We start from the raw sequence: 144179 nt of genomic DNA, 5'->3' as shown, positions 1-144179 counted from the left end.
CAGGTAATAATCAGCAGAATGTGCTAGATAGCATAATTTTTAAATATAGCCTTGAATGGAGTCACCTTAAAGTGGTTGCCTGTTTATACATTTCTAAAGATCCAGGAAACACCATGTACAGGCATACCCCACTTTTAAGTACACAATGGGGTTTATTTACTAAAGCTGGAAAGTGCAAAATCAGGCTCACTTCTGCATAGAAACCAATGAGCTTCCAGGTTTTATTACCAAAGCTTAATTGAACAAGTTGGGGTTAGAAGCTCATTGTTTTCTATACAGAATGGAGCTGATTTTGCACTTTCCAGCTTTAGTAAATAAACCCCATTGCGTAGTGGGGTATGCCTGTACATTTGACACCTGTATTTGCTTAGAGACTCACCACAAATTCACCATTAACACGTTCTACAAATGTGTATATAAATATGCTCCATAGTTTAAAATATACTCCTGTTCCAACCAGCCATCTTTTTTTTTTTCCTTTTTTTTTAGCACAGAAAATAAAAAGCTCTGTATATACAGTATGTATGCTGTATGCTTTGTATGTCAGATACAAGTTGTGCATGTAATCAGGGGGACCTTGCTTAACAGAAAACTGCCAGGTAAACAGTATACTAAATGTAAGCACCACAGAAACAAATGCAATGAGACGCATAGCAGCAGATGAACATTAATATGAGCAAGCTCAACAAAAGAGATTATCTGTGGCAGAAGGGACAAAAACTGACTATGCAACAGCCAATGAAAGAAGGAAATATTTATCAGTGTCACATAGTATTAAGGCAAACTAATCTGTGATGTGCCATGCTCTGTACAAAATGTCTATGCAAGCTATTTTTAAATATGGGGGAGCAACCTGAACAGCCTTTTTCAGCATTTGTGCTGGTTCTGGACTAGCGCTCTTATACGCTGAATTAATTTGTTAAAAACTTTTCTTTAATTTTAACTACACAAGTCCAAGTTTTCTCCATCACATCTGGATCAGCACTGCAGCGCCAGCACTTGGAGCCTCAAGAGGTTCCGGGTAGAACAAATTGCTCCATAAAATATTGTATTGCTTTTCCTCGAATTTTGTTAATAAAAAAGGACAAAGTATGCTTTGTTGATCACTCGGTGGACAAAAAGAGAGCCAAACAATGTAAATCTATGCATTATTGACATCTGCCTAGTCCTTGCTTGAGAAAAAATGAAGTGTTCAGAATGTATAATTAGAGCCTTTTTATTCACATAGTGCTACAGGCATTTTATTCTGTGGCTAGTCACTCCCTTAGCCAATCTAGATGGATGCTCAATCGTTTGCTACATGCATGAGCAGTTAGAACAGCAATGTATGCACATGTGCTTGTAGAAGGTAATGCTTTATTATCGGGAATTCCATTATCTATAAAAGCCTCTTTGCTTCAGACCAATGGACATATTACGCTATTCTAGTGTATTAATAGTTATTGTGTTTCACAAGAAAAGACAGAAAAAATAGCTCAATTTAGATCAAATATCCCGAGAGGGAGGGATGGGGCATATTTGTGAATGTTCTGAAGCAGAAGTTAACCTTTATGTTCTACAGAAGGAAATGCATTTCTCATCTTGGGAATTGGAATATTGCTCTCTAATTGGTTTGAGTACTAAAGAGCGCATTATAAAAATGGGCCTGCTTTTGAGTATTATAGAAGTGTGGCTTTTGAATCCAATCTATCGTGGTAAATGTTTTGATTGCCCCAAGCCATTCATTTGATTGAATAGTGTGTAAGAATATGTTGTGTGGAAATCAATTATATTTGAGTCTTTTTTATTATTATTATTATTATTTACTTTTTTTTTGTTTCTGTTTAGACAGATTTAAGCATAGTTCTGCAATGCTTCTCCCCATCCCAACCAAGATTTTAGATTTTACCATTACAAGAGTGATGGGAGTATGCAAGCCTCCTGCAATGCTAAAACCAGCCAAAACACACTTTAGGAAATGGCAAATGCTGTAATAAGGAGACCCAAAACAGGTGGATGCAAATTTAAACCTGAAAATCTATATTGAGTAATGTCTCAGAAAGACTAGCCTCTGTTGCTGCTGGTTCTGAATAGCAGGATATCAGTTTACATAAGCAGTTGAATTCGTTGGACGAGGCGAAAAAAAAAAAAACTCTCTTTCTTCTGCTAGTAGAGATGGGTACCATGTTTGGATTTACTGTATGCAGGAGCAATCAACAAGTACAGATCTCATCAGAGTAACATAAGGTGTTCCTAGTACAACACACATTAACCGATTCAGCCCTAGGTGATTTTACCCCCTTCCTGACCAGTGCACTTTTTGTGATTTGCCACTGTGCCGCTTTAACTGACAATTGCGCAGCCGTGCGACGTTACACCAAAACAAAACTGACATCCTTTTTTTCCACAAACAGAGCTTTCTTTTGGTGGTATTTGATCACCTCTGCAGTTTTAATTTTTTTGCGCTATAAACCAAAAAAAACGTAAATTTTGAAGAAAAAGCAATATTTTTTACTTTTTGCTATAATAAATATCCCCAAAAAATATTTAAAAAACATTTTTTTCCTAATTTTAGCCTGATATGTATTCTTCTACATATTTTTTGGTAAAAAAATCGCAATGAGCGTATATATAGATTGGTTTGGGCAAAATTTATAGCATCTAGAAAATAGGGAATAGAGTTAGGGCACTTTTATTATTAATTATTTTATTAGTAATGGCGGCGATCTGTGATTTTTATCGTGGCTGCGACATTATGGTGGACACATCGGACCCTTTTAACACTATTTTGGGATTACTGTGTAAATTACACTGGCAGGAAAGGGGTTAAACACTAGGGGGTGATCAAGGGGTTACGTGTCTAGGGAGTGATTCTAACTGTGGGGGGATGGACTACCACTGACATAACAGTGATCACTACTCCCAATAACAGGAAGCAGTAGATCCCTGTCCTGTCACTAGGCAGATCAGGGAAATGCCTTGTTTACATAGGCATCTCCCCATTCTGTGGCTCTGTGAAATGATCGCGGGACACCGGTGGACTTCGAGTCCTCCGGACCCGTGGGCACGGTCACGCTGTACATGCCCCCACTATCCCCGCCAATTAAAGGGGACATAAAGGTAGACCCATTTGCTCACCGTTGTCAATATGCCGATGTATATTGGCATGCAGCGGTCGGCTATTGGTTAAGAAGAAAAAATAAATCCAATAGCTGGTTAACCTTAAAAAATGATTAAGCAAAACATGATACTTTCCCATTAACTATTAAATCGTTTGTTAACCCCCTCAAAAATAAAAATAGAAAAAGCACAGTGCATGTGCTGTATAATTTGGACCCCTGTAACACATAAAAAACCTGGCTGAGCCTGCCAGTTTCTCCCCTCTGACCATGATAATCATGGCTGCTGAGCCCTGACATTGTGGGCTGTTTGCGTGCCTCAGTCATCCCAAGCCTGCTCTTCTGTGTCTGTCTCCTCTGCCCCCCCCGTCACCTAGTGACAGTGCTGCCCCATTCCCCTCCTGCTGCAGGAATATTCAACATATTTAGTACTATCCTATTTGTTTCCTAATAAAGTGCCCCCCTGTGCTTTATTAAAAAAAAATCCTCCTTCACCGTCTCTCACAGCGGCTCCTGGCGATCATGTGACCCACTGTGTCTCCTCTCTCCTCTCCTCCTCGCGTCCCTTTGACATCAGCAGGGAAACCTTGGCCTCGTCTGCTGCTTCTGCAAGAAGGGCAGAGAGGAGACACAGCTGGTTACATGAGCACCAGGAGCCGCTGTGAAATATGGTAAAGGAGGTTTTTTTCTTTAACCACTTAACAACTGCCCTATAGCCGAATGACGGCTATAGGGCGGTTTCTTAACTCTGGGAGGCTGTCATATGACTTCCTCCCAGAATTCCGTTCTCACGCACTCGAGAGCATCCAAGATCACGGTAAACGGCCGCTCATCGCGGCCGTTTACCATGTGATCGCTCCATCAAATGATGGAGCGATCACTTGTAAACAAACCGGCGTCATGTTATGACGCCAGTTCCTCCCTCCCCTCTCTGTACCGATCGATACAGCAGAGGGGGAAGAGATCGGTGTCAGCAGCGCTGTGGGCTGCATCTGCAGTGCCCACATCGCTGCTCACCGAAATGTAACCCCTCAATACCCTGGCAATACTCTGCAATACCAGCCAATACTCTGCAATACCCTCCAATACTCTGCAATACCTGCCAATACTCTGCAATACCTGCCAATACTCTGCAATACCCCCCAATACTCTGCAATACCAGCCAATACTCTGCAATACCCCCCAATACCAGCCAGTACTCTGCAATACCCCCCAATACTCTGCAATACCCGCCAATACTCTGCAATGCCCTCCAATACTCTGCAATGCCTGCCAATACTCTGCAATACCTGCCAATACTCTGCAATACCCGCCAATACTCTGCAATACCCGCCAATACTCTGCAATACCCTGCCAATACTCTGCCATAAATTGCCATACCCAGCCATACACAGAGATACCCAGCCATACTCGGTGATACCCTGCAATACCCAGACGTCCCCCCGCCCTCCGGTGCTTCTACCGACTCGCCAATACGATCAAAGCCAAAATCTTTTTTTTTTTTATTTCAGGCTTCCCAGCCTAGAGGTGAGATGTGGGGTCTTATTGACCCCATATCTCACTGTAAAGAGGACCTGTCATGCCATATTCCTATTACAAGGGATGTTTACATTCCTTGTAATAGGAATAAAAGTGATCAAAAAAATATTTTTGGGGAAAAAAATGCCAAACTAAAATAAATAAAGTAAAATGAACAATAAAAAAAATAATTTTTTTTAAAGCGCCCCTGTCCCCATGTGCTCACATGCAGAAGCGAACCCATACGTAAGTCCTGCCCACATATGAAAACGGTGTTCAAACCACACATGTGAGGTATCACTGCGAACGTTAGAGCGAGAGCAATAATTCTAGCCCTAGACCTCCTCTGAAACTCAAAACATGTAACCAGTAAAAAAAATTTAATTAAAGCGTCGCCTATGGGGATTTTTAAGTAGCGATGTTTGGCGCCATTCCACGGGCATATGCAATTTTGAAGAGTGACATGTTAGGTAACTATTTATTCAGCATAACTTCATCTTTCACATTATGCAAAAATTGGGCTAACTTTACTGTTTTTTGTTTTTTTTAAGCACAAAACATGTTTTTTTTCCCCAAAAAAAGCGTTCAAAAAATTGCTGCGCAAATACCGTGAGTGATAAAAAGTTGCAACAACCCCCATTGTATTCTCTAGGGTCTTTGCTAAAAAAACGTATATAATATTTTGGGGTTCTATGTAATTTTCTAGAAAATAAATGATGATTTTTACATGTAGGAGAGAAATGTCAGAATTGTCCTGGGTGCTCCAGAACGCCTGATGGCGCTCCCTGCATGTTGGGCCTCTGTATGTGGCCACGCTGTGTAAAAGTCTCACACATGTCGTATTGCCATACTCAGGAGTAATAGCAGAATGTGTTTTGGGGTGTAATTTGTGGTATTCATATGCTGTGTGTGAGAAATAAACTGATAATATGACAATTTTGTGAAAAAGAAAAAGGAAAAAAAATCTTGATTTTGCAAAGAATTGTGGGAAAAAATTACAACTTTAAAAACCTCATCATGCCTCTTACTAAATACCTTGGAATGTTTTCTTTCCAAAAAGGGGTCATTTGGGGGGTATTTGTACTTTTCTGGCATGTTAGGGTCTCAAGAATTGAAATAGGCCGTCAGTACTTCAGGTGTGATCAATTTTCAGATATTGGCACCATAGCTTGTGGACTCTATAACTTTCATAAACACCAAATAATATCCACCAATTTGTACTTATTTTTACCAAAGATATGTAGTGGTATAAATTTTGGCCAAAATTTATGAAGAAAAATTACTAATCTGCTAAATTTTATAACAGAAACAAAGAAAAATTCATTTTTTTACAGAATTTTCGGTCTTTTTTCTTTTATAGCACAAAAATAAAAAACCCAGCGGTGATTAAATACCACCAAAAGAAACTCTATTTGTGTGAAAAAAAGGACAAAAATTTCATATGGGTACAGTGCTGCATGACTGAGTAATTGTCATTCAAAATGTGAGAGCACCGAAAGCTGAACATTGCTCTGGTTATTAAGGGTGTTTAAGTGCCCAGTGGTCAAGTGGTTAACTGACAATTGAGTGGTCATGTGACAATGTACCCAAACAAAATTGATGTCCTTTTTTTCCAATGAGTGGTCAAGTGGTTAAATATAACACAGAGACAGTGGGGCAACTCTATTAGGTAACAAAACAGATATTATTAACATGTGAAAGTATGTTAATGACCACTTTAAGCTAGTTCCTAATAAACACTCTAATAGGTCAACATGGGTGGATAAGGTATAAGTGGTATTAAACTCAGCAACGATGTAATATATTGCTTCTTACCAACCCTTAGATGCAGTGGCTGTGTTGGTTTACTTTTTTTATGCTTTTTTTACTTTATTTTATAAATAATGGAGTAATAGTTCTATAAATATTGGGGTGAATGGTATGATTGTGGAATTCTGGTGTTACTGGTCATGAGAAGAAAAATGCTGCCATTAGTTGAGAGAAAAAAATGGGGGAAATGGACATTGATAATAGATGCAAGAATGTTTTTGCTCCTAGCAGTGATGATGAAGATATAGACATGGGTCCTCATTTATAAACTCAATAGGATGCTTGAGGTACAAGCATTTCTCCTGGGAATCGTGATAAAATGAATACAGTCACCTCTAACAAAGTATATAGCTCCACTGCAATAAAGAACTATGCAATGTTTTCTTTAGTTGATAAATAACAGTGGCAGAGATTCTAACAAAGCAATCCATGTGTGTTTTCTTGCAAATTCTCCATCTCTAACACAAGTGCCTTCCAGTTTCATGTATGTGCAATCCCACACCTTGTGCAAATGTCTTTATCTCCACAGGGTGGCATACAAGAATCCTTAAGCTGCCCCTCAATGTGTTTTGTCATAGAAAGACTTTTTCAAGGGAGTTAGAGCAGGGATAAAAAAAAACTTTACCTAACTGTAATGTGGTTGCAAAACATTACATTAACCCCTTAACCCTTTTAAACCTAAGATGTTGCTTGCTGTATAATACATACAACATATTAACAGACATAAAAAATGAATGCATACATATTATAGAACTATGTTATACAGGGTAACATATATAATGAAAATAACAAAAATAAATGAATGAAAAATGATTTTAAAAATAAAAATCGATATATACAGGCATACCCCACTTTTAAGTACACAATGGGGTTTATTTACTAAAGCTGTAAAGTGCAAAATCAGGCTCAATTCTGCATATAAACCAATGAACTTCCATGTTTTATAACCAAAGCTTAATTGAACAAGCTGGGGTTAGAAGCACATTGGTTTTTATGCAGACGTGAGCCTGATTTTGCACTTTCCAGATTTAGTTAATAAACCCCATTGTGTACTTAAAAGTGGGGTATGCCTGTATACAGTAAAACAATATTTAAAAAAAAAGTGCAAACAAATAATCACAGTCCGCGGTGATTTGGGGACCCATGTCATCTGCTGGTGTTGGTCCACTTTGTTTTTTCAAGTTCAAAGTAAGAGCAGCCTTCTACCAGGAAATTATATAGCACTTCATGCTTCCCTCTGCTGACCAGCATGATGGAGATGCTGATTTTATTTTTCAGCAGGACTTGGCACCTGCCCACACTGCCAAAGTATCAATACATGGTTTAATGATGGTAGTATCATTGTGCTTGATTGGACAGCATACTCGCCTGACCTAAACACCATAGAGAATCTGTGGGGGTTTGTCAAGAAGAAGATGAGAGACACCAGACCCAGTGATGCAGATGAGCTGAAAGCCACTATCAAAGAAACCTGGGCATCCAAAACACCTCAGCAGTGCCATGAGCTGATAACTTCCATACCACGCTGCATTGATGCAGTAATTCATGCAAAAGGAGCCCCAACAAAGTATTGAGTGCATACTATATTGCACTGTACTGTACATGGACATACTTTTCAGTAAGCCACTATTTCTGTATTAAAAATCTTTTTCTTTTTTTTTTATTGGTCTTATGTACTATTCCAATTTTCTGAGATACTGAACTTTGGGTTTTTACTAACCATAAGCCATAATCATCAAAATCAAAATTAAAAGAAAGAAATGCTTGAAATATATCACTCTGTGTGTAACACATCCATATAAAATATATGAGTTTCACTTTTTAAATTGAATTACTAAAATAAATTAACATTTTCATGATATTCAAATTTTATGAGATGCACCTGTACATATAAAAACATTTAGGATGTATGTGTACTACCAACCTAGCTCTTGCTTATAAAACAGTTTAGATATACTGTGTATCATCATTTGACCCTATGGAGGTCAAGGTGTCCAGCGTATAAATCCACCTAGTGTCTGCTTGTGATATGAAATGTTTTACATTCTCTGCCTTCCACCCTACATGTAATATTTTTTTGTCTGGAGTAGTGCACACTACATTAACTAAGCAGAGATACCTGTTTTACATCTATTTCTGCCACCCACACCAGTTTCTGTTTCAGAAAGAAAAGGAAACTTGTATAGGTTCTGGGACTAATTAAGAGATTGTGTCAGTTTTCAGTACTGCGGATTCCTGCCAGGTCCAGCTTGGTATACAGGATATGATCTGTCAACAGAGAATTTAAATTGAGGCGCTACACCACTGCTATAAGGTCCAGATAAAACTTTATTCCATTAACATTCAGGGGTACAATCCAAAAAAGTAGTCAACACATTTTGGAAGTCCAAACGCCCCCTTTGTCAGAGCTAAAAGGAACATAAAAATATTTCCATATCAATCCCCCCGAAACACGCTGGCTACTTTTTTGGATTGCACCCCTGGCTTCTAGAGGAATAAAGTTGTATCTGGACCTTTTAGCAGTGGCGTAGTGCTTCAATTTACATTTTCATTAAATTACACTACAAGTCACGGATAATGTGGAGATTCACTGGGGTGTAGAAGCAGACTGGCCCAGGAACCAGATCATTTACACCAACATCAATACCTTAAGATGAAAATACCAATAACATAACCCTATGGGTCCAGCGATTTTTTTTTTCCACTTTCCTCATGTGACGTCAGCAGACAGCTCATATCCCTCACTCTGCTTGTACAAGCAAAGCCTACACAGCCCTCCTCCCTTTTCCCGCACTCACCTGATTGGGGTGGGGATGGACAATGGAATCTGGATTGGGCAGCTCCAGCTGTATTTTTATGTGCAATGCCTGTCACAGAGACAGCATAGAACAGGGAGCAGATCAATCCTAATTAACAAATGGGCTTATACTGCTTTTGTTAATTAGGAGCAGCATGTGCTCCATTCTTAGGCCTCATGCATACTGTAAGTTTTTACAGCTGCTTCGAGGGATGTCTGACATTTTTCTTTCCTGCATCTAAATGCCCTTCCATGTTAGCCTATGTGTCCATGCCCATATAGGCTTTTATCAACGTTTAGTTGCAGGAGCCTTTAGAGGCAGGGAAAAAACCCACTGCCAGTGCTTCCAGGAGCAGTAGAGTTAGGGCAGAAAAAATATTTGATGCTACTAAAAGCTGCTAGAAGCTGCTAAACGTGCCTAAACACTAGTGCTTGGGCATTACAGTAATTCATTTCAATGAACAGAATAAATGATTTATTCTTGCCAATTAAATGAATTAACACCCAAGAGCTTGACACCGGCAAAAACTTGTAAAAGCTTTAGACACTTTTAAAGCATCAGGCATTTTTTCTGTAAAAACGCTGCTAGCTTCTAGGAGAACTAAAAAAAGATCCTGTGTGCATGACTCCTTAGAAGCTTAGAAGAGTAGTACCCCATTATGATTGTTATACCCCCCTTTTATATTGTACTGGTTTTCTTGGCTAAAATTCTTGTGGTACGACCCACATATTGGGAGGTGCATGGACATTCAAACTTGTACACCACTCTTTTCATATCACAAAAAATGTGTTTTATTTGATATTATTTTTTTGTTATATTTGATGTAAATGGCCCTCTGCTTCTTAATAACTTTACTAATGAGGCATCCTGAGCATCTATTGCATGAATTAAAACCTTGTTTACCTATTTTTGAAGAGTCCTCTGTAAGTACAGGGTGTAGGATTGCACATGGATTGAATTAAATTGTACATGTGGCAGAGAACACAGCTGTTTTGTTGTAATTTTATTTGCACAGTTTACATAGCTCTTGTACATTTTTATTTTGTACAAAAAAGTATACTTCCTTGGTTAACAGTTTTTTTTGTTTTTGCACTGGTGATATGGAACTAAGATTAAAGAGGTGTGCTGTATTATTTTTATTGTGTGTGTTTTTTTTTTACTTTTAGTATAGCTGCACCTATATGACAGAATATACACAGATCCAAAAATGTCACTTGATTTCAAATATCCCCAGAATAAAAGATAGGATCAATGTCCAAAATAGTCCAGAAATGGTCCAAAAACCAACAGCATCCAAAGCTACCACTATTATAGCCCAGTACAATATAATGATATGCAGTGCTATAAATGTAGCATTACAAATAAAAAGTCCATAGTGTTTGAAATAAAGTCCTTGTTCAGGAGAAAATAATGGAATCACCCACAGTGTAGACAGAAATACAAACTAAGTGAATACGGACTTATTCTCCACTTTGTAATTTGTATTTCTGTCTACTCTGTGGGTAATTCCAGCGTTTTCTCCTGAACAGGGACTTCAACATTGTGGACTTTTTATTTGTAATACTACATTTATAGCGCTGCATATCATTATATTTTTCATGCTTCTTATTGTCACTATACAATTTATGCAGCTGCTTTATTACCGTTACTAGTGCAGTGATTAATCTTGAATTTATTATTATAGCCCAGTATTGATGAAATTCTACAGGTTTTGGGATATGGCACATTATAAGTACATTCTCAAGAATGTCCCTATAATGTAATTTTTAATGGATGGATGGATGAATAGGGGATTGATTCTAGGGCATGGGCCCTTTCTTTTACTTGGATCTCAGTGCAGGCTCTTCTAGTGGTCCCAAAATGGGCCACCTTGTATGTGCTGCTAGCCACATAAAAACAAAATTCTGCAAAATAACCAAAATCAAAACACTGGAGAAAGGTTTGATTCCATCAAGCGAGCAAAAGGCGAGAGAAACAAAAAAGGGAAAATGGCATGAGAATTTCAATTGCTATCTTAAAACTTTTTTTGTTATTCCTCCCCACTGAAAATGGAGTCTTCTACATTTGCCACAAACAAATTAGAATAATTTCCTAGTGCACCTGAATGTCAATGATCGACTCTGATTCTTCACACAATAAAGTTCTCATTCACATAAACTGCTACAGTGACAGCCATGGGCTAGCACAAAGGGATATCAGAAAAAATAAGACACAGACAACAGATAATTTCAAACAAATAATTTATTTATTTTTGCAAATTTATTTAATGGCTACAGTGTTATCCAAGGGGTAACCTGATAAGTCAAAATTGAAATGAATTATGAAGCCATCCTGGCTGAAATACATTAAACAAAATTACACAGTGTCCATCCAGACAATGCTGGATGACTACTCCCTCGCCGAACAACACCATGACTTTTCAGAAAATTAGGGAGGGCAGGTGGGAGTTGCAGTCCGGTCCAAATGGTCGGTGAGTGACGGTCCTCAGCTCCCTTTTATCTGCTCCTTCCACGCGGGCTTTACACCCGCCAATTTTGTCCAATTGTCTGCTTGTTATCGCCGACCAATCCCATGTCTGTTGCTGCCCAGGGATAAGGCTGCAACCGATGGCAACCTGCAAATAGGTAACAGGCAGAAGAGATCTGCAGACCCTCTTTGAGCTATCCCATGAGGGCCCAGCATATTGCCATGACCTTTCATTCAATGAGGATAAAAGCTAAAATGGAAAATAGCTTGCTTGCATTTCCATTTTGTCTATTATCAAACACCCATCATTCTATGTAGAAATAAATAGAGCCCAGAAGTTGTAAGTAATTTAAAGGGCCAAAGTAGTTATTGTGGGTCAATTTCTTTTTAATAGCTCAGCTTAGGAGCTCAGTATCCAATCTTTTTTTCAAAGTGTAGACTTTTGTTTCAGAATGATGCATATGAAAAAGGAGTATGATGGCAGTAAACTCCTGACTACATGGATCATAATAATACTCACGCAGTCTTGTAGATATAAAAGCTCTTTGGCCTGGAACAATCTCAAATTACAATATGTATGAACAACTTTGAAGCTGGTCCATAAAAGTTATCACTAACCTGAAAAAAATCCTTTAACTACAAAGGACTATGAAATCAAAGTCCCCTGATGTCCAAGTGAAGTGACACATACATTCAACTCAGCTATTGCTGAAAGAAAAAAACAACTTTTGTCCTTGTACTTTCTATGAGAATAGGAGTTTGACATTTACAAAATGCATATATTACTATATCATCACCTCCACTAGCCTCTAGTGTTATTTAAGGCAAATAAAAACAGAGTTAATATTTCAGACTTAGCAACATGAGTCCTTGAAATGTATAGTAGCTGGAGATTAGCCTCTGAAATCAATAAGCTTCAAATTAAAAGCTCATTCACATCAGCCACTGGTGTGCTATGTGATCACAGCAGTGCCGATGCACTGAACATTATCTGCAGGTGGGTGCTTCTGGTAAAAATCCTCCCTGCAGTTCCTTCTTCACAGCCCTTGGATATTGAGAAGCAACCTTCCTGCACTTTGAGAGTTACCAAGAGCCACTGCTCACAGAACTTGTATAGCTTTTGTCCCACAATGCATAAGGTTCTTTGAATGGGCAGTGGAATCCTGTCCTTCAACTGTATCCTCCATTCACAGAACGTGATGCATTTTGGGGGACTAGTAATGCATGTTCTGATAATGGAGGAGAGTGCAGAAGGGGGCAACCAAGTGGAGCAACTAATCTCTAGCAAAAGCTGTATCTAACAATAACAGAGTTAGAAGACATCCACATTTTTACCAGAAGCAGTTGCCTGGAGATACACCAATAAACATAACTAATGTGTTTGGTGTTGTATCACCCCAAAAAATACTAAACTTCAGCTTTAATGACTATAACAGATTTCTTGTGGACTTTGAGTATGAATTGTATTTGCAGCTACTGAAGTTAGTGAGGGCTTGTTTTAAAGCTTATTTATTGCCTTGTTAAAAATATTAAAAAGCTGAAAGTCCATAGCCTGTCCACAGTTCTACTAATTACGTTAGTTAATTACTAATTAAGTTCATGCTAATTACGACCTTAAGGGAACTTCCATAGCTTGAGTTTTAAGGGATATTTTATTTAGCATAGCTCGTCAATCACTCTTTATGTAGTAAATTTGTGTCACATGAGCATTTTTTGGACCATGCCTGGCAATTTATCAGATGCTACACAATGCTTTCACTGATCTCTGGTTTGCTACTACAGTGCTACTACTGTGTAATATGTGTATTTCATGAGCCCTATCATAGGACAGCCTTGATTCTGACTGGCCAGAACTGCACAGGAATGTTTCACAGCTATCCTAAGTCACAGCTGACAGGCTGTCAAACAGCCAGTTAGGGTATTATAAAGAACTAAAAAAAGTAAAAAACAAAAGAAAAACAAAAATGCATATTTATATATTTATTTATTACAAGTACGTATATAGTGCTGTCAATTTAAACAGCACTTTACATATTTAAAATACATTCACATTAGTCTCTGCCCTCAAGGAGCTTACAATCTAAGGTCCCTTACTCACATTCATGCATATACTTGGTCTAATTTAGACAGGAGCCAATTAACCTACCAGCTTGTCTTTGGAATGTGGGAGCAAAGTGGAGTACCCAGAGGAAACCCATACAGACACAGGGAGAACATGCAAACTCCATGTAGGTAGTGCTGTATGTTCCTTCTTCTAGAAGGACATAAAGGAAGAAGGATTTAAGAATCTTTTTGTACACATGATACAGTATCTCATCTGAGTTGATGGAATTTTCAAGTGGCCATATACAGCTTAGTATTGCATATTATGTGAGTAATTTGTTGAGTGGAAGAAAAAGTAATAAAGCACATATTAAGGACAATCACTTTTACTTCAATAATTAACTTTATTATACATCTAATAATCTTTAACAGAAAAACAGCACAGTATATACTGTACATTTTAAGTAGTTTTAAACAAGAAACAGCTAAAATTTCAGATGGACCAATTATTAGATGGAGTAAGATACAGTAAGGTTATTTACCAATGGAGTTGAGAGTTTGAATATAATAATAAAGAGCATGCTGAAAGTTCCTCCAAATACAATGCCATATGAAAATAAATTTTATTTATCAAAATGTCGTACAATACCCCAAGAATATTTCTGCTTAGCAGCCTGATAAATTAATTAAAATTAAAAATGCCTGCGAGTGTAATTTAACATTTAGAAATTAAAATGGCTAACTGAGTGGGACAGCACCAGAGATAGGGTAAGTATTGGAGTGAGACATTTATTTTTTAAATGGCTGAAACACTGGAAAGCCCTGTGATAGACAATGCCAAATGTTGGCTTCTTGTTTATATGCAGATCTATGCTAAATAATCATCTGGACCAAATGTATCAAAAATATGGTTAAGTTACCAAATACTCAAATACATACAAACATCTGTCTATATCCAAAAGCACCATCTTATCTGATAGTAGCTACAATAAACACTATTATAAGCCTAAACCAGTGTAAAAAATGTAATTCTTTTTGAAAAATCACAAAAGGACAAATAATTATTCTACCATACTCAAAAATGAGTGCACGGTTATTACAAAGTGCATAGTCAAGTAAATATTCATAATGCATCTCAATTTAAATCTAGTGGCACAGTGTATAATAAGTGCATCAAACAGAGAGCACAAAATACTTTAGAATGCATTTTGCTTAATACACAGATGGAATACATACTGTATATGGGAGCTTGGTTCCTTGTTTCCCCAACAGTCTGCATGGAACCCTAATTCAAATCATAGGCGTTCCCTTTAAAAGCAATTTCATTTTTGATTAGATACTTTCTAAGGCTCATACATACCTAAAGGGATGCAGATGCTGCTTCTTTCTAATTCTGATAAGGTGGTAATAATGAGGACAGAACCTTCAAGGTAGAAGTTAGTATTAAAAAAGAGCAAGGTAAGGCCTACATCAATTCTTCTGAACAGAAAAGGGTATATATTCTTGTGTTCTTTTACCAATGTGATATTTTCTCTTATATCATAATATAAAAATTATACCCTAGGCTACAGGTCCATCATATTTTTAATTTAACCTCTGAATTAAAAGCACATCATTTTGAACGTGGGCAGCTTGGTTTGAGTATCAAACCTCTAATACCGCGTACACACGACCGGACTTTGAGGGACTAGGTCCGACGGTCTTTCCGACTGACTTGCGGCGGAGTTCCGACGGACTTTCTGAATGAACGGACTTGGCCACACACAATCACACCAAAGTCCGACGGATTCGAACATGATGATGTACGACCGGACTAGAATAAGGAAGTTCATAGCCAGTAGACAATAGCTGCCCTAGCATCGGTTTTTGTCCGTCGGACTAGCATACACACGAACTGATTTCTCGGTCCGGCGGAGTTCCGGTGGGAAAATTTAAAACATGTTCTATTTCTAAAGTCCGCCGGATTTTAGGGAAGCATAGGTCCGATGGAGCCCACACACGATCGAATTGAACGACGGACTCGTTCCGTCGGACCTTTGCTGTCAAAAAGTCCAGTTGCGTGTACGCGGTATAAGCGGTATCAAGAACTAATACGATGACAATTGACTTGTGTCTTACAGTTCTTTACACCTCGAGGGTACAACCTGAGGCCATAGGGGACTGTGGGTGTCATGTGTCGCATCCGGGAGTGGATGAAGAGGGTAGCTGGTGGTTATCCCACCTCCTCTCCCTACATTCCCCCTAAGTTTTATTGCTGCTAAATTTTATTGAAAAAAAAGTCACATTAAATGTTGGCACTATAGAGCTGCCAGGGATTAAAAGGTTAAACCTTTCCTGCAGACACTTTGATTCTGTTTTTGCACCCAGGAATCAAGACATTCCACAATGGCCCTGATTTAGGAGCTGTATCAGCAATATCGGCTTTCATATTAGTTTTCCCTTAATGTGATTCGGTGGACAATGGAGCTCTGATTTGCTCATCCCAGCTGTGAAAGAAATCCTGTTTCAGAAATCAGAACATCTATGAATAAATTTGATATGCTTATTTGGACTGCAGACCCGATCAAAATAATTGTATTGTTAGAAAACAGGTGGAGTGGAAAGGTTTGCTCCTGCTTCATGCATGCCTGATAACCTCAGTGATTTGAAATTTTAGGGAAAATTGTTAAGTAACTAGAATACGCAGGAACAGCATGCCGTGGAAAGCCTCATAATATCTAAGCCGCACAGTTTATGTAAGCACGGTTCAAAGCAACAAGCAAAAACAATGAATGTTGTCATATATGTCATATTAAGCTGCCACATTCAGTTTCAAGCAGATCTGGGTCGCATGGTCTCATAGTGACAAGTACAGACCATTCCCCATGGGAGAAATGTAAGGTGCTGCCTTTGTACCTTAGGACCATCAGTAACAAAAATCACCCTTATGATTTTTTAGGCATGTTTGTTGGTGGCCTTGTTGTATCAATATAGTTGGCCATACACTAGCAGATTTTTGAACAAACAAAGGAACATTAATATGAAAAGTCTCTGAACATTCAATGACTTGAAAAATGTTGTTCGAAAGTACTTCAAAATTGTATTTCCCTTTAACATTTGATTTTTGAATAAATGGTCTTTCTCAGACAAAATCCACATACACTGTTAGAAATTTCCATCCTGCAAATTTTCTTGTCACTGCAGTCGAAAATGAACAGTGATTTTACCCCACAAAGAATTAGAAAATCAAACAACTGTTTTTTTTAAAACTATAAATTTCAAACAAAATTCTACTAGTGGCCATCCTAATGCCACCTACACACAATCGGACTTTCCAATGGGAAATGTTCAATGTGAGCTTGTTGTTGGAAAGCCCAACCATCAAACATTTGCTATTGGCATTTCTGCACACAAATGTTTGAGAGCAGGCTCTCAAATTTTCTGACAACAAAACTTGTTATTGGAAAGTCTGATCGTGTGTACACAAATCCATTGCACAAAAGTTCACGCATGCTCTGAATCAAGCAGAAGGAGCCGCACTGGCTATTGAACTTCCTTTTTCTCAGCTCATCGTACATGTTGTACGTCACTGAGATCTCATGTTCGTAATTTTTGGCCAACATTTGTGCGACTGTGTGTATGCAAGACAAGTTTGAGCCAACATCCTTCGGAAACAAATCCACGGTTTTGTTGTCGGAAAATCTGATTGCGTGTACTGTTAGACTGGGGCAACCAGCAGTATGGTCAAACCATGCAGATCTTGTTGCTGAAAGTATAGGTAAGAATTATATTGAAAATGTGTTTCTTTAGGTGATCACAAATTAATTTGATGGAGTCGCTCCATGTTCTTGCCAAACTTATAGGTCAAAAGGGGAGAAAAATAAATGTAGACAATGATTGCACATGTAGTTATTTTGTGCTTACTACCCTATATAGAGGTAAGCTTATTTGCAAATTAGGATTGCCTTAAAGTACTTTCATGAACTATGAATCCCACCATTCATAAACTGTTCTTTTGAGGTTGTTTGTGGCATTGCTGTCATGCTGATCATTTGACTTCAATGCTTTCAAAGTTATTGACCAGGGGAAAAGGTATAATAATAAGGAATTCCAGCACATTTCTGACATTCATTTACAGCATGACTATTGCAGGTCTGTGACTTACATGTTACATGTACATGTACCCAGCAGGATGTCAGCATTGGGAACCCTCATAATGTTTTCTTTGCAGGTGTACTGCCAATAATTGGCTGACATATGAGCATTTTAAAGGCTGGTATACAAACAGAGGCCATCTTAGCCAGTCAAGCAAAGACAGTGAGAGCAGCCCTTTCCTCTCCACCCCCTGCTTTTAGTATTATCTGAACCTGACGTAGTGCTCCAAGGGAGTACACTTGCACTAGTTTGTTTTGATGAACCCAGTGCAAAGCAAGTGTTGTTAAGATGACTTGCACTGTGTTGAGCCAAAAAGCTCAGTTCAGAAGAACACCCCAGGACAGGTACAGGTAGGATTCAATGCATCCTAAATGCAATGAGGACTTCTTTGGACTGCTCTGGGGTGTGCAGCCTGATTCATGTGCCTCAGTCAGCTGCATATTGACCATGTATGAATACCCTAAACCTGGGCATTCAAGTGTTAAATTGACATCATAATCAATCTTTTAAATCAGTTTTCATCAAAATTAAAAATTAATTGAAGACATTAAATGATGGTTTCAAATGCCCCATGGAGATTGGATCAAAGTTTCCCCAATCAAGTCTGGAGGAAAAATCTGATAATTTTTGAAAAAAATAATATAGTTTTCTTAAATTTTACACTGTATTGAATCTGTCAGTTTATCGCTAGCAGTTGATTGAACCTGTGGGTAGTAAATGACTGATAGATAAAAAGTGGGTGAAGTTCACTGAAAAGTGCCATGTGTATAACTACTTATGACGTCTATTCTACAAAAAATATTGCCTTTGCAAAAATTGACCATGCACTTTAATTGACAATGATAGCCCAAGGGTAGGGCATCATTTAACACCCTGTCAAGGCAGAAGAAAGCCTTGACTTATCTCCGTTACGAAAATAAACAAATCATGTCCCAAAATCCCCAAGCAGCCTGTAAACTGTTCTACTGCAAAACACCTGTATCACCCATTAATGGCAGTTCACAGAAATAAATCTTATAGCGAGGCATCTGGCATTAAAATGTCTGAACAGTTATCTAGTTTCAGGCAAAGCTCTGGTGGTCCCTAGAGGAGCAGAAAGGATATGTTCCGTGACATCCCTTGGGCACTTTAATTCATCAAAGTCCACTGAGCACCTTTATTGATAACAAACATTCCCTGTGTTTCCTAGATATCTTTTTAACGATCACGCCTTATTGAAGGAAGAGATAATGAAGTGTCTTGTTTTGCCTTTCTTGCAAGATACAAACATTTCTTTCCAAAAGCAGGGAACATAATTTAAGGTGCAGAGATTCAAAGCACAGATGTCTTATATCAATGACATTTACAACCCTGGGACAAAGTGGGACAGATTGAATCTCCTTTATTCACCAACCTTTTAAGACACAGGCTCCCTGAAGGCTCGGTGGACATGAGACAAGCTGCCCTTGTCAGATAGCAATGCAGGTAAACAATTCTTACTCTTGGGAGCCAAGAGGTTTATATGTACATGCTATAGACCTTTCTAAAACCTTAATCTTTTTGGTTTCCTACTGAGCCAGCTAGAGCATATTTCTTTTACAAAAATTGCATATATTTGATATATGAAAACACCCGGGGGGGGGGGGGGTAACTACATAAAAGCGCGGCCTCAAATCAAAATAAACACAAGGCCCTCGAATCTCAAAGAAAATCATACTATGGAGACCTGTCTTAGTCTAAAATAATATCTTACACTTCTTTATTAAAATGATTCAAACTGAACAATAAATACAAAGGGGTGCAACCTTGAAACATTCTAGTTTGTTTAGGGGATATGGGGTGGGCACTTGGAAACAGCAAAATTTTCGCAGTTCCTGCTTTACACTCTCTCACTGCTAGTCACAGTTATCTATCCTCTCTTGTGACACATATGCACAAATATATGTCATGTGTGTATATATATATATATATATATATATATATATATATATATATATATATATATATATATATATATATATTACAAACTGATCTTGCGGGTTAATTCCAAGAATTATGTGCAGACATTCGTTCCTGCCTGTGTTTTTGGTTTTCGGTCTGAGCCTGCCTGCAGGTCTCCAGTTTCAGTTTGGTAACCGGTCCTGCCCTGTCAGAAACTGTATCAGTACCCCTGAGACACAGAGAGGGAGGAACTGTAAAACTAACAGAAGGACAGTACAGATTAAGCCATGATTTTCTGCCTTAGCAAGGCTGGGTGGCCCGCTTGAATTTAACTACATTTAACTACATGAATTTGCATTCCAATGAGAAAGTTCTAAATATAACACTCTCCTATATAGATGCTAGGATCAGTTAGATGTGGTGCTGACTCACTGTATTCAGTGGAGCTGGGTTTGTTTTGATTAGGTACATTTAGCTTGCCTTACTGTATCCAGTGTGGCTGCAATTTATTAGTTATGTCTGTTCAGTGTTCTCAGTTGCTGCCAATCTGATAGTTCCCTCTGCTTTCCAGAAACAGTAGGACTTTCTGGATTATAGGTGTGGAGCTATGCAAATGGCAGTGTGAATTTTTTTACAGCCCTGGTCAATCCCAGGGAGCTGGCACTGAAGGCCGCTGGGAGATTGTATATATTTTCTGAGCACACTGAGCTTGGGGTCTTTTTCTGGAGAGGATCGTTGCAGCCTGAAGGTCTACCATGTGCTTGCTGTTTGTGAGGCCTCCGGTGGGGTGGTGGTTTTATTGTTCTAAAGAAAGCAGCCTGCTTCTATATAACAAAGCCAAGTCTTCAGTTTGCTAAATGCAAGGAATTCTGCTTCAGTTCACTGTCCTCAACCTGTACATAGTTTCTGTTTTTGGAGTATTCTACTCAATTCCCTCAAGCCTATCCAAGCTCTCCAAAAATAAAACTAACAAAAACAACACCCCTAGACTGTGTGTGTGTGTGTGTGTGGCTGAAATTGTGTGCCTGGCTGTGGGGCAATCCACTGGGGAAGAACCTGGGCAAAATTCCAAAACATTATATTAATCCCCGAGTTACTGCAGGGCTAGATGAGCAAGTCAAGAAATGGTATACAGTCTAACAGTTTTGCGATGAGAACCCTGCTTTTGTGAACCAGTGTTTTTCTTAACAACTCTATGGATAAAATAGGATTTTTTTCTGACATTGGCTTTATGTTCAGGCAGAGTTATTTACTTGCATTTTGGCTACAACCCTGCTGGCCTATTGCCACTGCAACTCTGGGAGCAGAGCCAAAACTAAGCCTCACATCATGCAAGGCAAATGTAACATTGCAAAGTGAAAGATAAGTAAATTTGAAAAGTTTCCATTCCAAAGACATTCATTAGCAGATGAAGATAAAGCCTGAAAATGTTTGTACAATGGTCTACAATAACCTCAAGAAATCTATCATACTGTTAAGTAATCAACAAACATAACACAAATAAATTAATTTCAAAGGAACAAGGTTCATTATGGATCAACAAAATAAGAAATGACTGCACCTCACGTGGGCTCCAAGTAAAATTTATTGGGATATCAAAAGATCCACACTGACACCAGGGGACACCAGCAGTGGTCAAGGTAGACGCGTGTCATAAAATAGAAATGTACTTAATCATTCTGGATCAAGACTTGACATGTCTTATTATTTCCAAAGGTTATATCTAAATAGTTTTACTTTAAAAACAAGCATTAGTCGCATACAACCCATGTGCAAAATTTCATGAACATGTGACAGTAATGGGCCGACAACATAACAACAATTAAGTGACATTAAGTGTTACTTTGTAATACCAGGGCAAAACATGGGATCACTTTCAGAGATAAAATGTAAAGTCCACTTTGCATCCTGTGCACCAAAAGTTCATTGGTCCTTCAAGATTTGGAGACTGAGAATGCTATACAAAGCATTTACAATGGTCAGCCATATCATTATGACCAACCACCTATTATCGAGTAGGTTCCCCTTTTGTCAACAAAAAATCCCTGATTCAACGAGGCATGGATACAACAAGACCCCTGAAGGTAGTTTGTGGTATCATGCCCTCAGTAGCAGATTCTTTAAGTCCTGTAAGTTGCGAGGTAGGGCCTCCATGGATCCAACTTGTATTTCCAGCACATACCACAGATGCTTGATTGTATTAGAAAAATGTGGAGGCCCAGCCAACACCTCAGACTTGATATTGTGTTCGTCAAACTATTCTTAAACCATTTTTTGCAGTGTGGCAGAGCACATTATCCTGTTGAAAGGGACTACTGCCATCAGGGAATGCCATTTCCATGAAGTGGTTTACTTGGTCAGCAACAATATTAAGTTAGGTGGTACGTGTTCCAGCAGTACATTGTTAAAAGCATCACACTGCATCCACCAGCTTGCCCTCTTCCCATACTACATCCTGGTGCCACCTCTTGCCTAAGTAAGAGATGCATGCATATCCAGCCATCCACATTTAGTAAAAAAAAATGTGAATCATCGGACCAGGCCACCTTCTTCCATTGCTCTGTGGTCTATTACTGATGCTCATGTGCCCATTGTAGGTGCTTTTGGCTGTGGACACGAGTAAGCATGGGCACTGTGGTGGATCCAATCCGCCACACTCCGATTGAGTGCTTTTGTCATATACCACTTCCTACCAGTCTGAATATAGATATCAGATATTCCAACCGCTCACAATCACAAAACAAGACGACACTTGCTTAGCTGCTCAACATTGGCTGATTTATTAGAACCAAAATGACAAGTATTTATATAATACAGTAGAAAACTAAAACCTAACCTAATTAGAATGAGCTAATTATCTAATCATTGACCCAGACTAGTTGTCTGAGAGATAAGACTTTTCAGGGTAAGACTTTGTCTCCTAGCTCACTGATTGACTATTCAATATACATTACCATAAACATAAACACAGGGTTAATTAGCACAAATAACAATGTGTGGAATACTCTTACAAGCCAGACTAGACTTATTTACACAACAGACAGGTGGCTGGAGTTGATGACATTAGCATCTAACAGTTTATGTGCCAACAGTGCGATTCAGTCTATTGCTAATAAGGCAAATACATATCCAGAGTCTGTGTGTCTTGGGGGGGGGGACATGGATCTGAATCCAAGTAACACCACCTCAGTAGTCCCCAAGCATACAGCTCACAAAGAGCACCGTTCCCTTAAATGCCAGGGCCCATAATCGCAAGGCAAGAGGCTCCCATTCTGTCCCCTCCAACAGCCTCTGTCCCAGCTAGGTCTGTCACATTATGCCAAGGCCCATAATCGCAAGGCAAGAGGCTCGCATTCTGTCCCCTCCAACAGCCTCTGTCCTGGCTAGGTCTGTCACAGGCACGCTGACCGGTCCCATACACAACAAACTGTGATACACTGTGTGTTATGATGCACAGACCAGACTGCACAGACCAGTCTTCGCTGCCCACGTGTATCAGCCTTGGTCACCCATGACCATGTTGCCGTTTCACCAGTTTTCCTTTCTTTGACCACTTTTGGTAGGTCCTGACCACTGCAGACTGGAAACATCCCACAAGAGCTGTAGTTTTGGATTTGCTCTGACCCAGTTGTCTAGCCATTACAATTTGGTCCTTGTCAAAATAGCAAATTTGTTTCTGCTTTTAACATAACAACTTCAGGGACAACATGCTCACTTGCTGCCTAATATATGCCACTGATTTTAAAGCCATTGTTACAAGATAATTAATGTTAATCACTCATTGGTTTATATTAATACTGGTAATCATAAAACACTTTTTTTCTTATGAAGTAATGCACATGGTAGCCTTGTCCCCTGGCAGTATGGTGAATGCAAAGTTTTTGCACCATAGCATACACCTTTGCATGTAAAATTATCTCAATTCCTCAAAAGTTATTAGAAGAGCTAAGCAAATCGACTCTGAACTGGGGTTTTCCAGGAAGCTGCAAAACCGGTAAAATGGTCCAAAAAACACTTACCAGTCTACTCTCAACATAGTAGATGGCATTGGCACCTCCCAGCTGAAAACCTGTGCATCCTTTGCCACCCAGGGAGGGCCTTTACAGGGCCCTTTGGAGTCTATGGGGCAAGGAGCAGATATACAGTCAAGTATGTCAGAAGAAGGACAGCTCATTTCTCTGCTCATATGGTTCTTTATGAAGCATTAGGCTGGGTTCACACTGCTGCGGGTGGGAGATCCGGATGTGATTCGCACCGCACTGCAGTGCAAATCACATCCGATCTCTGTAGCGATGCGAGTTCAGCCATACAGATAGTATGGCTGAATTTGCATCGCACCCGCCGCAAACTTGCACGAGACCCTTTTTTTGGTCCGCAGCAGAATCGGATCGCATGGGTGTTCACACCATGCGATCCGATTCCTGTCCGAGTGTGCAGATCGCACTGCGATATGCGGACGGATCTGGGGGTGTCATTAAGATTTCATTGACACTCCCAGCAGTCCGCACAGGGCAGTGTGAACTGCCGGCGGGAGGCATGCGATGCGGGAAAACGCCGCGGATTCGCGGCGTTCCCGCATCGCTACGGTGTGAACCTAGCCTTAGACAGAAGCTGATATTCAGCTAAAACTGCTGGGCTTTATTTATTAGAAGGTACAATATGCTCTACTGATATTGCACCATAGAAACATTCTCTATTCAATATGCATTTGTAAAATAAATATTTAATACAAGTAAAGGGAAAAAAATTATATAAAAAATGGTTTATAAACTAAAAACATTTTTATCTACATGAAATAGTTGCCAACACATTCATATATCCGTTACAATATTTTTCAATGTAAACCATTTTGTCACAGGAAAATGTGGCAGTGTAGATGCAGACCAATAAATGTCCATCTGACATTGTCATTATGGAGCAGAAGAAGCAGCTGGTGGATTCTCAGGTGGAGAACAGAAATAAAGCATATAACTTTATCATTCTATGCACCTGACCTTTACATTTATATTACTTTTATATTACTAATTTGGTTGTTTACGATTGATGTGCTTCTTTGATTTGCTCTTACTTGTGTCATTTGGCATTCTTTTACCACAAATAAATTAAATGATATAACTAAAATGTAAATAACTTAAGAAACAGATAATTATTGTGTTGTATGCCAGTAGAGATAGCAACAGATGACAATTTGAGGAAACAAAGAGGAACTGCTTTCATGATAACTGTGAAGATACCAGGGCACCCTAAAGCCCCGTACACACGAGCGGACTTTTCAACATCCAAAGTCCGACGGACTGAGTCCGTCAGACTATTCGATCGTGTGTGGGCTGCAACGGACTTTTGACTCGCCAAAGTCCGAAGGACTTTAGAATGTGGAACATGCTTCAAATTTTTCCGAAGGAACTCCGCCGGACCCGGTCCCTTCGAAAAATTTGCTCGTGTGTATGCTATTCCGACGGACTAAAACCGACGCTAGGGCAGCTATTGGCTACTGGCTATGAACTTCCTTATTCAAATCCAGTCGTACGTCATCACGTTCTAATCCGTCGGAGTTTAGTGTGATTGTGTGTGGCCAAGTCCGCTCCGCCGAAAAGTCCGTCAGAACTCCGTCAGAACTCCGGCAGAACTCCGACGGAACTCCGACGGAACTCCTTCGGAAGTCTGTCGGACATAAGTCCTCTCGTGTGTACGGGGCTTAAGAGAACTGCTGTTGAGCTCTGGGCGCATTTGCGCACGCATATGCGCATAAGAGATTGTGTCAATCGCGGGCGTGCAAACGCGCTCCCCAATGCAAGTGCCAAGGTGCGCGCTAATGCTCACGCCAATGTGCGCTGATGTGCGCATTCGTAGGTGTGCATCCGCGGTCCTTTTGGCGCCAGTGGACTTATTTAAGGGGCACAGTGACTTGTAGCAGATGCTGACCGATCTTCAGCTGTTCCAGTCCTGTTCCTTGTTATTCCTGCTATTGCCTGATTGATACCCGTTACTGAACCCTTGGCTTGTCCTGACCTGGCTCTGGATCCTATCTCTAACTACTGGCTCATGACTTCGGATTCCTGTTTGACCCTGCTCCTGCCTGATGATTTGGTACTTTGCTGCGCGCCAGCTTCCGAACCCGACTATTCCTGGGACTACGCTCTTGTCTCCTGTTTGGCTCCAAGCTGTCATCTGGGTATCTGCAGTTCCGTTCCTGCGACCTGCTGCGACTTCCTGCATCTCCAAAGTCACATCACCTGCCGCAAGTTTCCTGAGCTACATCTGCAGGTTCTCGTGTTCCTCCTTTCCCTTGGGTCCTTCTGTCCCCATCATCAGCGGGACCCGGGTTCGAGATACAAGGGAGGCCAACATGGTCACTTCAGACTCCGACCAGGTATGTGACAGGCACCCAGCAAGAAAGAGAAAAAAATCTAAAAAATGTTGATAATTACAAGACTGTGCAAGGGGACACTTTCTAACAATATATAAAAAAAGGGTTTTGTATTCACAAAAAAAAACTTTACGTATATTGGAGGACATAGGAAATGTTTTCAGCTTTGGGTTATACTGCTACCTGCAGGAACATTGGGCACTGGCTAACAAAAAAATTGTAAGCCAGTCCAGGATAACCACTGCTGCTTCCATCATGCCTCAGTTAACAGACATTAATTAGAGGCAACAAAGAGCCACTGCTTTAATAGCTGTCAAGTTAACAGGAGATCATTCTAGAAAGGAAAAATGTGAAAATGTTGATATGTGCAAGACTGTGGTAGGGAAGAGTTTGTAACAATATACAAAAATAGGGTCTTGGTATTCACTGTAAAATCCTTTTCTTGAAGTCTATTGAGGGACACAGCAAGTGTTTCACTTTGGGTTATATTGCTAATTGCAGGAGTATTGAACAGTGGCTAACAAAAAAAAAATGTAGGTCATTCCAGGATAACCTCTGCTACTACCATCAGGTCTCAGTTTTGTAGCAATGCAGTACCCAAGGCATGTTCTTAAACATAGAGAGAAGGACCTGGAGAGTGCAAAAAAAACTATTTTATTTTCCTCCATCGATGAACACAGAAAGTCTTTCACCTTTGGGTTGTCCAAAAGCAGGACCTCATACTTCAGGTCACAACATCCACCTGGTAGAATTTAAAGAATATGTGTCAAGATGTATCAAGATGGTTCAGATTAGGCACAAGCAGGCTAGAAATAATTGAAACAAAATATGGAAATGAATAGATGATTTCAAATTTTGACCATAGGTATGCTTTAAAAAAAAAAACTTAAATGCAATTGTAAATAGAAATGTAGGTAATGCAAACAATTTAGCCTTTTCACTCTTCAGAATCTCTTTATTTTATACCTACCTAAAGTAAACTTGTCACATTCTAAACAAATTACTAGACATGTGCAATTTGTTTTGTAACGAATCGAAATTCGGCCAAACTTTGCATCTTTCAGGCATTCGAATGCATCCGAATGTCCGCATAAAAAAAATAACGAATTTCAACTAATACGAAAAATATTATAGCGAATATAACGAATGAATTTAACATGATTCGGTAGTTCGTTAAAGATCTAATGAAACAAAAGGTCAACTCAAAGTAAATCTTACAGTGCAATCAGTTGATTCATTTTGTGCTGGAGGTTGGATTACTGGCAAAGTGCATTCCTGAAAACTGAGTGAGAAGAGTGTTGTATTGTATTTGAGCCGAGGAGAAGAGATATTGGGGTTGATTTACTAAAGGCAATTCCACTTTGTACTGAAAGTGCACTTGGAAGTGCAGTTGCTGTAGATCTGAGGGGGACATGGAAAGAAAATAAAAAAACAGCATTTTAGCTTGCACATGATTGGATGATAAAATCAGCAGAGCTTCCCCTCATTTTTACAGCGACTGCACTTCCAAGTGCACTTACAGTGCAGAGGGGATTTGTGTGTGTTAATAGATTCAATAAACAAGCGACTTTCCAAACTACGAATCATTATGACGAATATATATATATATATATATATACACACACACATACATAAATATCAAATTTCAACGAATATGAAAAAATTTGTTGAAAGGGGGTGTTTGACGCCCCCCCCCCCCCCCCCCCCCAAATATTCAGCACCAGCCGCCACTGGTTACAAGGACATCTGAAGATTTTACTATTTGCACAGTGCTTGTTTTACTTGTTATTCACCAGCTCAACACCCCTGTTGTGTATTTACCTATTATTGTGCCAATGAAGGATTTGCTGCATATTATTTCATTAACGATTTGTTAAGCACTCTTAATTTGCACCTACATTTTTCAGAGTACTAGGCTGCATACTGTAAATTACAGAATGATCTGTTCTGGTATAGTGTTTAGAGACTAAAATGTTTTGGATGAGAAATGGTCTTGCGATTTCCTGTATAAAACGTTGAGACTATACAAGTGGTATGAGATAGCTTTTAAGGTTTCTGACATTCTTTCAAAAAAAAAAAAGCCATTAAAGTAGATCAAAGTGCAGGTAAACCTAAGGATATCTCAGCTGCATAATCACTGCATTTTTCCAAATCATTCATCTGAAAACATAAATGGCTACAGTGTAGCACCAGCTAAAAACCACAACATTAAAATGCATTACAAAAGGCCTGCATTTTAAAGTGCAGGTTTACTTATAACCCCATTTCAGGCTTTTAACAGTACAAAGGTTACAGCTTATGAAAAAAAAAAAAAACGTATAAATATCAGGCATGGCATGAAAGCTTTTTTTTTTTTTAATGTAAGCTGCAGCCTAAGCCTGTAGCTACGTGAGATGGAGCCCCATCGCAAGCCTGTAGCTACCTGGGATGGATACTATTGCATCTCTCGAATCTGTATCTCAAAGGCAATACCTTTAGTTCTACATAATATTAAAGAAGTATTAAACCCAAAGCCAAAAATGTAATATATTGTAGCTTAGCAAACATTAGATGTGATGGCTGCATTCGTTTTCTTTTTTTTGGGCTTTTCTGTTTTCAACTGGTAGTAGCGTGCCCCCACTCTGCATGAAGGACCACAGGGGGACACCTTTGGACAATAACATTGGCAGTCTGGGGGGAGGAGAGTGGTAGATGTACTAGCAAATTTAGAATCAACCAAAAATTTAAGCTGGACTCCAGCTCACACTGTTTTTTTTTTTTTTTCATTTTGAGATAAAGTTTTTTTTTAATGAATAAATTAAAGCTGATCATCGTAAGCACCCCTGTCAGTGGTAAATGATTTGTTTCATCCTCGTATCTACTACATCTGCCATATAACTTGTTTTTTGAAAAATAACAGACTATAGCTCCGTACACACAATGACAATATGGGACGAATGATCGTTCTCTCTTTTTTTTTTTTGCATGCCAGTCTTATATTGAAAATGAAGAGGAATCTATTTTGTTTTTGAGCATGCATGGTCTTGTTAATCTTATTTTCTACAGATGAATACTGTACTAAATAAACGAACATTGTTCGCTGTGCATTCATCCTAGAAAAGTTCTTGTGCTTGTCCCTTCGGATGTTGTTACATGAACTGTCGTAATTGGCTCCTGAAAGCTGTGTACTAATGATCATATTGTTGTACAATTCTCTCTCTCTCTCCTGAAGGAGAGTCCTTGAATCACGCTTTTCATAATACTTTGGATTACTAATGTGCGCACCTTGTGGAGTCATGGACCCTATGCTGTAAGCCACTTCACCTTTGCACAAAAGTTGTTGCTAGAAGAGAATATTCCTGAGGGTTGTTTCTCCAATTGATGAGGGGAATCTTCTCAGTCCCCGACTGTCATGTGGACAGATTGAGGATATTGTTGCAAGGGGATCTATGTCCCAAAGTCTGGTTCCTTGCACCATGGCCTGACTGCTTGTTATCCGAATACAGCTGTGCCTCCTTGCCCCCGGAGTTATCCCTAAAGAAGAAAGGAAACTGCTGGAAAGTGTTGTACAAAGGGGCAAAGTGTTTGCAAAGGGGCAAATTCTTACCGTCTGTGTGAATAATGGACTAATTCATGCATCAGGACTGTTTACTTGATATAAAACACTAAGGGAAGTTTTGATTAGGAAAAAAAAAGGGGGGTGGCATTCTCGGCTGAGAATGGGGCTCATTTTTATTATGTATAGGATGTAATTGTATTATAGAGTCTATTTATCCTTGGCTAAGGACCAATAATAATTACTTAAACACTTACGTACATATTACACTGTGGGGGTTATTTACGAAAGGTAAATCCACTTTGCACTGTAAGTGCACTTGAAATTGCACTGAAAGTGCACTTGGAAGTGCAGTCACTCTAAATCTAAGGGGTAGCTCTGAAATCAGTGGAAGCTCTGCTGATTTTATCATCCAATCATGTGCAAGCTAAAATGCTGTTTTTTCATTTTCCTTGCATGTCTCCCTTGGATCTACAGCGACTTTACTTCCAGGTGTACTTTCAACTGCACTTGCAGTGCAAAGTGGATTCTCCTTTAGTAAATAACCCCCTATTCTTATAGGGATATAATGAATTTGCATTGCTGTTTGTCTTTCAGGTATTGCTGCACCAGAGCGTCTCCCTCCCTCCCCTCCTTCATATGAGGATCACGTTAACCATTTATACCCTGTTTGGATTACCATTCCTTCATGTATCTGATATCCATGTTTATTTTATGTGATACGCAACATGTACTGTTGTCATTGTTATTCTTTCCTTGTTTCGCCACTCATCCCAATTTTGCCAGGACATTCGCTCTTAGGCTGGAAAGCTCAAATTATTTTTTTTCTGCAAACTCAGAGACGTAGTTTTGTAGGCAGGGGGAGGATGTAGTACCCTGATGTCTAGGGAGGGTTGCTACTAAATTTACCTCCCAGGTGTATTTGCCTTGGCCAATTGTTAGGGATCAATTAACTTCGCCCTAAGTCTGCACTTCTCTTTTCTGCCGCTGGCTGGCCGGGTACCTAGTCATATTAGATAAGACAAGGGAAAAGCAAGTACAGATTAGGAGTATATGGGGTATCTTAGCCAATAGGCTGGGGTTTTCTTAAATCCCTTGGCCTGCTGGGAGAATCTATATATTTGGGTGGGGTCAGGTGATCAGGGTTCTGTGCCACCTGGATGGCTGTCTGGGTGGACGTGTGTTGTGCTACCCAGGCTGCTAGGCCAGAGTTTGGGCCTATCCCGGGCACATCTGGCTGCTAGGCTGTCTGAAGGTCTATCCATAAGTAAGAAAGCAGTGTAAGGTTGGGATTGCGGCTTGCAGTCCAACCAGAAGTGATAGTTCTGCCGGCCGGAGAACCTGTCGTGGTCGGAGTTAGAGGGAAAGCTGTTGCCACTAAGGGACCAATCAACTTGTTACCAGGGACCACAGTAAGTAGATGAAGCAAGTATCAGAGCAGTATTTTCACCAACCGGAGACAGTAAAGAATTGGGAAACTTCAGCAGGTGCCAAGCCAGGGACCCAGCCAGTGGAGTGATGCTTGAGGAGAATCTGGTGTGCCAAGCCAGGTAACCAAGCAGGGAAGCGGGGGTGACACTTGAGGAGGAAACTAAAGTAAGAAGATTAGAAGAGCTCAAGGGATTCAGTGGCAGTGAATCAGCAAGTCTAGTGAGAGAGACTGGGGGCTCAGTGGGCTGAGAATCTACAAGAGGAGATTGTATAAAAAGTAAAGGAGTTTGTTACAATTTGTGTTAGGAACTGTTCTAAGACTGTTGCCATAGGAGACATAGCTCCTACACATGCAGATGTGGTGTCTTGCTGGATGCCTTTCCCTGCATGGCTGTCTACCTGTAGAAGTCTCGGAATCTGCCAATTAGCATTGCAACTACCCAAGGGTGTCCTGGCCCTAAACCCTCTCTCACATTATTCTGTTCAAGAGAAAATACATTTGTTTGCATTCAAGAAGTGTCTGGCACTCATGAATACACCCACTATGCCTTGCAACCCACTCTATACAGAAGGATGTCAGCTGTCCCTGGATCTGGAGGTTCTCATTAGACTAAAGGAGGCCTGGGACCTTGCTACATTAGGATTTGACTGGAATGCGACTTTAAGCTCCTCTCACTGTTATGATCAATCTGACCATGAGCAATGTTTGCCACGATGCATTAGGTGCTTCACAGAACTTGTTTTTCTCCTCCATCTCAAGATTCTTTAGGTCTTTCATAATCCTATTTATGCTTGCATTTTGTCATGCTGCTCTGACGTGCTTCCTCATAGAGAACAATGAAACACGTCCCAGGACACACTTAACTCTTACCCTGCCCCCTAGTGGTTAACCCCATTCACTGCCAGTGTCATTTACACAGGAATCAGTGCATTTGTATAGCACTGATTGCTATATAAATGACAATGGTCCCAAAAATGTGCCAAAAATGTCCGACGACTCCCCTATTTTGTAAACGCTATAACTTTTGCGCAAACCAATCAATAAACGCTTATTGCAATTTTTCTTAACCAAAAATATATAGAAGAATACCTAATGGCCTAAACTGAGGAAAACAATTTCTTTTATATATTTTTGGGGGATATTTATTAAAGAAAAATGTAAAAAGATAATGCGTTTTTTTTTTCAAAATTGTCACTCTTTTTTGGTTTATAGCGCAAAAAATAAAAACCGCAGGAGTGATCAAATACCATCAAAAGAAAGCTCTATTTGTGGGAAAAAAAGGATATCAAATTTTGTTTGAGAGCCAAGTCGCACACAATTGTTCGTTAAAGCGACGCAGTGCCAATTCGCAAAAAGTGCTCTGGTCAGGAAGGGGGTAAAATCTTCCAGGGCTGAAGTGGTTAAAGCCAAATTATAGCCATTAACATATATAGATGTAGTCTTATTAACACCTTTACAGCTGTGCCGGTTGTCCAATATATATGATCAATAATTTCTCTCAGTAATGCTGGGCAAAGACAGTTTGAATCTCAGTTGGTTCAGCAGGAACAGGACGAGATTCAAACTATGTATGGGTAAACTGAATGCACCCAATCGATCAACTTGGGTACATCAGTCTGTAGGATTTTATCTGCAATTATTGCTAGCAGCTGTTATAACCTCTAGCAATAATTACTGTGTTCACCTGGCGTGGCTTCCCCTGCCCCAGCCGGAAATACACAATGGCTCAGCGGAAGAGAAATCAAGTGGCTTTATTTTCTTGCAACCCTTGGTTACAGGAAAGAAAATTACTCTGTTTATGGCCAGCTTTAGAGATCTGATCTGACACCATCCCCTTCTCTGCAATAAAAGTATGTTCCAGGACATGTGATTAAGGGTGTGACTGCTAGGGCCTTTGTCAATGGGATAGATGGGTAAATGCAGTGCATTTTGAAATCAATCTGAGAATAGTCTAAGATCATTCAGAAATTATTAGAGGTGTAGCTGACCTTCTTGAGCTGTTTTGCATTCCCATAGACTTGTATGAGGACAGTACAGAGCACCGGAGAGTAGAGCAAGAACTAGCATTTTGAGCATGAGAAAAAGTTTTTTTTAAATGAGACGTATGGGTTAAATAAAAACAAAAAAAACATACTCACATACTGTATGTTGCATCTATTCCCTCACCTGAGCATAGCATTTTCAGGCAGAAAGTTGAGCGATATTACCACGATTTTGCCACAATTTTTGCATCGTTTTTACCCTGTATTTTCTGCGATTTTGCCGCTTTTTGCCACGATTTCGTACAGGTCAAAAGGCCACCAAAGTAAAAAGCAGAAAAGCCCAAATCTGCCTAAAAAAAAGAGTTCCAGAACCTGTTTGAATTTCAGGCGTTTTGGAGGGTCTGGCTTCAGGCGTTTTGGAATATGAAAAGAAAGGAAAAAATTGTGCTACAAAGTTGAAAATCTGAAAAATCCATTTCCGTCTGTGCTGAAGTTCTATTATATACCAAAGATATAAATACAGGTCAAATGAAAGCAAAAAGAACCGCGCTCTTTTCAAAGGTACTTAATAATAAACATGCACCTCCCTCCTGAGACCAGTGTCCCAGCCGGGAAGCTGTGTATACAGAAAAATAAAGTACAACCAAATCAAACGGTCATAACAAATGTGACTACCAATAGCTCATATTGAGAATATTCAATCGTGAATTGAAATTCATGAAGAAAAATATCTAAAAATGTGTATACAAAAAATTTTTTTTTGCAGAAAACATGTGAAAAAAACAACATAAAAAATACATATAAATAAACATTTAGATGTGTCCATATATAGCAGTCCTTAAAAGGAGTCCATCTATGGAATCGATTCCTCAAAAATATAAAACACCACGTGTCAATTACAGTGTTCAGAACAATTCATTCTTTGCTTCATGTTCCAAATCGTGAGGCATGCCAAGAGTGCACCACCACCAAAGGCCAAGACTGGCTCCTTACCAGATGTCACAGGTTAATTCACTTATCAAGGAATCAAAGCCAGACTGTATACACTCCTCAATCCTCCAAGCGCCACCCTCCTTCAGAGTCACGGTTCAATATCCCAAACTCCAGTTTATATGTAATGCATGATCCACCATAAAAGAGGAAAAAGGCATTCCAATAGTGTAAAATCGCTTATTTAATAAAGAAAAATAAAGCTAAAAAACACACTTACAAATATGCGGTAAGGTATGGCATATCACGCGGGAAGCGTCGGCCGTACGCAAATCTCCATAAGTTTATCCTTCTCCCGATGGTACAGTTGGTACAGTTCAAGGCAATAAAAGCATGTCACACCGCCCTACGCGTTTTGTAATACTTCACGTCATCTCGGGGCACGGGTGACACGCCATAATGCCTCTCTTATATATACATAATGGGCCCGAGCCTCCTCCTCCATGGAGAGCCCAAGCCTCGCTCTCAGTCCCGCGGCGGAAGTGACGCTCCAGCATGTCATCCCCCTCGCAACCAATCGCCAAATCATTAGAACCTAGTGGCCAATCCGGTGGAGATTTGCATACGGCCGACGCTTCACACGTGATATGCCATACCTTACCGCATGTTTGCAAGTGTGTTTTTTAGCTTTATTTTTCTTTATTAAATAAGCGATCTAAGGCCGCGTACACACGCGGGGACTGTTAGGCCAACTTTGTCCGCTGAACAGTGTTTCGGCGGACAGTCCGCCCGTGTGTGGGCTTTCAGCGGACAGTTTCAGCGAACAGTCCGCTGAACAAGGTTTTTCGGAAATTCCGAAAAACTGTCCGCTGAAACTTTGTTTCAGCGAACAGTCCCCTCGTGTGTAGGCTTGTTCGTCAAACTAAGTTCCGCGCATGCTCAGAAAGGATTTACACGCCGAAAGTTATAATGCAGTGTATAGGACGTCGTATTTTTCGTCCCGTCGTACGTGCCGTTCACGTCATCGCGCACGGTTTCAGCAAACTGTTCGTTCGTCGTGTGTGGCCATGTCCGTTCATGCTAATTTTGAGCGGACTGTTTGCTGAAACTGTTTGACGGACAAAGTTGGGCGAACAGTCCCTGCGTGTGTACGCGGCCTTACACTATTGGAGTGCCTTTTTCCTCTTTTATGGTGGATCATGCATTACATTACATGGAGTTTGTGATATTGAACCGTGACTCTGAAGGAGGGTGGCGCTTGGAGGATTGAGGAGTGTATACAGTCTGGCTTTGATTCCTTGATAAGTGAATTAACCTGTGACATCTGGTAAGGAGCCAGTCTTGGCCTTTGGTGGTGGTGCACTCTTGGCATGCCTCACGATTTGGAACATGAAGCAAAGAATGAATTGTTCTGAACACTGTAATTGACACGTGGTGTTTTATATTTTTGAGGAATCGATTCCATAGATGGACTCCTTTTAAGGACTGCTATATATGGACACATCTAAATGTTTATTTATACGTATTTTTTATGTTGTTTTTTTGACATGTTTTCTGCAAAAAAAAAAACTTTTGTATACACATTTTTATATATTTTTCTTCATGAATTTCAATTCACGATTGAATATTCTCAATATGGGCTATTGGTAGTCACATTTGTTATGCCCGTTTGATTTGGTTGTACTTTATTTTTCTGTATACACAGCTTCCCGGCTGGGACACTGGTCTCAGGAGGGAGGTGCATGCTTATGTATTAAGTACCTTTGAAAAGAGCGTGGTTCTTTTTGCTTTCGTTTTGGAATGTAAACCATCTCCACAGAGAATAATTGATTTTTTTCCCCTCCAATGTTTTGTAGCTTTAGGCTTCAAGCTACAAAACGTTCAGGTGTGAACGGGGCCTAAGATTGATTACTGAGTTCTCAGGGACTGTCAGCCACCGACTCTCTGCTCTGCCCCTCCAGCGCTCACAGGAGCGGGAGGGGCTGGCTTAGGCTCTCGGTGGATCGCTGAAAGGCTGAGCCAGGTGCTGGTCCACGTTTCTGGGTAGATCCTGACTATATAGTCGGGTTCTTTTTAGAGCCTGGAACAGCTCTGTGACATCAACTGAAACAGATCAGTGGAGTGCAGAACAAACTGCACTCCTGTGATCCCCAGGGGAAGTACAGCCAAAAAAGCTTTAACTATACTTCTCATTTTAAAGAATTTTCAAGCATAAATCAGTCTTAAATCATAACATGTAGGGATACAGAATTATAAAGAGATAAAAAAAGGCATAAGTCGTCATTAAGACAAAAAATATCTGTACTGTTTAAACTTCAGCTCAGTGGTGAAATGAGGGCAGGTCTTTGACATACTTCACTCACAATATAGTCTCTGCCTCCTGAATTAAATGATGCTGGACTAAAGATACCTTATGATGTAGGAGCGGTACTACTAGGACAACACTAATAAGGAGGCAAGATTTCCAGCAAAAGATGTTTTTCATTGACCTTCAGGGTAAAAATGTAGTCCAGAGGTGAACTTCAAACCTTGAAAACTGGATTATAACTAAACAGTTTTTTTAAGTAAAGGGCCACTTAAAAATGTGTTGTTATTTTAATAGTACAAATGAATTAACACCCCTGCAATCCCATTTGCCTCTATCCTCAGATTCACAAAAAAATAAAGTACATTGTGCATATTCTACTAGAGCAATTTGCCTGGTCTTCTCAGGATTGGTGCAAGATCTATTGACAATGTGGTCATGTGCAGAACCCAGCCACAGAAGAAAGATGCCATTCCAAGCAAGGCATTTGAGCTAAAGATTTACGTACATGGCCATTATTCTCTAAAGCTGAGCCCAACAAATGCACATTTCAGAGAGAGTTGACAGTATTCCGATGGGGCACTGCAGGAAAATGGTCAGTGCTTGCAACCACTTCATGTGTCTGTCAGAGACTGGTAAATAAATCTGTTGGTGCCCGGCAACTGAGGTTGGAGTGTCCATACTGGACACTTCACCCTTAATGCACTCTTTTTTTCCCCAGCCAGTGTGCCGGTCAAACTGACAGGCACATATCTGAGGAGTTTTGTACTAGTGGTGTGCAGAGCCTGATGGGAAACTAAGAGATTAGTTCCCCATCAGGTCTGCTTTATTTTGTATTGACAGCATACAGCAATGGACAGATTGAAAGCTGCTATTCAGTCCACTAGTGGGTTTCAAATCCGAAATCAGGTTCCGCCCACTCAATGATAAGTCATTACCCAAATTTGAGCATTGCCATATTTTAGGAATGATATCACCACCATCCTTGGCCCCTTTGTTTACATTTATTTTTTTGTCGGGTAATCCCCTGGTTGACAGCTGAATGGGGCTGGGGGTACAGTACTGTGCAGGAAGCTGGCACATACATGTGCTTAATCACTTGACCTCCGGAAGATTTACCCCCCTTCATGAGCAGGTAATTTTTTTGTGATAAGGCACTGCCTTATTTTTTCTAAATTTATGTAATTTTTTTCACACAAATAGAGCTTTCTTTTGGTATTCGATCACTGCTGCCTTTTTTATTTTTTGTGCTATAAACAAAAAAAGACGGACAATTTTGAAAAAGAAACAATATTTTTTACTTTCTGCTATAAAAAAAAATATCCAATAAAAATGTTAAACATCTATCACGTCTCCAACTAATCTTTTACCACTTCCATTAGCTCATTCCCCACAGTTACAACCTTTGTACCACCTGCCCCACCCTATTAGGTTGTAAGCTTTTCTAAGTAGGGCCCTCTTAATCCTCTTGTATTTTATTGTATTATACGGTAACTGTGTGTCCTTTTTATATTTTAAAGTGCTAAGTAAACTGTTGGCGCTATATAAATCCTGTATAATAATAATAATAATAATAATTTCTTCATAAATGTATTTCCAATATGTATTCTGCTACATGTTTTTAGCAAAAAAAAAAATCCCAATAAGCGTATGTTGACGGGTTAATGTTATAGCATCTATAAACTGTGGGATGTGTGAATTTTTTTTTTGTTTATACTAGTAATGGCCATGATCAGCGACTTATAGCGGGGCTGCGATATTGCAGCAGACAACTGGACATTAACTGACACTTTTGACACTTTGTGGGAACCCATGGCACTAATAAATTAAAGCGGGAGTCCACCGGGACTCCGCGTTTTTTTTTTTTTTTTTAAAAGCCAGCAGCTACAAATACTGCAGCTGCTGACTTTTAAATAGTGACACTTACCTGTCCAGCGCGCCCGCGATGTCGGCACCCGAAGCCGATCGCTCGCTCGTGCCGCCGCCATCTTGGGTATGGGAATCAGGAAATGGAGCCTTTCGGGCTTCATTTCCCGGTTCCCTGCTGCGCATGCGCGAGCCGCGCGGCGCAATCCGGACGGTCCCCGCTGCCTCTGGGAGCTGTGTGTTTCCCAGCAGGCAGCGGGGCACTTGCTGAAGGGGGTGGGCGCTTGCGGAAATGGGCGTAACGTACGCCCCTTTCCGCAGAGAGCTAGCCCGGAAGTGGTTGCAGTTACCTGGATTATCCAGGTAACTGCACCCCCCTCCCCCCTGAAAGGTGCCGATTGTGGCGCCGGAGGGGGGGGGGGGATTCCGATGAGCGGAGGTCCATTTTAGGGTGGACCTCCGCTTTAAAATTGAACGAGGAGGTGGGTGGTAAATGCATTGTGCTAGTAAATGCCCTTACCTTTTTAAAATGCATTATCTGTTTAAAACAGGGACATGCGCATGGGCCCAAAGTGTACTATAAAAACATATCACTTTGGTTAAAACAAGTTTACCAATTCAGGATTTAAACAACTCTGCAGTACTGAATAGGATTTGACAAGGTCACATGAATGATCGTAGATGCTCTAACAGTCTATGATAAACTAATTACTAATAAAACATGTTCTAATAATTTGACAACTAGGAAATATTCCAGACATCAAATTGAATTATTATCATGGGAAAACAATAATGCATTTTTTCAGAGTAAAACATTCTTAATCCTGGAATTATGTTTACAGTGTAATTCTCTTTCTAAAAAATATTGTAGCGCATGCAAGAAAATGTCGACTGCATGTTTATTACATAGATTAAAATCTTTTATCCACATTTTGTAAAACAATCCCATCAGCTATGTTACTTTTCTAGAACAAAATATCTTGTCTACGCTAGCCATACATGGCTCAGGTGAATTCATTCAACCAACGGGCTGAAGGAAAAACCGAACTGAATCCCCCATCCACACATTCAAAGTGAATGTGGGAATCATCCCTGTTGTGTCATTATATTGTGATAGCGGAGGAGTCAGTTGGACTCCACTATCAGAACACACTGATCAGCGCTGCAATGCTGATCACACAAAAGTTTTCCAGCAAGCTGGTTTGTGAGCAGTTGATTAGTAGATCAATTGCTCTCACACAGAACCAGCCATAGATGGATCAAAATTCAGCTGGTCCATGCTGAACTAGCCAAAAAAAATGATGTTCTCGTTTCCTGTTTTTGTAATGTACCCGCTTCCACTTCTGCTGGGATCGCTTAGGAGCTTACCCCCACCCCTCTTTAACTGCAGCATTCTGCGACACATCACAGATGCTTTTCGCACATGTGCAGTGGTAAGCCAGCTGTGGAGCCGCAAGGAGTCACAGCTAGCTTCCCTTAGTAAACATGCGGGCACTGGGGACACAAAGATAGGTGAAGAACTGGCCTAGATAAAGATGGCGCTGGATTATTGGACAGGTAATTGTCCTTTAAAAGTAAGCAGCTTCAGTATTTGTAGCTGCTGACTTATTTTTTTTATCATACAGCCTAAAGATCCTTTTTAAGGAAGGGAATTTATGAACCTGAAAACCCTCCTTTGTGAGTCCCCTGAAACTTCTTTCACTTTGTTGACTTCTCTGAATTCAAAGCTAAGCTTCACCTACCTGTCATCCTATGTCTAGTGGAAACAGTCTTACTGGACTCTAAGGCCAGCTATACAGGGAGTGAATTTCTTTTCTGCAACCATGGGATGCAGGGAAGAAATTTGATGATTCCCCCATCAACACTGACAGAGGAATCAGGGACAAGGAGAAGACATTGATTATCGCTATCAGCTATAGCAGTCTCTTACGATAATCGCAAGCAAATCTGACAGACTGGTTCTACCCAAGTTGATTGATCAACTTGGTACATTCAGCCTGCCCATTAACAGTTCGAATATTGGCCAGTTCCTGCTGAACCAGCTGAGATTCCAACTCATGTATGGCTGACCTAAGGCTTGTTACCATAGGCTTCATATTGTGTAATAACATGTAAAGCAAGCTTTTGCCAAGCATTTGGGAAGTTTCTACAAGCTTTGAGTAACTTTGTAGGCATGCAAATGTAAATGGTTTATGGTTGTACAGCATAAAATATGCCTATATTCACAGTGCCTGGGAGACGCGGTTGCAGTGTACTTCTGGCAATATATACTGTATAAAAAACAGTCAGTGCACCTGTAATATTGTGTAAATGCTGGTGTCCATGACTGTATGCACAGTCATGACTTCATGACTACATATGTATGTCCATGCAGTTGCATGTGTAATCATGAGATTACAGGTGCATATCTTATTTTGTAATACAGTATGTAGCACCATCCTAGGTACGTGCTAGAGTGAGTGTACATTGTTTTTGGTTTCTCTGCTTAACAGGGAGACAGCTAGGCAAATGTGTGTGCTGTCTGCTTAACAGAGGCTGGGGTTGATTAATAGAGTCTGTTCAGTGTTCTGGTGCTGTTCATGCTGCCTTGAAAGTTTCACACTGATCCAATAGCTATAGAGTATACTGGGTAGTGGGGGGAAAGCTGGCAGATGATAGCATGGATGTCTATACAGCCCTGGCCAATTAGAAGGGGAAGTGCCCCAAATGCATGCTGGGTGACTGTATATCTGCAGGGCACATGGGCTCTGGGTCTTCCTCTAGAGAGTGTGGTCCAGGTGGGGAGGGGGCTGCTGCCCCTCCTCTGTGCAGGATGTCACAAGGCCTTAGGTGTTCGACCTGAATCATTGAAGCTGCAACCCATGGTGCTTGTGAGAGCTGACTGAGGGAGGATGTCCGTGGATCCTGTCTAGTAATGCAGAAGAAGGCTGCCATAAATACTTCAGGATGAGCACACATGCAAACAAGGTAATCTGACCTTCATCCTATGGATTTGCAGTGTGCACACCAGGCCTCACTATCAGATGCCCCACATCCTCCAGATACTATAGCGGCAATTCTTATTGGTCCACCCACACTCAGTCACGATCTGGGTTCTGATCTTAATTTTAAATCTGTATGTATTATGTGGTATGTATTTTCACATAGTGTGAAATTTCTATTTATATGTATATACAGTTTGAAGTCAATAATTGCAATGTATTATTACCCCAGTTTCGACATCAACCTTGCGGGGCACTAAATATTTAAATACATTTTTTTTTTCAATACATCTTCACAAATAGTTTTTCTAATTCTTTTAAATCTATCTGGTGTAGTTTTGGTATGTTAACGCCATCGTAATGTCAATTTTTTTTCTAATGTCATGTGGTGTCCTCACTACACGAAATATAGCGGTGTTCAGCCAATGATGTATTGGATGCGGGTGACTCTCACTGTCTTATAGTGAGGTGTGACCCGCAGACATCCTTTTCTTCCAGATTGCTGGCGCGACGGTGGGTGGTCCTATGCTCGTGACTGAGTGTCGGTGGACCAACAAGCATTGCCACTGTAGTACCCGGAGGACATTGGGCATCTGATAGTGAGGCTTGGTGCTCACACTGCAAGTCCATAGGATAAAGGTCAGATGACCTTGTTTGCATGTGTGCTGATTCGCACGCACCGCTGCCATTTTAAGAACCAGGAAGTGATTGCATTATTGCACGACCAATTACCCACAGGTTTGTAGCTTGTTATTGGGGGTACTAGGCCTATTTAAACACAATGGCCATGGCATGTCTACACCCCCGATGATATCTCCTTAGACAAAATGTGTTGGGGTGAGCCTGCTGATGCCATTGCGTTAACCTTCAGTGCAAGCGCTTTTTATCTGCTCAAATGTGCGTGTTCCTCAAATTTTAATAAATACTCCTTGTTATGCGGATTTACACTATGTGGAACTTTTTTTTCATTTATGGTTGCATCCTGTGAGCATATGAAAAGGATTCAATCCACTTATCTCTGAGTTTCCCTTTCTTGCTGTGAGTTCTCTGAGGGACAGTGTGAACATCATCCTCCTGTGCCAACACCCGCAGATGTGGATGTCCCTGTCTATTGGTGTGTTGTCACCACAAGTCTTGACGACTCAGTGGGATTAAGCCTTGTTGAGTATATTTGCTCTGATAAGCCTCTCTTATGTTGGTGTTGGCTTCCCCCATTATCTTCTCCTCACATCCGTCCCCCAATTGATGTCTGAAAGTTGATATTCACTCACCTGGATTACCATCATATCCTAGTTTTTCATCCGTGGATCATATTCATTTATTTACCATCACAGTGTGGACTTTATTTAACATATTCAATTCTGTTTTTGCATGTATATTATTTAGAGTGTTTAACACTTAAAAAAAAAATCTGTAACACATATGTTCCTATTTATTAAGGCCATCCTTATTTAGTCCTGCATATATACTAGTTTCTTAAATACTTCAGGAGCTTTGTGAGTACAGACCACCACAGGGGATCCCTGGGACTTGTGCTGTTAGATCCCCCTCTGGGTGCTAGAAAGTCAGCTACCGGGTGCAAGCTAAAGAAGAAACTGGCTAGTGTCTTGAAGAGACAAAGTTCACTGAGTTCCTTCTGCTACAAAGGGACTTTTAAGTTTAAGTTCTGCAACACATATGATCCTATTCATTATAACCGTCCTTATTTAGCGCTGCACATATACTAGTTTTTTTTTCACTTGCTATTGCCATTTGCTGAAAGGAAAAGTTGTGCTTCTAGTGTACAACAGCCTCCAGCATTAGCAATAAGACTAATTGCAAAGAATGAAAAGAACAAGGGAAATGCAGCGCTAAAAAAACGTGAATCCCGGATAGATATCCAGGGGTGTGAAGTAGATGATACAAAAATGTATATGACTACTATATAAAGTGCTAAGTATCTGTGGATACACAGAATAAACCAAAATGTATATAATGATAATAATCAAGGTGATGTGCCAAAGTGCTGAGTGCAACATAAAGCTAGGCATGGGATAAAATGTTCACAATGATACCCCAGTGCCAAAAAAAGTAACACTACCTAGAAATGACTAAAAATAAACCACATCAAAAATATATCACGTGGAAATGATCTCTATAAAAGAAGCCATTTAAGTGCAGAGGAAGGAAGTGACAACATAAAAGTCATTGGAATGTGAACAAATTCAAAAGTATCAAGTTCAATCATTCAGCTGTGGTCACTGAATATTGACATTCATAGGATGTAATAGTGGAACCAATTTGAGCAAAGTGAAGATCACACACGACACACGGGGACATGCTTCCAACACCAGGGAAAGGGGATGGGTACTCTTACCCTAAAATGTGCACCCACATGCCAGCGACGGTGAGTCAAACAGGCTTGAATGGCAGTCAGGAACACGATCACCGACACAAATTCACCTGAATAAGCTGGTATGTGAAGACATCAGCATCCATCAGGTTGAAGGTGACAAGCCAGCCAAGATTGTAATGGAAATATCCCTGATAGAAATGGTGCTCATCACATCCAAAAAGCAGCATGGATCATAGTGGAAAAAGAGAAAAAGGCCTTCACATAATGCAGATGAATCCAACGTTTAAAAATGTATTTAAAAAAAATAAATAAAGTAAAAAGTACAGACATCACATAAGATGCGTATAAAAAGTGATCACAAAGCTAATAATGATAAGCGTGGCGTATAAAGCTTAGCAGGGTATGTATCTGACATGTTTCGTACCAATGTACTTCTCCATTCTGACAGGAGAGGAGAGACAGTTCTTCTGTTCCTAGTAATTAGGAACAGCGATCTGTCTCCTCCTCTAGTCAGTCACATCCCCATACAGTTAGAAACACACAAGTGGGAACACATTTAATCTCTTGATTGCCCCCTAGTGTTAACCCCTTCCCTGCCAGTGATATTTACACAGTAATTAGTCCGTTTTTATAGCACTGATCGCTGTATAAATGTCAATGGTCCCAAAAAAGTGTCAAAAGTGTCTGATCTGTCCGCCGCAATGTCTCAGTCCTGCTAAAAATCACTGATCACAGTCATTACTAGTAAAAAAAAAAAAAATTTGAATAAAAATGCCATAAATCTATCCCTTATCTTGTAGATGCTATAACTTTTATGTAAACCAATTGATATTTGCTTATTGTGATTTCTTTACCAAAAAATATGTAGAAGAATATATATTGGCCTAAACTGATGAAGAGATTTGTTTTTTATTATTTTTTAGGGATATTTATTACATCAAAAAGTTAAAAAAATATAGTTTTTTTTCAAAATTGTCGCTATTTTTTGTTTACAGCGCAAAAAATAAAAACCTCAGACGTGATCAAATACCACCAAAAGAAAGCTCTATTTGCGAGAAAAAAAAAGGACATCAATTTTCTTTTGGTACAGCATCGCATGACCGCGTAATTGTCACTTAAAGCTACAGTGCCGCATTGCAAACAATGGCCTGGTCATTAATGGGAAAAAATCTTCCGTTCCTTAAGTCGTTAACCACTTCAGCCCCGGACCATTTTGCTGGTCAAAGACCAAACCATTTTTTGCGATTCGGCACTGCGTCGCTTTAACTGACAATTGCGCGGTCGTGCGACGTGGCTCCCAAACAAAATTGATGTCCTTTTTTCCCACAAATAGAGCTTTCTTTTGGTGATATTTGATCACCCCTGCGGTTTTTATTTTTTGCGCTATAAACAAAAATAGAGCGACAATTTTGAAAAAAAACACATTATTTTTTACTTTTTGTTATAATAAATATCCCCCAAAAATATATAAAAAAACATTTTTTTCCCTCAGTTTAGGCCGATACGTAGTCTTCTACATATTTTTGGTAAAAAAAAAATCGCAATAAGTGATTATTGATTGGTTTGCGTAAAAGTTATAGCGTTTACAAAATAGGGGATAGTTTTATGGCATTTTTATTAATATTTTTTTTTATTAGTAATGGCGGCGATCAGCGATTTTCATTGTGACTGCGACATTTTGGCGGACACATTTTTGGGACCATTGTCACTTATACAGCAATCACTGCTATATAAATGCAGTGATTCCTGTGTAAATGACACTGGCAGTGAAGGGGTTAACCAGTGAGTGGCAGTGTAGGGGTTAAGTGTTCCTAGGGGTGTGTTACTAACTGTGGGGGCTGGGCTTTAATTTAGTGAACACTGATCTCTGCTCCAATCACATGGAGCAGAGATCAGCATCACTAGTTGCTAGGCAGAACAGGGAAATGCTGTTTACAATGGCATTTCCTCGTTCAGCCACCCCGTGAGACAATCGCGGGTACTCACAGGGGTCCCGACCAGCACGTGAGCGCGCCGCCGGCGGTGCACTCGCGATGGCAGGGCGGCATTAAAGAGTGGACGTACAATTGGACCTGTACGCCAATATGCCTGCCCATGACATTCTGCCGATGTACATCGGCGTGCGCTGGTCGGGAACCGGTTAAACAAGCTGTTAGTAGGCTTTTAGCAAGCTTCAAGTAGCGCTGAAGATTACTGAAGGCTGCTAGCATCATGTTTCAAATGACAGTCAGCACTCACATGAAGGTCTGTAGTGTTTACTTTTGACAGTTTTTCATGGTGGATAGGTTCACTTTGAGGGGTATGCAGTGGAGAAAATAATTAATTACTCGATCCCACGTAGATTTTGTAAGTTTGCCCACTTTTTATCATAGGTGTATTTTAAATCATAGAGACAATATCAACCAAAAATTCAGAAAAAACAGGATACAAATGTTATAAATTGAGTTGCACTTCAGTGAGTAAAATAAGTATTTGATCCCCAAGCAAAACATGACTTTGTGCTTGCCAGCAAGGGTTTCTCCACCAAGTACAGAGATAAGATGTTTCTTGTTAGTGACCAGGTTTGCACACATCTCAGGAGGAATTTTGGTCCACTCTTTTTCTTCTCTAAATCCTTAAGGTTTCTTGTCTGTCACTTGTCAACTTAAAGTTTTATCTCCCTCCATAAATTTTCTATAGGATTAAGGTCTGGTGACTGGCTAGGCCAATCCATGACCTTAATCTGCTTCTTCTTGAGCCACTTCTTAATTGCCTTGGGAGTATGTTTTGGGTCATTGTAATGCTGACAGACCCATTCTTGACCGATCAGTGTTCTGGCTGAGGAAAGAAGGTTCTCATCCAAGATTTTATAATACATGACCCTGTCCATTGGGCCCTCAAAGCGGCAAAGTCAGTCTGTATCTTTAAGAAACAGCCTAAAAAGCATATTTCCATCTCCATGCATAGGGATGGTGTTCTTAGGGTCATAGTCAGCATTTTTCTTCCTCCAAACACGGCTGATTCACCTACAGTATATAGATCTTCATTTCACCAGAGGGGTCATCTGCAGGAGGAAGGAAGTCTTGATTCCCCTATATAGATCTTTAGTGAGACCTCATTTAGAGTGTTGTGTCCAGTTCTGGAGGCCTCACTTAGAAAAAGATATTGATAAGACAGAACGAGCCCAGAGACGGGTAACAAAAATGGTGAAAGGTTTGGGGGATAAAACACATTGAGGGCGACTTCAGGAAAATAATTTGTACAGTCTGGAGAAAATGGAGGAAAGAAGGGAAAGGGGAGACATGATTGTCTCCCCTTTCCCTTATTTTAAATACATCAAGGAGGTGAATAAGGTTCAGGGGGGCAGTTTTTTCAATATGAAACCAAAATCAAGAACACGGGTACATGACATCAAAACTAACTGGAGGAAAGTTCAAAACTAATCCTAGAAAGCATTATTTTACTGAAATGGTAGTTGATGCTTGGAATAAACTTCCAGCAGAGGTAGTGAGCTAGTCAACAGTAAATGGCTTCAAACATGCTTGGGACAAACATAGACCTAACAAAAAGTTAACAAAAAACAACTGTGTAAAAAGAAAAAAACAAGAAAAAAACAAAACAAAAAATGGGCAGACTCGGACTACTCTACACTTTTATATGTTTCTATGACTTCGCCGGATGGGGGATGGGGATCACTACTATTTTATATATGACCAATTATTCTAAATAAGTGGTAAATTATGTGGTTTGTATGCTCACTGCAGACATAGAGTTCAAAATGCATGTTAACAGAGGAGTGTCACACTTTAACTGACAATTGCACGGTCGTGCGATGTTCTACCCAAACAAAATTTATGTCCTTTTTTCCCCACAAATAGAGCTTTCTTTTGGTGGTATTTGATCACCTGAATGGTTTTTATTTTTCGTGCTATAAACAAAAAAAGGCCACAATTTTGAAAAAAACAATATTTTGTACTTTTTGCTATAATAAATATCCCAATAAAAAAATAATAATAATTTTTTCATCCGTTTTGGCTGATATGTATTCTTCTACATATTTTTTGTAAAAACAAAAAACAAGCATATATTGATTAGTTTCGCAAAAGTTATAGCATCTACAAAATAGGGGATAGATTTTGTATTGGGACTGCAACATTGCGACAGACACATCGGACATTTTTTTGGGACCAGTGACCTATATACAGCGATCGGAGCTAAAAATAGCCACTGGATTACTGTATAAATATCACTGGCAGGGAAGGGGTTAACTCTAGGGGGCGATCAAGGGGTTAACTGTGTTTCCTGATGTGTGTTCTAACTGTGGGTTGCATGTGGCTGACTAGAGCAGAAGAGAGATGTTGTTCCAACTTAGTAGGAAAACACAATCTGTCTCCTCTCCCCTGACAGAATTGGGATTTGTGTGGACACACAGATCCCGGTTCTTGCTCCGTCACGAGCGATCGCGGGTGCCCGGGACACACTGTGAGCTACAGCGTCTTAAAGAGCCGGAGTACAGCTATGATGGTTCACGCAAGGGAGCTAACCTGCCGCAGTATAACTGCGGCGGCCGGTCTGCAAGGGGCTAACATTAATACACCATAAGTACCTGGATAAATATATTGCACCTAGCCCAGATTCCAGCCAATTTCAACTGGAAAAGTACCCCACCCCATTGTCCTAGATGGACAAGCTCACTTTTTATGTCCTAAATCAGTATCTTTGATCTTTCACTTAACAGGAATAGTCATTTCAAATTTTGGAAGTACCAGTGTGGAAATGAAGCTGTGTTCCAGCAGGCAAACATACGGTATCTCTAAGTATTTGTTATATACAGTACTTATTTTAATGCTAGTTATTTGTTATAAGAACCAAGAACATCTTAACCAGCAGTGCAATCAATGCGTGTTCTTTTCCTAAATAAATGTGGGCTACAGTATACCAAACAACTATTGAGGCTTTTTACTTATGAAGGTCCATTTCATTACAATGAGTATACTTCTGCCAGGATAACTGCTGTGACTGCTCTATCCACAAATGGCACCTTTGGTTATTACTACATGCTAGGTCAACAATAACTATTTTCTTGTAAATGTGGATGCAAACATAGAACTCGAGAAACAGGATCCCGTCCATTTGGCAACAGCTCCACCTTCTGGTCAAACTACGGATCTGTCCTATAAACAGCTAAAGTCTTTGCAAGCAAAGAATTTCAGTATTAAAAGACTGTTTATAACCATCAAAATGTAGACAACGCTGGTAAGAAAAAAAAAACTTCAGCTTCATACAGCAGAAGCCTGGTTTAAAGTGACAAACATTTTTAGCCATTAGGCAGACAATATTGGTATGTTCTGAAATCAACAATTTATTTTTACTTTTTTGCTATAATTTGTTAAATATGCGTGGTCATATATGGATTTGTCATTTGCAATGTTTCTTTTATAGACTGTTATCTCAGAGAATATAAATAGTCAGGTTTATTTAACAGGAAACCTAAGCAGTTGCAATTTAGACCAGGGGTCTCCAAATTTTTCAGTACAAGGGCCACATTGTATATGTTATAAATGGTCACAGGCCAAAAAAGTCCTTATCAGAATCCACCTTTACATAAGAGTCTCCATCAGAGTCTCTCTTATCACTTTAAGCATATCTGTAGCACCAGGCAGGTTTGCCAACCATCCATAAATTTCGCACCAGTGTGAACCAGGACTTAATGTCCATTATGGACAACAGATGCCTGTAAAAAAAAATGGCCTTTGGGCATCTATCTGCATGCACAGTTCCAAAGCCGCCTCGGACAAGCTCGGCTGGGCTTGGGGCGCATGGGGAAGTTATGGCACCACTTGGCACCTTTTATAAATCATCACAGCAGCAGCCAGGACTGGATGGGGAGACAGGTTTATATAATTAATTGCACCCAAATTTAGGAGGTTTTTATTGGGTCTAGTTTGTCTGCTCCGGTTCAGTAATTTAGTGGTGAATCAAAGACAATACCAGGGATTTACAGTATAATTTAAACCCATTTTTTTCACAGCAGTGATTATAACCCTGGCTGTTTATCAAGTATAGTATATATACTTTCTGAATGAGACTAATCAATGGCAGAAATTGGCCAAATGGCTAATTGATTATTCGGCAACAAGAAAATAAGCTGCTTTTTCCAGTGCCTTTTTTTCACCCTCCTTGTGTTGGGGACAGTGCTCAAACAAATTAGCAATGCAATTAGGGTTCATTTGCTTGAGCCACGTTTCTTCCTCCGTCCCAATCTAAACAGAGATATGAAGCTGTGCGGACTATACCCAAAGTAAAGCATTGCAGATGTAGCAAAGATGAAACAGCAGAGTGTTCTCCAAATTTCCGCCAAATGTGAGCCATTCAAGTAAACTGTTTGCAATGCACAAGGTTGTGCCTGTGTAAGTTGGGACAACAGCATGGTCCCTGGAGGCGGCAAAAGACTGATTGGGGGACATTCACAAAAGCAGGGCACAGATCTGAAACTGGGATAAAAGTTACAGCTCAGAAAGTCACTGTATCCAACAGGACAAAATTTATCTGTGGAAGTAGATGTAGTGTAGGGATTAGGACTCTGCAGGTTTCCCCCTTACAGTACAAGGGGGGACTCTGATGTAAAGGGCAACACTGTGGATTCTGATGTAAAGAGGGGCTTCGATGACATAGTTCCCATTTACGCCAAAGTTTGCTGCATTCCCCCGCAGAGTTTCCCCTGGCACTGTAAGGGGGGATCCTGCAGACTCTGATGTAAGGGGGAATTCTGTGCTGCCTTATATTAACCCGACCTTCATGTAAACAGAGAAATATGTTTTTTGCCTTTTGTTATACCTTAAACACATTGCTAATCACACTACCTACAGTGCCTTGAAAAAGTATTCATACCCCTTGAAATTTTTCACATTTTGTCATGTTACAACCAAAAACGTAAATGTATTTTATTGGGATTGTATAGACCAACACAAAATGGCACATGATTGTGAAGTGGAAGGAAAATGATAAATGGTTTTCAAAATGTTTTACAAATAAATATGCATTTGTATTCAGCCTTCCTGAGTCAATACTTTGTAGAACCACCTTTCACTGCAATTACAGCTGCAAGTCTTTTTGGGAATGTCTCTACCAGCTTTGCACATCTAGATAGTGACATTTTTGTCCATTCTTTGCAAAATAGCTCAAGCTGTCAGATTAGATGGAGCACGTCCTATACGGTTTAGGAGATATTTGCCCGAAGACAGGCACCGCTGTGTACGGCGCATGCACTGTAGACAGCGGCGCGCAGGCGCACTGAGCGCGGCATCTTCAACGACAGAGATGCCGCGCGTGTCGGCTCCCATGCGCATGTGCGGGAGTGACGGCTTCGCCGAATGACAGCGGCGGAGCTGCGAGACCCCACCAAGAAGATGGATGCTCCGGACTACAGGGGACAGCGGTGACTTCGCTGGCTCCTGTGTCAGGTAAGTGACACATAATGGATTACTATGCGATGCATAGTAGTCCATTATGCTTTGCCTTTGCAGGGAATGAAAGAAGAAGTAAACCCATCAGGGTTTACTTCCTCTTTAAGTCTCATCAGACCAGCACCTTCCTCCATACATTTTGGCAGTCTCCCACATGTCTTTTTGCAAACTTAAAACGCGCCATTTTTTTTTTTTTTTGCTGAAAGTAATGGCTTTCTTCTGGCCACTCTGGCATAAAGCCCAACTCTATGGATCATGCAGCATATTGTCGTCCTATGCACAGATACTCCAGTTTCTGCTGTGGAACTCTGCAGCTCCTCCAGGGTTACCTTAGGTCTCTGTGCTGCCTCTCTGATTAATGCCCTCCTTGCACGGTCCGTGAGTTTTGGTGTGCGGCCCTCTCTTGGCAGGTTTGCTGTTGTGCCATTTTCTTTCCATTTGATTATGCTAGATTTGATGGTGCTCCTAGAGCTCATCAAAGATTTGGATATTTTTTTTTTTATAACCTAACCTTGACGTGTACTTCTCAACAACATTGTCCCTTACTTGTTTGGAGAGTTCCTTGGTCTTCATGGCAGTGTTTGGCTAGTGGTGCCTCTTGTTTAGGTGTTGCAGCCTCTGGGGCCTTTCAAAAAGGTGTGTGTATATGTAATGAAAGATTATTTGACACTTAGATTGCACACAGGTGGACATCATTTCACTAATTATGTGACTTCTGAAGGTAATTGGTTGCACCAGAGCTTTTTATAGGCTTCATAGCAAAGGGGGAGAATACATACGCACATGCCAATTATCAGTTTTTTATTTCTGAAAAATAGTTTTATGTATATATTTTTCTAATTTTACTTCACTAACTTAGACTATTGTGTTCTGATCCATCATATATAATTCAGATTAAATAAACATTGAACTAAAGGCTGTAATGTAACAAAATAGGTAAAAAGCCAAGGGGGTGAATACTTTTGCAAGGCACTGTAGGACTGCTTACTAGTGCTGCATCAGGGAACCTGCCTGCTAATAGTTATTTTCTGCTCACTGCATTAGTCTCTGTGCATTACTTCTTGCAAGTGTCATATTATCATCTGTGTGTTGCTGTCAGTTCCAAGTTGTTGCATAGACTCTTGCTGTATGTTGGAGTGTTCTTAATACATTTTCATGACACAAAGCATGACAGCATACACTAATGGGATAGGCTCCACCTCTCGCCCAATCAGGACTGGTTATACTATATTTAAATAAGTCGCCTCCCCCTAGGCGGTATTCTCTTTTTTTTCCTCAAATGGTTATAACTGTGAATCAATTAAGATTTATATTTTTGCTCTTACCTGCCAGATTCATCTGGTAAGCCGCACAGGTTCAGCCTCTTTCCTGTGACGAGGCCCCTCTGTTCGGTTGTAAAGCTTCCATACGAGGGAGACCCCCCCCCCCCCCCAGGTCCAGATACTGGGGGGCTGGGATACTGGTCTCTGGATGTAGGTAAAACAGTTCTGTCTTGTGGTTAGCTGAGACGGATCCAGTCTCTCCTCCCTGGTGAATTGTGGCCACACACACACACATTTTGTTGTTAGTTTGGCTGTGGATATGTTGGTTTTCCTTACAAAGATGCTGGAAGTTTTTTTTTTTGTGGTCAGGGCTGCCCATTCCAAGATGGCTCCTTGTCTGTTTCCTGTGGCTGGATGCGGCTTTCAGTCAGCAGTGAGATGATATTGGGGTAACTTCTGGCCCACTGTAGCAGTGACCGGGAGCTCCAGGCTGCCTGGGAATGGATTGGTGTCCACCTGTCAGGTATGGAGCCTCTCCCATCCCCCCTTATAGCCAGTCAAGGAAGGTTGTTGCACAGAACAGGCAATCTTTCCATAGGCTGTCATGGTGTGTTTGAATCATTATGCTGCCAAAGTAGGTTAAACTGCTGTGTATAGTTCTGTCTGTTTCATTTGCTTCACGGGTTTTGTTTGTCTGTCTATAGGACTATTAATGTGCTGCAAAGTTGAGTCTTTCTATTAACTCAGCAATGCCTGGCTTTGCAGGTTTTTGGATCACTGTAGCAATGCTCTAATGCTTGGATTTGCTGTTAACCTTTACAGGGCAGTTACCTAGTGTAGGTGATCCTGCCAGGTATATTAACCCTTCATTGCGCTGCTTATGACGACAAAATAATGCTTCAGTCTGGATGTCACTACTATGCATTGTGTTGCTGCTATGCATTGTAGGGTCTGCATTTAGGTGAAATGTGTTTAATGATTGCTATGCATTAACCTATTTGTTATGTCTAAATGCAAGCGTAAAAAAAAAAAATCAATGTTTTGCTTAGGTAATAGTGCTTTAGGTAGTTGTTTTAGTGCACTACTGTTTGTAATTGTTTCTGTCAAAGGGTTTAATCCTTGCTCACAGCATATAGATCCATTTGCTGCTTCAATGTCTGCAATGGGGTGTGTGGATGGCCACTGATATTATATTAAGGCTATGTCCTAGCCAGTACTGCCAGGTATTTTATTATGACCACAAACCTGCAGCTCATATCTTGAGCCATAACATTTACCCAGAGACCAGCCACAATCAATAAAGTGAGGGTCAGGTAGGTATGCTTTCATATACAAAAAGAGTGCGTGGGCAGTATGGATTGTAAAACTCTCCAGCCCTTAAGTACCAGCACCACTCCCCAAAGAAAAAGTGGCAACTTGTTCTTCCAACAGTGACAGGTCCTGTTTGGCTCTAAAACTGCTATACATTCAAAGTTCTGCCACAGAAGGGGCAGGCTAAAAGAAATCATAAGGACCATCCTTGGCAGAATGGGGAGTGTGGTGAGCTGACGTGCCCGCCAAGATGCTATGCCAAGTTGCATATCTGGCGGCAGTAAAACACAACGGCAGATGTGTTCACTGAAGTGAAAACTGGCTGGGTGGATGTCTAGTCACTAAGGCTCAGGTACTAAGCTAATCAAACAGCTGAGTCTGTTTAAAGGTTACCTCCTGCCTCAAAAGACAGCAGGCCAAAGAGCATTCAACAGATTGGCTAGATGTGTCTTCACGATAGCAGAGGAGGCAAGATCCCCTCTGTAAAGCCCAACTCTTACTGCAGAGGCAGTTGGCCAAGCCAAGTAATCTTCATCAGACCAGCCAGAAGTGCCAGTCTGCCAGCGGATGATGCGATAGCCTTCGCAAAAACATGGACACAGCAATGGAAATTAAGATTTATACTACCATTAAGGATTATGGTATGGCCTGTGTTGGAGTGCACTTCAGTAGCCAAGGCTATTTGGTTCTCAGCAGACAAGTTGAGGGCAAACTTGGCCTGTAATATGCCTCTGTGGTGTTTGGTTCATGAGTGACATTAGAGTGACTAATGGGGCAGTGTAACCACCATGGAGGCAGCAGGCTGTTCATCCAACTATTCTGTGGGATTAGTCAAGCCCTATGTCGTATCCCACTGATGGCGTATACCTCTTCTAAGTCGATTGGAATATGATTTAAGATGGAATCAGAGACTAATCCCTTAGGCTAGTCACCTAGGCCCAGAACAAAGAGTTGGTGGCAGGGCCTGAGAAGAGCTAGAGAAAAGATTGGAAGATGACCGTCTTTAATCGCCTAATCTCAAGTCTGATCCTCTCGAGGAGCAGAAAAGTTCCTTTTCACTCAAATGTGCCCAGTAGGTGTTATATTGCAGAAATGTAATGCAAATTTGGGCAGGACACTCAGGATCAGTGGAGCCTGTGCAACACTTGTCTTTGTGTTGTGATCTCTCTGCAACAAAACCTTGGGGCAACAACGGAAGATTCCGGGGTGTGCTGGCGAGTTGCACTTTGTGCAGTAAAAAAGTCAATAGAATCTCTTCCCACTCTTTCAACTCCTCTAATTCCCACTATGGTTCCTTAGAGCAATCAAGGCTTTAAGAAAATGTTACTAAATCTTGTCCAACAGAAACAATTGGTCCATTGTTGTCAGTCAGAAAGCAGGCAAGATGTGTAACAAAAGGATCAAGATCCAAAACGTCATATGGAGTCATTGAGAACAATCACTCAAAACTATCGGATAAAACCGCTACGGTTCTCTAGCTCTAGCTGATGTGTACATGAGCACTTTACTACACCCAGGCTTCTGAGAATTTCACTGTGGGTGCATTCAGCAACCATTGACCTTTACACATTTTCCAGAACATTGCTTCCAGTAGTGGCCATCTTGCAGAAGCAAGGGCTTCAGGTTCCTCAAGTGGACAACAGATGTGGGTGGCTCAGACTCCTCCAGGTCCTGGCAAACCCTGATTCAGAGGGAAGGCCAATTAATCTCATTATAATAATGACATTTTAGACGCTCAGGAGAATACTGTAGAATTGCCTCCACATAAGTCCTAATACTGTCACCCTTCGTGCGGGCAAGTCCTAGCTCTATCCCATCTGTTTGTATCCCATGGTCTCAAATGGTCAAGAAGATTAAGAACATCATAAAACTGGCCTTCTAAGGGAATGAAAGATTTTGCTTCCTATTCCAGGGAAGATTACCCCACATATGAGACTAGTCCCATTGATGGTGGCTAAGGATAATTAAGCTTATCAACTTTCGTAAACTTCCAGCCGTAACAATCATTAAGGTCTGTTCACCTTGGTGACCTCCTAGCTCAAGTCTATGACATAGGCCAGTGGAGGACGAAGTGTCCAACAGCAGGGGTACAGTGATTCCCAAGTGGGGAAGTCGTTTGGGCACCACAGCCTGGCAGGCCTCAGAGGTATGCTCCAGACGGCTATAGGTAATCTCCTATTGTCATGGCAAGAGGCATATCCTATTCAGGTTGCCAACGGTAAAACCTGTCTCATCTCATCGCTCTGTGTTCTAATGTCTCAGAACTTCCTGTCAGATACGGTAAAATATGAAGCATTGGATGTTAAGGGTGGTCAATAGGAAGAATGTTCCCCTTAAAAGGGTGCTCAGGATGCCACCTTAGAGACAGCTAAAATATATTTTGTGTCATGCTGCTGGTTTTGCGAAGTGATGCTGAACCTTGAACTCTGTAGACACCATCAAAAAGGTAGTTCATCAGCCACAGCTCAAGGAAACCCTATCAACCTCTGGATGAATTCCAGGGGTCCACGTTACCCTGGTTGAGAAGGGCTGCCCTATATCAATAAGCGGTTCAATGAATCTCAACCTGGCAGTGAACTCAATGGTCAAGAATGGAAGTCCTTCCTGCAAGAGGAGCTTCCCAGAAGTGGAAGTAGTGGAGCTACTAACATCCAGCTGGGGCAGCAGGATGGTTAACCTGGGGCAGCAGGTTAACCTGAATAGCCACCTGACTCATGCTCCTTGTCAAGATCATAGTGCATGGTTGCACAGGTTGAAAAAAAGGACACAAGTCCATCTAGTTCAACCAGGATCCGTAGTCATACAGCTGGGATAAGGACAATGATTGGGTGGCCTTACAGACCATGGTGTCCTGAAAGTACAGTCTTTGGCCCAAGTTCCTCCTATTTTCGTCTTCCGGGGATCTCAGACCTGGCACAACAGAGCCAAGTGAATCCAAAATTCAGCCACATTACATCTAGCAACTGGGAGACCAAGTTAGAAAGCCTCATTGTGGGAGCTCGCCTTCATTTGAAACCTTGTGGAAGCCGGGGTAACAGACGGCAAACTCCAGCTATACTAGAAAATGGAAAATTTTGCAGAATTTCAGGATGAATCCTCTGCTCCCGACTGCAACTAGGGTCATTCTTCTGAACAAGGCTACCTCAATAGGTTCAGTGACACCAAAGTAGTATTTCTTAAGAATATCACGTCTTTGAGAACTCTTTCAGAGATCCAAGCATCAAGCAGTAAACTACCTTATTGCTACCATGATCAAACAAAATGGCTCTGATTTCTTCTTCGCCAGAACCAGACGAAGGTCTGCATCTTTGCTTCTGGGTCAAGACATCACCCTTCCAGCATGTCCAAACTAAGATGTCAAGCGTCACCACAAGCTGGAGTAAGGGACTCTATGCGGAAGAAATACATGGAAGTAGTCCTTCTCTAGGTCAGACAGTGGCCTCTTCAGGCCTGGCAGTAGCAGAAGACGACTTACACTTGTCCGCTAAGACAATAGCATTATCTCGGGTCAGAGTAGCCTAAAGGGCTTATAGAAGGAAGATAAATTAATCAATCTAGTGCAGAGTTCACTTTATCAGATGGATGTGCTCATGGACAAAATTCAGAGGTCCTGAATTTTATAGGATACCAACCAGGTTCATATACTACAAATCATTTTTTTGCCTGTTGCAAAGTCAATCAGGCAACATTGGAAGCAAGGGAATCGCCTTCAGTTCTACTCTGGTGATATGTTGATTCAAACGCTTCAGCATGGTCCTCCCTTATAGGTTTTGTGGGCATGCTACATCCCATTCATGTATGCTGTCATGCTTTGTGTCAGGAAGACTGCAAATTTTTATATTTGCCTGATGGTAATTTTCCTTTCCTGACACAAAGCATGACAGCATACAGGTCCCTCCCTTGTGCGTTTTGCATTTGAGTATAGTTACCAGAATACCGCCTAGGGGGAAGTAACTTATTTAAATATAGTATAACCAGTTCTGATTGGGTGGGAGGCAGAGCCTATCTCATTCGTGTATGCTGTCATGCTCTGTATCAGGAAAGGAAAATTGCCCTCAGGTAAGTATAACATTTTCCGTTTTCTGAAACTTCAATCCCTGTGTGTGCCGTTCCTTCCCCTGAGGGGTGCCTACCACCTGATCTATGTGCAGGTTGGGGAGGGAGCTAAACCAGAGACTATGGGTAGCCTATGTTCTGAATTCCTGGGTTGGGTCCGCATTTTTTAGTCTTGATTTGATTTGAGAACAGAATTTTAGAATTTCCTTTTCTTTTGACAAATCACTAGTGGCGTTCACTTTGATTTACAGTAATTAATCTTTGGCCTTGCGGGATTATTTCCATCTGTCCAACATCATCTCCTGTGAGGTGAGGGGATGGGCATATCCCGCTTTGGTATTGACTAGTAAGGTTTGGTAGTGCTTTTCGGCCACACTGTATAGCATTTTGGGCCACCCCGGGAATGGATTTTATTCTCTGGGTGGGCGATGAGGAGGGTCCAATAATTTTTCCCATTTGTATATGGAGACGTTATGGAACCCCTGAGGTTTTAGGGTTTAGCATAGACTAAACGTTAGATATGAGGTGGTATGAGGTAATACTAACATTTGACCACCTTTTTTCAAGAAGTCTACCCTAATTGGTAGGCGATCTATATTTAAGTATGGGATAGTAATTCCCTCTGTGGGATTGGATCAATTAAGCTCCCTTGGGGATGATTTGATATATTTGGCTTATCCTAGTATATTATTTTTCCATTGGGCTGGGTTATATTAGGCCCATTTGGAATAATGGCTTGTATTTGAGGTTGTTCCTTTTCTTCTGATTTATAGAGAGTTTTATGCAGCTTTTAGATTTAGATTTAAGATATGGTCTTATGCCCATGGGGATGAGCAGGGTCGGGGAGTGATGGTGGGTCCTCCCATGTTCTGGTTGCATTTATTTGAATTGTGTGATCGGTTATGGGGGGATGACCCGGTCCGATCGTGCTCTCCTAACGGGCAATTGAGTGACCGAGTTGCACTATTAGATATTATCCCATTCGGGAAACGGGTCAGCTCGGATTCTCTAGAGTGGTTTTTAGTTTATATATAATGTTTCAATTTTATAAAAAAAAAAAAAGATTAAGTTGATATGAACGTATTTGGGAAGTGGTTCGTGTCCGATTCCTTAGAGCGTTTCTATATTGTATTGTAATTCTTTTAAAGCTTAGGGCGAACGTTCATTTTTGCCCTCTTTTAAAATGGCTGATTTGGAGCTGTAACCAGGAGTTCGGAAGTGGGCGGTTACGTTCTGTAGCCAGTGAGTATTTAAGGCGGTGGGTCAGCGTGCCGCCCGTACCCCAGGAAGAAGTCACTTTTGACGAAACGACGTAGGGTGAGCGGCGTGCTGACGTTACCGCCATTCCCCGTTGACCAGGAAGGACGGGCAGTGTTAATAGGAGAGAGCCGGCTGGCTCGTGATTGTACTTACGCTTGTACTCAACTGGAATTTGTGAGTTTGTTTTACTTGTATTTCGTTCGGATTAAAACTTTTATGCAGAATTACGCTATGGGAGCCTTTCTTTCTCTTTTCTTACCTAACAAATACGGTGGAATGTGAGACGCTGTAGGAAAGAGACATAAGAGGTGGAGATGCCAGCAGAATCCATTGGAGAGACCAGGAACGATCGCTTCTCTTCATGCGTGTATGATCTCCCTAAAAAGAGATCTTGGCAGCTGGTAAGCCTCATTGAAATAGGTGGTGGATATAACTGTCTTGTTGGGCGCACCTGTTATACATCTGAAGAGTGTCTGTTTTGAGTCACTTCAATGGACTAAATTCATATCTCTGGGCTTCCCTCCTTTTGGACTTTTTATGTGTTTTAAGATTGTTGATTTTTTCACAATTTTTGTTAGTACACATGGTCTAGCATCTACTATTATTAGCATTTAACGTGTTATAATTTTAATGTATACGTTTTGGCGCAGCTTTATTTATTTTTTAGCCTATGTTGACCTTAATCTTAAATTTGTGCACATTGAGGAAACGGCACTACCCCTAGCTGTTGGCTGGATAAAATCTTGTAGTGGACCGGAGTTTCTCCACTGCTTTTTGCAATTGCAATGGAACCGTTGGCAATAGCTGTTAGGTCACATGCCGATATAGTTGGATTCCAAAGGAAGGGAGGGAGGAGAGAATCGGTTTATACGCGGATGATGTCCTCCTCTTCCTAGGAGATACTGGCCAATCTCTTGAGAAGGTAATTAAATTAGTGGAAGACTTTGGAGACTTTACGGGTTTGGTAATAAACTGGGGGAAGTCAGAGCTGCTTCAAGTTGACAACTTGAGCACTGTGACGGCACGGGGGATCCCACATATAGAAGTGGTAAGCACACTGAAATATCTCGGCATATACTTAACAACAAATGTCGGTCAGTATGTGGACTAAAACATAGTTCCGTTACTGGGGAAACTCAGGCGGAACTGCGATGCATGGAGCCGGCTTCCTTTATCGGTAGCAGGCCGATGTAGCCTGATCAAGATGATATGGTTACCACAATTACTATATGTATTACATAATGCCCCGGTTTGGTTGCATATGAAGTGGTTTAGGAAACTTGAAACCCTTTTTCGTGAGCTGATCTGGAAAAAGGGGCAAGCAAGGATCCGGCTCCGGGCATTACAGTTACCAACAGAAAAAGGGGGAGTGCCAGTACCGTGCCCTAGGAATTACTATTTAGCAGCGCAGCTGCAGCATATAGTGAGCAGTGATCAGGAGGGGAAAAACAACTTGAATACTGGAACAATGCTGATAGAGGCTCCACATGAAATGCTGGGGGATGTATAAAGCCCCGTACACACGAGCGGACTTTTCAACATCCAGAGTCCGTCAGACTATCCGATCGTGTGTGGGCTGCAACGGACTTTAGCTTCGCAAAAGTCTGACGGACTTTAGAAATGAAGCATGCTTCAAATTTTCCCGACGGAACTCCGCCGGACCCGGTCCCCTTCGAAAAATCCGCTCGTGTGTATGCTACTCCGACGGACTAAAACCGACGCTAGGGCAGCTATTGGCTACTGGCTATGAACTTCCTTATTCGAATCCAGTCGTACGTCATCACGTTCGACTCCGTCGGAGTTTGGTGTGATGGTGTGTGTCCAAGTCCGTTCGGTCGAAAAGTCCGCCAGAACTCCGTCGGAACTCCGGCGGAACTCCTTTGGAGGTCTGTCGGACATAAGTCCTCTCGTGTGTACGGGGCTTTAGAGGCATGCTCCTTTCAGCGTAAGGATCCTACAATAGAAATGATGAGTAAAGTATGGAAAAATCGCAAAAAAACAGATGGGGTGTACAGAGTGGTCAAAATATACGCCCATATGGGATAACAAGAACCTTCAGGAAGTATTATTAATAGGGAAAATTAGGACCTGGGAGGAGAAGGGTATAACGAGGCTGGGTCAAATATATGAGGGCAGAACCTTGAAAACATTTGAGGACTTAAAAAGGGATTATAATATACCGCAGCAGACATTCTTCCGATACCTACAGCTACGACACGCTCTAGAAGCACAGTTTGGCTCCCAGATGCCCGAGCTAGATAAGACATCTTTGTCACAGAAGTTATATAAGATAAACAAGTCTAGGGGGTTCATATCCACTACCTATGAACTGCTAAGCATAGGCACCGGTATAGAACTGGATTTGGTTAAGCAGAAGAAGAAATGGGAAGAGGATATAGGAGAAATCACAGAGGGACAGTGGAGGAGAATACTGGAGCTAGGCCCACTGACATCAGTCTCTCCATCACAAAAAATATCACACTTGATGGTGATACACCGCGCTTACTACACACCTAAGAGGCTGCATGCGTTTGGTAAGAGAACGGATGCCAACTGCCCAAGATGCAGGGGCTTTGGAGACCTTATACATATGCTGTGGAGGTGCCCAAAGCTGTTTCGTTACTGGCAAAAAATAGTTGAAACTATAAACAGGATCTTTGGGACTAAGTTGGACTTGGACCCCAGAACCTGTATTCTAGGTTACAGGAGAACTCAGGGGGAGCGGAGGAGTACAACCATTGCTGTTATTAGATGCCTGTCTCAAGCACGGAGACTGATAGCACAGAAATGGCAGGCAGCAGGAGCACCTCTCTCAAGCGAATGGACTCCGGCCATAAATGACCTAGTGTGGAAGGAAAGGACTACATATATACGTAGGGGCAACCTCAGAGGATTTGAGAAAATATGGGAACCGTGGTTGAAGGAAATAGAGTGCCCACTGGATTAATAATAACAGGCGAGGATCAAATCAGGCTTGTGATAAGACACCTTAATAACCGGATATGAAATAACTGTGGTTACAGCAAATAAGAGGATAATAAACCGGCAGTAGGAGGGGGGGGGGGGTGGGGGGGCTGGGGTATGAGGTGATAAAATGGTATTATGTGTGGGTTGTAGAGACTTCTGTTTTTAGTTCATATGCATTTTCTGAACTGTATTTTGAATTTTTTTTGTATGACAATATGAAATATAAATAAAGAGAAATTAAGTAAAAAAAAAAAAAAGGGTTATGTCAAACACAGTGGCCCTCTCCAGGCGCATAATAAAGATTTTAGACACATGGAAGTACTCGCGATTGAGGCCATCCCTAGGGGCACCCCAACCGACAATGAAAGGTTCTCCCTCCTCTTTCGAAGGGAGACCTTTGGATCTATTTGTTGGGTTTACTTTCGCCTGAGGGCCTCAATGGAGAACTTGATTTCCTTAGTGTGATTCGACAGCGTATTTTTTTTTGGCCTTTTACTCAGCATATTAATATAGCTACGTTTAAGCACACACGTTATTGCATTGGGTGCACATAGCCGTATAGGTTTTATATATGTATAATAAGTAGTCATAGGAGTTGGGGCTAGACCTCTCCTGTCCATTCATTCCCCATTTCTATTATGATTTTTGTTTATATACAGTACACACATTGGGTGTGTGTACACTCATACCATCTTTATGCATATTTATCTATGCGTGCACATCCCAGTGTGTGCATTTTGTATATACATACATTTTTTGGTACGGTGGTAATCATTCATAAGTCACATAAGTACATACTTTAATTCAGTTTTTAAACTATTAAAAAAATTATATATATATATATATAATTTTTTTTTTTAGTATCAGTATGGAGAGTCTCTACACATACTGTTGTGTGCGCACAACATTTGTATACAAACCTAGGTGTGTATTTCATTACCCCACTCTGTATGTTGATAAGCCATATAATAGGATCCAAAAAAATAAATAAAAATTTGGTCTCAAAGCACCACTTGAAAGCCTTCACTTGAAAGCCTTCACTTGAAGTAGCACTACTTCAGGTGCTACTTGGAAAACCTCAGATTTCATGCACATGGGTCTATGCAAGTCATACCTGAACTTGCAAAAAGTAGTGCAAGAACTACTTTCAAAATCAATGTGACTCCAAAAAGGAGTCACACTGATTTGACCGATTCCATTACGGACAATATTGTGAAAATTGTCATGTGATTAGAAACAAATTGCATGACAAGTCGCACCGGTGTGATTGGGGGCTGAATTTCAGATGGAACCATTCGAGATGCTAGATATTTTCATGCAGAGATCTTCACAGCCATGACCGGCACCTGTAGACATTAGCAAAAAACGGAATCTTTGCCTAAAGGGGAGGAGTTATGCCTGGGGAGGGGACTTCCTGTTTTTTTTTTTGCCAGTGACTGATCACTTAAAAGTTGTCAGAATAACCATCTTAATGAATATGAAAACAAAACGTGTCCCATGATTTATAATAAAGAAACACACAATGCTTTTCTATTCAGTCAAGTTTTACCCAGAAGACAATGTGGGCTTTATTGGTAAAAAGTTGGTAAACAAGAAAACAGTTGACACAGAAAAGTATTTTCAGTTCCATAACAAAAGGTTTTTAGTTCTATAGAACTAAAATAAAAATGCAATTACAGCTATTTACAAAAGGTACACAATGTACCAAACCTAAAAACAAAATAAAATTCCACAAAGGCAGCTTTAAAAAGGTTCACTTTAGTGTTTTGCAGAGTTTTTCCAGGCGACTCTGAAAAGTAATAAAATAAATAAATAACTAAAATACAGGATTACGCCAACAGTCCATGCTAAACAGTACTTACAATTATTAGCAATACAGCAAGTTATTTTTCAACTGAAATCCCTCCTTATAAGATCATAATATAGTACTCAAAACTGCTTTAGCCCTCATAACAGATATGGGCTCTTTTTTGCAACATAATTTTATACTATTCATTTTGCTAACTTTTAGCTTCTGAAAAGTGTTCTGCTGGTTTCTGATGACAATTTTTAAACAATGTATTTATCACAAAAATGTTTACTTAAAGCAGAACTTTACCCAGACAGAACAACGTAATAAAAAAAAAAAAAAAACAATGTTCTTAAGCAAGGAACATACATTAATAATTACACTACCAAAATTAGTGTGTGCTGTAAATTTCCTCCAACATTGCTCCCGTTAAAGGGGTTGTAAAGATTTGTGTTTTTTCACCTTTAGGCATCCTATGCATTAAGGTGAAAAAACACATCAGTGACTGGACCCCTAGCCCCCCGTTTTACTTAGATGAACCCTCAAACTTGTCCCACAGGGAGGCGCTCTCTCTGGCTGGGGTTCTCAGCTCTTGATTGGATAGATTGATAGCAGTGCAGTCATTGGTTCCCGCTGCTGTCAATCAAATCCAATGATGCAGGCCCTAGGGCCAAGTCCCGCATTCAGCCTCTATGGACGTTGAATGCTGGACTCGGGAGTGCACCCGCAAGGTAACCCCCCAGGACAGCGCTTCTCCCAGGGGATTATATGATGTCAGGAGGAGTCGCGAGAGCCGCCGAGGACCCCAGAAAGGCAGGTTCGGGGCCACTCTGTGCAAAACGAGCTGCACAGTGGAGGCAAGTATGTTGTTGTTTTTTTTAAATGAACCTTTAGTGTCACTTTAACTCTTGCTGGAAGCTACCATTTTGCTGATGCCTGGAGCCCCTGAACAGCAGAAATATACAGCTGAACTAAACCCGCCAATTTAACGGTTTCAAACTATTTAAATTCCTGGCATGAGGGGATTGCCAACGGGCACATTTGCTGGTGTCCCCAACCAAACTATTAAGCCATCAAATAGCTTATGTCATAACTGATCACATGTGCAGAACCATGACAGTTGCAGATCCAACAGAAGCCACTGCTTGACTAAATTTTTCACCGACTCCTTCACTTTTCCAAACAAGGAATGTCCAGCAAGTGGTGGCCACCAGGGTCACCCAAAATTCATTCTGTTCATTCAGCTTTAATCTGAACTTAAACACATACTGTAATCCCCAATTTAAATAAATCATATGCACAGAGAAACCTGAACCAGACAAATTGAGCAGCAGGTTATAATAGGGTATGAATATGATTTATGTATATATATTCTGTTTTAAGCAATAAAAATTCTGTTCTCAGCTGCAAAAGGGACTTGGAGAGTTGAGGGTGAAGAAACAGCAGTACACTGATCTTCCTGAGTGAATGGCAGTGCTGGAAGAAGGAGGAGGGAGGTAATGGGGCATGTCAGCACAAGCCTGATCATTAGAAGATAGGGGAAGCTATTTTCCCTGCACAGCCAGAAAACTGACCACACCAGGATGGATGTGCTTCTTTGCCTAGCATTGTCAGTTTGAAATAGAGCAGGAACACCATGTATTTCACGCAAAAGGAATCAATACAAAGATGGAAGGATGCTTTTTAACATAAGTACATGGTACAACAGAAACATATTAGGAATATAAAATGTTAGAACAGATTATTTAAGACACAATACAGACTTTATCATAAAAAGTTAAAAATGACAAGCCAACAAGCTTCAGGGATTCACAAGGCTTCCCTTCATCAAGACAGGCAGGAAAAAGGGTGTGAGAAATGCATCAGCAATTATATTGGCTACCGTTTATAAAAAATACATTAAATGCATACGTTTTTGATCACTGTTTAGGGTGCATTAACAATACATTTCTGGGTGTGTGTTTTTTTTTTTTTTTCTGGAAAAGCCCAATTGATTCAGCTTGATTAGACAAAAACAAGTCAACAAAGCAAAAAATAGTGCATACATCATAATTCTCAAAGAATATTAGTTTGGGTTGAAACCAAACACACATTCATTTATGGTCCATTCACACCAGCTGCTGCAGCGCAGTCTGGCTGGATCACCGCAGTGCTGATGTGCCAGTCGCATCACAAGAATCACTTTTGTTTGGTGAACTTTATTGAAATGTCACACAGAACAGTTGTGGGGAGAGAGGCTGTGTATTCCAACATACACATTATTCTTATCATAATCTGGCTTGAGACATGACAAACCCACATAGAAGAGACACAAAAACAAAACAAAAAAAAAAACAAAAAAAAAAAACACAACATAAAAACTTACTGATAAAAGTTTGATGTTATCAAATGCCTTCTTGTCAAGACGACTAAGGTTTGCCATATCCATATCCTCAGCTGTTAGACGAATGTTCTTTGCAATCAACAAAATAAAATATATTATTAGGCACACACACTGACTGATGTCACCATTTCTGAACATAATACAAAAGAAAATGCAAACCATAAAAAATATATCACACACACACACACACACACACACACACACACACATCTACACTGTGCGATGAGCCCAGGCAGGTATAAAAACACATTTTCACTACAGACACAAAAACTTACCTTTCCATCCCCAGCAGGTAAATTAATGAACAATTCATTCATGCCACCCAGTGGACTCCCATTGGCTGAAAAAGTATAGACAGGCTCTTTCATTGATGGAGTTCTGAATGCTGGAGTATTACGTAACCTAAAAAATATATCAGGTAGAGATGCTTTTAGCATTCAGTAGGTGGTGCATCTTTAAATTGATTTCATTGCTTCAAGTTGTTCTGTGAGCGCTATCACTCTGCCTGTTATTGATCCACAATAGCTAAAAATACTCAATTCTTTCAACTGTATTAATACCTTTCAACGGTGCGAATACCTGTAATGATCATGAAATATGTAAATCACCATAAAGGTTATCCTTTTTAACCATGCAACTTATCTTCAACTGTCACATAGGTAAAAATGAATTATTTGTAAATATTTATAGCTTTGTGAATTGAGGTTTCTGTATGTAGAGGGTCATGTTGTAGTTACCTGGTGTCAATTTTGGGTGTAATCATTGGAGTGTATCCTAATACCGAAGAGTCTGCCAATCTGCTCTTAGAATGTGCTGCATGACCTCTCTTACTTGTTCTATATTTAGAGAAAGAGATAAAATTGAATTTACATTCAAAAAAAAAACCCAACACCACACACATACATATCCATACTTACCTGCTCTGTACACTGAAAATGTGCCCGTGAACCTCCCCTTCTTGGGTCCCCCACCAACGCTCCTGGCCCCTCCTCTCTCCCCAGTACCTCCATGGGAAGCCACTTCCCATGGGGGCACTTGGGCATGGTCACCCTCAAGGGCTGCTGCTGAGTCCATCGACTCAGACTCGCCCCGTCGTCACTGGCTGTGATCTAAAGAAGTGGGAGCCAAAATGGCAAAGCCAGTGAAATCCGGAAGTAAGGGGGAGAAGAACTGGGGGGATGCTGATGTCGAAATATTTACCTTACTGCAAGAAATGCATTAAGGTGAAGAATGTTTAGGTTTTAGAATCACTTTAAGTGGTTAAGAGGCTGTTTTCTGCACACTAAATACAGTTAAAGACCAGTAGCCGCAGTTGTACTTTGGCAGGTTGGCTCTCCTTGGCGAATCGCCGTACATCGACCACTTTAAGAACACTAGGGGTTGCGACGCCAGAGCCGATGCGTGTGGCCACGACGTCCGGCAGCCATCTGTGATCGCTCCTGAGTGATGTAAACAGACAGATCCCTGTTCTGTCAGGGAAGGATAGACAGATCCACTGTTGCTATTGATTAGGAACAGCGATCCGTTTCCTCCTCCAGTCACTACGCTGCTCCCAGTCAGAAACACCTCCGTAGGCAACACTTAACCCCTTGATCGGCTCCTAGTGTTTACCCCTTCCCTGCCAGGTTGGCTCTTACAGACCCGACATCTCTCCATAAAGAGGACCTGTCACGCACCTTTTCTATTACCAGGGATGTTTACGTCCCTTGTAATAAGAATAAAAGTGATTAAAAAAAAATAAAAAATAAAACACACTGAAAGAGAAAAAGTGTATAAGGGGGAAACATTTTTTTTAGATATTATAATATATATATATATATATATATATATATATATATATATATATATATATATATATATATATAAGTAAAAGCGCCCCCATCCCCGTGTGCTTATCTTTTGACATTTCAGTTTTAGAGACTATGGTAACCTTACCTCTTAGCAGTTGTGTTTGCAGCAGACGTTCTTGTTTTTCTTGTAGTTCCAAGTTTTTTGGTAGTGGAAGATTTTGCCTTACGAATACAGAACACATTACTATAAATTTCATGCATACAACTAGATATGATAGATGGATAAGATAAAAGCAATTAGGAAATAAATACTGTACTTGATAGCAGTAAAGCAAAGTTCTCCAGATGTCTGTGCATTATGTTTATGTACACTAATTTGCTTGATCATTCAGTACTTTATTTTAAAGTGTTCCCTTGGAATTTAAAATACCTTACTTATGCACATTGCTAGATCACCACCGGCATGAATATTCTGGGAATGTGGTATCCATGTGACTAGCAAAAACTGTCCAAACATTAAAATAGCATAAATGTGAGGGGAAATAGCAGATACAAAGTCCCGAAGAACTCAGTTAACCTTTAGACAACCATGGCAAAAATAAGACTAACGTGTTATAAAAAGAGTTATGTGCAGAAACATACTTCCCCACGTCAACTGAGGCAAATTAAGTTAATTGGTAATCCCTAACAGTAAAGCAGAACTGAAGTTCTACTATAAGATACTGAGCAGGCAGACTTATTGCAGAAATACATTCATTGCCTCTTCTGCAAAAAAAAAAAAAAAAGAAGATTCCCCTACCTGCCTGTGTCTTCTCCAGTACTGTAACCAAGATGCACACGAGCAGCTCTGCTTACAGTGCCAGGATCTGAGTGCCAGGATGCCTAGTTCCTGCACATTCGCAGGAGTGAGGTCACATCCCTCTGATCAATGAAGAAGCCTAAGGACTGGCACTCAGAAGAAAATTCTGGCGAGGGACCATTGGACAGGTAAGTATTCACCCTAGTTATACTTTAAACTTTTAGCGAACAATCACCTTTTCATCCTAATGCACAATTTAAAAAACAAAATCATTCCAGTCATCCTTTTTTGGCTTGTTTTGCCACAGAAAATTGGTACATGTGCTTACAGGATGTACAGCTATAAGAATCATTCATGCTACAACAAGCAAAAGTGGCAAGAGCAGAGCTTTCCAGAGTGACAACAGTTCTAATGTGACAAGGTAAAAATCTTAGCCTGCAAAGCTTATAATAAAAAAACGGATATCTTGAAGGCCAGTAATACATTATTGAGATCATCACCAATATATGGACTTAAACTGTTAATATGTTAGACTAGCCTTGAGGTTTCTTCAGGGGTGCCCTGAAGGAAAAAAAAAATGCCTAAAAAGCAGGCCTTTTCGTTACACAAAGCCACAGGTTTTTATTGTGTACCATTTTAACCTTCCAGCCACTGGCGTCTCCCAACAACCAGTGATGTCATCAGTGTTGATAAAAAAGGGTGTTGATCGCTTGCACAGCATCCCCGTTTGATCCCCGTTTGATCCTCCCCAGCCCCTCGCCATCAACACTGAGTGATGGAGAAAAACTGTGGGAAATGAGAAATGCTGAAATATTAGCCAGTACTAGTGTGCAAGAGTGTATTTGCTAGAAAAACCCTTTCATGACTAAGCCCATTTCTGACATTTGTTGTTTACAAGTTAATTACTTAGAACCCCCAAACATTACATATATATTTTTTTTAGCAGAGAATCTAGAGAATAAAATGTCGATTGTTGCAATATTTTATGTCACACGGCATTTGTGCAGCGATGTTTTAAACGCAACTTTTTAGGGGAAAGGGACACTTTCATGGATTTAAAAAAAAAAAAAACAGTAAAGTTAACCCAATTTTTTTGTATAATGTGAAAGATGTTACGCTGAGTAAGTAGATACCAAACATGTCACGCTTTATAATTGCACGCACTCGTGGAATGGCGACAAACTACGGTACCTAAAAATCTCCATAGGGGACACTTTAAAAAATTTTTTTACGGTTACCAGGTTAGAATTACAGGGGAGGTCTAGTGCTAGAATTATTGCTCACAATCTGACGATCCCTCACCTGTGTGATTTGAACACCGTTTACATATACGGGCGCAAATTCTATATGCGTTTTCTTTGCTGCGTGAGCTCGCGGGCACAGGATTTTTCTACTTTTATTCTATTTTTTTTCCCTTTCTTCTATTTTCATATTAAGTTGTGTTTAAAAAAAAAAAAAACATTTTTTGGATCACTTTTATAGCTGTCACAAGGAATGTAAACATTCCTTGTGACAGATACTCTTTATGGAGGGATCGGGGGTCTAAAAGACCCCCGATCCCTCCTTTGCACTTCTAAGTATTCGGCGATTCTGAATACTGTGTATATGTATATATATATGTGTGTGTGTGTGTGTGTGTGTGTGTGTGTGTGTGTGTGTGTGTGTGTGTGTGTGTGTGTGTGTGTGTGTGTGTGTGTGTGTGTGTGTGTGTGTGTGTGTGTGTGTGTGTGTGTGTGTGTGTGTATTTTTTTTTTTTTTTAACCGGCGCCATTGGTAGCCGAGTAAACCAGAAGTGATGTTGTGACGTCGCTTCCGTGTTTACAATCAGGAGACTGGAATGAAGCTGTTTCCGGCTTCATTCCAGTCTGTCTCTAGCCACCAGAAGCGGTGGATGTTCGACGTCCCCTCCCGCTCCTCCAGGATAATAGCGGTTATTCCTCTATAGCCGATCGCTCGCTCGTTACTAGGATGATGCCTGCAGCTGTGGGCATCATCCCGGTATAACCCCTGAAAGCCGAGTACCCACATCTGCGTACGCTCAGCAAGAAAAGGATAAATGTAAATAAAGCATTATGTAAAACTATTAGAATAGGTTTTCACATTTTAGAATCGGGTGCCTTGAGACTGTTTAACATTTTAAAGGGTGCCTTGACTGGGAAAAAAAGGTTGAGAAACACTGTTAGACTGGCATTTCCATTAATCCCAAGATTCATTTAGGGATTCATAATGCACACTACAACACAACATGGGCAACAACAGACACATGGGTAACAAAAAAAAAAAAAAAGAAGAAAACCCTACTATTTTCTAAAACCTTGCCATAAAATACTATTTGGTTAGAACCAACAAAAGTTAGATGCTGGGAAAAGAAAATGAGAAGCATAGTGTGCAGTGTGTTTTGCAAGGCAAGGTGAACCATGTCATGTTTTTGCTTCCCAAACGCCTTTAGCAACGTGTGTAAATTCTGCCATCATTGCTAGAGATTTTCAAGCTTACATTTGTTCTTGGTCTCAGAACACTCTGTGCTAGATTGTTTTCCCCACCATCTTCAACGGAGTTAGACTTTGCTTTTCTAGCTGTAGAAAAAAAATGAAGTAGCAAAAAAATAAACAACCATATATTAGCACAGTAGACTGCTTTATGCACTTGAAATTGGAAACATCTAAAAAGGACAATTTAAAAATCCACGTGCAAAGAAATAAATAAGGCCTCAAAAAATAAAAATATAATTGGTACAAGACATTTAACTTGATAAAAAAAAAAATGGCAGCATATACACTGCTCCAAAAAAATTTAAGCAACACTTTTTTCAATTTAGAGTATAGCATCAAATCAATTAAAGTGGATGTAAAACCACATTCATGAAATCTGATCTGGGCACATATATCTGTAGTGTTTACTTCTTCTCTCTCCAATCAAGTCCCATATCTTTCTGCTGGAAAAAGAGAAACCCCCTAGAAGTGGGACTTTATAGGTACTCCCATATTCACATACGTAGGAGGAGAATTTTAATATATATATTATATATATATATATATATATATGTTTTATTATACAAAAAATACATAATTACAAAATCATGGATAGGTGTAATGGAGTAACCCAAACCCAACGACGTTTCAGATGAGTCACATTCTCCTTCATCAGGGATTTTTTTTTCCGGGTAACACCATATATCCTAATCACTAGGTACATTCTAGCATCCAAAACAATTTTAAAATAAATGCGGAAGAGACATCCTGACGCAGGGGCCAATCCAAATCCCATCCAACCAGATATTCTTTAAAGAGTATAATAGATGGTAAACAAGAAAAAGGAAAATTGGAAAAGACAAGAGAATAATATTCTCGGACACTGGTTTTGGCATACTTTGTGGGGCCACGACTTGAACCCAGTCTGTGCAGTGGGTACAACTTCATGGGACCCCGGGGCCCTTGATGCGTCCCTGTCCTGTTTATTAGTGGCCTGTAAGTGACATCACTGTTTGACTAAGATTCTCCAGCCTCTTCTGGGCCCCAGAGCACATGTAGACCCCCTGTTGGTCCGATATTTTTGACTGCAGTGTGGGGAATGCAATATTATTCTCTTGTCTTTTCCAATTTTCCCTTTTCTTGTTTACCATCTATATAGTCTTTAAAGAATATCTGGTTGGATGGGATTCGGATTGGCCCCTGCATCAGGATGTCTCTTCTGCATTTATTTTTAAATTGTTTTGGATGCTAGAATGTACCTATCTTAGCGATTAAGATATATGGGGTTACCCGAAAAAAAAAAAATCCCAGATGAAGGAGAATACGACTCCTCTCTGAAACGTTGTTGGGTTTGGGTTACTCAATTACACCTATCCATGATTTTGTGTGTATTGTTATGCATCCTTGATTATTTATACGTTTCTGTGATATTGTAATTATGTATTTTTTTGTATCACACACACACATATATATACATACACATATATATATATATATATATATATATATATATATATATATATATATATATATATATATATATATATATATATATATATATATATATATATATATATATATATATATATATATATATATATATTTTCCTACGTATGTGAATATGGTAGTACCTATAAAGTCCCTCCTTCTAGGGGGTTTCTCCATTTTTCTATCCTTCTGGGGATGTGGTACACCTTTTATAGCTGATAGCTCTGTTTCATTCATATCTTTCTGCTGCTCTGTTCCTCTGTTATCAGCATAACTTCTGACAAGCTCTCAAACACAAAAGGCAGCTGGAAATTTGTGTTGGGGAGCTAACTTGGAGACAGATAAGCACAGAGCTTGTCTAGTCACAGAACAGCTCTGCAGGTTTCTTTTTGTTTCTCTGCCTATGTGGAGTGGGAGGTGTGCTTTTTCTGCAAACAGCACACACACACACAGTGTATACCCAGACTTTCCTCCCACTGCTGAAAAAGGATGAAAAATTTCTAACATAATATCCACTTTCTAAAGAATGTAGTAAGCTGAAGACCGCAGATATACATGTAAAACTTATGCAGGGAGATTTGTTTAATCTGTGTATCATCCACTTTAAACTCCTGGGATATTGATCTGGCCAGTTAAATAGCAGAAGGGGTTGTTAATCAGTTTCAGTAGGTATTAAAGTGATTTTTTTCACTCTAAAAATAACAAAGACTTTACAAACATGTTATACTTACCTGCCCTGTGAAGTGGTTTTGCACAGGGCAGCCCAGATCCTCCTCTTCTTGGGTCCCTCTTCGGCTCTCCTGACCCCTCCCTCCTGTCGAGTGCCCTTGCTATGGGGGCACCCGAGCCGAGTCACAGCTCCCCGTGTCCATTCAGACCAGAGACCCTTGGTTTGGCCTTGCCCCCTCTCCTGACTGGTTACATGACTGACATCAGCTTGAGCCAAAAGCACCACTGCTGTGTTTCAGCCAATCAGGAGGAGAGTCCCGGACGGTCGAGGCACTTGTGATCATCACTGAAGAGAGATGGGGCAGGTAAATATCAGGCCTCTTGCACACTGCAGCTTGAAAAAGCTCAGTACAGTTTTTTGCCATTTACATTTTACGCAGAACGAAAATGCGTTCAAATATTTACAAAAAAAAAAAGGCTGAAAAAGTAGGATGCTCAAACATGTGAAAGTGTGCAAAAATCCTACCAAGCAGTGTAGAATGAGCGTCACTAAATACTCAGTAAATACGCTAATGATACACACTCAACTAAAATGCACAGCTCCAGATTAATCCTCTTTACACACTCCACATGTAAATGAAAAAAGCACAGCCTCCAATAGTGTAAAACCTTCACATACTTTAATCTCGTAAAATTTCACTTCATTGCATTTGCCTCTGACTGACATCTGAAGATCTGTCACTCTTCATCCCTGTGAAAAGAGGGTTTAAGCGTCTATAGCCAAACACGGCAGCGTGAGGCATGAACAGCTGGTGAGTGAAGTCGTGGCGGTGTGGTGGAGGAGTTTTCCTGGAAGTTTTTATGAATAATAATTATAATTGATTCACTGGTCACTATCTAATGAACGTTGGACTTTTTGTGTTTAAAAACTGGACACTTTATTCATTCATTCATACAATTTGTTGCAACTATTCACTTCACAGGGTATTGCTTTTATAGTTTAACCACCTCACGCCCACCCTATAGCCGAATAACGGCCGTAGAGCAGGCGCTTTCGTCCGGGTAGCCGTCCCTGGACGTCCTGTTTACTTCCGCAATGCGCGCCGCCGCGGGCGCGCATCGCGGAAGTTCTGTGTTTGCCCTGTCCCCTGGGGACAGGCAAACACAGATCGCTGTAAACGGCCAATCACAGCGGCCGTTTACAGCGCGATCGGCGTGTCCAATGGGAGATGATCTCATATGTAAACATATGAGATCATCTCTCAGCACCGCTCTCCCTCCTCACACAGACAGAGTGTGAGAGGGGAGAGCTGAACGGCTGCAGCGGCCGTCAGTGTGTAAAAAAAAAAGTCAAAAAAAAAAAACAAAAAAAGTCAAAAAAAAAAAAAAAGTGCCATCCTGCCCCAGTGCCACCTGTTAGTGCTATCTGTCCCCAGTGCCACCTGTCGTCAGTGCCACTTGTCCCCAGTGCCACCTGTCATCGGTGCCACCTGTCATCGGTGCCACCTGTCATCGGTGCCACCTGTCAGTGTCACGTGCCATCTGTTGTCAGTGTCACGTGTCATCAATGCCACTTATCAGTGCCATCTGTCAGTGTCACGTGTCATAGGTGCCACGTATTAGTGGCATCTGTCATCGGTGGCACGTATTAGTGCCACATATTAGTGCCATCTGTCATCAGTGCCACGTGTCATCAGTGCCACGTATTAGTGCCACGTATCATTGTCCTGGTATTTCAAAGTGTAATAAGTAGTCAACAAGTTAGATGTGTAATTTATGCTCCTAGAACACGTGATGGCGCTCCCTGCATGTTGGGCCTCTCTATGTGGCCAGGCTGTGAAAAAGTCCCACACATGTGGTATTGTAATAATCATGAGTAGCAGAATTTTTTGGGGTGTCATTTGTGGTATACACATGCCATGTGAGAGAAATAACCTATTACAATGACAATTTTGTGGGAAAAAAATTACAACATCAAAAAGCTCACTATGCCTCTTACTAAATACCTTGGAATGTCTACTTTCCAAAAAGGGGTCATTTGGGGGGTATTTGTACTTTCCTGACTTGTTCGGGTCACAAGAAGCGAGATAGGCCACCAGTACATCAGATGTGATCAATTTTGTATGATTCGCACCACAGCTTGTAGACTCTCTAACTTTCACAAAGACCAAATAATATCCACTAATTTGGGTTATTTTTACCAAAGATATGTAGCAGTATAAAATTGTGGCCAAAATTTATGAAGAAAAATTTATAATTTGCATAATTTTGTCACAGAAACAAAGAAATATGCGTTTTTTTTCAAAATTTTCGGTCTTTTTTCATTTATAGCCCAAAAAATAAAAACCCCAGAGGTGATCAAATACCACCAAAAGAAAGCTCTATTTGTGGGAAAAAAAGGACAAAAAATTCATTTGGGTACAGTGTTGCATGACTGAGTAATTGTCATTCAAAGTGTGAGAGCACCGAAAGCTGAAAATTGGTCTGGGCAGGAAGGGTGTTTAAGTGCCCAGTAAGCAAGTGGTTAAAGTGGTAACAATGTTATTTATGTTATGTGCATACTTTATTGGATATATTGGAGTTGAGAGTGTGTATCATCATTAGCATATTCATTGAGTATTTAGCGCTGCTCATGCTACGCTGCTTGGTAGGATTTTTGCACATTATTATTTATTTAGTGTAGAGTGGCAGCAAGGTTTTTTTTTTCTTTGTGTAAGTGCAGTGGTGATACACAGGTGTGAGGGCAGAAGTGTGTATTATAACAACAACAGGTGCACTAAATGGGCAACAATGAGACGATCAACAAAACAGGAATAGTTTTACAGGTGGAGGCCACGGACATTTTTCTTTCCCTACTCATCTTTCCTGACAGTATTTTTTACCAGCTTTATATTTGGCTAGGGTCACTGTCACTTGTGGTACCATGAGGCGAATATATATATATATATATATATATATATATATATATATATATATCTCTCTATATAATCTACACACACATATTTCTATCTCTCTATGTGGCCTGTCAAGGTTGATGTTACGTCAGGGTTTTTTTTTTTTTCTGTGCAGAAAGCTGCATGCACGTTTCAGACGATGACAGTTTTGTGATGTGAACCAGGGCACATGGAGAACGATTGCTTTCTTTGTGCCTGAACTACAAAAAGAAGTGACATGTAACCAGATACCCAAATGCAATGCTAACTAGCCACCCAATACACAATGCACGCCTATCGCTTCATGACAGTGGCAACCTCCAGCAGTGTTTACATGCTAGGTGCAGAAATCTTCTGAGACTACCTGCACAGAGACAGCTGTAGTCCTTGAGAGTTAGATATGCACCAGGATGTGAGGGAAGGGATTCTAGCTTAGATCAACCACTTACAGACCGGACCATTTTGCTGATCAAAGACCAGACCACTTTTTGCAATTTGGCACTGCGTCGCTTTAACTGACAATTGCGTGGTCATGCAACGTGGCTCCCAAACAAGATTGACATTTTTTTTCCCACAAATAGAGCTTTCTTTTGGTGGTATTTGATCACCCCCGGCGGTTTTTATTTTTTGCGCTATAAACAAAAATAGAGCGACAATTTTGAAAAAAAAAAAAAGCATTATTTTTTACTTTTTGTTATAATAAATATCCCCCAAAGATATATATAAAAAAAATCATTTTTCCCTCAGTTTAGGCCGCTACGTATTCTTCTACATATTTTTGGTAAAAAATAATTTAAAAAAATATCGCAATAAGCGATTGGTTTGCGCAAAAGTTATAGCGTTTACAAAATAGGGATAGTTTTATGGCATTATTAATAATTATTTATTTTTTTTTTTTAATTTTTTTTACTAGTAATGGCGGTGATCAGCGATTTTTATTGTGGCTGCTACATTATGGCGGACATATCGGACATTTTTGACACATTTTTGGGACCATTGTCAGTTATACAGCAATCATTGCTATATAAATGCAGTGATTCCTGTGTAAATGACACTGGCAGTGAAGGGGTTAACCAGTGGGTGGCAGTGTAGGGTTAAGTGTTCCTAGGGGCGTGTTGGGCTTTCATTTAGTGAACACTGATCTCTGCCCCAATCACATGGAGCAGAGATCAGCGTCACTAGTTGCTAGGCAGAATGAAGAAATGCTGTTTACAACGGCACTTCTCCATTCGGCCGTCCCGTGAGACGATTGCAGGTATGCCCGCGGTGATCGAGTCCGCGGACCCGCGACCGGACTCACGGGGGTCCCGACCGGCACGCGAACGCACCGCCAGCGGCGCGATGGCAGGGCGGCATTGAAGATTGGATGTACCTGTACGCCAATATGCCTGCCCGTGCCATTCTGCCGACGTACATCGGCGCGCACTGGTCGCAAACCGGGTTAAGGTATACAAATATCTTAAAAGGTGGATATTCCTTATAACTGCAGGCCCTTCAATGCTCTCTTTACTAGAGTCTGAACAATGGGCCCTTCATATAAAACTAAAAAAATTAAGTTTGTTTGGGCTTCCTTACAGCACTTTATACACTACCTAAAACTCTGCTAGCTATAAGACTATAGTAGTACCCCTTAGATGTGTTCTACAACTGTATAAATGTGTGTACCCCAATAGAAGTAGGATATGATTCCCTACACATGATTTATTGTTCATACCGCATTAGTAACATTTCTGGACCCGATTTAAGTCATAAAGGCCAGGACCCAGCTTTGAAGGCTCATTCACCATATATTCCTATAGGAAAGCCATTAAGAACTAACACCGTTTTACTGCCCCCTATAACGGATTCTCCATAATAATGGAAAATGCATTTCATTGTAAGCCCTTAGGAGCAGTGCCCTCCTACCCCTCTTGTATCAAATTGTATTGTAACTGCACTGCCTCCCTTTATATAACGTAAAGCACTGTGAAAATTCTTGCCACTACATAAATCCTGTATAATATTCATTTCATAGGGAGGTAAACAGTTCACCAAGAGCAGAGTAACAATGAAAATGGGTGCGAGTAAATCCTTTAACTGTGGAACAGTAAAGATCTTATGTGCGACTTATCCTGCCTTACTTCTCCCAAAAATATATTCAAGGAAAAATAAATGAAAAACAGTTTCACACAATAGGTGACTATTACATCTGTTGCCCAATGAAGGGGAAGAAATACAGTTTAGCTAAAATCAGATTTAACCCACTGTGAAAGAGCAAGAGGGCAAAAAATTACAAAGTATGTATACTGACCTTTCTTGGAAGGCTTAAACGGTGTTTGAGAAACACTTGATGTTATTTGCTCGATGTCCACATTCACCTAATACAAACAGACCGTGACAAAACAATTGTGTTTATTGTAGCTATTCAGAGGATGTACACCACTGCATGTATCGACCGCTCAATGCTTACAAAAAGAAGCTGACAGGTCATTGGTCTGGAATAAATCTATACTTTGTGCCAAGTAGTACATCGCTATAAACAGATATACCAACAGTGAAGCGGTTTTACCAAAAAGAAAAAGATCTTTCCAGAACCTGAATTTACAATCTAAAAGTCATTTAATAGGATATGGCCAGTGAACACAACCCTCAACATTGCATGGATAACAGATTTATCTAAAGAATGCTAATTACTTCAGACAAGTAATGTGTGCTTGGAATAGCTTCTAGGGCAGCTACAATACCATTGTATACCATAAATTACAAACTGGCCTGAGAATAGCAGAAAACATTATCTCAATAAATAACCAAAATTGGCTACCCATATTATAATAGCTTATAATTGGCTACCACATAGTTGTGTGTGTATATTAGAACTTGAGCTACTGAACTCCTATTTCAGCAAAGCATCTTTAACCACTTGCCGACCAGGCCAATTCTGACATTTCTCTCCTACATGTAAAAAATCATCATTTTTTTGCTAGGAAATTGCATAAAACCCCCAAACAGTATAGATCCTTTTTTTTTAGCAGAGATCCTAGAGAATACAATGGCAGTCACTGCAACTTTTTATTTTGCACGGTATTTGCGCAGCAATGTTTCAAATGCTTTTTTTGGGGGGGAACCCACACACAAAACAGTAAAGTTAGCCTAATTTTTTTGCATAATGTGAAAGATGAAAAAAATGTCACGCTTCAAAATTGCTTGTGGAATGGCGCCAAACTTTGGTACCTAAAAATCCCCATAGGCGACGGTTTAATATTTTTTTTTTTTTTTTACTGGTTACATGTTTTGAGTTAGAGGAGGTCTAGGGCTAAAATGATTGTGTGGTGACACCTAACGTGTGGTTTCAACACCGTTTTCATATGTGGGCGGGACTTGTATATTCGTTCACTTCTGCGTGCGAGCACATGGGGACAAGGGCACTTTAAAAAATATATATATAATTTTTATTAAAGTTTTCTAATTTGACACTTAAGAATAAAAGTGATCAAAACTTTTTTTTATTACAAGGAATGTAAGCATCCATTGTAATAGGAATATGTCATGAAAGGACCTCTTTACAGTGAGATATGGGGTCAATAAGACTCCACATCTCCCCACTAGGCCAGGAAGCCTAAAATTTAAAAAAAAAAAAATAATATTATTATTATTATTATTATTATTATTATGATCGCAGCTCCGTTTTTTTTTTATGTAGAAGCCGGGCTTGACGTCATAACATCGCACCCGGCCTTCGATGATCATAGAGACTCCGGCGATCATCTGGTCCACCGGAAATCTCTATGGTGGACATACAGGGTCGGCGGATCTGTTTCCTCCGATTCACCGGTCGCAGAGGTGAGTCGGTAGAAGCACCGGAGGGCAGCGGGAGACGTCCCCTTTCGCCACCCATAAGAACGATTAGCGGCCGACTAGCCACTATGATGGTTCTTATGGTATAGGAAATTGCCGGCTGAAAACGCAGATATCTGAATGATGCCTGTAGCTTCAGGCATCATTCAGATATCCCCCCACAAAGCCCAGGGTGTCCAGCCGTCGGCCAGTGGTTAAATGTCAAAATAAATGCTGCAGATTAAAGTAGAATTCCTGCCCAACACTAAAGCAGGCCAATAATCGCATGAAAAAAAAAAATAAAAAAAAAAAAAAAAATCAGACATGCTGGTTGTACCCAAGCCAGTACCATCAGCCTGCACATAGAGGGTTAGAATCTCGGCTGGTCCTAATGCATAGAATGCATTAAGGTGAAAAACACATGGGTTTACAACCCCTTTAACTATTTAAAGTTTACACCCCCCCCCCCCCCCCAGCTTGCCATTGAGGCCAAAGAGTTCAAGCTTTGTTTCATCAGACCCGAGTGAACTTAGTTTCTCAAGGTCCGAGAGTCATTCAGGTACCTTTTGGCAAACTCCAGTCGGGCAGTCATATGCCTTTTACTGAGGATTGGCTTCCGTCTGGTCACTCTACCATACAGGCCTGATTGGTAAAGTGCTGCAGGGATGGTTTTTCTTCCGAAATGTTCTCTCTCCACAGAGAGATGCTGGAGCATTGTCAGAGTGACCATCGGGCTCTTGGTCACCTACCTGGACTAAGACCCTTCTCCCCCGATCCCTCAGTTTGGCCAGGAGGCCCGCTCTAGTAAGAGTCCTGGTGGTTCTAAACTTTTTCCATTTACGGATGACAGGGGCCACTGTACTTACTGGGACCTTCAATGGTGCAGACATTTTTCTGTACCCTTCCCCAGATCTGTGCCTCGATACAATCTTGTCTCAAAAATCTACAGACAATTCCTTGGACTTCATTACTTGGTTTGCGCTCTGACATGCACTGTTAACTGTGGGACCTTATAGACAGGTGTGCGTCCTTCCAACTCATGTCCAATCACAGGAGGACTCCAATCAAGTTGTATAAACATCTCAAGAATGACCAGTGGAAACAAAATGCACCCTAGCTCAATTTTGAGTGTCATGGCAAATGCTGTGAATACTTATGTACATGAGATTTTTTTTTTTTTTTTTTTTTTTAATAAATGTGCAAAGATTTCAAACTAACTTCTTTCACGTTGTAATTATGGGGTATTGTTTATAGAATTTTGAGAAAAAATGTGAATTTAATCAATTTTGGAATAAGGTTGTAACATAAGAAAAAATGGAAAAAGTGAAGCACTGCATTTCTCTCAAGAATGGGATTTGTCCACACATGCACAGTAGTAACGGACCAACCAGAGCTTGCAGCAGAAGTTGTGTACCCTCCCACCCCTTCATTTGTGTGGCTTGGTTTTCTGTGCAGGCTAGCATGAAAGAGCATCAAAGGCTTTATTATTTAAAGCCAGTTTTCACTTGCCCTAAATATTCTTCTAGCTTTTAAAACCTAAAGTGGTTGTGGCGCCTGTGGAATTGGAAATCTTTTTGTTGTTAGTTTTAAATGAGTTTCGACCATGCTTCCATTGTACCAAGACAGATTTAACACATCTTGTCATGTCTATGGGTAGCTCTCATTTTGATGCTTATTTTTACATCAGCATATTAAGAGATCTTAATTCGTTTTTCAATTCTTTATAACTTGAATATGGTTTAGGCTGCATTTTGTACAGGTCAAAAAGGTCACCAATGTAAAAAGCAGAAAAAAATTCCTGTAATCTGCACAAAAAGAAGCTTGTGTACTTTTTTATGCTTCAGGTGTCAGAACGCACAGATATGAACAGGGGCCATTTAAATGAATGGGATATTGCTTGTTGGGCATTTTTGAACTTTTGAGATGAGCGTTTTACGAGCTGAAAATGCTCAAGTTTGAATGCAGCCTTACAGTATGATCAGTTCCTATATCAGTTTTCAGAATACTTTTTGTACTTCTATTTAAAAACGTATTTTTTTTCTTACTCTCTTCCTAAACCCAGGACCCTGCATTCATATATGTGGTCTCCTACAATACACAGAACATGGAAATTATTTTAGTAAATATAAACAGCTAAATTCCTGTTATCAGCAGTATAGTGACTTCTATCAATGTCTGGTTAAAGCTTGTAGGAGGAGTTTGCATTCTACGCTGGCTCTCTTATGAGGCTGCAGAACCCCTGAGCCCCTGCCAGGGCAGTGCTGATTGGCCCTGTGCTGATCACATGCACCCTCCCAAAAATATAAAACACACTTACACACCAAAACGGAGCATGTGCAGAGTGACTCCAAAAGGATCTGTACTATCAGGAAATGGATTTAGGACACTGGAAGGTGAGGATCAAAAGGTGATAGACTCAAACGGTATTTTTACACAATGCAGAGGATTAACCCCTTAGGTTCCAGTTAGTATAACAAGCATGATTTACTGCATATACAGACGGATTTCACTGTTGTGGGTTTAGTAACACTTTAGAGCAGTGGTCATCAACCCTGTCCTCAGGGCCCACTAACAGGCCAGGTTTGCAGGATAACTGAAATACATCACAGGTGATATCATTTGCTGCTCAGGGATTGTAGTATTCTAGTCTGCATCTCCCCAAGGTAATACATAAAACCTGGCCTGTTAGTGGGCCCTGAGGACAGGGTTGATGACCACTGCTTTAGAGCGGTTGCAAAACTCAGACGTGAAAAGTGAGCTAAGCATGTCCCTCTATAGTGCGTACTAGCCTGAATCCAAAGCAAGGAGTCTGGTTCTTTTCCGATTCCTTTGCTATCTATGCGAGTCTCTGAACTCTAAATCCACACCTCAGCCTCCCAGGAAACAGCCCACTCTATCACACAGCATTCAACTCAGCTTTCTGTTTTTCTCTAGAAGCCTGTTAGAGGAGGGTGTGTGTGTCCCTTGCCTCCAATCAGCTCTCAGATTTTACAGAGCTCTGTGCATGACATCAGATCCCCATCCTCCACTTTCTACTGCTGAGTAAAATGTGTTTTGGAAGATTGTAGCGGATAGAGTGCTGCAGATAAACAGGTACAAGTTATGTAGGAGGATTTAATCTCTGTATCATTTGAGGCTTGTCACTTCAATGGAGGATATTAAAGTTTCATTAAACCCACATCATAAAAAGCTATCAATAAATGCTGTATTATACGCTGTTCATACTCCGCAAAAAAACTAGCTGATCCTGCTGCTCTCTCTCTCAACCTTCTGTTCATAACCCCAATTCAGATAGGGATTTTGCAGAGCAGCGTTGGCAGCTCTGCACATGCTCAGTTTTCAGTGAATTTCTTTGCTGAGCATTTCCTCCCCGTCGTCACATCTTAGCGGCCCATGTGACTATAGAGTCACAGATGTGGATATAGAAATAATTATATATACAGCCCACTCCCTCCCTCCTGCTCTATGACAACTAACCAGCTGAATACAATGGGAGCAGGATAGTATATGTAGATTAATGGTGGATTCATCGCTCCCTCTAATTCTAAGATGCAAGCTGGAGGGGCACGGCACAGCCTGTGACTGGCAGAAATCAGCCCACACCATGTTATTTCCACAAAATAATAAATTTTTTATATCAAATATATTTGTATGACCATTTAAAACCAGCAGCCGTGGACTAGAAGCTCCTCCTGCTTATGTTTCCCTCAGACAGATTGGAAAAGAGCTGGGTCATGTGACAGCTGTATATGGATTAGAAAAAGGGTGCTTAGATTTGCTTATTAAAATAATTACAGTGCCATCATCCATATACAGACAGACAGGGCAATGTAAATGAAAGTGCGCGTTCAGTATCACTTTAAAAGAAAAAGGTTTGACCCCACCCCCCCAGTAGGGAAACAAATCTAGACATTCCTTGACATAACATCTCACAAGCATGAAAAGTTGTTTGTTATCCTGGAAAACTTGGCTTACCGTTGTGGCTGCGTGAAAAGCTTTCAACCTCCCACCTTTTGCTATGCAAAGAGAAAAAGAAAACCATCAAAACTCATGCAAAACAGCTAAAAACCTAGACCTGTTTTATGTCTTGTCCAATTTCTTATTTTTTTAAGCATTTCATGAACAGATCAAAAAAAGTTTAATCAAAATATATAATTTTTTTCAATCAGCACGAGGGACAGAACTTACAATCAATGCAAAGTGTATTTTGTGCTGGTAGCTGCTGCTTTAGTTGAAATCCTTCATCCTTGGATTCCCCCAAACCCAGCAGCGGCAATCTTCTGGTGCTACAGCAGTGGTCTCAAAGTACCGGCCCGCGGTCTGGTTATAAATGGCAAGCAGTGGTGATCCTGGACAGGTTTGCACTGCAGTGGGGGAGGCACCAAAGAGCTTTGTCTCCATCTCCTGTGTCCTCTCTGCTGCAGCCCAGAGAGAGAACAGAGTGGAGAAAGGATATGCCCATCACCACGCCCACCTAGGCACTGGTGGTGGATCCTGCTGCCACCTCAGGGCGGGAGATTGTGTCCTTTTCTGGGTGCCCTGTCACTAGGCGTGTGTGTAAGGCAGGAGCTGACAGGAGGAGAGGTGAGTGAGCCATCACACTGAGGCAAGTCCTTAGTGGGGTGGCTGGGGTATTTATGGAGTGTGGGGGTAATGGTGGGTTTAATAATGCGTTTTGCTGACATCAGCGCTGGGGGGGGGGGGGGGGGGGTTAATAATGTGTTTTGCTGACATCGGTGCTGGGGAGTTAATAGTTCTCAGAAGGGGAACTGTAAGCTCAGCACACAAATACACACACATCGGGGTTTACTAAAGGCAAATCTACTTTGCACTACAAGTGCACTCGCTGAAGATCTGAGGGGGACATGTTAGGAAAAAGTTTGCATGCGGCCCCCATGGGATATGAAAACTTGTCATGTGGCCCTCAGGTAATTTGAGTTCGAGACCCCTGTGCTACATGGTTATTAGATCCAAAGGACCTGTGACAGTCCTTCATCAAGAGTGCTGACTATTGACCATCTTTTCCACCCCCCTCCTTCTGTCATAGAAACTGTATTATAGCTTCCAAGGGATGGTATTTGCAAACATTACACTTCAGCTTTAAACCTTTACCAAACACAATGAAACAACATTTCAGCCATTTCTTATCTGAATTGTAGTTAAACATCATCCATAGGAAAAAGAATACCGTATATACTCGAGTATAAGCCGAGATTTTCAGCCTCTTTTTTGAGGCTGAAAGTGCCCCCCTCGGCTTATACTCGAGTCACCGCTGTCTGACTGCCCGAACAGCGTGTCGAGCAGACAGACAGCGGCCATTCTACCTTTCAAAAGCCGCGCCTCCGCCTCCGCCTGTGATAGGCGGAACACTCAATTTCCCAGCAGTCAGTGTTCCGCCTATCACGGACATCGGCTCATCCTCGGATGAGCCGATGTCCGTGATAGGCGGAACACTGACTGCTGGGAAATTGAGTGTTCCGCCTATCACAGGCGGAGGCGCGCCTTTTGAACAGGGGAATGGCCGCCAGGGCGCCGACGAAGAGCGGCGATCCTGGCATGGGACGACACGGAGGCTCGGGACGGGACGACACGGAGGCTCGGGACGGGACGACACGGAGGCTCGGGACGGGACCGGACGGACACAGGTAGGCTGGACACACAAGGCTGCACGGACACACACACACACAGGGATGGATGGATGGATGGACACACACACACACACACACAGGGATGGATGGATGGATGGACACACACACACACACACACACACACACAGGGATGGATGGATGGATGGACACACACAGGGATGGATGGATGGACACACACACAGGGATGGATGGATGGACACACACACAGGGATGGACGGACACACAGGGATGGACGGACACAGAGGGATGGACGGACACACACAGGGATGGACAGGCATATCTCACCCTCGGCTTATACACGAGTCAATAGGTTTCCCAGTTTTTTGGGGGTAAATTGGGGGCCTCGGCTTATACTCGGGTCGGCCTATACTCGAGTATATACGGTATGTATATTTAAAAGAAATGCGCCATAAAAACTTAAATGAAGGCTTACCAAAATAATCAAGCCAGCGCATCTCCTTGATAGCTGCAGGTAGCTTGACGAGTTCGATATTGTACAGGGTATCCACTTCCTTCGCATTGCTAATAACCGTAGATTTTAATTCCTCTACAATTGCCTTGACTAGATGAAGAAAAGAGGCAATCTCTTTAATACCAATAAGGTGCACAGATCATTACACTTTACCATTTGAAATGCTTAATTTTAAGCGGATTTAGTGCATAACAATGTGGGGATATTCTGCCAACATTAAAATACTATTAACGAAACCCTTGTGAAAACTTCAATTTAACAGCAATAAGTATACACCTATCACAAAACAGACCAAACCACAGATCCAGTTGAAAGTAGTTTCACAGTCCAAAACACAGGGGGGGGGGGGGGGGGGGAGAAGAAAAGAAAAAAGGAAGGCACTGAAATTGTCTAAGCTTAACAAATAAAAGGTGCTAATTCAGCGTACACAGGTGTCCGTGGAAGACATTCGAATACCTACAATCAAAATGCACAGTAGAGCGTAAAGTAGGGACATCCAACTGGCAGCGTGTGGGACCTTTTCTGTGGCCCACCCTGATGGCATCTTTCCCTCCTGCTCTTATCAGCAAATGCTCAGTTTATGTGAGACAAGAAATTTAATTAAAATGTATTCCTATTTTTTTAACCCTTATTTAGCCCTAATCACACAGTATTAACACCTTCCTCCTCTGCACTCTCGAGCTGTTAGTTTTTAAATGTACTTTTTGCCTTTTCGATAATGAACCTTTATGCATTTTTTTTTATTCAGGTCAGATTAAATAAAAACGCCTTTTCCATGCTTTGTAACACTCTAATTGTAATATCATATGCACAACAAACTACAGAATATAAATGTATACATTTCTACAGAGACACTAGTTGTTTTTACACTAACAGTGGTCAAAAGTAGAAAAGTATTATTTATTTATTATTTAGTTTTGCTATCTTTTTGTCCTTAAAAAAAAATAAAAAAAAATAAAAAATGTACCCACCTTCTCGACTTGAGGATACAAATTCCAATGTGACACCACTGGCCTAGAACAATGGTGCTTAAAGCAGAGTTCCATCAAAAAGTGGAACTTCCGCTTTAAGTACTCCTCACCCCGAGTGTTCACAATCGGCATGTCATTTTTTGGGGGGGTGGGGGTAGGTGCCGAGTACCTGGTTTGGAGTGGGACTTCTTGTCCCATTTTCTCCTTCCGACTGCCTAGGCGAGTCCTAAGTGGCCCCTCCCTCCCGGCAACGTTCTGGGACACGTGACAGGTCACAGAACATTGCCTGGCCATTGAGCCAGAGCGGAGCATGGCGTGGCGTGCGCAGTGCATACCCGGCTGTGAAGCCGTAAATGGTCACAGCCGGGTGCCCACACTCACAATGTCGGCATGTGTAGAGGAGGGAATGAACAGAGGCTTCGGGCAGCCACATCGCTGGACCATGAGTCAGGTGAGTGGCTGTTTATTTTTTTACTTTTACAGTTACTTTTTGTAACTGCTGACTTTTAATAAACATAAAAAAAAAAAAAACGGTGGAACTCCGCTTTAAGAAAAATTAAGATTTTTGGTTTACCAGTAAAGCTTTTGTTGGAGTACATCACAGGAGGCGTTCATATTCAGTTCATATACATGATTACTTGGGTTATGTTGCCACTTTTAATTGAATAGACACTGGTCAAAAACACAGTGATGCCCGCATTACCCCTTCGAGCTCAGCTAAACCTCAGTTCTGTAGCAAGTAATGAGGAATTACACGGGAGCCTGGGGGGGGGGGGGGGGGGTGGGTGCGCGGTCGAGTCCTACTGTCTGTGTCAATGGATGCAGCAGCAGGACTCGGGAGTGCACCCACACGTGTGCCCCCATGGAAAGCGGCTCTCCTTGGAGGCACTCGATGAGGAGGAGCCAGGAGCACTTCCGGGGGACCACAGAAGAGGACTGGGGCCGCTCTCTGCAAAACCCTTGCACATAGGAGGCAAGTATAACATATTTGTTATTTAAAATAAACAAAAAAAAAAAAAACTAACCAACCTTTACAATCACTTTAAATTACTTAACTTTCCACAACCATACAACTTTAAAAAGAGGGTTTACAGCAGAAGCTATGCAAAAGAACTCTACCTTGACTGTCAAAATCCCTAATAAAGGATGCCAACTTCTCATTTTTTACTGTACGATTTTTCTGTCCGCGGTTTCCTCTTTTCTTTGCTGGTGCCATGGTGATAATAGGCGTCTCTAAAAAATAATTTTAGATATGTTAGGTGCAACCATACATCACAAAAGTTTCTCATCACTTACACTAGGAAATGTTTTACAGGCAAATATAGATTTATAAATGTTAAATAAAACAAAGATGTGAGAATTTAAAAAAAAAAAAAAAAAAAAAAAATCTAACCAGTAAAGTTAGCCCCGTTTTATTTATATAATGTGAAGGATTTTACGTTGCAAGAATCGTGATCGTTTTATTCTAAGCAAAAAAAAAATAAAAAAAAATTGTGATTCTCATTTTGGCCAGAACCACGCAATCTCATTTCTTGAGGTCCTAAAATGCCAGAACAGTATAAATAATCCCCAAATTACCCCTTTTTGGAAAGCAGACAGTCCATGAGATTTAGTATGAGGCACAGAGAGTTTTTTGAAGTTGGAACACTTCTTACATTTACACCCCGCTCCCCGTCACCAGCATCATTATATAACTGGTGTGGTGGTGATCAGGGATGCTAACTGGTGACCGTATGTATTTTTTTAAACATTTTTTTTTTATTCTATTTTTACTACTCATATCAGGAGTAGTTCAGTTCAAGTTTTTAACACTGCTGCTACAGTGACAACCTCTGTATTAGCAGTGTGTTGAACTGTCAGGAATGGGTTACATAACAGCTTTCTATTGTGATGCTGCGACTGGCCCACAGCTATCACAGGGTACAGCTTCTGTCGGACCTTCACAGCGCATGTGCTGCGACGTCAGCGTCTGCACGCAAAGTGAAGGTGCAGGTTTAGGAGATATTCATTTTACCTACAGGTAAGCCTTTTTATAAGCTTACCTGTAGTTAAAAATGTAACATGAGACCCCTTTCACACTGGGGCACTTGGCAGACGCTACAGCGCTAAATATAGCGCCTGCAAATCGCCCTGAGTCGCTCCTCACACTCCAGTGTGAGAGCCCCGAGGGCTTTCACACTGGAGCAGTGCGCTGGCAGGATGCCAAAAAAAGTCCTCCAAGCCGCATCTTTGGAGCGGCATGTACACCGCCCCTGCCCATTTAAATGAATGGGCCAGCACGGCTATACCGCCGGCAAAGCTCCGCTGCAGCAGTGCTTTGCAGTGGTTTTAACCCTTTTTCAGTCACTAGCAGGGCGGTAAAACCGCCCTGCTAGCGCCCGAATACCGCAGCTAAAAATAGCACCGTTTTGCCACCAGCTCCCACATTACCCCAGTGTGAAAGGGGCCTGAGTGTACAACCACTTTAATAGGATCTATGTGTTCTGTCTCATCTGTTTTACTGGTAATAGTGCAGCCAATGTGTTGATTTCAATGGGCTGCCCAGTGTGCAAAAGAGGCTTGTGTAGGTTTTGGGGTGTTGCGCTTCACGTGTGTTTTGATGCGCTTGCTAAATGTTTTTCTGCACAGAACATTGGGTCGTTCTGACGCATTTAGGGTGCCAGTAACACTGAATGGAATACGTTTTCATGCATATCCGCACACATTCACAAAACCAGAGGTCTGAATGGAACTACAAGCTGGACTGTTACAGCAACGATAACAGAGAACAGCATTAGACTGACTCAGGCCCATTTGGAGGCTATGACCAGCCTATTACCAGGTCGGCCTTTCCTTGGGACAGTTACTATGACGCTGAAGTCAGTGAAGGACTCGGGAAGACGGAATTATTATTATTATGGGATGATATGAGTACTATATGTGCGCACTAATAGTCTTCAGACTGTGTCGCAGTCCTGTACTAATAAATATCCCCCAGCCCAGTCCTTACCTTAGCCGCCCGCTTCGCTCAGCCCGGAAATACACCGCACAGATTCAAACTCAGCCGCCACCTCCGCTCCGCCAATAGGGCGCAGCCAGCGAGGTCACGTGTCCACATCCTCTGTCCTACGCTGTTCCGTCAGATTAGGCGACCGTCGGAATTGGTAACGGAAGAGGCGTTCCGTCGCCGCCATCTTTGTGCACCCCACACTTCTCCACAGTTAAGGCTACATCGAGAAGGGAGCAAGCGGACATCTTTTTACACCCACCGGAGTTTAGCATTTAACAGTTATTTTTAACAGGAAACGGAGATTATAATGTGAAATACAGTATATAGAAACCCATCGGACTGTTTACATGTTGAATTATAAAAGCAGCGGTGTTCTGTCACATTTGCAAACCTGTGAGATCAGCAGGCTTGTCGCTGCTTTTCAAATTCAACATCTAAACAGTCCGTTTGCGAATTACTTTATTTCATCTTATAAGCTCTGTTTCCTGATAAAAATAACTGTGAAATGCAAAACTTCGTTGGGTGTAACAAGATGTCCGCTTGCCCCTTCTCGGTGTATCATTACTGTGGAGCAGTGGCAGTGCGGGGTGTAGCAAGATGGCGGTAACGGGACGTCACTTCCATTACCCATTCTGACGGGTCGCCTAATCTGACGTAACACCGGCCAACCAATAGGAAACGCCTCGCCTCACAGGGCGGCCATGTTGTGGATGGCAAAACAGTGAAGCGTTAGTAACTCTCTACGAACTATCATAAGTCTGAGAAGTCACATGACACCTCCGCTAGTCTCCCCAGCATTGTTTAATAAAGAAAGCATATGTCCTCGAACTGATACGGAATAATCTATACTTTTGTATTACAATTCCGATACAGAAGCGTGTTGTTACTGGTTTGCAGTAACGAACACTTTCTATTAGAACGTTTGGCAAAACTATCTAATAATCTATAAAAATCGTTTCTGGGGCTCCTAGGCTACGGAAAACAAGATGGGCCAAAATGTATCGCATGCGCGAGGATGCGCACGCGTAGCAGTAGCATCTCTTCACGGCGTTCGGTTGCCTAGGAGATGAGAGCGTACATAGCAACCAGAAGACAGGGAGAGGTGCGCTGCATAGTGCGGACACGGAGAGCAGTCATCATGATCCCCCCCGCTGATTCCCTGCTCAAGTACGACAACCCGGCACTCATCAGTAAGAACACCGACAGGAAATCCCCCAAAGTAAGTCACTCCTCCGCCTTATCCAACCACATTTCCCTGGTTCATCACTCGGGGCATGCTAAGGGATCCGAATTAAAGGGGCACAGTCACATACTGCCACATGGCGTTACAATTCATGCCTAATATGGCACCTTCCATCGCTGACATTTTTGAAAATGCTAGTTGCCTGGCTGTTGGCCATGTATACCCATTGATTTAACAGTTACAAAAAACGGTTACATTCCAGGCATGTGCCAGGAATAATGATAACTGGCCCATTTGCTTGTTTACTCAACAAAACTGTCAAATGATTGGTGTCATAACTGGTCACATGCTGCAACAGGGCAGTTGCAGATCAAGCAGAAGCTAAGATGGCAGCTTTCTTGACCAAAACCAATAGGAGGGTTTAGTTCCACTTTAAATGGGTGATTCCACTGCTAATGGAGTCACTCCTTTACTATCCTAGAAACCAACATGTCATGTGTTGGTACGGGGCGGGGCCCGGGGGTGTGCCCAGGAGGTGGTTGGAGAGGAACATAAATAGTCTGAGCTTTAGAATAGCAAGGTCTTCCTATTGAAGGGATTTCACACATCTGAGTGGGGTTAGATACCACCCCAAACCCTGTTACAAGTTCTTCCAGCAAATTAACTTTCAGTGCCGGTTCACACTAGTGCGATGCCAGACATCACATGTAATTCGCAGCGCACTGCTGTTCACATTACATGCGATGTCTGTGCGGGTGCGATGTCAGCCATACAGATAGTATGGCTGATATCGCACCGCATTCGGTCCAAACACGCACAGGACCCTTTTTTCTGTTCGGACCAGAATCGGATCGCATGGGTGTTCACACATATGCGATCCGATTCATGTCCGAACCGTCAGTTTGCAGTGCGATATGCAAGCTGAAATGGGGGTGTCTTTAACATATAATGACACTCCCCATCAGATCGCATATGGCAGTGTGAACTGCCGTGCGTGTCAAGTGCAATGCGGGAACCCGCACATGATTCGCAGGGTTCTCGCATTGCGCTAGTGTGAACCGGCACTCAAAAGACATCCTCTAGACCAGTGGTCTCCAAACTGTGGCCCGGATGCCAGATGTGGCCCTTTCCTTGCCTCTATCCGGCCCATGAGGCTCCATTACTTCCACCATCACCATTAATGAGGCACTATTCCATCCGCTAAGACCACTGATACCAACCATGGGCCACTATTCCTTCCACTAAGATCAATGATGGGGCACTATTCCCCCCCCGCTAAGACCAATGATGGGGCACTATTCCCCCTCTAAGACAAATGATGGGGCACCATTACCCCGCCTAAGACCAATGATGGGGCACCATTACCCCCGCTAAGACCAATGATGGGGCACTATTCGCCCTCGCTAAGACCAATGATGGGGCACTATTCGCCCTCGCTAAGACCAATGATGGGGCACTATTCGCCCTCGCTAAGACCAATGATGGGGCACTATTCCCCCTCGCTAAGACCAATGATGGGGCACTATTCTTCCTGCTAAGACCACTGATGGAGCACTATTCCTCCTTCTAAGGCCAATAATGAAGCACATTTCCCCCAGCTAAGACCAATGATTGAGCACTATTCCTCCCACTGACACTGTCGATGGGGTACTATTCCTCCTGCTAAGACAAATGATGGGGCACTGTTCCCCTCACTGATACCAACCATGGGGCACTATTCCTCTTGCTAAACTCAACAATGGGGCACTATTCCTTCTGTTATAACCAATGATGGGGCATTATTCCTCCCACTGATGCCGGGACATTTTTTGCTCACACTGGCTATAGTCCGGCCCCTCTAAAGCCTGAAGGACAGTAAACTAGTCCTTTGTTTAAAGTTTGGAGACCTCTGCCGTAGACTATTCCATGAGCCAGAGTGAATGCAATGTTGCTGTGTGCCTGGCTGCCTCTGCACTGATTTGGGAAAGAACCCGTTAATCTCAGTGACACCTGCAGGGGTAGCGCTACATTTGTTGTTTGTCATGTCAACTGGTGCCCATATATCTTTTTCAACTTTGTATTTAGCTGTTTGCCAGGAGTTCAGCTGTAGCATTTTATTGTTTATTTTTTCTTTAGTCTCGTGCTCTGAAAGCCATTCCTCAGCAAACTGGCCCATCTGCTGTACCTGTACCCCCACCTCCCAAGCCAAAAACACCACCACTTGATGCAACAAAGCCAGCAGAAGAAATTTTAAATGCAATCCTACCACCACGGTAAGATTAATTGTCTTTGCTCTTGTACAGCCATCTGATTATTATACAGCAATACGATAAATGATCAGATTATCCTGTGCCAAACTCGCCATTGACGTTCCAGGAGATCATTGTGAGAATTAGAGCTGCAGCTTTAGTAACTGTTGGGTACTGTGGCTATTATTCTTTTGCACAGAAGGCAACACAAAGGGGTTCATTTATATATATTGTTTTTAAAAAAGACAGCATCAAATAAGCATAAATAACTAACGTTTTGGGTTCTTACCATGTCCATGTTTCCAAGCAACATAGTCATAGTGACATAGGCAATTTATGTCACTGTGATGCCTTGAGACAGGGACCCTGCAAGGTTTCCTATGACTTATGTGGCCCAGTCTTATAAACATGTAAAACACATTTATTTGGAGTGCTGGTGACTTTGCATAATTTTATCTAGTTCTGGCATGGCTCCATCTGCCGCATTCCATTTGAACGCCCATCTTGAGCACTGTTAGGAGTACAGCTTCTCTTTGGACATTATGTCTCAACATTAACACAGCCATCACAAACAATCCCCAAAATGTGTCTAACATGTTTATTTTCCATGATTGTCGGCGCCATCTGGTGGCTATAATAAAGCTTTTTTGTTCTGATTTAAGTGTTTTAGGAAAATACTGCATTATGGCCACTAGATGGAGCTGACAATCGTAGTAAATGAACATATTAAACACATTACAGGGATTATTCTTGACAGCTGTGCAAATGCTGAGACATTTGTACAGCACACTTTTTATAAATAGAGCCATAATGTAGAGAACATTTTTCTAGCCCATCTTCTGTTGTGACCCATTCATCTAAGTAGTTTCTTTTATGTGGTCATGAGATCAGCCATAGGTCCTAAATGTCTTTCACTTGGAAGAACTACTTTTTTTAAACCAGATCTCTCTGTTCCTTTTTCTTTGGCAGGACCCTCTTTATAGTCTGAAATATAGACCTGTATATTAAAAGAAAAAAAAATATTTAACAAAAATGTTTTGCTGAATGAAACTTTTAGGCTGGGTTCACACTGCTGCGATGCGGGAACGCTGCAAATCTACTGCGGGTTCCCGCATCGCATGTCTCCCGGCGGCAGTTCACACTGCCCTATGCGAACTGCTGGGAGTGTCAGTGAAAAGTTAATGACACCCCCAAATCAGTTCGCATATCGCAGTGCGATCTGCAAACTCGGACAGGAATCGGATCGCATGGTGTGAACACCCATGCGATCCGATTCTGCTGCGGACCAAAAAAAGGATCCTGTGCGAGTTTGGGTTGGATGCGATGCAAATTCAGCCATACTATCTGTATGGCTGAAATCGCATTGCACAGAGATCGCATGTGATTTGCACTGCAGTGCGAATCACATCCAATCTCATACACCGCAGCAGTGTGAACCCAGCCTTAATCCAACCTCTGGCCAGTTTTTAGCCAGGTAAGCAACATAGTGCTCAGTTGAATTTATCACCATTAATCCATCCACACCGGCACAATCTTTGTCCTGATACCATATAAACTAAAGATGTAAAACTTTGTCCACACCAGTAACTAATGGCCTTTTCATGCCATATAACAGTGGTTCAGTTTTCAAGTACCTTCAACAGGTCATATTTTCAGGATTTCCTTCATCTTGTAAAGGTGCTTTAAATCAATATCCATGGCACGATATTTATAGCTAGGGGTGCACCGAATGGAAATTTTGGAGCCGAAAATGCAGAATGCGCTTAGCCGAAAACCGAAACCGAAAATTACAGTTTAAAAAAAATATTTATATATTTTTTCCAATTGTATTATATTAGAATTTTTAATTAATATCATCAATTTAAATTAATATGAATTTATTGTTGGCCATTATTGGCACCTTTAGTTTAAGAAAAGTTCAAGAAAAAATGTAGTCTGCAGTCTCTGACCATCTCCTGTAGTATGTCTGCAATCTCCTACTTAAACACATTGCTAATAGTATTAGCACAATTTCCATTTGGTGCACCTCTAGCAGACATGATACAGGAGATGATCAGAGACTGCAGACCTAGTACAGGAGATGATCAGAGGCTGCAGATCTAGTACAGAAGATGATCAGAGGCTGCAGATCTAGTACAGGAGATGGTCAGAGACTGCAGATCTAGAACAGGAGATGGTCAGAGACTGCAGATCTAGAACAGGAGATGGTCAGAGACTGCAGATCTAGAACAGGAGATGGTCAGAGACTGCAGATCTAGAACAGGAGATGGTCAGAGACTGCAGATCTAGAACAGGAGATGGTCAGAGACTGCAGATCTAGTACAGGAGATGGTCAGAGACTGCAGATCTAGTACAGGAGATGGTCAGAGACTGCAGACCTAGTACAGGAGGTGGTCAGAGACTGCAGACCTAGTACAGGAGGTGGTCAGAAACTGCAGACCTGGTACAGGAGATGGTCAGAGACTGCAGATATGATACTAGAGATCAATGCAGCCTCACCAGAGCCCATCAGATGCAGCCTATCAGTGCACATGTGATGCAGGCTGCCAGTTCCCATGAGATCTAGTCCCGCCAGTGCCCATGAGATCTAGTCCCGCCAGTGCCCATGAGATGCAGCCTACCAGTGCCTGGTAGTGCGATCTCACACTGTGTCACAGAGCTGGATTGAATCGCTGGACGGCCACTGTAACAATGTCCCGCCTCCTAGTCTGGTATTGGATAAGTGTGCCGCCTATCACAAGAGCCGGGACATTGTTACAGCGGCCGCCCTGTGATTCAATACAGCTCCGTAGCTGATATTTTATCCAAGGGAAATACCAAAACTGGAGGTACATAGCCCTGACCAAAGTGTTCATTATCTCAAAAGTTACTAATTTTAATAAAGGTAGGCTAGGCTGAGTCAGACAAAATGATATCTTTCTATGTGCAGAAAAGCATATGTAAATAAAAGTTTGAATTTTTAAAAATGGTTCTTTGTCCTGAGGTTTATGAGTGTTTGTGAGACTGTCACTTGTGGCACAATAATTAGGAGTATTTTATGGGTACAAGGACTTTGGCATATGGTTCGATTTTATACAGGGACTAGGCTCAGGTTCTGTTTGATAACCCCCTTTAAGCCATTCCTACTGTTAGGCCCAACCTGATCATGACCATCATTTGCAGTGGGGAGCTACACATGCTGCTGATCTTTGATTTCTGGCATGTTTTCTTATGCTGTGTACACATGACCGGACTTTTCGGCAGGCTAGGTCCGACAGCCTTTTTGGCGGGCTTTCGTCTGACTTTCCGAATGAATGGACTTGGCCACACACAATCACACCAAGGTCCGACGGAATCGACTGTGATGACGTACAACTGGACTAGAATAAGGAAGTTCATAGCCAGTAACCAATAGCTGCCCTAGCATTGGTTTTCATCCGTCGGACTAGCATACAGACAAACTGATATTTCGACCGGTCTCCAGTCCGTCGGAAAGATTTTAAACATCTTCTAAACCTAAAGTCCGTCTGATTTTTCGGCAGCAGATTTTTTGGAAGTCCACCCTAACATTAAAATCACTACATATACAGGCATGCATGATCTAAGACTAACCTATCTAGCCCTGTAAAGAAGAAATCAGTATACATACCTTTTTTTGAAACTGCTCTAGTCCGGTCTCCAGTGGCGGGAAGCTCTGCAGAAGAGACAGCCGTTGTGAAATGAATAGGAAGTGACGTCACCCACAGACTTACTATGGGGTTTCCGTTGTCGGCTGCCTCCTCTGCACCCACCTCCACAGCGAAGCTGCCGCATGGGACTGGAATGACTTTAGAAAGGGTATGTGTATAGATTTCTTCTTTACGGGGCTAGATAGTCTTCGATCGTGGATACATGTAGATGTAGCAATTTTAATGTTAGGGTGGATGCCCCATTTAATTCTATCAACTTTTTATACTTTAATTCTTGAAAGTAGGTGCATAAGTTGGGGCAGGCTAGTACAGGCCCCAGGGGCCATGATGCTATTCAGTCGGCTCTGGCCATGCCATCTCACTTACCCTGTTAGGTGGTTTGTAAAAGTCAGAAAAGTCAACTGAAGGTAAACTGAATGAACATTTCGATTTTTCTTGCTGCAGTATTTACTGGATGGTATTAGTATCTCATTGATCAGGTATAAGTTGAGTAAAGTTCCGCTTTAAGTGTTACTACCAGTGCTTATAGAACCTGTCTCTGATTTCCAGTCACAGGGTAGCAATACTTAAAAAACAAAACAAAAAAAACTCACTTGTTTGTTTGAATTACAGAGAATGGATGGAGAACAACCAACTGTGGATTCAGCAGGTGTCCAGCACGCCCAGCACCCGGATGGATGTTGTCCACTTACAGGAAGAGCTGGATATTAAATTACAACAGAGACAGGCTAGAGAGACGGGAATCTGTCCAGTACGCAGAGAGCTTTATTCACAGTGCTTTGGTACGTTGCTTCTCTACAATCTCTGTTATGCAGCCTTTAATTTGAATATGGAAGTAGGCCTTTTAGTAGACAAGAACACTCTGAAATTGAATTATAAAAAAAATAAATAAATAAATAAATTGCATACTTAATCATCTGAAAGTGGCATGTACAGTACGTTCGTAAAATTTATTGATGTCAGGCTATTTCCACTACAGGTCAAAGGTTTCTCTTTAATGAAAAAAAGGAGTGGTTTGAGGATGCCACATTTTGGTCACTAGATGGTGGTGAAGATCATAGGAAATAAATATTTCTTATGATCATCTAGTGGCCATAATGCGGTATGCTCCCAAAGCACTAATTTTTAATGAATGTAAAATATTTGACAAGTAGAATAAATAGCATGAGAACAATTTTGCTGGAATTGTTGTGCAGACCATACATGGGTCGAATTCCAAATGATTTGTCAACTGAAAGTCAAAAATTTCATGCGTTTTATAATCCGATGATGCCACCATTTATTTCAAAAATCAACCAACCAAGCCTTCAATTTCACCTCATGTTGTTTTGAAAAGTATACTTCCTGACAGACTCCATGGCAGCATATGTGTGGGTTAACCTTGCTGCTCCTATAGGACCCCTATCCCATAAATCTTTGCTCCAAGCCAGCGGCCGTGTTCCTCCTCCTCCTAAGGACCAGTTTGGTTATCCGTCTACCTGGAGTTTTTCTTCTCCACGATCAAGACCGGGCCAACGGTGAGCACTGGGAAGACAGGTGGCGATACTCCAATAAGCCCTGGCTATTAGCAGGGTATGGAGCGAGCTAAACGGAAGATACTCTGATAAGCCTTGGCTGTTAGCAGGGTATGGAGTGGACAAGCAAAGGAGGCACTGGAAGAGCTAGCCTGGCCATTGGCAGGCAAGCAGGCAAGCAGCCAGATATCCCACCTATTAGCGGGTGGCCCTATCTACCCCAAAGCCGGTTTGATCAGCCTACCTGGCCCAGTCTGATCGTAGAAGCAGGATTGAAGTTGCCGTGTGCAGTGATGTATACATTTATATTACATATTCTATGGCAGCAGTTTGTGTGTTTCTGTTTCTCTGTTTCTTCTCCGGCTCTAGTGTCTTCCAGTCTATGGCAGATGGAGTGCATTTTCATTCCAAGCCTCTGCTTTCTTTTCCGGCCGGGTGTCCCTGGGTTGCTCCTGCCCAGGGGCCCAGTGAGTGCATGGGTGCTGCGGGTAGTGGTGGTATAATTTCAGTGGAGAAATTCAATCGGTGGTCCAGTACCGTTGATGTAGGCCAGGGATATGCAATTAGCGGACCTTCAGCTGTTGCAAAACTACAAGTTCCATCATGCTGCTGGGTGTCATGCTTGTAGCTGTCAGTCTTGCTATGCCTCATGGGACTTGTAGTTCTGAAACAGCTGGAGGTCCGTTAATTGCATATCTCTGATGTAGGCATTTCTCTGTAGGCAGCTTGCAGCAGTTTCCCAAAGTGCTGTGTGCAATCATTACAGGCTCTGCATTAACACCCTGGTATGCTGCTCATGTGTTTCCGCTATGATTTGATCACCGATCGATGATTTTGATGCAACTTTTACCCAGAGACTGTAAAGTCAGATCAGGGTCACACTCTGAATCGCGATACTTGGAGACATAGAGAGTGTTCTAAATTCTCATGGGTTATGCTCTCATCAGTTACAGCAAAGTGAGTGCTATGGCTGGGGCCTGGGCTTGCTGTTTTCACCTCTAATAGGCAGAGTGTAGCATTCCAGTTTAGAGAGCTTCATCTTTTGGCAAGCTGTATAGCACCGTAACCCAGGCCACAGTTGGCAAGTTGAGGTCCTAACTCAGGACCAGCACTGGTTAGGCCAGAAGAGGACAGTCTAGAGAACAAAGTTCAGAGCATGCGAGGGTCGCACATTTTTACAGACCAGGTCAGGATTTTAGAAAAAGCTGGTGAGGGGACCTAATATCCCCTCAGAAGTATGCTAAAGCTTGAACTCGGAATCCAAGAAGCTACTGAGTTTGGATTCAGACTATCAGGATGTCAGAGTGGTCCTTTCGGGACATGCATGGTTCAGCAGAAGTCCTCCATCTTCTCTGATTAATTACAATGGAGTTTGCCTCACGCTGAGGTAAAGAAAGCATACTCATGCTTTATGTAAGTTGCTGGTGTCGCAAAGTGCTGCTGTGCCAGTCCCTGAATGCAAGAGATTTCAAGGCAGGTGCTCGCCCTTCTTATGGTCATGAAGAGGAACAGCTTGTGGAGCCCGGTTTTAGACCTTGCACACCTGAGACAATTTGCAGCAAAGGAGAAGGTGGAAACATCACCCCCAATTCATAGGGGATCCAGCCAGGTGACTGGCTTGTTTCCAATAGACTTAAGATGCTTACCTTCCTCTGCTCATTGTAGATCGAAGTTCCTTCGGCTCACTGTAGGTCAAGAACATCTCTAGCTCCAGCCATTCTGGCTTTCAACATCACCCTGTGTGTTTTCAGGGTCTTATTGGTTGTTATAGTCTTTATCAAAACAAGGAGCATACACCTGCCTAGTTATGTGGATGTCCTTGTTCTACTGTCCCAAGACAGAGAGCAGCTACTGGAGCCCAGAGCTAAGGACTTTTCTATGCTCCTCAGATTCAACTGGCTGCTAAATCTGGCAAAGACACTTGGAGCCCACTCAGTCTCTTGTGGGCCCCGGGGCTCAGTTCAATATAATCTTGGATCATTACCTTGGCTCTGGATCCCAATGTTTTGGATCTGAATACTCCTGGCCCAGTCTTCTTCCCACCTGCGTGCCTTTCAGTGTCTAAAATGATTGGCACTATGGTGTCTACGGATTCAAGGATTAAGTGGAAGCTGGAGAAGGTGGCCTTTCTGGAAGGGTTTCTCCAGCAGTGGGAGCCAGGAAGTAGATTTCACGACTTTTAAGCAGAGGCAATTATGTCTTGGGCTCAGAAGAATCGAGCCTACAGCTCAGCTGCGTAGAGTCCACAACAAATGGTCTCTACATGTGGTAGGTTTTCAGGCGCAGATACCCTGTTGGATCATTGGAAATGCAGTAGGACCTATGCATTTCTTCCAGTCCTAATCAACGTCAGGTTTTCTACGGAGACTCTGAACAAAGGTTATGGTGTTAGTGGTAGTTATGCCTTTTTGGCCAATTAGGTCATAGTTCCCCTTGCTAGCACAGTTTAGCTTCTGGATCCCAGTTCACCTTCTCCTCAGGCCAGGCCTTCTATCACTGTTTACAATTCTACATCCCTGTCTAGCATGGTTGCGTCTGAAGGTCTGGTTCTTGAGATTGGTGGTCCTCGGCTGCTCTTCCAGAGTCATCTCCACTCTCTTGAACACTAGAAGGATGAACGCATGCTCAATACATGTCTGCTGCTGACAGATCATGTGGTGATCTAGAAGTTTTAGATATTCTGGGCTTCTTCCAGTTGGATTTAGTTATGGCTCTATAGTTCAGCTCCCTCAAGTGTCAGCTTTATCGGCCTTTACAGGTTTTTTCCAGTCTAGGCATATTTCCTGTCCAACAATTCTTCAAGGAAGCAGCTAGGCTCAGAACTCAGAGTAAACAGAGGTTTTCCAATGGAGTCTCCCTCTTGTTCTCAACTCCCCCTTGGGAATTGGAGCGGAGTGTTCTAGGGCTGCCGTTAGAGGCCTCCTTGTCAAGTTCGCCTTTTCCCGGTTATCATGTTGGCATAAAAAGCCTTAGAGATTGGTTCACTGGTCATGGAGAACTTTCTTACGTTCTTTACAGTTGAGCGGTGCAGTTACCTATGCTTAACTCATTTCCTAAGGGCGCATCCATCTTCGTGGGAGCCAAGAAATTGTTCTGCCAACCTTAGAGTTCTAATTTACGTGGGAGAAAGCACGCTGTGGCTTAGTTGGTTAAAGTGCATTTCTAGTAAAAAGGGAATCCCGATTTGCCTTCCAGCAGTGCCTTCCTTCAATTTTAGGAATCCCTCAGATATTGTAACGTAATATCTACGAGCTACAGCTTCCTTCAGGCTTCAGAATGCCTGTTCATTCTTTTGCCAGATAGGACAGAAATGTGCCTCATCTAGAGCGATTGTGGTGCAGATTGACATGGATGTTGTGTTTCTTTAAATGCAACTCTGTGGTGCATCTCTGTTTAACTCACTTCCTGTGTGGTGTTTCCTGTTCCTGCTGGTTATTATTCAATGAACATGGCTTCTGTACAGTAATGGCTTGTGCTGAACATGGCTTCTGTACAGTAACGGCTTGTGCTGTCTTTATTTACATCACATCAAGCACGGATTGCCTAGGTCATCCAACAGGCTCACAGAGCCAAGGGTCTGGCTCCTTTGGAGGTAGTGTCTGCTCACTCGACCAGGAGTGGGTCTACATCTTGGACAGCTTTGCATCATGTAGCTGCCGAAGTAATTTGCAGGGCGGATTCCTGATCGTCTAAGAACAAGTTTATGTCCCATTACTGTGTTGAACCAGCTGCCCTATCTTCAGTTATTTTTGGTTTATACTGTTGGTTGATGGTGATAAACCTTCTTTGCTCAACATTTTTCAAACCCAGGTGTGTACGGCGAGTTATTTCCCACACATATGCTGCCATGGAGTCTTTCAGGAAAAATTTCCTATGAAATACTTACTATAATTCTCCTTTCCTGATCAACTCCATGGCAGCAGGAGTTCCCTCCCAAATGTCTAGAGTAGGCTAGTTATGGAACGTGGGCGCTGGCTTGGAGCAAAGATTTATGGGAGAAGGGTCCTATAGGGGAGGAGTGGAGGCGAGTTTAACTGAACATGTATTCTGCCATGGAGTCTTTCAGGAAAGGAAAATTAGGGTAAGTATTTCATAGGGAATTTTCAGTTTTTGTGGCTGGGGATCTTAATTTCTTTCCTGGTCACAGCTCATGCACTTTTATTTTTCAATTATATTTCTTGCAATTCTTCTTCTTGAATCGAAATTTGTTCATTTTTCATAAAATTTGTTCATTTTTCATAAAATTTGTTCATTTTTCATAAAATTTCCAACATGCCCGATCACTCAAATTCGATGGTCGCATGAAAATCCTTGACTAATGGTAAAAAATCAAATGATTATTCAAAAGGTGCAATTTTCGAAAGAAAAATTGTTTAGAATTCGATATGCTTTAAAGTTAAAAAAAAAATTCTCTTAAGCAATTTATGTAAAAAGTGAATGTTGCAAGCGACTCTGGCAGTGCTCTAGCTTGCCCTATCAATTGTCACTGCAACTTTTTCTGGTCAGCTTGTAAACAAGTTAAAATATGAATTAAGTAACGTTAGTGAAAACTTGTAATATACAGAATACTATGAAGTGTTAACAAAATATAGTTATCAAAATGCAAAATGATTTTCTTCTGTTTGTTGATCAACATAGTGTTAATTGAAAATCATTGAGAACCAGTGATCATCCACTGATTCTGATTGATCTCCAGTTAAAACACTGTCTGCCAGTTAACACAGAAAATAGTTTTATGGGGAGTACAAAATATATATATATTTTTTTTAAAGTGTTACTAAACCCATGACCCTGCATTTACTATACAGGCAGTCCCTGGGTTAGAACAACAAGGTTCTGTAGGTTTGTTCTTAAAAGCGGAGTTCCGCTCGCACTAATGTGCATCCTTTAAAAAAAAATGGCAATTTGTTTATTTTTCTGTTCACTTACCTGATTTAAGCCTATATCTAATTTCACCTCTTCCTTAAGCGGCCGTCATTTCAGGTTTTGCATTGGCTCCTAGAAGATCTTGGTCAGCTTGCTATGGCACTGCTCCAGTAACATTTAACTTTGGCAAGCTGACCAAGATTACACCGCACTGCACATGTGCGAGATAAGCAGGTGCATGCTGGGTAACCAGCATGCATGGAATCCAGGAAGGAGGACCCTGTGGCTTCAGATGCCCACACTGGAGATAGCCACTCTGAGCAGGAACTTCACTAAGTAAGAAAATGATGCTGCACAAATAGAAAACTGGACATAGTTTACAGCATTTATTCTAGGGGTATTTTAAAAGTCATATTTCGGCCGTAACTCTGCTTTAAGTTTAATTTGGAACAGGTACAATTTTTAAGTGCAACTCCAGCCATAGCGAAGGGTTAACACCCCCGTAACATTTGTTTTGCTGTCTGTGCCCCTGTTCATAAGATTTCACCTCACTTTCTGTACCTGTAGCAATTGGATTTTGAAAATTTTGGGTTGTTGTGAAAGGATTGGTGATAAAGCTTCAGTGGAAACACCTTTATCCTATAATAGCTCTCACAGGAGTGAATTTTCCCTCCTAGGGGTAGATTTCCTCTCACAGGGGTGAATTTCCCTTCCTAGGGGTAGATTTCCTCTCACTTCCTGTTGTCTCCCTCCGTTTGTAAGTATGAGTCATTTGTAAGTCATATGTTTGTAACCCAGGGACCACTTGTATCTGGTCTCTCACAGTACATAGAACATGGAAATGCAATTATTTTAGTGAATATAAACTGCTAAATACCTTTTCTCAACAGCAGTATATAGCAGTCGTGTGACTTCTACCAGTGTCAGGCCAAGCACTGGTTAAAGCTTGTAGGAGAAGTTTTCATTGTCCTCTAACTGCTCTATGAGGCTGCAGGACTCCTGGCCCTCTGTCTGGATAGTGCTGATTGGCCCTGTGCTGATCACATGCACCCTCCCAAGAAAAAAAAGAAAAAACTCTCTAGCAATACACACCAAACTGAGCATGTGCAGGAGTGCCCCCAAGGCTTCCGTTCTATCATAAGATGGATTGGGAACAGTAAAGAAGGGGAGGATCAGAGTAGACAGGATCAAATAGCCTTTTTACACAATGCGCAGGATTAAACCCAGTGAGTATAACAAGCATGCTTTACTGCATATACAGACTGATTTTACTGTGGTGGGCTTAGTAACACTTTTTAAGAGTGGTCCTTTTAATTATAATATTTTTTATTACTTTTCTACGAAAATAAATACAAATCATAGGTAATTAACACTCAATAGGTACAATCTCATGGTACAATGGTTCTTAAACAATGATGACAGGTTTACAGAAAACATATATCATTAACAGAGTGGTCCTTTTAAGGGCCTTTTCACATAGAGCTGCCCGGGATGGATGTCAGTCTTTTGACATCCATGGCCATTCAGTCTGCCTTTACACATTGGACACAGGCAGACCTGTAATGGCTATATGGACTGCTGGATGTTAATGGACTTGTGTCCATTTAAGGCTACCTCTGATCTATCACGTTTAGGCCTGAAATAAACAACGATTTATTTTTATTTTTTTACGGAAATGGACAGACTCAGAGGTAGGAGGGTGTAAACGGACACAAATCCTTTTTATCCACCTGTCCATAGAGCTGCATGAAGCTTCCAATCAAGTCCACCTGAAAAACTGACAGGTAGACCTGATCGGAAAGCCCGCATGACCGGACCTTAAATATATCAAAGGCTTCAGAAAAGCTCTATGCCAAATATAAAATGTTGATTGTTTAAAATGTTTCTGCATTTGTTTCCTATACCACCAGATGAACTTATTAGACAAGTGACAATTAACTGTGCGGAGCGTGGCATCCTGCTGCTGAGGGTGCGAGATGAAATTCACATGACCATCTCAGCATACCAGACTCTGTATGAAAGCAGCGTGGCTTTTGGCATGAGAAAGGCCTTACAGGCTGAACAAGGCAAATCGGACATGGAGAAAAGAGTAGGTTCCTTTTCAAATCCTATTTCTTTGTCTTTTTACTGTTAAATATAGTGTGGAAAAATAAGCCTATGCAAAGTCAGATTTACTTTGAGGACAGCATTTTTTAAACACAAAAAATGATATGCCATTGAAGGTGAGTTGTTAGATCTCTTTGATAAAGTGCAAAAAAATGCTGGTCGAATCTGCCAAAAACCTTGCAAGCAGATCATTTCCTCTACTATCAGCCTCTGCTATCTGTTAGCAGTCAGCATTGTTCACCACTCTCTCTCTCTGGAATACAGAACTTTTCACCTCTATCTTTTGGGGCGGAGGAGAGGAGGAGGTGTTCTGTAGTCTTGTCCTAGGGGTTACCCCATAGAAACAGTATGGTGAGGGAGCATTGTCAGGAAAGAAAATAAGAGAACAAATGTAGATCTACATCTAAGAACTTGTAAGTTGCAGCATATTACATTTTTTCTCTTGGGTTTTGATACATTCGTATACCTAGCAAAGTCAATTTTGCTAAAGAACTCAAAAACTTCTAATTATAAACCAAAATGTCCAAGAAGCTAGATGGATAAGTTAAAGCTTCCTTTTCACCATTCCATCAAAGTGAGTTTCTATAGTGTTTGGGATGTTTACTGTCATTTTAGGTATTCTTAAACAACTAGAGGTTGTTAAGAGATTTAATTTAAAAAAATTGTAATTACTGGTTCCTAGCTCCCATAGATTCACATTTTCAATCTGTTACTTTCCCAAAGGACCAAAGAAACTCTTCCCCAGTTCATGAAAAAGGTGTTGCCAAAAGGGCTCAGCTCCTAAGCTGACGATACATGAACAGTGCTGTTATATTCTTAATGTTCAAAGTATTCATACCCCTTGATGCAGTGGAGCGCAATGACCGGGCTTTGCTCTCTGGTAGCAGTGTCTTAATCACAAGATAGGCTGCATATGATTACAAATCCTTTAGAATGTAAACTTGATCTTGTCTTTGTATTTCAAAAGAGTTTGAGTTTACCTTTAAAAAAAAAAACCTTGGGCAAATGTGTAAAGTTGGTTTATATGTTGGTTAAACTATTGATATTATTTTGAAAATGTGAATTGAATGAAATCTTCCTTTTATTTAAAGAGAAACTCCAAGAAGACAATGCAGAGTGGAAATACATGTGTGTGGACTGTGTTTCTTTGCCAGAGGATTTGAAATTCTGTTTAGTTGGCTTTGTGATTCACAATCTATTGCCCCACTGCACAACCAGGCCATGGATAATGCTATTTTCTGCTTAACCACTTAAGCCCCGGACCAAGCCCCTTTTTGCGATTCGGCGCTGCGTCGCTTTAACTGAGAATTGCGCGGTCATGCGACGTGGCTCCGAAACAAAATTGGCATCCTTTTTTTCCCACAAATAGAGCTTTCTTTTGATGGTATTTGATCACCTCTGCGTTTTTAATTTTTTGTGCTATAAACAAAAAAAGAGCAAACATTTTGAAAAAAACACATTATTTTTTACATTTTGCTATAACAATATCCCCCAAAAATATATAAAAAAACATTTTTTTTCCTCAGTTTAGGCCGATACGTATTCTTCTACAAATATTTGGTAAAAAAAAAGTCGCAAAAAGATTTTATTGATTGGTTTACGCAAAAGTTATAGCGTCTACAAAATAGGGGATAGTTTTATGGCATTTTTATTAATATTTTTTTTTTACTAGTAATGGTGGCGATCAGCGATTTTTATTGTGACTGTGATTTTATGGCGGACACATCGGACAATTTTGACACATTTTTGGGACCATTGGTATTAATACAGCAATCCATGCAAGGGCTTTCACACTGGAGCGGTGCGCTGGCAGGACGGTAAAAAAAAGTCTTGCTAGCAGCATCTTCGGAGCAGTAAAGGAGTGCTCCCTCACCGCTCCTGCCCATTAAAATCAATGGGGCAACGTGGCTATACTGCCGACAAAGTGCCTCTGCAGAGGATCTTTGCGGTGGTTTGTAACCCTTTCTCAGCCGCTAGCGGGGGGTAAAACTGCCCCGCTAGCAGCCAAATAGCACCACAAATCCAACGGTAAAGCGCCGACGCACCTCGCGCCCCAGTGTGAAAGGGGCCTTAGGGTGTCCAGATTCTGAATAAAGTAGTAGAGCAGACACCTTTTGAACACCAGCACGGTCAGTATGTGGAGAGGGTAGTATTGGACTAGTAGATTTAGACTAATATTTTAGAATCCGTTACAGCAAATAGTTTTGACCTTTTGGAATAAAAGTTTTACATGAATAAATAAAAGCTGATATTGTAAGCACCCTACAGTGGTAAATGGTTTGACACAACCTTCTAATTGCTACATCTGTGGGACAGCTTGGTCCAGTAAATTAAGCTTAACCACTTGCCGACCGCCGCACGACGATATACGTCGACAGAATGGCACGGGCAGGCATATGGGCGTATATATACGTACCTGCCTTCCCGCGGGTGGGGGGCCCGATCGGGCCCCCCCCCGGTGCCTGCAGCGGTCGGTATTCGTTCGGGAGCGATCCGGGATGAGGGGGCGGCCATTCATTCATGGCCACCCCCTCGCGATCGCTCCCGACGAATAGAAATGCTCCGTGACATCACTTCCTCTCCTGTAATGTAAACACAGGAGAGGAAGTGATGTAATCTCTCCTCCGTGTCGGTATTTTTCGTTCCGGCACCGAGGAGAGAGGATCGGTGAGTTGCACCAACACGACACTACACAGTAGAACATGCCAGGCACACTCACACCCCCCCTTTACCCCCCGATCACCCCCCCAATTACCCCTGCCCCCCCAGTCACAGTGACACCAATTGCATTTTTTTTTTTTTTTTTTTTTTTGCATTGGTGTCATTTGTGACTGTAATAACTGTTAGGGCAGTTAGGGTTAGCCCCCTTTAGTTCTAATGTGCCCCCCTACCCCCCCCAATAAAGGTTTAACCCCGTGATCACCCCCCGTCGCCAGTGTCACTAAGGCTGGGTTCACATTGCAGCGGTTTATGAGAACGGATGTGATTCGCACCGCACTGCAGTGCAAATCACATCCGATCTCTGTGCGATTCGAGTTCAGCCATACAGATAGTATGGCTGAATTCGTGTCGCACCCGCCGCAAATTCGCACGGGACCCTTTTTTTGGTCCGCAGCAGAATCGGATCGCATGGGTGTTCACACCATGCGATCCGAGTTTGCAGATCGCACTGCGATATGCGAACTGATCTGGGGGTGTCATTAACATTTCACTGACACTCCCAGCAGTTCGCATAGGGCAGTGTGAACTGCCGCCGGGAGGCATGCGATGCGGGAACCCCCTGCGGATTCGTGGCGTTCCCGCATCGCTCCAGTGTGAACCCAGCCTAATAAGCGATCATTTTTCTGATCGCTGTATTAGTGTCACAGGTGACGCTAGTTAGGCAGGTAGGTATTTAGGTTCGCCGCAGCTTTTTATAGCGCCAGGGACCCCCATATACTACCGCATAAAGCCCCCTGATTGCCCCCTAGTTAACCCTTTCACCAGTGATCACCATATAACTGTTACAGGTGACGCTGGTTGGTTAGTTATTTTTTATAGTTTCAGGGCACCCGCCATTTATTACCTAGTCTCACTAGTGTACCCCTGAATTTAGGGGTGTCTACTTTCCAAAATGGGGTCATTTGGGGGGGTTTGTGCCATCTTGGCATTTTATGGCCTTCAAAACTGTAACGCCCTTAGAAAGCCTGAAGGCGGTGCTTGGTTTTCGGGGCCCCGTACGCGGCTAGGCTCCCAAAAAGTCCCACATATGTGCTATCCCCGTACTCAGGAGAAGCAGCAGAATTTATTTTGGGGTGTCATTTCAAATATGCCCATGGCATGCGTGAGCAATATATCATTTAGTGACAACTTTGTGAAAAAAATAAATAAAATTAAAAAGTTTGTAATTTTCCCGCAACTTGTGGCAAAATATAAAATATTCCATGGACTCAACATGCCTCTCAGCAAATAGCTTGGGGTGTCTACTTTCTAAAATGGGGTCATTTGTGGGGGTTTTGTGCCATCTTGGCATTTTATGGCCTTCAAAACTGTAATAGGTAGTGAGGAGTGAAGTCAAATATTTACGCCCTTAGAAAACCTGAAGGCGGTTCTTGGCTTTCGGGGCCCCGTACGCGGCTAGGCTCCCAAAAAATCCCACACATGTGGTATCCCCGTGCTCAGGAGAAGCAGCAGAATTTATTTTGGGGTGTCATTTCACATATGCCCATAGCATGTGTGAGCAATATATCATTTAGTGACAACTTTGTGTAAAAAAAAAAAAAAATTATTTTTTTTTGTCATTATTCAATCGCTTGAGGCAAAAAAATAAAATATTCAATGGGCTCAACATGCCACTTATCAATTTCCTTAGGGGGTCTACTTTCCAAAATGGGGTCATTTGGGGGGGTTTTGTACTGCCCTGCCATTTTAGCACCTCAAGAAATGAGATAGGCAGTCGTAAACTAAAAGCTGCGTAAATTCCAGAAAACGTACCTTAGTTTGTAGATGTGACAACTTTTGCGCAAACCAATAAATATACAGTTATTGACTTTTTTTTTACCAAAGACATGTGGCTGAATAAATTTTGGCCTAAATGTATGACTAAAATTGAGTTTATTGGATTTTTCTAATAACAAAAAGTAGAAAATATCATTTTTTTTCAAAATTTGCGGTCTTTTTCCATTTATATCGCAAAAAATAAAAATCGCAGAGGCAATCAAATACCATCAAAAGAAAGCTCTATTTGTGGGAAGAAAAGGACGCAAATTTTGTTTGGATACAACATTGCATGACCGCGCAATTACTAGTTAAAGCAGCGCAGTGCCAAATTGTAAAAAGACCTCTGGTCATTTACCAGCAAAATGGTCCGGTCTAAAAGTGGTTAAAAGCAGTATTAAACCCAAAAGCAAACATTTATTATACTGCAGCTTACCAGTTCTTAAATGTGATGGATGCATTTGTTTTCTTTTTTTTTTTTTCTTTAATTTTCATCTGGTGATCCAGCCAGTAACTGTTTTTCAAAAAAAAGCTCTTACAGTGCAGCTACAGGGATGGGACAGACCATTTACCACGAACAGAGGTACATGGTGTACACAAATTGGATCCAAAGGGCTGAACTTCCGAAAAAGTTATTGCCAGTGTAAAAATGGCAGACAAAAACACAGTGGGAGTAGAAAACAAATTTTGACGCGTTTCACACTAACTTGCGCTTACTTATGACTAGCAAGTCTTTTCCTTCAAACACCAAATACAAATTCCTTAAAGTGGGGTGCCCCTAAAAAAATAAAAAAATAAAAAGTCAGCAGCTATAAATACTGCAGTTGCTGACTTTTAATAATTGGACACTTACCTGTCCCAGGGCCCAGCGATGCGGGGGAACGAAGCCCCCCCTCGTTCCACGCTCCGCTCGTGGCGCCGTCATTCGTACTGTGGGCACCCAGCCGTGGCTGCGTGAGCGGCGCAGGGCGCCGTGATACGCCGCACAGTCATCTGGGACACGTGACAGGTCCCAGATGACTGTGCGGCGCGAGGGGAAGTGATGTCACCAGCCCGGGCAAGGAAGAAGGCAGACTACGAGGGACCCCCTAGCAACATGTATTTAGAGGTGACTAAAACATTTTTTTCTTCCAATTATTTTTTTTTTTTTAAAGAATTTTAAGCACTTTTTTATTTTTAGTGGCAATACCACTTTAATAACAAGCAGCTATGAACGATCTCTCCTGTCTGCTGTTCTCTATAATACATTTGTTGTGTACACACAATTAAATCTATGAACAGCAGGGAACAAAAAGATACAATAAAATAAAAACCAGCAGCGTTATACCCTAAAGATGCATGTGGCGCGAATCCAGCCCAACACCAACTTTAAAGCTACACATTTGCCTCATAAAGCCAGAGTGGACTTACCGACACTTATTAATCAAAACAACACAACAAGGATCACTCAAAGAATGATTGAATCGCACATCAATTGGATAATCAAATCAAAGTGTGTATGGCCGGCCATCATATGAACGAGCTTTGTATTTGTGAGATTAAAAAGAACAAAAAATCAAGATCTCAAAGCATCCACTAGGTGGCGGAAGTATCCAGCCTCTGTTTATTACCAAATTAGCTATTTGCTTTTGCAAATTCTTATATAAGTTTAGAACAAAGAAAACATGATTTGTGATAGCAGCCCTGCTTAGGTTTTCGTTATAAGCAGTGCGATTCCATGCACTGGTTCTGGCATTCCTATTGCATTAAAAGCATTAAATGGACATCTTGCTTCAAAACAATGCTGAACTCAAGGCAGATTAAAAAAACAATATATGCAGTCATTAAAATAATGATGTATATTTTTAACGCAACTAGTGTACTTCACTGCTTTTGCTTTAGCTACTCAGGCTGGGAGAGAGAGGAACAGCATTAAGTGAAGTTTAAACATTTTTTTTCTGGGATATAGGTTCAGTAACATTACTTACCTCTTATAAAGTGTCCTGAGTGCTCTCTAGTATAGAAATGTTCCCTGCAGTGATGACAGGTCCTTTTCACAGTGAGCGCTAATGAACTTTGTGAAATAAACAACAATTTGCACTGCATAGTTGCACGTTATGAGAGACTTACCTTAAAACGAAGCCCTCCAGCGGCATGCTGTCACCGATGACAGGGCTTCCATCTTCACCTGGTCTTCCTTCTGGGTTCACAGATTGCAGCCCTGAGACGGTGACGTCACCGACTGCTCCTCTGTCGAGTATCTCCTAAACGTGCATTTTTAGGAGATATTGAATGGAAGGCCATCCTGAAAAAAAAAAAAAATTGAATTAATATTCTTTAATAAATGTAACTAAAAACAAACAAAAAAAAAAACTTACCAGAAACCCCTGTTGCTAGTCAGTCTTCCTAATCTGCCTCTTCCTACTCTGCGGTGATCTTCAGTCTTCGCGTTGTCTTTTGGGGAACGCTGTGTTCTGGCAAATGTGTGTGTCCCAAAACACAGTGCGCCCCATTCACAAAGCGCCGCACGACTCCCACATGCGCAGTAGGAAACGGACAGTGAAGCCGCAAGACTCCACTGCCTGTTTCCCTTAGTGAGGATGGCGTTGCTGGGACACGATATGAGGGATGTATCAGCCTCGGGGGGCCAACATTGCAGGTGCCCTGGACAGGTAAGTGTCCTTATTAAAACTCAGCAGCTACAGTGTTTGTAGCTGCTGACTTTTAAAACACCCCTTTAATTTTACCTACAGGTAAGCTTTACTATAAGCTTACCTGTAGGTAAAAATGGCAGACAACTAGGGTTGCACCGATACCAAGCATTTTCATGAGTACTCTTATGCTTAATCTGATAGCGCTTACTCATGACTAGCAAGTCTTTTCCTTCAAATACAAATTCCTTAAAGTGGAGTGCCCCTACCGGGCTCAGCGTCCTCAGCGTAGCCCCGGGGGGGGGCAGGCAATGTCCAGGGGCAGCCTCACAGATGATCAGTGCAGTGGTGGGGGCAGCTGACAGACGCTTCTCCTCCTCTCCCTCCCGCAACTGTCAGCTGTATTATTGAAAGCTATACTGGGAGATCAGTGCTTATAACCTCCGCACCGACTCCCCCCCTCCCCCGACTGTCCCCTATCCTCCCGGGGTCCTCTGGCTGCTCTTCCGGTCCCCCCTCTTCCCAGATCTGTCAGGATGGAGAGCGGAGGGAGGAGCTGGTCAATATGTCATTGACTGGCTCCTTCCTTTTATAAATGCACACTGTGATCACTAACTCTGTCTATTCATAACTGACCATCGTAATCTTTTTGCAATGTCTTTTTACAATGTCTCAGTTTATGAATGAACAGGAGCCTCTGTCTCTTGTGCATTCATCTTCAGTGCAGCCGAGGCTGCAGAGAAAGGGACTTGGGAATCTGTGTCCTCAGTCCCTTTCCCTGTTTCAAAAGGGAGATATCAGGGGTCTGTCTAGACCCCTGATAATCTCACCGAATCCACCCCTCAACAGGACTGATAAAAAAAAACTGTAAAACAAAAAATATTTAAAGGTTCAATTGTAAAAGTAATATAAAATAAAAAAAATACAAATAAATAAATAAATAAATAAATAAACTACTGACAGTCCACGCCTCATCAGTGCCACCTATCAGTGCCCATCAGTGCTGCATATTAGTGCGACTGTCACATGACATTAAAAAGAGTATGGTATCGGCGAATACTTGAAAAAAAAATTATCAGTACTTGTACTCTGTCTTTACTACCACTTTAAATGGGTTGTAAAGGTTCGTGTTTTTTCATCTTAATGCATCCTATGCGTTAAGGTGAAAAAACACCCGGCAGTCAGCGGCCCCCTAGCCCCCCCCCATTTTACTTACCCAAGCCCCTTCATCTCTTCGGCAGGGACGCACTGTCCCTCTTTCCATGGGGTCCCGGCTCTTGATTGGATAGATTGATAGCAGCGCGGCCATCAATCAAATCCAATGACGTGGGCGCTGGGGTGGCAGGGCCGAGTCCGACATTCGTGTCTATGGATGCAAATGCTGGACTCGGGAGCGCGCCCGCAAGGTAACCCCCTCTGGTACCTCAGAGAGCATTTTTCCTAGGGGGTTATCTGATGCAGGGATTAGCCGCGAGAGCCGCCGGGGACCCCAGAAGAGGATGTTTGGGGCCACTCTGTGCAAAACGAGCTGCACAGTGGAAGTAAGTATATGTTTGTTATTTAAAAAAAAAACGATCCTTTACAATTACTTTAACTTCCTAGGCTCTAACATTATAGTTCATTGAAGAAATCCTGACTGCTCCTTTTTGTCATCCTCCACTCAGAAAAGTCCTTGTATTGCTTTCTCAGAATGCAAGTGGGGGGAGAGGCAGATAATTGACAGGATCTGCTCTCCCACTCACAGGGTGTAAAGAGGACCTGTCATCAATGCAGGGAACATTTCTACATTAAGGAGTAATCGGCAGGGCATAGGATAGACTTCATTAGAGGCCAGTAAGGGCACTAAATTAATATTCCAGACATTTATATGGAGGGACCAGACAAGTTCAACTACACAAAACACCATTTCATGTTTAGACTAGCCCCCATTAAAACACTCTCAAAGTAACAGGTCCTCTTTACATAGGGCATTTTGGTGTACTTTGCTTGGAGATCAGAGCTATCTCAGAAGTAGAATTTACAGAAGCTCCTGGTTGTGTACGCAGATCTCTCTCTCTCTCTCTCTCATCACATCTCCCAGTCATTCCTTGTTGCTAGAACATTGCTAACTATTACTGTTCACCTTCACCATCACAGGAGCACGCTCTCAAACATTAAGCTCAGAGCTACTGAGTCAGGGGAGAGAAAGTGCATGTAGGGGGTTTGAATCAGAAAAAAAGAGCTTGCTCCTATGCTGGTGGAGGTGAACAGCAGGGCAGGACTTACCATTGGGCTTGAGTGTACCCAGCTCGGCTCCGCTCATAGTTATGCCCAGTCCTGCCCTATGATGGACATAACACAGGGACTGGGCATGACTGTGAGCCGAGCCGAGTACACTCGATTACAATCGGCTCTGCTCGGGACTGCGAGAGGGCCCGAGAGCCACCGAGATACACAGGACTCTGTATCTCGGCAGCCCCATTTTTAAACTTCAAGACTGCAATTACAAGCCTGCAAATGACACTGGACAAGGCTGCAGATGGACACTGATAAGGCTGCATTGATGGGCATTTAAATGTAATTTTTTTCCTTAAACTTCCCTCCTAAAAGTTTTATCCTTAAAATTCCCTCCTAAACTTGGGGTGCATGTTATATGCCAGCACGTGTTATACGCCGATAAATATGGTAATGTATAGAAGGTAGGACCCAAAAGTGACTCAAGCCCAGGGGCCCCCACCACCCTAAGTCCTGCCCTGGTGAACAGTAAAGCCTCGTGCACACGATCAGACTTTCCAACTGGGAAATGTTCGATGACAGGCTGTTGGTGGTAAATCCGACAGTGTGTATGCTCCATCAGACAATTGTTGTCGGACTTTCCACAGACAAATGTTAGCTAGCAGGTTTTCAAATTTTCCACGGACAAATGTGTGTTGTCGGATTTTCTGAATGCGTGTCCACAAGTTCCTCGGACAAAAGTCCAAAGTACAAACACGCATGCCCGGAAGAAAGGACGAACTGGAAGTGGTCGGTCTTGTAAACTAGCATTCGTAATGGAAAATTAACATTCATGACGTGGCAAATTATGAAATCTCGAAATGCAGCATACAACTACCTTGGTGTCCCTTGTTAATTTTACATTGTATTTTTTTTTAAATGTCACTGCCTACTCCCAAAATGTCATTTGAATTAAAACACGTAGTATTATTCTCCACATTTTTTTTTTTTATTGTGCATTAAAAAAAGAAAACAAATAAAATTAGATGCTATCTGCCAATAGAACTTGACCAAAAAGTGCATTCCATGCATCCACAAATCTAGAAAATATACCAAATCAAATCATTATTCAACCAAAAAAATAATGTCAAAGCAATAACTCCAAGGCCAATATTAAATAACACGTTATCTCCTCCGATTCCACAACATGGCTGGTTGACGAACAGCCGTTCAGAAACAAACTGAAAAGTGCAAAATGAAAGTGCTAATCAACACTCACCAAACTTCTACTAACACGAAATTAGCAGAAGTAGTCCAAAGGGTGGTGCTAAAGAGTGAAAAACAGCGTAGTACGTCACTACGTTCATAATTGTTGGCCAACAATTGTGTGGCTGTGTGTATGCTAGACAAGTTTGGGCCAACTCCCTTCGGACAAAATTTCAAAGTTTTGTTGGCCAACAATCTGATTGTGTGTATGAGGCATTAGAGCAGGCGTCTTAAACTGGTGGCCCTCCAGCTGTTGCGAAACTACAAGTGCCATCATGCCTCTGCCTGAGGGAGTCATGCTTGTAACTGTCAGCCTTGCAAAGCGTCATGGGACTTGTAGTTTCGCAACAGCTGGAGGGCCGCCAGTTTGAGACCCCTGTTTTAGAGCTAGGGGTCCGTTAGCAACATCCTACCAATAAGCCAGAAGGGGATGATGCAATCTCTGGGAGTTTTTCCAGTTAAGCTTTAGGAGGTGTGTAAAAGTCCTACACTTTTAGGACATTATTCAACTTTAGTTAGAGTTGCACAGTTTGTATTTATCTACAGACACCCCTTACCTGCCTAGGCAGTTTTTTTTTGGTATAGGTGAATTATGCCGTTAAAGTACTGCAGAGTAATTTGAGGCATGCTATATAACTAGTACTACAGCACTAGTATCCAAGGATCTCGTGACCTTGGCATGGCCCCTATAGAAAATCTGCATGCCACTAAAGTAGTTATTTGTTGAAAATAACATTAGGAAAGTGAGAACTTGCTGGCCCAAACCAATAAACAAAGTCATTACAGACGCCTCATACCCCCTTCAATACAAGACAGCCACAATGTCAGAATATCTGGTTCAGCACTGTGAATCCCAACAATTTACGCCAAGGTCTAAAATCCAACCTGTTCAACCATATCTAATACACAATGAAATTACATTTGCCATGCTTTAAACTGCTTCATATTTCAATGGTGACTTCATAGCTTTAGCTTGGCCTTAAGGACTGCATTCAAAATAATTTAACATTTCTTTAAACAAATTTTATTTTTGAGTCAGTAATTTCATGCTCGACATACTTGGATTTTAATCTCATTATCAAAGTTTTAAAAATATGAAACAATACTTGAAATGATTTTTTTATTTTTATTTTTTCTAGAAAATGGTCCAGCAGTTAAAAAGACAAATTGCTCCCCGGAAAAAAAAGATAGAGGGTGTGTTTCTTATTACCTTGTTGCTAACACATCATTGGCTAATGTGATTTAAAGGGCAGGGATGACATTAACTGCCTGCAGAGATGAGGACATTGCAGACACTGTCTCTATGAATTAAAGTTTTCTTATCAACAGTATAATACCATTAACTTGTTATATACAGAAATTAATTCTGTTCAGAGGCAGGAAACAAACAAGGTACTCACACACTGGTTTATTTACCAAGATAGGTGTCAGATTCTTAGTTTTATCCCTTACTAGAAATATTTTACATACAACACTTTAGATCATAAAATAAAACAATGATGATGATCATTCCTAATATTTAGAAATCAATCATCAGCCAGCTTTCGTAAAAAAACATATCAACACATCTTCAGAAACTATGTTTAAATTTACTTTAGTGTGTGTTGTGTTTTTTATTTTATTATTTATTTATTTTAACTTGTCAGGTTTTAATTGCTGTGTCAAATGTAGGTAGATTCCCCCTAGTCACCTGTCTAGGTGACTATTGTCAGAGACAGAAAAAGATGGGAAATACAAAATTTGAGATCTGTTACCAGAACTACAAATGAGATTGTACAGCATCTTCCTATGAGGGCATCTGTTCCAATTAGGGATGTCTAAAGCTGGTCATATACTAGCACAACTTTACAATTTTGTTCTAAATTTTTTGTTTTAAATAGAACTAAATGCAATTTTTTCCCATTTTTGGATAGAATAAGGGAGGTTTATTAACCCTGGTCAGTTTTATATATTTATTTATTTTTTGCCATCTGTGTCCCATTAGGGAGATTTTCCTTTACTTCCTGTTCCATAGCCAAAACAGGAAGTGAGAGAAAATCCCTCCAAAGTGAGGGAATTCCTGGTTGTCAACAGAACTAGTATCTGTAAAATTGTGAGGTGTGACTTAGAATTGTGCATGTGCCAATATTCTTGTAAAATAAATGGCACCAGAACTAGTGTGCCCCTTGAAAGATTTCCCCTCTGTTTCTGTTCTGGTGACAGCCCAAAATGTAGGATTTTCTATCACTTTTGGTCATAACGATCGCCGGGATAAACAGAGAGGGTGAATCTTCCCAAACGGGGCATGGGCAGCAATAAAAACCTGAAGGGTGTTCTTATTCCTCCTTCCCACTGTTTTGCTGTGAGTTCTACTTTAACAAGTTTCGTACAATTAACATTTTTTTGTGGGGTCAAATCGATGTTCGTTTTTCTTTATATAGAAAATTTGATGTACGGATTTCTAACAGTGAGCCACCATTCACACCAGTGCGACTTGTCCTGTAATTTGACAGTTCAAAATCGCATATCACGTTCCACTCTTTTTGTGGCTATGGAACCATTCAAATTGGTGCGACTCCGACTTGCACTGATTTGAAAAATGCTCATGCACTATTTTTGGCAATTTTTATTTTTTATTTTTTGCAACAGATGTTGGCAAGCCGCACATGAAATCAAACTGACCAGCGACTTTGAAATTGTGCTGAAGTAGCGCTGCGTTCAGTGTGAACCAGGGCTTAATTAGGTTTGGGAAAATCCATTAATTCCAAAAATATTATTAAAAAGCACACAAATATTTTAAAGGGGTTGTAAAGGTTTGTTTTTTATTTTCTAAATAGGTTCCTTTAAGCTAGTGCATTGTTGGTTCACTTACATTTTCTTTCTATTTTCCTTCTAAATGTTTTTTTTCTTTGTTTTCTTTGTCTGAATTTCTCACTTCCTGTACCTCCTCAATAAGCTGTTCAGTAAGTTGTTCTGGCTGACTAAACACCGCTCAGATGATGGTGTGAAGTTTACTGAGGAGAAACAGGAAGTAAGAAAGTCAGACAAAGAAAAAAAACATTTAGTAGGGAAATCAAAGGAAAAGGTAAGTGAACCAACAATGCACTAGCTTAAAGGAACCTATTTAGAAAATAAAAAACTAAGCTTTACAATCCCTTTCAGAACTTTTCAAATGACATTCATTAAGTCATCAAATGTATTGAGAATTTCTGTTTACATGTCCGTAAACATTCTTTGTATTAGTGTATAACCAGCTTAAGCAGGAAACTCCTTTCACTAGAAGGATTTCTACTAGAATTTAAAGAAGAAGTAAACTCTACCACTCTGATGCTTCTTTTCATCTAGTCCATTATAATAAGTAATTATCAAACTATAGCCACTGTAATCCAGCCCAAATCGCATATTACTTACTGTTTAAAGAAACTTTAAAAAACTTGTTTCCAGGGGTTAGGCATCTTAAGTATTGTTTTCTGAGTCCACAGTGGAGTGTATTTCCGCCTTTACATTGAGCACTTCCTGTACTGTTAACCAAGCCTCCTTCTCAATCCAACATTTTATGGCAATCCTGCTTCCCTGTTCATAGCTGACTTGTTTTATTTCATAGTATTTACTTGTGCCGATTGTCTAATATTTGCCTTTGTCAGTTTTATCAACTTCAACTGATGAGACTGCAGTAATAGCCAGGTTTACACTGCATGTCATGTCACATGGTCACATGATTCTGCAGCCTCCTGGGATATCAGTGGTGTGCTATAGGAAGTCCTGATAACAGAAAGACAAGCACATAGAGAGTGTGCTGTAAATCAGGGGAGATCTGGGCATGCTCAGTGACGTCATTCTAAAGAACCAAAAGGATTACAACAATACTAAGCAAGTAAGGCGATATCGACAAGCAGTGTTCATTAGGGTTTTTTATGCTGATTTACATGGGACAAAGTTAAGGGGGAATTTACAACCACTTTAAGATTATTGGAAACCTTTTTTTGCACATTTTTTTTATAAGTTTATGTATGCTCATGTGACCAGCTTTAAAGGAGTATTTTTTTTTTGTTTACCTTAATGCATTCACAGCATTAAGGTGGTAGTAAACCGCTTAAAAAAAAAAAAAAACCCTGCAAGACAATGACATAATGTGCTAGCATTCTATATACCTATTCTATAATACCTTAGAATGAAGCCCTTCCAGGATCACAGGCTCTGGCGCTGTGAGTGGCCAGAGACACAATGACATCACTACCATGCAGGCAGGCAAGAGCCCTCAGTTCCGTGATGAAGCTCTGAAGGTCCGCCATGGTATGCCTGACCTTCAGAGTGCATGAGCTGCTGGCGTCAGTGGCTGCATGCTGGGTGAATATCTCCTAAACTGTGCACATTTAGGAGATAATCATTTTGTTTACAGGTAAGGCTTACCTGTAGGTAAAAATAACAAAGCGGAATTTGCAACCGCTTTAAGGTAAAAAAAAAACACCCTGGTACATGTGCTACCTCTCCCCTCCCCAAACACTTAATTGCCATTTTTGCCACTACTGCTGGCTCTGGGATCATTCGGTGCCATTCCTTGAACTTCCTTGTTCTACAGAAAACACTAAGAGGTCTGTGGATGCACACAGCTCGGCACAGGTCCCAGACCAGAGCACACACACATAGGTATGCCATTTAGCACCCAGTCAGCTAAAGGAGACACCCATAAACAGGGAAGAGGAGTCAGGTGCTTTGTGACCCCCACCAGACAAGAAGAAAGAGATTTTTTATGCTCCTTTCACACCAGCGATCCGATCAGGTCTGCCTGTCAGTTATTCAGGCGGGCCTGATCAGATGGTTCATGCATTCCTATAGACAGTCCGTTTACACCTGCCTACTTTCGGGTCCATTTAAAAAAATGGAAGGGGCTCTGTCGTCTTCTATTTAGGCTGATTGGAGTGTAGTCGGGAGTAAACGGTCTTATCAGTTTACTCACGACCGCCCATAGAGCAGAGAGGGCTCTGTCCATTACCACTGTGCAGAAACTAAGCAGACACGGATGTGTCATCTGCCCGCTCTGCTCCCGTTGATTGGAATGGATTCTGAATTGAACCTGCCCCATGTGAAAGGGGGCTTAAAGCACAAGGAGAGGTGGCCTGGACCTCCTTGTCTAAATTACAAAAAAAAAGAGGGTTTATTATCACTTTAATATTTTATCAATGTGTGTTTAATGTCCTTTTTTTCCAACTTGTTCATATTAAGAGAAGTAAATATCTACAAGGCTTATCTCAGTGGTAATTTAGCACAGGGGCTAAGTAAGGCTAAATCTCCTTTACTGAAGCCTGTAGGCACCAATAGAAACACCCCTCTGCTATAATAACTTCCATTATTCTGAACATTTTCCTGTTTTATTTCTTATGAAAGCCACTCTCTTTGTTGCTGCTGCCACCTATAGGCACAGTTCTACTATTTCTAATGGTAAGTCCAGCCCTGTGCTTGCCTGGCATACATCCTGCCACTTCATGGTGAATCTACAAATATGTAGACAGAGCACATTTATGTAATATGTAATAAACAACCAAAATGTAATTGTCTTATGCAAACGTACTTAAAGGTATTATTTAGAATACTAACTAAATACACACAAATTTGAAAAAAAAAATGGTTTGCTGCAATACTCACATTTTAATCAGAGCTGCCTTTCTCCCTCATTGCAGTTCTTGTTTTCCACCACTAGATGATGCCAATATTCAGGATTAATTAACAGCCAGTGTCATTATTCCCACTTTCTCTAAACCTAGCTGTTATTAACTTGGGCTCAGGAATTAGGGAAGGAGTGGTGCAGTTGGAGTTACATAGTTAATGTAATTGCCAGCCACGAAGACCACATTTCCTGACCAGAGCCTAAACTGTGATAATAGACAAGTCTTAACAAGCATATTGTGTGTTTTCTGCAGATTGCAGAGTTGGAGCAAGAGAAGAAGGACATGGAGAGACAGGTCAATGAACAGAAGGCCAAGTGTGAGGCTATAGAGAAACGGGAGGCAGAGAGACGGCAAGTAGAGGAGAAGAAGCACGCAGAAGAAATACAGTTTCTCAAAAGGACTAACCAGCAGTTGAAGGTATGCAAATCCCTTAAATGTGCCCACCATTAATGTAAACCTTTCATGAGAAAATATACAATCTCCTGTTATGAAAATGTTGTTTGCCTGTGTGTCATGACCCACTAGTTTCAGCACTTTCTGAGTCGCTGACTGGGTACAACAATGCAGATCAGGCGTTCTTATTTCATTTGGTGCATGCTTTTTACGAGTTTTTTTTTTTTTTTTTTTTAGAAAGCCATCCGCAATGGCAGTAGGCAGTATTTACAAAGTAGAAGTTTCATTTAGAGTTGGTAATATCACGCTGGGCCTTTGTGATAAACAGTTGAGGACACCAACTAAACTGCTTAAAACATCACTTCCAACTGAAGTTTACGAAAATGTGATCTCAGGAGTTAACCTATTCCAAACTATCGAATGTGATTATTTGTATTTATGTTGTGAAAGATATATGTGGGTTAATATTCAATATGTTTCAGTTAACTCAGAATAAGTTTGGTTCAAGTGAACTCCTACCCTGCACTCTTAGCCCCTGTACACACGGTCGGAGATTTCGACAACCAAATCCGTCTGATTTTGTCCGTCGGATCTTGCCTGAAACTGTTGCATACACACGGTCGGACTAATCCGATCATTCAGAACGTGATGACGTAATTTCATTACGACGGGACTACGTTCAGGCTAGTAGCCAATAGCTTTGATGTAGGAATTTGATCTAAGCATGCGTGGCACTTGGTCCGATCAAAATTCTCTACACATGATCGGAGTATGTCCGATCGAACCAGTTGGTCGGGAAATATTTCCAACATGTTGGAAAATTGGGTCCGATGGATATTCTGAGGGAAACAGTCCGATGCATACCACACACAGTCAGATTATCCGACAACACGGTCCGATAGGACACATTCTGACGGATTCTCCGACCGTGTGTACAAGGGCTTATTCTTCGTCAGTGACTCAGAACTTGAAGTCTGAGAATTAGCAATCATAGCCGCACAGCTAGCATTTTAAAAGCAAAAAAAGACCAAATCAGTGGCAGCGTCTATATTTCTCTCATAATGGCTTGTGTACACAGCTGCAAAAAAGCAGTGCAAAAAGAGAAACTTTGTGGACTCTGTGGTAAGGAGGCTCTGATGATTAGATAACTTCTTATGCACACGGTTGGACTTTCCGGCAGAAAAAGTCAGACAGAATCTTTTCATCGGATATTTAGATCGTTTGTGTGCCTCATCTACCTTTTTTTTTCGAAAATTCTGACAGGCCTAGAAATAGAACATGTTTTAAATATTTCCGACGGAATCAATTCCTATCGGGAAAACCGTATGCTGTTCTAATGGACAAAAAAACGACACATGCTCTGAAGCAAGTACGAGACGGCAGCTATTAGCTACTGTCTATTGAACTTCCTTTCCCATCATACGTGTTGTACGTCACCACGTTCTAGATGGTTGGACTGGTCGGACTTTGGTGTGATTGTGTGTAGGCAAGATAGTTTTAGCGGAACTCCGTCGGAAAAACCGTGAGAGTTTATTCCGACGGAAAAAACGGTTGTGTGTACGCGCCATCACACCAGAGTTCCCTTTTACATCAGAGTCCACAGAGCTCCTCTTTACATCAGTTCCCCTTGCACTGTAAGGCAAACCCTGCGGACTCTGATGTACTGTAAAGGCTAACTTTGATGCAAAGGGGATTCTAATGTGATGGCAGGAAATATTCCCATTGCGAGACCATAAAAGGGCCCCCGGACTTGGGTCAGGGGGTCTCTTCTTGTTTTTTTTGCACTGGGGCTCTGAAGGTTCTAGTTACTCCTCTCATACTTGCATAGATTTTATTGGAATGTAAATAGACTTTTTTGCATCTCAGTGCTCTATGGACATGTATGTGTCTATATACAAACACTACAGACAGTTTGATTTGTTTTTTTACCTTCTGTCAGCAAGATCCTGCGTAGATGATCATTTCATTACAGCCGTGTGCATGTACCCTAAGAAATCTCTTTTAAAATGACTTGGCAAACACAAACTACTTCTGGCTATAATATGTCTTCCTTTAATTAAACTTTGAGATACAGACACTTAATTTTTTTACTTCCCATGTTGTCTTCCTGGCTAATTCAATAAATTACATTGAGGAGCAATGCCATGCAGCAAGTAAATGCAATCACTAAACTGTCAATGCTATCCAATAAAAAAAAAATTGAAAAACAGTTACATCTATTCTATATTACTTTTTATAATTTGAGATAAAAAAGCTCACTTTAGCCAGATTATTTAAGCAATAGAAGGCTTGTGTGTGGGCAAGGGTGTAATAGGCTGAGAGGGGGTTCTTCATGAACCAGGGAACACAAGAATTAGCAATTTCTTTGGCTTGCGTCCAGGGCCCATTAGGTGATGAGAATAGTGATAACTTTAAAGTGATTTTCACCAAATAAATACTAGTCACTTCCACGCTATAATGCGACCAACGGGGATCCTCAGATGTACTGTAAATCACAAGAAACCAAGTCCTCCCTATCCAACACAAATATCAAGGCAGCATTTCCAAAAACATCTGCGCAAGGTACAATATTTATATATATATATATATATATATATATATATATATATATATATATATATATATATATATATATATATATATACACACACACACACAGTGCATCCAGAAAGTATTCACAGCACTTCACTTTTTTCCACATTTTGTTGTTACAGCCTTATTCCAAAATAGATTAAATTCATAATTTTACTCAAAAATCTACAAGCAATACCCCATAATGACAATGTGAAAGATGTTTGTTTAAAATCTTTGCAAATTAATAAAAAAAAAAATCACACGTACATACATATAAGTATTCACAGCCTTTACCATGACACTCAAAATTGAGCTCAGGTGAATCCTGTTTCCACTGATCACCCTTGAGATGTTTTTACAACTTGATTGGAGTCCACCTGTGGTAAATTCAGTTGATTTGACATGATTTGGAAAGGCACACACCTGTCTATATAAGGTCCCACAGTTAAAAGTGCATATCAGAACGCAAACCAAGCCATGATGTCCAAGGAATTGTCTGTAGATTTCTTTTTTTTTTTTTTATAATTTATTTTTATTAGTTTTTTCATATAACATAGACAACGGCTGGGCCCTGTCAACATAACAGTAGCCCCTCCAACTGGCCACGCAGGGCCTGACATCCTTATCTTACAGTACTTCTAACCCCCACCTCCCCTGGTTGTCACAGCTCAGACCCCCTACTATGCTGATTTCAGTCTCATACTTAGGTTCCCCTCCCTCCCTACAGATATCACCTGTACAAGTATATCTCATTACGTTCGGTTCCACCTGCTGTCTCAATTATCCGCTCTTTCCTGCTCTACTGTGTCATTTCCGTGGTTCCTTCTGTGCAAAGATCCCAATTCATTTCGTCCCTAACATACAACTAAAGAGAGCTCATGTGTTCCTCCCTCAGCCCACAGTTTTATCTGACTCATACCAAGCCTTCCATACCTTTATAAAAAATGTTCCCACATCCTCTTGCCCTGTACGTTGTTTTATAATATGGTAACATAGTAATATGGTAACCAAGTGATGTCCGGGGCCTGACTGTTCTTCCACTTAAGCAAGATGGCCTTTTTCCCATAGAATAGCAGAATGGTAAGTAGTGTTCCCATTGCCCTTGAAGGGACCACCTCCTCCACCAACCCCAACAAGCACACCCTCACTGTCAGGGGAATAGGTACTGATAGTATGTCTGTAATGCAGCCCGCAATCTCCTACCAGAAACCTTGGATGTGTGGGCAATGCCAGAATATGTGTTCAGCATCCGCCGGAGAAAAAGAACACTCTGCCACTGTAAGCCCATATATTCTGGCAAGTCTTGCCAGTGTGTAATAGCTTCTGTGCAAGAATTTAAATTGGATCAATTGGTCCCTAGCTGAAACTATGGGTTGGAAGGGTTGAGTCCACATGTCGTCCCAGTCCTCAGCCTGAATAGCAGGAACTTCGGTTTCCCATTTGGTCCTACACTTAAAAACCGCCTTAGGTGAGCATTTAAAGAATTCCTTATATGTCATAGAAAGCGTCTTGGGACGGTCCTCCATTGACAGCAGAGATTCGAGGGCAGAGATTCCACCTTCAACTCCCCGAACTGAGCCTGGAATGCATGTCAGAGTTGGAAGAATCGGAAAAAGTAGGAGTTGGGTAAATTATGGCATGCCTGCAGCTGTGAGAAGGTTTGCAAGTCGCCCATGTGAGTTACGTCCTTAAGGGTTTTTACCCCTTTAGTGGCCCAGGTCATGGGGTCTGGCAGTCTGTAAAGGTGGGGTAATTGTCTATTTATCCATAAGGGAGTGGACAGGGACATACCTTTATAGCTAGGGGCTGCCAATTTTAATGCCCTTTCCCACGCCCTGATAGTGGCTGTCATTGTTAGAGTGATGGGCAGATCTGAGTTGGCACCCCAGAATAGCGCCAGACGCAAACTTTCATATGAGCCCAGGTGAGCAGCTTCCAACACTGTGGCCGCATCCCCATCATCAGATGTTAGCCATCTACGGGCAAACACCATTTGACCCGCAAGGTAATATTTAAGCCAATCCGGTACTGCCAACCCTCCCCGGTCACTCGGCACTTGTAAAACCTTTATCCCCACCCTGGGCTATTTTGGTGCCCACAGGAATGCATTGACAATACCCTCTAATTGTTTGAAGAATGACATTGGTTTCCATACTGGTGCATGTCTAATAAAGTAAAGGATTACCGGGAGCATTTTCATTTTGAGTAGACTGATTCTGCCAATGAGTGACAGGGGCAATTTAGTCAATGCCTGCACTTTTTGCTTAAGAAGTACTATCAAGGGAAGTAAATTCAAAGACAGATAATCTTGCACTTTTGGAGTGATCTTCACTCCTAGGTATTTGAGAGAGTCCACCCACTGTAATGGCAGATTGGGATCCGCTGTCTGTAGATTTCTAAGACAGGATTGTATCGAGGCACAGATCTGCGGAAAGGTACAAAAAAATTTCTGCAGCATTGAAGGTCCCAATGAGCACAGTGGCCTCAATCATCCGTAAATAGAAGAAGTTTGAAACCACCAGGACTCTTTCTAGAGTGGGCCGCCTGGCCAAACTGAGCTATCAGGGAAGAAGGGCCTTCGTCAGGGAGGTGACCAAGAACCCAAATAGTCAGTCTGACAGAGCTTCAGCATTTCTCTGTGGAGAGAGGAGAACCTTCCAGAAGAACCAACCATCTCTACAGCACTCCACCATTTAGGCCTGAGTGGTAGAGTGGCCAGACGGAAGCCACACCTCAGTAAAAGGCACATGACATCCTGCCTGGAGTTTCCCAAAAGGCACCTGAAGGACTTTCAGACCATGAGAAACAATATTTTCTGACCTAAATGGCAAGCTTCATGTCTGGAGGAAACAAAGCACTGCTCATCACCTGGTAAATACCATCCCTACAGTGAAGCATGGTGGTGGCAGCATCATTCTGTGGGGATGTTTTATCAGTGACAGAACTGGGAGACTAGTCAGGATCGAGATAAAAATGAATGCAGCAATGTAGAGACATCCCTGATGTAAACCTACTTCAGAGAAATCTGGACCTCAAGACTGGGGTGAAGGTTCATCTTCCAACATGACAAAGACCCTAAGCACATGGCCAAGATAACAAAGGCTTGGCTGCCGAACAACTCTCTGAATGTCCTTGAGTGGCCCAGCCAGAGCCCAAACTTGAACCCGATTGAACATCTCTGGAGAGATCTGAAGATGGCTCTGCACTGACACTTAATCTCCAACCTAATGGAGCTTAAGAGGTCCAACAAAGAAGAATGGGAGAAACTGCCCAAAAATAGGTGTGCCAAGCTTGTAGCATCATACTCAAAAAGACTTGAGGCTGTAATTTGTGCCAAAAGTGCCTGAGCAAAGTGTAGGGCAAAGGCTGTGCATACTTTATGTACATGTGATTTTTTTTATTTATTTATTTATTTTTTCCTTTTTTTTTTTTTTTTTATAAATTCAAACTGTTTTATTTTAAGTAACTGTAAAGTAGAACCAGACTCCCCCTGTGTTTTTTTTTTTTTTCCCCGTTTTACCTTTTTGGTGGGTATAATGCAGATATCACATGCTGCTCCTCTGTTACACACTGGGTCTCCCCCACGCTACCATCTTGGTTGCTGACCTCACAACATACTGTATAGTAATACACAAATGGTTTATGTATGTGTGTTGTGGTGCAGTGGCTAAGTGCATTGTAATTAATTTTGTGCAATCCATTAACTTACAGTAAAATGCATGGTTTACAAGGCACAGATCTAGATAGGCCCAAAATGTCCTCCTGTTTGTACCGTTAACAATATTTGTGGTGTGATTAAACCTGCTTGTTTATTGCTGGAACAAATGCCGTATGCAAACTTTTTTTTTTTTTTTTGCAAATATGGTTGTATGTTTATTTGAAAACAAAGAATTTGTGGTATTTTAATATCAAGCCTACCTTAATTGAAAAAATAACTTTTTTCTTCTGAAAGTATTTCAGAAACTGGGAGAGCAGGCCAATGCATTAGCTTTCATCTTCTTTACTTTTCATTATTAGGCCAAGCTTGAAATATTCTCCTGGGGAGGGTTGACAAAATATAGCAAGCCATTAAGTGTTTGTGTTTTCCATGAACGAATGGTCAGGTTCTTCTCTTGAATGTTTTCATTAAATGGAAGACTAGAAATTATTCTGTCATTGAGACATAAACCTGCAGGGCCTGCCGCCATTAAAGAGCAACTCTAGGCATCAAGTAAAATCAATACATTTTTTGGTAAAGATATTCAGGACCCCTTAAAAAAATAGTATTTTTTATAACAGCCTACCTGTAAAATACTTTTCTTTGAAATACATCACGGGACACAGAGCCATAGTAATTACTATGTGGGTTATAGGCCACCTTCAGGTGATGGACACTGGCACACTCTAAACAGGAAGTAGCCTCCCTATATAACCCCTCCCACTACTGGGAGCACCTCAGTTTTTGTAGCAAAGCAATACATGTGTAGCGCCCCCTATGTTTAGGTAGATGCTTAATGGTGTTTTTTTTTTTTTTTTTGTAAATAGTTTTTATTGAAAGGTTTTCACAAGAAATTTACAGTACAGTGAGGAAATAGTCATTAGTGTCCCCCCAAACTGTCCCAACATTACATAGCATAGTACAGTCAGACAGTAGGGAGAAGTAGAGAGCATTTTGATGAACATACTGCAGAACAAAAAGAAACATAACAGTAAACAAACAATAAAGAACTGGAAATGGTTGGTCTGTCACATGTCCGAAAGTAAAAGCTTATATGAATAAGAATGTGGCTGCAGTAAAGATTGTTACATTATATCAAGAAGGATTAAACTCTAGGGTGGAAGATTACAACAGGTGAGTACTCTTATACCATGTGTTCCAGATTTGCCAATTGTTATCAAACTGAATTTTTTTCCCCATCCTGAGGGCCAGGACTAGCTCATAGGAGTAGTGTAGGGAGGTGGTCGACCATACCTCAGAAACACTGGGGGCTTGGTCATTCTTCCAGAATCTCGCTATCAGTGACCTAGCCACCAGGAGAATGTGGGAAACAACAATTCTAAAGTTAGGCGGGTATCTTTCAATACCTAGGTTGAGAATTGCCAGGCCTGGTTTAGGGGCGGATAGGAAACCTGTAATATCAGAAATAGCTCTAAAAATAGTATTCCAAAAGCTTCGAAGATGTTTGCAGGACCAGAACATATGAAGTAAATTACCAACCTCTCCGCAGTTCCTCCAGCACAGGGGGGAGGACTCAGCCAGGCCAAATTTAGAAATCCTAAAGGGAGTAAGGTACCATCTTAGGGCAATCTTCTGGGCTAGTTCCCAGTGCCCAACACACCTGGAGGCCTTGTAGTTAGCCTTGAATGCCTGACACCATTGCGCCTCAGAGAAGGCGCAGCCTAAGTCCTCCTCCCAGCGCAAGAAGGGACGAGATTTGCTAAAAACACGTTTTTGCTGTAGGAAGTTGTAGAATAGGGAAATTCCTTTAGGTAGGGGGGGTTAGCATTAAGAAAGTGCCAAAGAGGTTCAGCTACTGAGACACTGGTGACTCCACCACCTCGGAGCAAATGGGCTATTTGATAATGTTTGTATATGTCGGTAGGTTTTAATTGGAATTTTGTCCTCAGGGATTGGTACGGGATCATAGAAGGTCCCTGAAAAAGATCCTGCAACGACTGTAGCCCCTTCTTGATCCATTCTTTAACGGAAAGATCGGAATAAAAAATTCTAAGGACAATAGGGGAATGGGCAGAGGGACCAATTTATAGGACGGAGGTGTGAACCTAAGAAGATCTCGCCAGGCTTGCAGGGAAGCCCGAACTGTGAGAGGGAGGGACTGGAGAGGCCAGGGTTTAAGTGAATCGGTGAGAAGAAGAAGTTTTAGGTCTTGGGTGGGGGTAAGGGCTCGTTCAAGGCAACACCATTTTGGTTCTGTGGCCGAGTTAAACCAATGGGAGATCTGTGCCAGCCTGGATGCAAGGTAATAGTCTTTTAGATCCACCAAGCCCATACCCCCAGCCAACCTGTGCTTCAGTAAGAGTGATTTAGAACATCTAGGTTTTTTAGAACTCCAGATGAATTTATTCATCAAGAGAGTGAGACCGAGGAGATGCTTCCTAGAGGGAGAGACAGGTAATGCTCTAAATGTGTACAAAATTTGGGGGAGTAATAGCATCTTAAAGGAGGCTAGTCGTCCTGACCATGAGAGTTCATACTTAGCTAGCCTATTGGCCTCTACCGTGAGTTTGTCAATAAGAGGGGGGAAGTTTGCCTCCGCTAGTTGGCAAGCTGATTTTCTTAAGTGTATGCCCAGGTACGGGATGGTGGAGTCACTCCATTTGTATGGAAACGTGGACATCAGCCGTGCCCGAAGAGGAGGTCTAAGGCCGGTATCTAGAATTACTGACTTGGAAAAATTCACTTTGTAATAGGAGATCAGGCTAAACTCTTGGAGTATCTGATGGGCCTGCGGCAGAGGGGGGGTTGGGGAAGTCAGGAAAAGAATGATATCATCCGCGAAGAGGTTGATTTTATGAGGGCCCTCCTGTGTGGGGATACCTGTAATTAGGGGGTGGGAGCGAATTCTTTCTGCCAGCGGTTCAATAAGGAGGTTAAAAATTGTAGGGGATAGCGGGCACCCTTGCCTGGTGCCATTAGAAATGGAGAAGGGAGATGACAGCATATTGGAGGTGAAGACCTGTGCCGAGGGGGCCGAGTATAGGGCAAGAATGGCTGATAGGAACGGTCCACCAAAGCCAAACTTCCGAAGGACCCTGTCCATGTATCCCCAATGGATCCGGTCGAACGCCTTCTCCGCATCCAAGGAGAGGAGCAGAGAAGGCGTTTTACGGGCCTCTGCAAATTGGAGAACTCCTATTACATGTCTAGTGGCGTCTGAGGCTTGCCTACCGGGTGTGAACCCCGACTGATCCGGATGAATCAACTGGGAGATTAAGGGGAGGAGTCTTTGGGCAAGAATTTTAGCGTAAATTTTGACGTCGGTGTTTAAAAGGGATATGGGCCTAAAATTCGAGGGGGTGTTAGGTTCTTTACCTGGTTTGGGAATCGTAACCACATAGGCTCTAAGCATCTCCGGGGGGAATGAGGCAGGAGAATGCTTCCTCATAGATCTCCGAGAGCACCGGGGACAGAAGGTCCGCAAATGTGCGAAAGTAGTCATTAGTCAGGCCGTCTGGTCCCGGAGATTTGCCCATAGGTAAGGATTTAATGCATTTTATAATTTCCGCAGGTGAAATCGGAAGATTTAGAGATGCCAATTGGTCTTCCGTAAGGGAGGGTAGGTTGATAGTGGAGAGGAAAGATTGTATACTTTCTGTTGTGGGTTGAGGCGTCTCGGGATCAAGCTTCAAGTTGTACAGAGAGGAGTAATAAGCAGCGAAGGCGTCCGCAATTTCTTGCGGGTTAATCCTTTTCTGTTTATCCAAGGGGTGGTAGACATAGGGGATCTTAGCTTTGATCCTAGCAGCCCTCACTCTATTGGCAAGGTATTTTCCAGCACGGTTACTGGAAGAGTAGTGTGACAGCTTTAATGAATATACATATTTGTCGTACCTGGCCAGCAATAGGCGGCGAAGTTCAACACGGAGCTGAGTAAGCTTATGAGCCGTGTTGAAGTCCGGCGTCAATTTGTTGGAGGATTCCAAAGACTGAATGTCCGCCAGAATGTCATTCAGTTTTTGGGTTCTAGCCTTTTTATCCCTGGAGGAGATTTGGAGCATTATGCCCCGCATAAAGGCCTTATGGGCACACCAGAGGGTAGTGGGACTCTGTACAGAGTGAGCATTCAATTTAAAAAATTCTGCCAAATTTTTAGAAATAGTGGCAACATGCGAGGAATTTTGAAAGAGTTGAGAATTCGCCCTCCAAACGTAGGCGGAGCGCGGAGCGTGTTCCTCCACCACCTCTATGGAAACAGGAGCATGATCCGACCAGGAAATGTCGTGGATGGTGGAGGAAGACACCGCCTGTAGCAGCAACCTGTCTACTAGGATCAAATCGATCCTAGAGTACGTGTTGTGTCTAGCAGAATGAAACGTGAAATCTTTTTCACTCGCATGTTGACATCTCCAGGCATCAAATACGTCCTCAGCAGCAAGTAATGGTTGGAGCCTCGGCAAAGGCCGACTCGCCCTGGTTGTGGTGTCCAGTGCGTAGTCGACCGTTACGTTGAAGTCTCCACAGACCACTAGAGACCCCTTACGACACTTATTAACTTTACGAAAAAGTCTGTTCAGAAATCTCAGCTGATGTACATTGGGGGCATACAAATTAACTATGGTGTAAGGCCTATTATTTAGTACAGCTAGCAATATCAAATAGCTCCCATCAGGGTCCGTAAGAACTTCAGTAAGGGAGAAAGCTACCGAGTCCCTTATAGCAATAGCTACCCCTCTTTTCTTCTCGGCGGCAGAGGCCAGGAAAATGTGCGGATAGTTCCTGTGCTGGAAGTATGGAGTGGCCTTGTTAAGAAAGTGAGTCTCCTGGACACAAAGAACGTCCACCTCCAGTTTTTGTGCCTCCTTCCACAGGGAATTCTGCTTAACTGGATGGTTGAGGCCGTGGACATTGAAAGAGACTAATTTAAGCGGCATTGAAGGCAGCAAACAGGTGCAAATGTGGGAAAAAGACAACCATATACAGTTTCCGGTAGGACAGGCTTCCAAGGCAGGCAGGATAGGACATTTGTGGGTCAGAGCCAGGCGGTACAAAAACGTTCGGGCAATGACAGACCAAGGAAAAACTGCAGCAGTGCAGTAAGTAAAAACAGTAGAACATGAAACAAAAAAACAAAACAGAAGTCAATAAAAAAGAGGATCTCTGGTGAGATCTGAAGGCACTATAGATGCCCATTTACTTGGGGGGTAAAAAGAAAAAGAGCGCTGGATGCCCTCCAGCGACCGGGAAAGCAAAATCGAATAGTAAGTTGCAGCAAAGTTCTCACGGGATTCTGGTTTTGGTTTTCCTCCGGCGTCTTCGTTGGACCACCTGCCAGTCTCCCTGATTCTCCAGCCGGGCAGGAGGAGGTGAGGCCGACGGTGCCACCGGCTCCTCAGGGATGATGTCGAGGGAACAAAGAAAATCTAGCCCTTCCTGTAGTGTGGAGACCACCGAGGATTTACCTTCATGGGTAATAAGAAGCTTCAGAGGATATCCCCAGCGGTATGGAACTCCATGGTTCCGCAATGCTTTAGTGACAGGGAGAAGAGCTTTGCGTCTCTGTAAGGTAAACTGGGAGAGGTCAGCGAATAGCTGCAGGTGGGAGAATCTCTCTGGGAGCTGGGTCTCCCTTCTGAACGCCGAAAGAAGTTGCTCCTTGGCATGGAAGAAGTGAATCCGCATGAGAACATCCCACGGAATATTGTCAGGTAAGTGAGAGGGCTTAGGCAGTCTGTGGATACGGTCAATAGTCACATCCTGATCCGACAGATCGGGCAGCAGGGTTCTCATGAGGTCCTGAATGTACTGGGCTAACTGGGTGGGGAGGACGGTCTCAGGGATCTCTCTGACTTTTACGTTATTGCGCCTGGACCTGTCTTCCAGGTCGGCCATCTTGGATTTGAGCCACGCAATGTCCTCAGACTGATCGTTGTGTGCATCAACCAGAGTGTTATGAGCAACCGCAAAGTCCCCCATTTTCTTCTGCTCCACATGATCTAGCCTGCCGCCCAGTACTCCCACTTCAGCTTTAAAATTACTGACACATTGCATAAAGTCCTTATGAAGTGAGGCACGCAGAGAAACTAACATGTCTCTCAAGGTAGATTCAGAAACAGGCTGGTTGGTGGCAGGGAACTCAGCTATGTAATCATGCAGTTCTCTAGTGTCAGCAGAGGAGTTTTGTTCAGCGCTCACCTGCAATGCTTCCCCTGAGAGTCTTGGCCTGGACTTCGCTGGGCTGCTACTGATCGGCATGGACGTCCCTGGCGACCTCCTTCCCTGTCTGTCTAAGGGTGCCGGGCTCCCCGAGGAGGCCGAGGAAGAACCCGGGGAGGAGCGCGTGCTGCCGCCGGCGCCATCTTGGCCGGATTCGCGGGCCGCGGGCGGGAAGAAATCCGGCAGTTTTCTGGGCTGCCCGGACACTCTCCGCTTCGGCGACATCTCCGGAGGGCGAGGAAGCTTTCCGGAGTAAGGTAGTGTGTTTTCGCCGGCTCAGGGAGTCCACAGTGAGGATAAAATCCCGTCGCTGGAGCGGAGCTCTTCTCCTACGCTGCCATCCACCAGCGCGTGGTAGCCACGCCCCCCCCCTTAATGGTGTTTTTTTTGATAGTGTAGGATATAGAGACAGGTAAATCTAGCCAGTGTCCTACTCTTTTCTAGGCCTGGTTGTTTGTTTATTTGGGGATGGGAGTGTCAGAGTAGAAGGGGGTGTGGCCACCTACACTTGGGCTCAGGGATACCGCCTCTACTTGACAGTAGATTTTGCTGAAAAGAGAGGAAGGACTGAAGCATGAGTGCCAGCAAACCCATGTGAAAGCATTGACCAATGATTAATTTCTTTGGTCAAAGGGAGGTCTCTCATAAAAAGGGGGGCCTTCATTTCTAACCCTATCTGCAGAAAGTCAAGGATTCTACCTATGACATACTTCCTGGGGTGCCAACCCCTGGATCCCTTCCAGGAGACATACTGTATGTCTTCCAGACTCTATAATATGTGATTCTGGAGGCCGGATTCCTTGCATTACCCAAGGTAGATACCACTAAACTTGACAGCTCACGTTTCTTTAGAATGTGGGTCTCAATAGCCAACCTGTTAAATTTAGTGTTTGTAAGGTAGGATGGAATACCAGACCTTGTGAGAGAAGGTCTGGACGTGGTGGTAGGGTCCATGGAACCCCTACTGCCATCCTTATGATCTCTGCATACCAAAATTTCCTGGGCCACAAGAATCACAGATTTCCCTTCCTGCTTGATCCTGCAAAGAAGTTGTGGATGTAGGCAGAATAGGAGGGAATGTATAAGTCAGTGAAAACTGATTCCAGGGGAACACCAGGGCATCTGTTCCACATGCTAGCGGATCCTTTGTTCTTGACACAAAGTTGTCGATTTCTTTGTTGAACCTGGATGCAAAACAGATCTACGTCTGGGATCCCCCATCTTTGACATATTGACAGAAAATATTGGGGTGAAGGAACCATTCTCCCGGGAACAACTGCTGGTGACTCAAGTAGCCCACCTGCCAATTTTCTATGCCTAGAATGAAGACTGCCAATAGGCAAAGTACATTGTTGTCTGCCCATCTCTTGGTTTCATTTGCCTGGAATTGTTTTTAATACTGCCTGGACAGGTGCCATGCAATTTAGAATATGTTTCAACATTGCAATTTTCCAATATACCAGGCCTAATTCCCTCCCTAACCTATTAAACATGCAAGGCACTGAGTTGCATCATGAATGTGGTCATATGCAACGATCTCAAAATAATATAATAGCACTTCAGCTTGTAGAGGGGTCTATTAACCAGTTCCCGACCAGCACACGCCGATGTACGTCGGCAGAATGGCACGGGCAGGCATGTTGGCGTACAGGTACGTCCAATCTTCAATGCCGCCCTGCCATCGTGAGCGCGCCGCCACCGGTCGGGACCCCCGTGAGTCCGGTCGCGGGTCCCGCGGACTCGATCGCCACGGGCATACCCACAATCGTCTCACGTGACGGCTGAATGGAGAAGTGCCGTTGTAAACAGCATTTCTCCATTCTGCCTAGCAACTAGTGACGCTGATCTCTGCTCCATGTGATTGGAGCAGAGATCAGTGTTCACTAAATGAAAGCCCAACCCCCCACAGTTAGTAACACACCCCTAGGAACACTTAACCCCTTCACTGCCAGCGTCATTTACACAGGAATCACTGCATTTATATAGCAGTGATTGCCGTATAACTGACAGTGGTCCCAAAAATGTGTCAAAAATGTCCGATGTGTCCACCATAATGTCGCAGTCACAATAAAAATCGCTGATCGCCGCCATTACTAGTAAAAAAAAAAAGATTAATAAAAATGCCATAAATCTATCCCCTATTTTGTAAACGCTATAACTTTTGTGCAAACCAATCAATAATCGCTCATTGCAATTTTTTTTACCAAAAATATGTAGAATACGTATCGACCTAAACTGAGGGAAAAAAATGTTTTTTTTAATATATTTTTTGGGGGATATTTATTAAAACAAAAAGTTAAAAATAATGAGTTTTTTTTCAAAATTGTCGCTCTATTTTTGTTTATAGCGCAAAAAATAAAAACCGCAGAGGTGATCAAATACCACCAAAAGAAAGCTCTATTTGTGGGAAAAAAAGGACGTCAATTTTTTTTGGGAGCCACGTCGCATGACTGCGCAATTGTCAGTTAAAGCGACGCAGTGCCGAATCGCAAAAAGTGGTCTGGTCTTTGACCAGCAAAATGGTCCGGTCTGTAAGTGGTTAAAGTGGTTGTAGCCCTAAAAAAAAAAGCTCCTGTCCCTTTAAAGCATGATATATAGCGTAGTGCTTTTGCGGTGTCATGTGTCCCTTTCCATGTTCTACAATACCTAGTTGATTCCTGCCTGTTCCTGTGTTCCCCTATGTAATCTGACCATGAGCCAAAAAAGTGGGGTCAGTTTATGTCCCTCCATCATCCTGCTTTCTTCTCAGCGTGACTGCATTTCCCTCTCACCCCTTCATTTCCATAGTCTGAGAATCCGATCTCCTCCCCAACGCTCCTGCCTTGACTGTGTAATACTATTCCATTGCAAATGTAACCCCCCCCTCTTCTTATTAAAATGGCTGTAAAGTTAAATCGAATAAATACTTTTATCCTCTCTGTTGTAAGTCCATATTAAGTTTGTGTGATTCTTTTTTTGTTTGTTTTATTATAATGCTACATACTTTTTTTGCACAATAGCTGTGACTTTACAACCACTATAACTCTAACTAGATCACTGATGAAGTATACTACTTTGGAGACAGGTCCACTTAAAGGTACATTAAGGTTAAAAACAAAACAGTTGCAACTGATAAGCCAGTTCTTGTTTATTTATTCAATATTGAGGTAGTGGCTTTGTAGTCTAACGATTCAAATTATTTTTTATTGTAGGCTCAGCTAGAAGGAATTATTGCGCCCAAGAAATAACGCAGGAGTAACATCTGTGAACATGATGTCTACAGTCTGGGCTCATTGAAAGTACCGATGCCAAGAAGCAAATATTTTTACCTCTAGGACATATTTGTAATTAGATTTGACTTTTTTCATATTGAAATCTCCCCAGTTGTCATGAAAAATGTTAAAGCATTGCTTATTCTATAATGAAACACCTCAATATTTTTAATATCCAAGTTCTTTGATGATAAAATTGTTCCAGCTTCTTTCCATACTTTATTGTCTTGTGGTTCTTAATAGGGACTCATGCTTGTCAATGTGCTGTCCAAAAAACACTCTCAAAACATAGTTTTTGGTTGCTCAAGGCAGACTAGTAATGCTTTTTTTCCTGAAACACGTCAACTATTTAGGGGTTAATAGTTATAAGACATTCAGTCATGTGCTGGGCAGATTTGTCCAGCTGAAGGTGACCTTCTAGGAATGTACTTTACTGAACCAATATGAGCAGACATCTCATCCTAACTCATATACAAACCCAGGCTTGGTAAATGGAGATGACCTAAAGTCATCTGCAACGAAGCTAGAAATTGTTTGCTTTGCATTAATATAGTCATGCAGTCTTCACCAATCTCGAGAGAAAGGTTTTTCAACCTTTTTACCATAGACATGTACCTATTTAATGTGACACTTACGCTGGCTTTTTTTTATATGCTCAATTGTGAGTCGAACTTAAGAGCAGGGCAAATTACGTGAGAGCAGGATATTAGATAGTAGGAGGGCAGGTTTCTTCTCATGCAGGATGACATGAATAATGGAGGATTTCTATATGGTAGGTTACTGGGCAGCAAGTAAAATAACTACTCCCATTATTATCTGTTATAACTCAGTAGTTCCTTACAATTACTATCATCACCACCATCACATCTTTTTACATGCTATCCAGTAACCTACTATATAAAAATCCTAATGCTACCATTATTAATGTCATCCTGTTTTCTATATACACTCTTAACCACTGTGCTGAGAGTGAAAGGCAAGTGTGCATTAAGTAGTAGGTGTCACTGTTTTTACTGCGCTGCCAGCAACCTGTGTGTACGTGACTATTTTTCTCCTTGCCATTCCAATCATTACCACATTGCTTTCTACACACCCTTCTTTGCCACATCCAGCAGTGATACCTCTTACAGAACCCCGGTTCAAAAACCCTGCACTAGCTGGCTAAAACTTATTTTTTATAATTAAATTGGTTGATTGTCCACACATCAGACACCTTTTCACGGAATGTTAAAAAATATCTAATAGCAAAAAGTATGTCTTGAATAATTCCCAGTAATACAAATTAATTTTCTTGATTTGTACACTATAGGACACAGGAAGAGACTTCTATCTTCAGGTGAATGGACACTGGCAAAGAAAACTGCTAGGAACCCTGTATAATCCTTCCTGCCAGTTATCAGTTTTTTTGCTAGTGTCCTTATGAGATAGATGTTTCCTCTCTACCGAGATTACTTTTTTCAGATTCCTGTTTTAACACAGCTACGTACCAGCCTCTGGCTACTTATTCAGTTTCTGGATACCTTAGGCCCCTTAATGTGGAGTACTGTAACTTAGTTTGTGGCTCTGCAATCTGACCGCTCTACTGCTCAAGTCTTTAAAAAAATATTTGCCTCTGTTCTGGCTCCTCTTCACTCTCAGGGTGTCTGCTATATAGGCTAGATGAAAAATATGGGTCTTTCTTCCCACAGGAAAAGATCAGGCCCCTCTGGTCTCAAGCACAGATACTCCTATCTTGATGCACTTGGTGTGCTTTTGCACTGGAGTACTGGGACAGATGGTAACCTCAGCCATGGCCTACATCAAGGATACAGCAGAGCAGCCAAGAACAAAGCGGAACCAATTCTGATCTGGACAGTGTGTCTTATGCCACCCATGACTGTAGTACACATTCCAAGTGTAGAAAATTGTCAGGTTGACTTCCTCAGCCATCTATATCTGGATCATGGGAAGCGGTCATTCACCCAGAAGTGTTTCAGAACCTGACAGGTGGAGGAACTGGCATCCCAGTTCAACAAACTGGATAGGTTTGTTGTCAGGTCCAACATACTCAAGCTTTTGCAGTAGAAGCTCTGATGGGCTCAAGTTTGCCTGCTGTATGCTTTATCCTCCACTTCCTCCAATATCCTTCCATGACTGCTCTACATGATCAACTCAGAGAGCATTCATGCAATCCTTGTGGCACTGAACTGGCCTAGGAAGACTGTACCACATGGCCCCTCTTTCTCGTTACCAATCTACCACTGGCTATGACAGCCTGGCTATTGAAGCCCAGCTCCTGAGTGACAGAGGTCAATTAAAATTGGTTATTCCAACACTTATCCATGCTAGGAATTCTACTTCACATAAAATCTACCATCACACCTGGAAGGCTTACTTTGTGTGGTGCGAGTAGAGAAAGTTTAATTTTACCTAGATGATAATCTATTGATGGGACATGTATCCAGATATCTTTCCAATAAGGTCTAGATCAGAGGTAGGCAACCCCGGCTCTCTAGGTGTGGTGAAACTACAAATCCCATCATGCCTCTCGGAGTCATGCCTGTGATTATCAGGGTCTTGCAATGTCTCATGGGACTTGTATTTTTAAAACAGCTGGAGGGCCGAGGTTGCCTACCCCCGGTCTAGATCAATATTTGACATGGAGTACCCTAAAGGGACAAATTTTGGCCTTGGCTATCCTCTTCATTAGTTGTCCTCTCACTTCCTGGCACTTCTCTAGCAACACGTGGGACCTCAAAGTGCTGCAGTCGCCTCTTCAAAAGCCTCCTTCAAGCCTTGCCTGTTGAACTTATTCGTAAGGTGGTTTTCCTCATTGCTAGGCAAGTACTGTAGCTGGTGGCATTATTTTTTAGGAAGCCCTTACTAGTGCTGCACAAGGATAATAGGATTTTTTATAACAGCTTACCTGTACAAATCCTTTTCTTGGAGTACATCATAGGACACAAAGCCTTATATATTTACTTAGTGGGTTATAGCTACCTTCAGGTGTTGACACTGGCACACCCAATACAGAAAGTTGACTCCCTTATATAACCCCTCCTCCTTCCAGGAGTACCTCAGTTTTTGTAGCCAAGCAATATGCTTAAACCCCATAAAAGAAGAGGGGAGGGACCTCTGTGTCCTATGATGTACTCCAAGAAAAGGACTTAACAGGTAAGCTTTTATAAAAATCCTATTTTATCGTAAATCATTGGGCACAGAGCCTTAAGTATTTACTTAGTGGGATGTCCGATAGCAATGCTACTTGAGGGAAGGGAGACACAACCCGTAGGGCACCCCCAGACCTTGAGGACTAAGGCTGAAGTAAAAAAAAAAGTCCTGCAAACCGCATCTTTGGAGCGCTGTATTTACCACTCCTAAAGCGCCCCTTCCTATTGAAAATAATGGGGCAGCGCTGCAAACCCACCTGCAAAACGCCACTGCAGCGGCACTTTGCGGGCAGTTTTAACCCTTTTTTGGCCACTAGCGGGGTTAAAACTGCCCCGCTAGTGGCCGCATAGCGCTGCTAAAACTACGGTAAATCACCGCTAAATATAGCACCGCTTTACCGCCAGCGCCCCACTGTGAAAGTAGCCCTATACTGCTGCCTGCAGCACACTGCGCCCGAAGGCGATATCCTCATTCCTTCTTACATCCACTTGGTAACATTTTGTGAATGTATGGACCGAAGACCAAGTCGCGGCCTTGCAGATCTGAGCAAAGGAGGCCTGGTAACGCACTGCCCAAGAAGCACTAACCGCTCTGATAGAGTGTGCCTTAACTTGAATAGGGGGAATCTTACCCCTTAAATCATAAGTTTGAATTATAACTTGCCAAATCGACTTAGCAACAGTGGGTTTACGCTGACTATCCTTTTTTTTTTAGGACCTTCTGGCAGAATAAATAAGATAATAATCGGTCTTACGAATCTGAGCAGTTTTCTTTAAATAGATTTTCACTGCTCTCACTACATCAAGACGATGTAGTGAATTTTCTTCCCTGGAACATGGTTTTGGGAAAAACAATGGGCAGGACAATATCTTCATTCAGATGAAAGCCTGAAACCACTTTTGGCAAAAAGCCTGGACTAGGGCGTAACACCACTCTGTCCTCATGAATAATCAAATATGGCTCTTTACAAGAAAGAGCAGCCAATTCTGAAACCCTCCTTGCTGAGGATATAGCAACCAAATATATCAGCTTCCTAGTCAGAAGGACTAAGGGAACATGCTGTAATGGTTCAAATGGTGGTTTTTGTAACACTGACAAAACTAAATTCAAGTCCCAAGGGGTTAAAGGTGATTTAACTGGCGGATTAATCCACATCACCCCTTGCATAAAACCCCAGAGTAAAGAATGCGTAGCAAGCGGTCTTTGAAATAAAACTGATCAGGCTGAGACTTGGCCCTGAATAGTACTTAGGGCCAACTTCATCTCTATGCCCAATTGTAGAAAAGCAAGGATTCTGCCTATAATATATGTCCGAGGGTGGCAGCCCTTGGATTCACACCAGGAAACGTACGCTTTCCAAACCCTATAATATACAGCTCTGGTAACTGGCTTCCTTGCATTGATTAACCGGTTCCCGACCAGCGCACGACGATGTACGTCGACAGAATGGCACGGGCAGGCATATTGGCGAACATGTACGTCCAATCTTCAATGCCGCCCTGCCACCGGGAGCGCGCCGCCGGCGGCGCGCTCCCGCTCTGGTCGGGACCCCCGTGAGTCCGGTCGCGGGACTCGATCGCCGCGGGCATACCCGCGATCGTCTCACGGGACGGCTGAAAGGAGAAAATGCCGTGTAAACAGCATTTCTCCATTCTGCCTAGCAACTAGTGACGCTGATCTCTGCTCCATGTGATTGGAGCAGAGATCAGTGTTCACTAAATGAAAGCCCAACCCCCCCACAGTTAGTAACACACCCCTAGGAACACTTAACCCCTACACTGCCACCCACTGGTTAACCCCTTCACTGCCAGTGTCATTTACACAGGAATCACTGCATTTATATAGCAGTGATTACTGTATAAATGACAATGGTCCCAAAAATGTGTCAAAAATGTCCGATGGGTCCCCCACAATGTCGCAGTCACAATAAAAATCGCTGATCGCCGCAATTACTAGTAAAAAAAAAAAAAAAATTATTAATAAAAATGCTATAAAACTATCCCTATTTTGTAAACGCTATAACTTTTGCGCAAACCAATCAATAATCGCTTATTGCGATTTTTTTTACCAAAAATATGTAGAAGAATACGTATCGGCCTAAACTGAGGGAAAAAAATGTTTTTTTATATATTTTTTGGGGATATTTATTATAACAAAAAGTAAAAAATAATGCGTTTTTTTCAAAATTGTTGCTCTATTTTTGTTTATAGCGCAAAAAATAAAAACCGCAGGGGTGATCAAATACCACCAAAAGAAAGCTCTACTTGTGGGGAAAAAAAGGACGTCAATTTTGTTTGGGAGCCACATCGCACGACCGTGCAATTGTCAGTTAAAGCGACGCAGTGCCAAATCGCAAAAAGTGGTCTGATCTTTGACCAGCAAAATGGTCCGGTCTGAAAGTGGTTAAAGTTGAGATAACAGATCTGGAAAGCCCACGCTTCTTCAGAATGTGGGTTTCAATAGTCAAACCATTAAATTTAGCGTTCATAAAGTAAGATGGAATATCGCCCCTGCGATAGCAGGTCTGGCCTTAGTGGTAGAGGCCAAGGACTCTCCACTCCCATTTATACAATCTCTGCATACCATGACCTTCTGGGCCATGCTGGTGCTACCAGAATTACCGGATTTCTTTTAACCACTTGCTTACTGGGCACTTAAACCCCCCTCCTGCCCAGACCAATTTTCAACTTTCAGCATTGATGCACTTTGAATGACAATTGCGCGGCCATACAACACTGTACCCAAATTAAATTTTTATAATTTTTTTCCCGCAAATAGAGCTTTCTTTTTTTGGTATTTAGTTACAGCTGGGAGTTTTATTTTTTGCTAAACAAACCAAAAAAAATGCAAAAAAAAAAAAAATCATGTTTAATAGTTTGTTATAAAATTTTGCAAACAGGTCATTTTTCGCCTTCGTTGAAATGCGCTGATGAGGCGGCACTGGTGGGCACTGATAGGCACAGATAAGGTGGCACCGATAGGCACAGATAAGGCAGTACTGATGGGCACAGATAAGGCGGCACTGATGGGCAAAGATGGGTGGCACTAAGGGGCACTGATAGGTACCACTGATAGATGGGACTGATGGGCACTGATAGGTGGCACTGCTGGGCGGCACTGATGCGCA

General features: G+C 41.7%; 2 protein-coding genes across 2 annotated transcripts; one reads left to right on the top strand and one right to left on the bottom strand.

Annotated features, from left to right (window-relative positions):
- Positions 1-63346: 63346 nt before the first annotated feature.
- On the bottom strand, positions 63347-90176 carry CDCA8 (cell division cycle associated 8). Its single transcript, XM_077481807.1, has 11 exons — positions 90036-90176; positions 88166-88279; positions 86037-86165; positions 83931-83971; positions 78433-78499; positions 71078-71157; positions 67928-68004; positions 66730-66828; positions 66268-66394; positions 65975-66061; positions 63347-63609 (listed from the first exon to the last, which is right to left on the bottom strand). The coding sequence occupies exons 2-11, from the start codon at positions 88260-88262 to the stop codon at positions 63574-63576; spliced, it is 840 nt and encodes a 279-aa protein (XP_077337933.1). The 5' UTR covers positions 88263-88279; positions 90036-90176; the 3' UTR covers positions 63347-63573.
- Positions 90177-91085: 909 nt separating this feature from the next.
- Positions 91086-138119, top strand: DNALI1 (dynein axonemal light intermediate chain 1). The gene is made up of 6 exons (XM_077481805.1): positions 91086-91254; positions 93334-93470; positions 97727-97896; positions 105405-105583; positions 122063-122227; positions 137843-138119. The coding sequence occupies exons 1-6, from the start codon at positions 91102-91104 to the stop codon at positions 137876-137878; spliced, it is 840 nt and encodes a 279-aa protein (XP_077337931.1). The 5' UTR covers positions 91086-91101; the 3' UTR covers positions 137879-138119.
- The last annotated feature ends 6060 nt before the right edge of the window (positions 138120-144179 follow it).

The sequence above is a fragment of the Lithobates pipiens genome, unplaced genomic scaffold (genome assembly GCF_037356315.1).
Source record: "Lithobates pipiens isolate NorthernLeopardFrog02 unplaced genomic scaffold, aLitPip1_a1.2 Scaffold_16, whole genome shotgun sequence".
NCBI classification, from domain to species: domain Eukaryota; kingdom Metazoa; phylum Chordata; class Amphibia; order Anura; family Ranidae; genus Lithobates; species Lithobates pipiens.
This window is presented reverse-complemented; position numbering and strand designations above follow the sequence as displayed.

What these genes read in the sequence shown, in the direction of transcription:
- CDCA8 (XM_077481807.1), bottom strand. Translation starts at nt 88,262, where the DNA reads ATGGCACCAGCAAAGAAAAGAGGAAACCGCGGACAGAAAAATCGTACA. An exon ending in GTTTAAGCCTTCCAAGAAAG is followed by an intron (nt 71,158 to 78,432) that starts GTCAGTATACAT and finishes TTTTTTCTACAG; the next exon opens with CTAGAAAAGCAAAGTCTAAC. An exon ending in TACCTGCTGGGGATGGAAAG is followed by an intron (nt 66,062 to 66,267) that starts GTAAGTTTTTGT and finishes TTGATTGCAAAG; the next exon opens with AACATTCGTCTAACAGCTGA.
- DNALI1 (XM_077481805.1), top strand. Translation starts at nt 91,102, where the DNA reads ATGAGAGCGTACATAGCAACCAGAAGACAGGGAGAGGTGCGCTGCATA. An exon ending in GCTTTATTCACAGTGCTTTG is followed by an intron (nt 97,897 to 105,404) that starts GTACGTTGCTTC and finishes CTATACCACCAG; the next exon opens with ATGAACTTATTAGACAAGTG. An exon ending in AATCGGACATGGAGAAAAGA is followed by an intron (nt 105,584 to 122,062) that starts GTAGGTTCCTTT and finishes TGTTTTCTGCAG; the next exon opens with ATTGCAGAGTTGGAGCAAGA.